This window comes from Molothrus ater, chromosome 1 (genome assembly GCF_012460135.2).
Source record: "Molothrus ater isolate BHLD 08-10-18 breed brown headed cowbird chromosome 1, BPBGC_Mater_1.1, whole genome shotgun sequence".
In the NCBI taxonomy this organism is placed as follows: domain Eukaryota; kingdom Metazoa; phylum Chordata; class Aves; order Passeriformes; family Icteridae; genus Molothrus; species Molothrus ater.
The window spans coordinates 86886826-87002721 of NC_050478.2; the positions used below are offsets into that span (position 1 = coordinate 86886826).

Sequence of the window (115896 nt, forward strand, 5' to 3'; positions counted from 1 at the left end):
CTAGGTACTGGTGGGGAGGTGGGGGATTCTTCACCACAAGAGGTGTCAGACACAGACAGGTTGGCCAGAAGGTTTTATCATTCAAGACACGGAGGGAGGAGCTGACTGGGTGAGGTCCCGAGCAATTTGATCTAACTTTGAAGTCACCCCTGCTTTTGCAAAGGTTTAGACCAGATGACCTGCCAAGGTCTGTTCCAATCCAAGAGAAAAGCTAAAGTAGGAACGGTTCAAAATGTGTGACTGAATCAGTATCATTAGGTACTGAGGAAGAAGTCCCAAGTTATTTAAGACAGCAAAATAACCAACCCTAGGTGACTAAACAGTGTACATGGAAAGAAAGCAAAAATCTATAAATTTGACTTAATGCAAAATGGAACAAAGAATTACTTCTATAGTCCTGTATAATAAGATAAATATTCAGAAGACTAAAATGCCTCTGAAGATCACTTCCTGAAAACATTTACTTAATGCACTATTGGAATGCCTAACAAATAACACAGAAATAATGCACATCTCTAAGGCAATATATATATGTCCTCATCACTATCCTAAAAAACACAATCCAACCTTTGAAAATAAAAAAAAAAAAGAAGACTTGGAGAAAGGTGATGGAAATTAGACAGGACTTAGCAAGAGGTGAGGCTAAAAGGCTTTTCTAAAGAATACAACAATGAAAAACATCAGAGTTATCAGACCTCCTAATGATATCCATCCATTGAAAAAAGGAAGACGCATTTAAAACTGAAGGAAATTCTGTGTCTTACAATTTACTCCAGGGACAAGGAAAACAGTCATGATTGTTTCAGAGGCAGGTTACTGTCTATGCCCTGAACGAGTGCTATGACAATTACTTGGTTTGTTGTCAGAAGGAGCAGTTTGCTTTCATCTCAGAATTCAGTTCTGATATGGAGCAGCATCACCAAGCTGAATGGCCTGGCTTACACTCCATGAAATGCAAGCAAAATGCTACAAAAACATCCTCCAAGATTCATAAAGAAAATAAGTGAACAATATAGTGAATTAGTTTTCATCTCAATGTCATAATTTCTAGTCTTTAGATAACCTATTAGTTATGTGTCAGTTTTGTTTTCTGAAAATTACTATATAACTACTTACTTATATAAGTACTATTTTGTTGTTCAAAATACCAAATACCGTGCTCACCACCTTCACATACCATAACTATACCTAGCTGAACAATTCTCAATCATCAGTGGTTAGAGTAAGATGCAAACCTGAGAACTATTTACTTTAAAATGACTATAAGAAATGCTAAAATAAAACTGAGAACAAACAGCACTCTGACACTGTGCAAGTTTTAAACTTTGCACATTCCTCTCTTACCCTAAATCTCTACTGTTTACAATTTAGTTCAAATCAGATACAAGGCTCCTAAAGCTACCAAAATTTATTCTGTAGCACTTGCTTTCCTATATTTCTTCATTTGAAAGCATGAAGGAACAGTTAACGTAGTGAAGGAAAGCTTCGAGTTTCTATTTCTTAGTTAATCTTCTGAAGCACATTTGCATCTCCTCACTTACCTTGAAGGGGAAATATAGCAGAATAAATCTGCCAGTGTTCTGCTCATCTCTCTGAATGCGCTACTTTACTTGAACAAATACAAGAAAGAATTAGAAAGGATCATCCTGATTTTGTTTCTAACTTGTAACACAGATTCTCTCTTTTGCTTACAATACATATATCAGATAAGAACCATTGCTGTGATAAAATGAAAAGCAACTGCCAAGTCCCTTTGAATGGAGCTACCATAAAAATAACACTCTTAAAATACGACTTAATACTGATAAAACAAACTGACACTTTGAGAAAACAGTCGAAGTCATATGTAGACACAGATAACCTTTGTGACTTTCAGTATCTGAAGAGACTCAAGATGACCTAATCAGACCTGGCTCAGTGTCGTTATCTAAAGTTTGTATCATAATGTATAATGTACTTCAACTCAGTTACAAGGCACTGGTATTTCTCAATAAATGTCTTCAGATGAGCAAATGAAAAGAGATGGAGAACAGAACACTGCCTTTAGAGCATGCATAGGAAATTTATGCTAAATACACTGAGCACAGGACAGACAAAGGACAATAAGAGAGCTTACCAATTCTCTTAAAAATATAGCTACTGACTTTTTTTCACTACCATGCAACTATTTGCTGTCGTTAAATAAGACAGCAGTGGGGTTTTTTTCCCCCTCCTACATCTGATCTGAACAGCAATAAATGCTGAGGAACTAAAGTGAGATTTCTACTGGAAACTATTAATAAATCTCATAATACAGGTGTGTTACACAATAACAAAGGCAATGCTTTGGGTTTTTTTCAGAACGGGTTATATAAAAATACATACAGAGGTTCTTAAAATTCCATCTGAAGACTCAAGTACAAGAAGACAGACTAGATGGAAAGGAATTAAGTATCTCTGTAATGGATAGAGCCAACTAATATTCCTACTCAAAGCTGGTAAACAGAAGCACTGTGCCTGTAAGTGGAGGACCATGGCTGAGCAGAGTTCTAAGGAAGATCACTTTTCAGCAGCTCTGGGAGCTCTGGTGACACAAGCTTCAGTGGCAAGAGAGGCTCTAAGTAACTCTGTGTGTTCTATGGCTATGCTTGAAAAGTGCTTAATGACAGAATATTTGAAATGCCCATTGGTGCAGGGATTTTTTGCAGAAGTCCTGTGCTGCTCACCAACACAGTACAGCTCCTGGGTACGTGCCATGGAGACATGGACAGGCTCAGCACAGCCCACTGTCCCTAAACAGCTGTCCCTAAGCAGCCCCAGCTACCCACCAGGGGACAGGCTGAGCTGAGGGGTTTGGAGCCAAACCCCTCAGGGCTGCAGCCACTCTTGGGACTGCTCCTTCCCCTCCCCATACTCAGCAGGGAGGAACTGGCAATGTATAGGCTGGAAATCCGACTGCTCCTTCAACTTGATACATGCATTTTAAGTTGTGCAATTATTTGTACTGCAGTTCTATGTGACCAACATGTAAAATGACTTGTTGAACTAAGAAGGGTAGAATCACAGTAACACTGAGGCCTGCCTACAAGTTTAGTTGCCTCCCAAACCCCAGTACTTCAGTTTTTGTTAACAGGATATCACCGCAGAGATCACAGAAGTGGAAAATACAAAGTGAAAATTTTTGTGCGTTCAGTGATGTGCTGTGTGCATATGAAATCTGAAACAAATTAAGAAATTGTTAAAACTTACAGGACTTTCGGACTGCATTTCTGATGCTCCTGCTTCTCACTCCATGAAAGCTCACCCAACTCTGATTTAGAGCGTCTTTGCTGGAAATGTTTTTAAAATAATGTTTTGTGTTTGGGAAATTGTCCTGAAGTTAAAGATACCACATTCTTAGGCGCCACTACACACACACACCCTAAAAATTGCTTGTTTGTTAAGATAAAAAAAAAAAGTTGGCACTGTCACCCACCTTGTCCTCTTCATTGACCATGAGAAAGGAATAATATCTTCCACATAACCACTAAAATGGACTTTTCCCCTTTTTTTTAAGTCTTCTTGGCATACTTCACTATATTTCTCATAAATTACTTTCATAAATCCACTTCAGTCTCATAAGATTTGCAGGGCTATCCAGACAAAGGGGTCAATAAAAGATAGTTAGCTATTTGGATGTTTTATCTAATATTAAACCCACATTGTCTCATCCTATGTATTTTTAAAGTAGCAAGGTAATAGTACAAATTTTAACCTTTCCCTTGTATTCTGTATGAAAACTCTTGTGTACTGCTGCAGAAATAATGGAGATAACACTGACAACAGCAACTTGGGATAGTAAATCTAAAATGGCCTTAACAGCCAAATATAATTTCACACAACTTTTGCATGAGTCTAGGTTTAATTTGATTTACAGGACAGTTGGCCAAACAATGACATTTATCATAAAAATATCCTCTCCATTAAGCAAATCTCATTTTTCTTTCCAAAAGAAAATTCAATGTATACTCTGAGCAGTCACTGGCTCATTTTCAAGATCAGCCCACACAGATTTTTCTTAACAAAACAAAGCAATTTAGTTAAAAAATGCAGACCAATGTAATGACATAGTCATATTGCTTTTGGCTACGTTAACTTTAAAAACCATGCCAATTTCACTATTTTTCTTTAGGTTTTATTAGAAAAAAGCAGCAGATCAACATTACAATTCAGAGTCTAATCTAAATATGCACCTGACAATGAAGCACATCTGAATATGAAGTGAAAAAGGATTCCAGAAAACCTTCAGTTTTGCCAATCTTCTACCCAAATCATGTATCTTTTCTTCTGGCTTTCTGATGACTGAAATCAAACAAGGAGCAAAAGATTTATTGCTATGAAAACAAAACTGTAGTACAGTAGTAGAAGTCTTGGGCGCTAAAGCATATTGAAGTTAACTTAATCTCAAAGTGTACTTTAATCTTTTGTTTGGCCATGAAAGTCCATAAGCTGACTGACCCAAGTATAAATTGAAATGGCAGGTCTGGAAAAAAAAAGAGTTAGACAGCATGTTAACCTCCAGTTTTCAGACAGTAATAAAAAGATACAATTCCAACAGCCAAGAAATTAAAATAAAAGGAAAGTGGATCTGACATTCAAGAGCTGAATTTATTCTTATGCTCATTTTGTTTGCGCCCAAAATAATTTTAGACTCACCAGGACAAAAAAAAAAGTATTTATGGACTATCACACAATTGAAAAAGAGAAACAATTGCCTTTTGACTTGGTTATTTTCCCCCACTGAGGTATAAAATCTACATATAAATTTGATACTTCACTATAACAAATTGTACTTTTCATAGTTCTGATTTAGTTTCATTAAACCCTGTTTACTTTTTGCTTTTAAACCACAGAATTCTTATGTCATGATACTGAATCTGGTTTGCAGCTCTCTCTTTCATTTATTTGTGGATCTATATTTAGTAGTCTGGTTACCACTGCTAACCAGGAAAAAAAGAATTCTTGAAACTTTCTTCATTACAATAGCACTTTCAGCAGAGGTTACTGATGTGCAAGCAAACTAAAACGATATGTAGCTCTTCAGAGAGACTATTTCATTGATTATGCTTCCACTGTCCAAATGTTCTCTAAATTATTTGCTGGAAGAAACTCTTTTGATCTTGTAAACATCAGTGGGCACAGTTTCACTGCTATGTGTGGTAGTTTCACATCCTTATACAGGAAGGCTGGTTCACAGATACTGAGAAGCTGCAGGAGTTCTAACAGCTGAGGAACTGTGGATTCTGCAGAGCAGAAGTTTCTCCTGTTGCTACTTGACAGCGTAGCCAAAGTATCAGCCGAGGTAGCCCAGTCAATCCTTGCTCTTCTCTAGAACCTCTCAGAATATTTCTGGAAGGGTGACATTGCGGAGCAGCCACTGCTGGGAGCGGCTGCCAGTGCAGTCTCTGATGCTGGGTACCTGGCTGTCCTCTTCTGTGGCTTTGTCCAGGCACTGGTTACTGTTCACATGCAACAGGGTCAATTTCTTGAAGAGAAAATAAAAAGAAATTAGCTTTATAAAAACCACCAGGCATAAGGTAACCAAAAAATTTCTAGTTGGTATCAAAACTTTTCCATAGGCAAGTAGGAACTAGACAAGATTCTGTGGTTACTGACTGCAGAACCCTATCCTAAAAACACTTAAATATGCTATATGACATGGTAGACACTAAAAGCAGTGCTTTGTGAAAAACAAAACAGTCTTAACTTGCAAATGATGTTCTTTGTCAGGCAACATCCACCACTCTTTAAATAGGGCTATCCAGCTAGAGATATTTGAAGAGTTAGATATTACAGGTAGGTAAGATATACAACTTCAGTTATTAGTTATAATAGTAGCTTTTATCAGATCAGAATGAACACATTGAATATGTTTTCAAAGCTACTTTTTTCCTCAGCTGGGGATACAATACTGACCTTACACTACATTCTTTCAGCACTTTTTGGGCTCTATTTTAAAAGTATGTTCTTTAATGAAAAGTACGTGCAACTTAATATAAGTGTATATCTTTTGCAATACCTACTAATCCCACTTATGCAATCTTTGGTAAACCATTCCATCTACACCTCAGCACCGTCCTCATGGAGAAGAGGTCCTCAAAAACTGCATTTCCTGCCACAGATACTCCTTCTACAGATACTCCCCAGTGCACCAACTTGCCTACAGCACCACAGGCATTACTACCTGTATTTCTTCTCTCATTCAGCAGCTCAGCCAGGACACTGGAATAATTGAAAAGTCGTGGCCTTACGTGCACAAGCAGCAAAAGGTAATAAAAAAAATCAAATTCAAAAACCTGAGCACATCAATTTCCTGCACTCATAGAGGTGCTGAAGAATGAAGGAGAGAGTTGAACAGAGGAAAAAAAAAAAAAAAAACCACAGGAAAAAAAAATCACTCAGCAATGTGGGCAGGAGTTCTTTTTAAGTGCCCTATAAATTTTTTTGTGCTTTATTAGCCAGCTTTCAGTTATGTTCTGAAGATTATGCCTGGATTTTCTACTGACGAAATAAAGAGAAAAAACAAATATAACCAAATTTATGGCTGAGAATCAACATAGGGGAAGTCTGTGACAATCACTGCAAGACAGATTATTGCATTCAAGTGTCTAAAGATGTATTTTTATTATTACTGATAAGGTAGAAACCTAATGAAAAAGCACTTGCTCTTTGGTAAATCACTGTAGGTGGTAGTATTATTTATATTATCTGCTTAAGTCAGGTAAACTAACTACATTAAAACCAAGAATGAATGTTCCCAGGACTAACTTAATCCTGCAAGCCTTCAGCTTTCTTCAGTGTCCTATCAACAACTGCCAGCAATGTACAGAAATCCTAGCAGAGATCTATTGTCTTCCACATTAACTGCCATCCACAAAATCATCATTCACACATATTTGCTCTTGGTCCAAAAGGCTGCAGGCTTTGTTAACACCTCAGCTACTGTAGTCTACAGCAAGTGTATTTAGTCAGAAATAACCTCCACCTTGCTTTTTAATTAGTGAAATGACTTTTTAGTAGCTAAATATGTGAAAGTTCTTTTTAAAAATAGTTACTGCAAGTACTGGAAAGATTCTTCATCCACAAATTGTCTCAAAACTGTTTTTTGGAATAACTGATATTAAATTAACAAGCATGAGAGCTACTTTTTTCCTAACTATCCATCAAGTCAGAGTTCTTGACTGCATTACTCAATCAAAAAATCATTCTAGAGCTGGCAAATCAAATTAATGATGAATTGATCACTGGACAATGATTTCTAGATCTGGCAGTTCAACATATGAACTTCAAAGTAAATTTGAGCACTATGTAGAAGAAAGAACATGATTTAAGTAAAGGTGTTTTAAGCTATATCTAAGGTATAGATATACCTTAGACATAACATGATTACAAATGTAAAATCACCTTTATCAGTTTGCAATGCTGATTTTTTACTTGGAAATGTATTTCCTTTTAACTTTGTGCAAGACAAAATACTGAGTGCTAAATTTGTCACCACTTTATTATTATCATTACTCTTATTGCTCCAAGAGATACCTGGAATACTTCTCCATTTTTGATCTGATTGTAACACAACACTACACTATCAGATAATATTTCTCCACAGGTTCCCAAAGCACATGTAACCTGCTCTTACAAAAGCTCCCTCAAACTCACCAGGTAATTAAATCAACACAGATGTCCACTCTGTGACTACATAGTGAATTTGTAACAGAGGGAACATAATCCTGACTTTGTTTCCCATTTTGTCTGTCCATTAGTGGTCCACACTGGAATATGTTGCTCTGCAGGTTCATATAAAAGCCAAAGTTGCCTCATTTTACAGTCAAAAGTCCTTAGAAGACTTACCACTGGATCATATTCCCAAAGCTGATTTCCTTTTAGATGGTGGCACTTGAGCATCGTGACCGGGCCATTAAGTTTGGATACATCTAAACACAAATCATCTGTTCGAATTTCTTTGTTGGCAGTATATGAGAAAACCTAGAGAGAAAGAATGAGAGGAACTCAAAAAGAACGGCTTCAACCAAAAGTTTCCTGGAGTGAGGGGAAAGTGGAGCATTTGTGCATTACTTCCTTTATTCCCACTATTTTTTTTTCATTTGCTTTCTGTTCCCTTCATAACAGCGAGGCATGGAAAGATTTTTTAAATTTTTTTCGGCGGGAACAAGTATTAACACAATCACAAGCTGTTCAGTCAAAACAGACTTTTTTTGAATTGAAGATTGCTTGCTGTGAAGGAACAGGAGACTCACCAAACAGACGTAATCTCTGTTTATGTGAAAACAATTAATCAAGAATCATTAAGAAAGTAGAACAGAAAAAACAGATGAAACACAAATCCCACAACTGACACCCAGAAAAAGATATACTGAAACATATTTCAGGCACAGGCCTGGTTTTGTTTTTTTAAGTAACAATGCCAATCAGGAGTTCTAACCAGAATGCATTTCCAAAGAACCTACAGGTGGTGAAGTCTAGCTCATAGCAGTATTTTCCTCCCATGATTTTGTTTTTGACTTTAAAGTTGATCTAAAATGTATTGCAATCAGGCCTGAAAAACATACAAGTAGAAACCCACACCAAATCTCATGCATTTCCTCTTACAGGTATTTTCTTTCATGAGGGTTTCCTAAGTATACTTTGAAGATAACTACTGAAAACATCCAAGAATTGTCACAATTAGCAGTAGTGTCTCAAATAATTCAATACATTAAGAAAATTCCTTTTTAAAAATTGTCACCTGATTGCCACCCATTCCATGGCAGTTAAAGATTCCAACTTTCTCATTTTCTTTTCTTGCCATGTTATCCAGACATTGATTTGTCTCCACATTTCTTATCTAGGAGGGAAAAAAGAGCACATCACCAAAGGCTGATATTTTTAGAAGAAAATTAGGTCCTTATCAAACCACAGTGGGCACCAGTTCTCTCCATGCACCAGAGATTATGTGAAATAAATGACATATTTATTTTCATATTAGCAATGAGGCATCACTGTCCAAACTCTCAAGCAAATGTTCAAGCTACCAGGTTACAGAACCATGATTGTTTCTTTGCTTTCTTTGGGGGATCCTTCCACTTTGGGGGCACTTTTTGCTCAAAGATTCAGCTACAACAGAATGGACACAATTGAGTCTGCAGCCCAAAACCTTCATAAGTACCAGTCCCTATATCACTATATAGTAAGCAGGCATGAATACCAAGTCTCTTGATAGTCATGAAGAAGCACATTCTGCAGTCCCTATATCACTATATAGTAAGCAGGCATGAATACCAAGTCTCTTGATAGTCATGAAGAAGCACATTCTGCTAAAAGTGTTTCTTTTAAAATCAACAGTACAAAATCACTCTACAGAAAACTTGATATTTAGTTCAACATGACTTATAGAGGAGAGGGTGCCTACTTATTTAGGACAGCATCATCTGTTAAAAAGGTTAAAGAAAAAAGAGAAATGCTCAGCAAGGCTTAGGAGTCACTAGAATTTGCTGGTCGTTGGTGAGGGTTCTGGGGGTAAAGTTCAGGACAGCTTTTAGGCAAAGACCTTGCTTCACCTAGTACAGCTTTCAAGCAAAACTTCACTCATACTCAATGTAGAGAACATTATACAGAATGTTATGCACAACTACAATTCTGAAGGATTATTTCTAAGGCCGTTTATATGACATTTTGTACTGTAGTAGAAAAAAAGGAAAACATTCAAATTACAGTACTGCATACCAAAGTTCAGTTGTCTGCCCCACTGAGAAGCCAGATTTGTCATTCTACATGGGACAGAAAGACAGGTGCAAGCTACTTGAACTTTGCTGGAGTCAACTTGCATGCACTACTCAGTTCAAAACAAAACTTACTGTACAATGTACTTCACATAGGGAAGACGAATATGAAAGATGAAATCTTACCTCTCCCAGAGAAAAGTAATGGCGTGGGATTTGGGAATCAGGATAAACATTCTCCAGGTACCAGGAGAAAGGCTTGCACTGGAGCTTGCGCCTCAGCCCAAGTCGTGACGATATGTCCCCATAATCAACTTTAGTAACTCCTGAAAAAAAAAGAAGTTGTATTCAATGTCTGCCAATAAATACCATTTAACCATAAGAAAATCCATCAGTATAGTTTACTACTTCCATGAAAGACTTTCTCTTTAAAAAGTCATCTCTATTCAAAGGGAGTTTGGCTTAATATAGCATTATGAACATGTCTGACAGGACCTGTGACTTCTTTTTCCACAACAGATAGAACCACTCCATATGGGCTGTGCATGACAATTTCTTACCGGTGGTTTGTGGAACAATTTGAATGTAGTTGCTTACTAAGTTAATAGAAGGCTGAAACCTTTTTAGTAACTAATGCCATTCCATCCCCAGTGGTAACTGGAGTGCATATCTATGCAGCATAACACAGCAGTCTCCTTCTGTGGAGCAAGCAGAATTTCAATTTAATTTATTTCTGTAAGCCAGGTACCACCTGCTGGACTCTTCATCATCTATCTAACTGCACAAAGAAGCAGCTAGAAAGCAGCCTTCATACAGAGCACTAAAGCTTAAATAATTCAGCATTTGTTCAATATAACCGCAGCGTTTGCAGGAAGTATGCTCACCATTATGACTGTTATCATTTTTTTGTGGTAGTTTGCTTGCCTTTTTATTCCTTTGCTCCTCATTTATCAAAGTGCTCCTTCTTCCTGTACCTTCCCACTCCTTTATGATTGCTTTAATTCCCTCTGAAAATTAATTTGTGCAAGTCCCATCTGCAGATGGGTTGAGGATGGTGTGCATGAACTGCAGATATTTTTGTTTCACCTGAATCCAGCAGTATTGTAATTAATACTCTATTATTATTATATTATTATTATTTAGGATCATTTCTACTTTTCAAGCATCATGTCTTTTGTTCTGTTTCCCACACCACACTCTGTATCACACAGGTCAAATGCAGTTCACTACAAAAAAATCCAAATCAAAAAAAAGAACAAAAACTGGCCCCAGCAATTTAAATTCCTCTAACAGACTACAAATATGGCTCAGCTATCCACCATATTACAGACCTCCAGCTGCACACATTTTTCAGAAATCTCTCCACTTGGAGGACTGCGAGTTACCTTGAAAATTCTTGACCTTGGAAAGAGTTTGAGACATTTCTAAGCTGGCATACTGTGTGTTAAATGGACTTGCCAGCAGATGGTGTCTTTCTACTCAATTGAGACAGATAATTGGATCAAAATTTAGCTGTCTGTAAATGCCAATAAAAAACCATAATATTTCAGAAAGAAGAAAATGTTAGCCAGGTTTTTAGGATTTTTTTTTTTAATGAAAGACTTTATTTTAATAAATATATTGGTAAGCTATACTGGTAAGGGAATGAAAGCAAAGGAAATCTTGTTTGTATAGAATCCCAGAAAATTTCTGTCTGGGCTTTCAAGTAACAGAAAAAATCCCAGAACTGAGAAATACAAGACAAATTTAAAAAAACAAAAAAAAACCCAAAAAGCCGAGCCACAGAATGCTGCTCTATCTTCATGAAAGCAAATATTTGCTCTACAAGAAAGCAATACTCTCTCAAAAGCTAATGCAAGAACAGAAAGGTTCTGACCACAGCTAAGTACTGGATTCTTCATTGTTCAGTGATGAAAAAGCAGCTGATAGATGAAAGAGTTATCATGCCACTCTCACAACAACTTTAGAAACAACATCCAACAACACTCAAAACATACTCAGGTTGCTACACTGACATCCCAAAACCAGCACTGTTTAAGGCTTTGTCACATCACTGAATGGCAATAAGAATTAAAGTCACATCTATAAATAATTAAATGTAAAGTGAGACTTAATAGCATACAAGCAAGCTGTTTTTTAGAGTAGTTCTAAATGTCACCACACACAAAAAAAGTGTCAGCTGATTTTTCTCTTACATTGTATTCCATTAAACCATTTTTATTTAGAAAGGTTTTCAAAAAATCCTCTCTGAAGTCAGGTCTGCACCAAAGCATACACAAAGACTACAGTTAGCAGCAGGTTAACAGAAGGACTGAAGAGCAGAACAGTTAGAGTTGCCCTTGGAGTGTCCTCTAGTAAGGCTGAATTTTTCTGTTTCCAAGGTTTTGGTACCTTATTGATATTACTCTAAACCTGCTTAAGTATTTCTCTCCAGTTACTTACGGGGAATTTCTTTTGGGGAAAAAAGAATGGAAGAACACAAGGAAAACTGCAGCAAAGTATAAAGCATACCAAAAATTAAGTACAGGTTTAAATCATTATTTTCTCCACAGAGCAGTAAAATTTATATGTATACCTACAACAGTGACACATAAGCTTCTAGGGGCTTTGGACATTTGTTCAAAGGCTCAGCTAAAAACAAAAACCAAACTGCAAAATGTAAATTAGATCAGATTTCCCCTGAGGAGACAATTATGACAGATTCCAAAGGAATCATGAGGAAGACAGTCATAGCCACTTGTTTTTTCAAACTGTTTTAAACATTAAAACCAAAAAATTAGGAAAGAATCATATAACCACAGAATAGTTTGGGTTGTAAGGGACTTCAGGATCATCTCATTCCAGCCCCTCTGCCATGGGCAGGGACACCTTCCTCTACACCAGGCTGCTCAGAGATCCATCTAACCTGACCTTGAACATTTTCAGGGATGGGGTATCCACATCACACAAATCAGAAATAGTATTTAAGAAACCTTGCTACTGTTGTCTTTATCTGACCATAACTATATCTTTCCTCAACCTCCCTGCCCCTAACCCTAATTACATCTAAAAGTTTGGGCCTCCCTGATGATTCTGTTTGTCACACAGCTTGCTGTTAGCTGTGGGACAATTACATGCTTTTTTTTCCACACACCTGCTTAAAGACATAATCAAAATATATAAAATATTTTTAAAAATATAATACATAAAATACTGGTAATGCAAAAAACATCTACTTCAAATCATCCAGCCACACCAGCACCAGCCATGTTGCAACAGTTGTGCCATGCTCAATTTTTCAAGAGCTGAAGATTTCCTTGCCCAAGTTTAATGTGTGGCAATATTTTAATGCTAAAGTCCTTTGAAAAAAAAAATAGCATGTTGTTATCATCATGATTATAAATTGCTCAGTCATTTGCAAAAGCAGAGTATGAAAACTATTTCATCTAAATCTAGCCTTCTGATAAAAATAATATAACTTGTTTTTATTTAGTATTATGAAACTCTATAAGCAATAATAATTTAAAACCAATTTGAATAGCTACATTCTTTGCATTCTCAATTAATGCTAATGGGGACTGGTATCTGAACACAAAAGCACGTGGAAACATTTAGTTTATACTTTGAACACTGCACTGCAAGATGTGGACTCAGTCCCTCCTCTGTCCTCCCCATCAACCATAAATAATGTTTTCCATTTCTAGTCTCTACATACTGAATCTTGACCAGCTGTGCCTGGCTAGAGACCAGGGCACGCAGTGATGATATGAGGCCTCCAGACCCAGTTTTCAGGATGTTGCACCCCTGTCTCTGTCTAGGTGACTCCTGCTTAGCTAATTCCACAGTGCTGTCTATCCAGGCTTTCTGCCTGCCCACTTAGTCCCAGCACAATACACCTCCTGGCTACATCCCAAAATATATCTCAGAATATACCCTTTGGGGCAAAGCTCACCAGCCTAATGCATTGCAGCTGTTGCTACTGCCAAAGGGGCAGCTTTCCCTTGCTCACCTTCAGACTACTGCTGTACCTCCTGTGCTGACAGATTCTAACTTAACCCCAGGGAGCCAGCCCACAGGAGGAACACCCCTGACAAATCCAGAAAGTCCTAGAAGCAGCTGATGCAGTTGAAGGATCAGCAGGTGAGGGGAGATGAAGCCCTATTACCTTCCCTACACCTGCCATGAAAAGCAAGGCAGTCCCCTCACAGCAAGCTGTAAGACAGCAATACCTCGTGAAGCCTCTTCACCTTGGACAATACAGTCCTAAGCTTTTAGCCTGGAGAGAGTGATGAATGACCAGCACTAGAAATAAAGAAGTGGCAGAGTCCACAGAAAGAATGACTGGAGCCAGGAAACAGATTATTCACATGTGGATTTGTTTTCTGAAAGCTGAAGAGAAAATGGTCTGGGAAACAGGGCCCTGGTGTAAGACATGACTGCAAGGGAAGCCAGCAGCTCATGAGAAGTGCCTGCAGCCAGCGCCTGCACTGCTGAGGAGAGGAGCTGCTGCCTGCAAAGAGACAGGCTCCATTCTGGCCAAGCAGCAGCTGCAACAAGTTCCTGCCCAGCCTCCATCTGTACCTAACCACTCCTAAGCAGACAGGTGGCTTCTAAAATTCACACAAGCTTAGTACAGACAAGTAGCAGTTTCTATTGGGTTATACTTATAAAAGAAGGAAAGGATTTCAGGCTTACTTTTCAAGAGGACAGCTTTCCATCTAACTACATTGCATCAATAGTAAAAAGTCTCTTGAGTTCCTATCATTCAAACAACAAGACTTTTTTTCCCAGACAACACAGATTACATGAAGTGGGAAAGCTACCTGAGAATCTTACATTTGCTTTCCTGGATGAATCCCTCTGTGATTCACTATCTTAGGGGAAGAGGAAAAAAAATATAAAGGAGGAAACAAGTGTGTCTTGTTAGCTAGGCTCAATGATGCTTGTCAGTATATTATCTCCTCCAAAATCCAATTTTTTGCATCCATATCAACTACTGAGAAAAATCCTAAAAACAAGAGGATTGCTTGTTTTCCTCATTCATCTGCACCAAAGGCTTGCAAAACAGCATCTGCCTAAGAATCCTCACCTCGCTCCTTGCAAGGGCTTGTGACACTGTCACAGTAATACTGAAAGTACACATTTGTACCAACAAACAGTTTCACTGTGTTCTGCCTGAAGATTACTACACCAGCACTCTGTAAGAACTATACATTTAAATTTTCATATTAGAAAGATATCTGGAAAAGCTAAGTGAGCCAAGCTAGAAGAGATTGACTAAAAAACTAGCAGAGTTCCCAAACAACTAAGGGACTTAACTGAAACTTGTACTGATGCTATTTGCTGTCAATGGGCAAAGTCACAGTCTGCAAAACTCAGCTAAATCTGGAGATTTCAGAATTACAAGAATAAGCTGCTTGTGAACTTCCCAAAATAATCCTTGTTTGTTAATATCTACTGGCTCTCACAACTTACGTGGACTTGGGAGGGTGAGAGGCATGAGTGGATCTGAGTACATTTGTGTGTTCATTCTCTGAACAACAGGTCCTCACCAGAGCTAAAGAATGACCCACAGTACTGGGCATTCTCCTCACAGCCCCAGGCAACAAATCAATTTTCAGAATAACCCAGCTTATTCAGATACAATATTATCCTGTTCTCGAGACACTTGAAAATTCTGGCATTGAACTTTAGTGCATGGTCAATACAGTCACGAGGACACAAATGGGAGCACGTGACAGGGGGCAGGTGCAGATGCTCTCAGATCTGCTCAGCTTGGCCAGAGCACATCCCTATCCAGCAATCACTCAGGCCATTAGCATACAAATTATGCAGACATGCATCTTTTGAAAGGAAAGAAAATATACAGTGCAGTTACAGATAACTGCTTAACTTACTTTCACTGTTTCAGAATTTTTACTGTCTTTGGGGGATGCATGCATATTCTACAGTACTGCAATGCTATGAAAGTCATCTCAAAAAAACCCAATCCTACAAAATTCAAAGAGTGTAACTGCTTTTGTAGCTTGCACTTACCTCACAAAATGAAAGGCATACAGAGGTGATACACAAAGTAACAGAGCCTCATCACAGCTTATCGGTACGTTACATTTTTAAAGGAACTTGATTATTTTTTATAATTAGGTCTTCCTGTAACTTTGTACCTTTTAAAATATAGCTTGACATGGATGCATAAGAGCAATCTTTACCAAAAAAGACTGTACCTATTTATATACAATTTTTATGAATATTTCTATATGTACATGTTTGAATTCATAATATATTAATTCATATATATATATTCATATATGTATTCTATATTATAATTTATATAATATAATATAACATAATATTATATATAATATAATTACTATATATAATATAATTATATTTTATATATTATATATTCATAATATATTAATTACACAACAGGGCAATAACAATAAGCTGTTAGCTTCTGATTTCACCCAAAAAGTTTTGAATAGTACAAAGACTTTTTTTTATTAAATGTCTTACACAGTCTCATTTGAGTAAAGCATTCTTTTAAGACAAAACCACTGTGAATCCACAATGTCAGTTGCTTTCAGAAGCATCTGTAAAATCCATAATCTAAAATTTGACACTGTTCAGACTCATATTACACGGTATTACAGCTTTTAATGTCAACAGTATTGCAGGTTTAAAAAGCAGGTCATAAGGAAACACTAGTTTTAAAGAAATTTCTTTGGAAAAGCAGATGCGGTATATAAAAATACCACTTAGTACATAAAGTCTAATGGCTCAAGTATTTAGAAAGGTTGGCTTTTGCTACCTGAAGTTTGTCTTTTTATGTAACAACAAAAATAACCTGTATTTGAAAGTAATAATTCAATATTTCCCAGGCTTCCTTTCTTCTCCTAAATTTTTTTCAGAAAATCTGATTTTATGGGAAATTTCCCCACATATTTTACATCCTCTTGTTTTGCTAACTGCCACATAAAGAAACAATGATAAATATCTTCACAGTCAATTATATTGGCAACTTGCCCCTATACTCTACATAGTGAAATGCAAATTCTGTCAAGACAGAAGATACTCACTTTTGCCACTCCTCCTTCTGTGTTTCACTTAAATCACTTGTGATGCATTCAACATGGAATGCCTACAACATGGGAGCCAGAGCCCAAAATTCAGCACATTGCAATATGACTTTGGATGGCTAATTTTCAGCACTACAACTGAGCTCTTTGATGTTCTACTGAGCTTCAATTCTATAGCACAGGAAGCTCATTCATAAATCATGTTCATGTTAAAAAGCAAACAAAAACCTCTTCAGGACATGTCTCTGGCTAACAAAATTATTTTTCAATTAAGACCTTACTTTTTGTACACCTTAAGTGAGTTCTGTCTTAACAAACTTCAAAGCAATAACATTCTTATATAAATATTCACTTTATTTCCCAGTAGTAGCAATATTTTAATTCTTAATAAGTATTTCTCATAACCAAAGACCTGCTCACCTGGGGAAATAATGTAGAAAAAGTTTTTGAATTCATCCATCCAGACTTCTGCGAGCCGCCTGTTATTTTTGTTGATTATCTGCCCTGTACCTCCTGGGAAAGTGTACGGTGTTGCTTTCCTGAACACATGCCCAACATGTGAACAAGTTACAATTTCCAAAGTGCCACCACACTGCCAGATCTGGAAGCAACAGAACAATTATTGCATAGTTTCAAGTTGCTAAAAAAGTTCCAAAACATTAATCACTTGCTTCTGGTTCAAGGTGGGGAAACAACATTAGCTGAGGTCTAGAACAAATGCACACTGCATGGAAGAGAACTGCATGTTTTTTCCTGCTCAAGGGGTAAAGATGCTCACAAGCCCAAGCAAGGCAGCATATGAAAATACTTCAGCCCCTGGAACAATTCCACATCAGCCAGAGATTACTTTAAAGAACAGGGCAAGCTGACCACAAAGGAAGGAGAAGGCTCACATGAATCACAGGAACTAACAGGTGTCTAAACTAGTCCATTATAAAACAGAATCTCCACATAAAAGAACCCACACACTTCCCAAGTCTCTGAAAATACTTTCAGTTTTATCTTGGATCTTGAAAAATAGCAGATTCAGAAAGCTGAAGTACTTCAGAATTCCCACCTATGTACTTTCTGCTAACAAAATTAAAGGAAATGGTGCCATTTGGTAGGAACAAAAATGAGAATATCACAAGTTAGGTCCACAACCAAATGAACCCATGAAGTTAGTAAAGAGCAAGAAGAAAGGGTTTGTAACAGAGGTGCTCACATGTCACTGGCACATAAAACAATGCACTGACAACATCATCCTTAACTGCTGCTCCCACAGCAGCTTTTCTATCTGAATTCCTTTCAACACAAACACTCATTCTTCGGAATAACCATCTAAATCTTTTAATCACAAAGCTATACCAACAATTCATCATGCACTATTTTACTGGCAGATACAGTCTTTGTGTATCTCTGCTGGAGGAACTTAAAAGGGAAGGGAAGTGCCAGAAGAGGCAACAGAAGAGGACATTGGTGCAGGTGGCAGATCTGTATTTTACAGAACTCCAGATGCACTGTTCTGATTAATAAATTAATGATTAATAAAGCCCTGCAAAGTTTTACCTACCCTGAAGGAAATTTCTAAGTTTTCTCCACCCCAAATATCCATTCCAGCATCATATGTTCCAATTTCCTGAAAGTAATCTCTGTCTATTGAAAAAAGGCCTCCTGCCATTGTAGGTGTCCTGGAGGAAGAAAAAAAAAATCACATTGGTCACTGTAAAAACATCCTTAGATACATTTCACACTTACACTGACAAAATAGCTGTTTATTTCCCAAGTTCCTAGCATATTCCTTCTCAGTAAGCTTCCCTTCAAACTCTGCTACTATTGGTGTACTTGCTAGCTCAATTTTTTTCAGAGATGGAACTAGGTAGTGGCAATTCTCCTTATCTTCTCAATTCAAACTGGTGTCTGGATAGAGAAACAGTCCCTAGAAAGCTGCTGTCATTCCTGAGAAAGACTTCTGCCTCCAATGCTGGTAACTCATAAAAAAGAAACCAGTTTCACACAGAAAAATTGTACTTCAGGCTACTGTTCTTGAAACAGCTTTGGGAGGTCAATAATCAGTCTGCTTCCTTTCACTTTTATTGCTTCATACAAGAAAATTGTACAGTCAAGGTTGCATCCAGATTTTCCTTACATATTCCTTATTGGTACAAAAAAATAAAACTCTGCTAGTAGTTTCTCAGAGCTTTAGAAACATCTCCCAGATTTCAACTTTTTTAGACAACAAACATACAATAAGTAAATTACATGTTAGGCCAATGACATGACTTTATAGTTCAATTATTTACACTTTTAGCACAAATGATTTTATATCACTAGCTATTTTCCTGAAATGTTTAGGGCTTTTTCTGAAAGACACACTAAATACAAGCTAGGTCACAAGCTAACTAAAAACTTATGTGTCTTTGCCCCTACTAAAAGGAAACAGAGGGAAGAGAGCAATATCCTGAGCAGACCTCTTAATTTCTTTAACTAAAGACAAACAAAAACCAGCAAAGGCTGGATCCTGAGCTTTACTGTAAGTAAATAATGCCCAGTTTTCAGAAAAGTAAGGACAGAAAATGCAAGTTTGCAATTGTTAAAAGGTACACATTACACACAGGCTATCTTCCTCATTACTTTTTTTATAAACTGACATCACATCTGAGTATAAATTCATGTCTCATCCCACCTTTTAAGACTTAAAGTTTGCATATAAATGCACATGCACAAATATATACATATACACATGCATATACAAAAAAAAAATCAATGCATGTTCACAAAATACAGTTTACTTTGTTATAATAAAAGATAAAAACAAGATTCAGTTTAAAAAAAGAAAAAAAGCTTTATTAAAATCTTGTACATCATTACAAGTGTTACATGAAAACTAGTAATTCACCAGTAATTAACATAGAACTGAAAAATATTTTCAAAGTGACAAAGTGATCCATTCCTTTACTTCTACCAAAAGTTACTGACAACCAATCCATGCAAGAACTGTTATGTTGTTCCTTCAGACAAAAAAGATACTACAATGTTTGACTAAGTACTTAACAACCTTAAGTACTTACTTTTGAGTTTCATAAAAAGCAAATATCAGTCAAAGATTTTAAGCGATTTAATAATTTCTCATTACCTAACAGGGAGGGTTCGGTCTCCTTTCCGTCGGTCCATCTCTCTCTGAGGAACCGGGTACCAACGAAAATTCAGCTTCCAGTTGAATCCACCGTAGGTCATGTCAGAACCTGCCATATATTCGAAGGTGTCATCACTGATTACATCAATGATGGGACACACTACCGTCCTCCTAGGAAAAGGAAAGAAGCAAAATTATTAAATTTTAAACTAATAAAATCTATTAATCAAAAGGGTAAAGATGATGTTTGGGGTTTTTTTTAAAATTATTGTTTTTACACATTCAGTTGAAATTTTTATAACACCATCTCTTAACAACATTATTCAATAAATTAACAGGAAACATACTAAAATTCTGTCTTGCTAATTATAAATCTGATACAATTTTGGCAATGCCAGATCTTTCTAAATCATATTTGCATTATTACCAGTAATGAATATTCATCCCTCTCCAGACAGAAATAATGATCCCAACTTTCTCATTGCTACAGAGTGATTAAATAGAAAACACGAGGTTCTTCTTTCTAGTTGCGTGGTAAAAATAACTTGCATGTTTTGAAATTAAAACTTGGATATTAACTTTGGGTAAGTATTTTTATACATCCTCAGGACTAAGAGATGACAGTAATTGTTAACAATGTACAACTACTACATCATAGTTGACAGAAAGTGGCCTCGTTGTCCACTGTCCTGACATTATTAACACACATATTCACAGAAACCAATTCTAATCATCTGAAAGACACTTAAGTAACTATGCTCAAAGCAGGCTTCTTCTCATGGGAAGCTCTGTGAAAAGATTCAGAAACTGCTTGCAACTGAATTCAAAGGACTTAAGTCGAGATATTTGCAGAAATTGTAACAAAGTATGTATTTTAGTCTCACAAAACCTGATTAATGATAACAAAGTTTACTTTGTCTTTGCACAGTGCTGAACAAAGATTCTTCATTATTTGTAGCTTACTCATCATGTAAGACTAAATTTTGTAACATCAAATTTGTAGTGTGATATTTATCTATAACAATAAAAAACCAGGGATCTTTAGCACCATGTTTTATTCTATTTTATATGTAGACTACTAACAGACTAGCGCAAAACTACAGCTACTTTTCAGATGTAGGGATATTTTATAAAGCAGACAATTCTCTCACCTTCATCCCCAATACAATTTCCATCGTGTATATAAGTGTAGATAAGCATGATTCCAGTAATTATTCTAACTTTACAATATACATTCCAGAAGACCAAGACACAGCCCAGATTTTCACAATCAAAACCATTATGTAATAAAGAAATCACAACGAGAGCCTGAAAACAGTTCTTGTTCACAATGATAGTGCTACATGAAATCAGGGCTTGATTCTTTTCCCAAGAATATCTACCCAAATTCATGAAGGAATAGGCCAAACTGCAGACTGAAGACCTCAGTTTCCCCTAATTCCTCAATTTTATTAATTGCTCCCACTATTTAACATATTATTCCATGCATCCCAATATAGACTTCACTTGAAACAGAGTTTTACTTTTAAAAGTTTAACTGAATTAGCCTTTTATCCTTAACCAATGACAATTTATTCATCTCTTCAGAAAGTAGATATTTGCTTGTAGGCTATTTTGTAATACTTGAAAAATTTCTTAATAAGTGAAAAAACCGAAGATGGGCAAATAGATGGATAATTACCTGTCAGCTTTGATCCTTGCCAGCAGAGGTTCAAGCCAGCCTACTGTACATTCACAATGAGCATCTAAGAAGGTGATGACCTGGCCTTTAGAAGCAGCAGCCCCCTTTAATCTTGCTCTAATCAATCCAGAACGTTGTTCCATTCGAATCACATGAACAGGTACTTTTAATTTTTTCACATAACTCTCCAGTGGTCTTTTCAAGAAGTCTGTAAAGAATGATCAAAACTGTTAGTTATGTAGTTCAGCTTTTTTTTTTTTAATGGAGAGACTTGAATCAAGATACATTTCCCCTGTTCTTGTCTATCCTTTTTCTACTTTCTCAGATAGTTTCCTCTACACTTCACAATACTCCTTTCCACATCTCCCAAGTGTTTCACTCAATAGCACAGAAAGTTCTTCCTCCTCTTTATTTCTCCATTATGGAAAACCCAAAAAGGAAGACAGGGTTGGACACTTAGACAAAACCAAGATGGAATATACAGGTATTTATGGCAGAGAATATGTGACACTTATTTTCAAAAACATGCATAAGTGCTCTTGGACTTCTTTACCAAGGAAATACAGAAATGTTTTGACTAGCTGAATATAATTAATTGCCTCCTACAGTAATGCAACTTACAGATAATTTCTTTGTGAGAAGTTTAAAACACAATCAAACTGATTTTTCTATTGTGCTTTCTCTAGGGTTTTCTGCTTAATATTTTTTATATTAGATTATCACCGTAACAGCTAAAAAAATATATATAATAAGCTATACATAAATGAGAATCTGTAACACCAACAAATCTCAAAGTAGCACAAATTATGAAAAACAAGTTATTCAAAATACAGCAGTCAGTTACCATACACCCAGAGAGTCAAAATTACTTGCACTGCAAAGAGCAATTGGGTTGTGATGATTGATGCCAAAGAAAGAACAAAGAAGTGAGGGAGAATGCAATGGACGGTTACAGAAACAGACTTCTGCAATAACTTGCAGTTTCAAAACGTGTAAAAAAGGCAAAATAGTCTTACTGCTCAGCTATGGAATATTAGATTGTACACTCAAAGCACATGGGAGTTGAAAGTTGTACCACAACAGTGCATGGCCTGTAGCAGGATTTCACATAAGGTAGAAAGTAGCTCATACAGAAATAAGTGTGACACTGGAGGGGTGGGGGGGGAAGTTCAACATGAACTCTTAGTGACTTTTGTAAACCTCAAGAGGGAGGGTTGACGTGAAGGTGATTACCATTCCTTATCACTTCTCCAGATGAATGAGTTCTAATTGCCTTCTCATGTTTTTCTGTGCATTGTTGGACTGCCACTAAAACCCACAGAAATAAGTTCTGACGCGTCTTGAAAGCTAAACTGTGCTAAAAGTACATAAGAGTTTGATACATCTAAATATTTGTCTCCAGAGAAACTCAAAGCAACTTAATTCTTACTTTGCATATGAACAGGGACTCAAATTATTACGTGTTTCTTAGTACCAACCAAGCGTACATGTCAGAACATTTTGCAAGGCTTTTGGGGTGGAGCACAGAGATCATGACTGAGTCTGTAGCAAATATAGTCTCACGTCTTTACAGTGTAGCTTTCCAAAGCCACTAATTTAAAAGAACTATTATCATGGCAATGTTTGTAGCTTTAGTGTACACATGATGTACACAGAGAGAGTGTGCAGCATTTCTCTCTATGCTCATGAGCAAGTCACACAAATCAATGTTTCTCTGCACATCTCAGGTGTAATACTGATAAGCTATTAAAGTAGTTCCATCCACTTTAAACTTAAATGAATTAATATGGCCTGTGACATTGGTTATTGAATGTAGTTACATTAACAGAATGGTAAAATTCTGGCAGAGGGAAGAGAGAAAGAGTGCAATAATAGAACTGCAGCCAGACTTATGCAAGTCAAGAACTTGCATAAAACACAATCTCACATACAGAAAGTCATGCTCAATGTATTGCATATGAAAATCTTGAGTCCTACCTATATTTTATCGGTAAAGTATTTAAAATTTCAATTTATCAAGTACTTTTAACTTCTCTAAGAAAGAATCAGAGATGTGTGCAGTGTTTTCACTACAAAGGGAAAAAGGTTAACAACAGTCCTTCTCTCATGTTTAACCATGGCCATAAGAACATTCTTATGTACTATCACCTTGTTCAAAACTGCAGAAGGGACTATTCCCAGAAACAAAACATCGTGACAGACCTCCAGTAACTGTGTCCTTAAAATATCACTAGAGCTCCAGCAAAATATGCAGAAAAGATAAAGCCTGATCTCTCATCCCTATAAAAGCATAGTAAAGAATTCAGGCATCAAGATTTCTGAAGTTCTTCTGCTACCAGCAGTTAGGGTAAAATGTTTAAATCTAAGCAGCTACTTTCCCTCCAGAACACCCTCTCTAAGAGCAATACACATCCCTCACAAATTGTTGCCTTTTCTCTGTCAAAAGGGTGCATAGTTTTACCTAGGACTAAGCATCTTCTGTGGAAGTAGCAGAACTAAGGAAGACAAAAGAGCAAATATATTCAGTTCAAGTCAACTAAGTGCATTAGTTGAAAAATACCTTGCTGATTCTATTACCAAGTCACACTGATATGCATATAAATGAAAAATTAGGTTTCAACCCTTTTTTTTTATTATTAAACTACAATAAAACACAGGTTTATCATTTTTATAAGCATGCAAACATGTTTTCTTAAGAAGTATGAATATTTTTGTAAGTACTGTTGGCAGGATTCAGTTGCAGTCACATTGCTTTGACCTGCATCTCTGTAGCTAAGTTCTGTGGATGTGGTCTATCCTGATGCCACACTTGGCTACTGGGTGCTGACCTAGTCAGAGGTAGCAGCTAATCGTGATTTCTCCTGTTAACTGTGTCAAACTAGTTACTAAAGATCAACACTTCAAAACTAAAGTTGCAGTTCTGATCAGTAACTAGAGAACAATTTTACAGATACGTCTTCTTTCTCCAATGCTTTTCTTTTGGGTGTAAATAAATGCGTGCTATTTATGCAAATTCATTCTTCTAAGAGCATGACACTAGCAGGTACAAAGTGTGCTTCAGGCAGACTGAATGCTTACTTTATTCCAATTAAAATGACTCTGATGTTAGAATTCAATATACAATACTCAGGCTGAACATTGTATTTTTCTGGAAAAGTACGCTGCTTTAATTCAACACAAACAGAATGCTTAAGTAGCAAACACAAATCTTTCACATCTTCAGGCATCGTACCCTTCTGTTTTGTTTAATGTAAAAGCATGCTTGATGGAACCATAACAAGCTCTTGGAAAACAGAACAAAAATAACCCCTCTCAGTAATTGTTGAAAATAACAACAAATAGAAGATGCCTAAGTAATCTGAAATGAAGATCACAGGCTTCAAAAAGAAATGCTGGAACAGGTTCAGTAACAGCACCAAAGAAAGTATGAAATGCTCTATCTTTCAGCATGGAATTAAGTTAATATGTTTTCACTACCAAACCCAGAAAGAGAAAATTTATCTAGAGAAAGCCACTTGCTTTTTTAAGTGGACTAAAATTCTATGATTCATAGTGAGGACGTCTTATTGCTATGTTGAAATTGATTTTTTTCTAAAACAGAAACTGAAGAGGCAAAACAAAAGTAATATGATGTCTACACATTCTAATATTAGCTTGCTCTTTATTTCTAGGTCATACTGAAAGCTGACCTGTCACAAATAATAATTAGCACTGATTTGAATTAATGCTAAGAATTGTTTTGATAAATAAAATGTAGAATTTTTTACATAAAGGTTAAAAACTACAACAAATAAAGAAGTATAATTACAAATTACCCAGAAGTGCAAAAAACAAAACTTTGATGTTGTGCCTTTGTAAAAGCAAAATTTGATCATGCCTTTCATTTAATCTGGAACACGTTTCTGTGGCACTTTGCATAGGCATTTCTCCTCTGCTGCCAGAATGTAATTGTATTTAATGCTTCTGTTCTTTCTTCCCAAATTGCACTGGAATTAGCTGAAGCACTTAGAGTTGGGTAAAAAAGGAAAAGAAAAGCAAGTGAGGGTGCCCAAGAGAGGAAAGGAGCAGAGACAAGTGCAAACACAAGCCGAGTGCGCGTGCTGTGCTTCCCCAGGAAAGCAGAGCGGTGCGAGCTCAGCTGGCTGATGGGATCTGTCCATGCTCCACAGGCAGCTGTGCCCCACACCGACCCAGCCAACCAGCCAGGCATCATGCACACACACATAACCTGGGGCAGCTTGGTATGTTTGCTGCCACCTTGGAGGTAGAGCAAAAATCCACTTCTAATCCTCTTCAGCTACAAAAAAAGCTCCCCATATCCACAGTAAGTTCCTAACTATCCTAGAACCTCCCCTTACACTGTAACCTGTGTATCATGGGGCTACTTGGGGCAAACCCAGCTCCTCTCTTCAGACACACAGATCTTGGGCAGATTTTGTCATCTGGACAAGAGTCAGACATCTTACTCTGAAGCTGGAATTACCATAGGCAGCAAAACATGAAATTTGCATCACTAGAATGAGAAGCAACAGGCTGAGATATCAGCATGCTGTAAAACCCTTCTATGTCTTACACATGGGAATTACTTCTGATACAGGCAACAGCCTACAACTGGTGACTGTCAAGACTTTCTCTAGTGGCCTACTACATTGGTTTCAAAATAGAATGAAAAAAAAGGTGAATCAATATAAAAATATAGACATGTTTTATTTAGTAAAGCTGTACTACCCTCTCACCTCCATTTGCCAACACTAGAAAAAAAAGTACTTCATAACCCATACCATCAAGAAATATTAAGTAAAGAAGAAGCCAAATATCAACTATTAACCAAAATTAAATGTTAAGTATTATATAGAATATTGTTTTTATTTTGAATATACGCAATTAAAAATACTATGAAGATTAAAATCTAAATAATATTATTATATTTTACAAAAAAATCAGCTTCAAGTTTTGCTTATTACACATGGCAAGTGTCATTCTGTAGCATGGAGTTTTCATCTGGAGCACTATTCCTTAAGAAATGGAACCTCCTGCAGCACAGAAACTGAATTTTAACTTCCCATGAACTGAATAATCAAAATTGATCCCTCTGAACACCGAGCCTAATGGTGGCAGCAACAGTAAATTTAAATGTGTGCAACAAACAGAGTTGCCTTTGCTATTATTCACCAGGTGATTCAAGTATTAAACACCCTCAAGCTACATGAATGTGATCAAATTCTAAATGCGAAAAACTAAAACTGTAGCAAAACATAAAGTCCATGCTGCCAACAGAAAGGCAGGCAGACAGATGAAGTTACACCAGCTTTCAGTGCAGAATGATCCATCTGTATTTCAAAATGGGTATTGCTCCCTCTGCCTTCCCCTGCCCCAGGTGCTGTGTTTTGCAAAGGAGGACTAAGCCAACATCAAGGATGTCGGAACCCAGGAAATTCCTCTGACAGCCCTGGAGGACTTGAGACCCTGACAGGGGGCTCGGAGACCTTGGCACAGAGCCCAAGACCCCTGTGCCTTTGATCTTGACCCATGGAAAAAAATTACCACCCTTATATGAGGAATTACAAGCCACGAAAGTTTAAGTAAAATGACAGGGAATTTATCACAGGGTGAGAATGTAGAATTTTGGGGTTTTTAGAATGGGGGTTCAGGGGCAAGATGGAAGAATCTGGGCGTGTACAGTCTTTCTCCTTCTTCTTCTTGGCCTCCATATTCTGCCGTGATGGTGGCATTTTGGATTGGTTTAGAGTAGAAACACATGGTCTAACATAGGTGATAGGTATTGGGAAGTTCTGGTAAATAACGTACACGTAGTTTTTAGTATAAAAAGATAACACCACCCTGAGGGCGGGCAGTGTGCTTCAACCCAACCTGCCAGACAGGCCTGTGGCGGGTCGGATAAAGAAATAGATAAGAAACAATAAACTGTAGCAAGTACAGGCCCTGCAAGGGCCCCGTGGCGAACAGAGGCCTAAAGATAGGAAATGCCACGTCATGGTGAATAGCTAGAAGGCCCTCTCTTCCTCCTTTGGACCCCTGCTTATCTCTCTGTAACCCTATAGGTCACTCTCCTTTAAGTCCTGCTATTGGACAATTTCTGACAATTTCCCCGTTTCCTATATAACGGGCTGTTTTAGCCTATTCTGGTTAGAAGACCTGTCACTAGAACCTTCACAGACCATCCAATAAAGACATTACTGTGGAACCCCAGAACGGCTTTCTCCTCTCTCCCCTGCCTGCCTAGGCACCCAGCTAAGAGCTGAAATAACAATGAGCTGATCATCACTAAAGAGCTGATATCACTAAAGCATGCTAGGTTGCCAGAGGCTGAGAACTGCTTGAGTATTCGGGCAGTCTGTCCTGTAAGAGGACTGAGTATCCAGACCCACGCAGCCTGCTTGGGGGCAAACTTGAACCCAACAGGAGGCTGCATAAATAAACAACCTTGAGAACCTAGAACAAAAGAATCCTGACTCCTTCTTCGATGGCCGGGCTGGGAAAAGAGACTTGTAGCAGAGATTCTGAGAGAAGCCAGCTTCAGTTTTGGAAGCACAAGGAGCAGCAGGCTGAGCGCTGTCCTTACCTCTCTCGCTGGCGTCGTCGACGAGCACGATCTCCTCGAGCATGTGCCGCGGGGAGCGGTTGATGACGCTGTGCACCGTGCGCAGCAGCGTGCTCCAGGCCTCGTTGTGGAACACGATCACCACGCTCGTCGTGGGAAGGTTGTCCGCGTACACCTTCGTTTTACACCTGCCAACCAAGGGAAAGCAGGTATTTGTAAAGGTCAAGTCTTCAGTTAGAGCTGCAAGTCTGAGGTTTCCCTCTTGAGGATCGCTGCTAACATCCCAGATATATCAATTTTATGCAGAGTGTGACAAAGGAGCACACAGTGCACATTTTATACATGCGCAAAGTGCTATAAAGTTGACCAAATAAAAAGAGAATTATATTCACTTTCCAAAGTTAGCATGCAAAATCATAGGTTTACCTCTCCTAACAGCATATATAGGGCATTTATGTAAACTATGACATTTACACTTCAAGTAACCCCACATGGCCACCCCACACCCCAGATTTTTACATTCTGCAATGCTATTTTGAAACAAATGATGCTTTCATTATCTTCTAGAATAATAAATAAACTGTACACAAAGTACTGATCACAATTCTGAAAAAAATCCAGTTCTGCTCTAAAAAATAACCACATAACTACAAGTGTTCTCTGAACAGATCTGCTCCTCCTGCACATTTAAAAATGACACAGCTACTTATGTAAGATTTGATGTTATTAATTCTTAAAGAATCCAAATTAAAGAGATATATGCAGATCTCAAACAAAAGGAAAACACCGAGGTGGAAAAAGAAATATATTCAGTGGAGCTCCATTCCAACAAAAAAGCTTTTATTAGATCCCAAATTGTTGAGTCAGTTCACTGTAATGTAACCTGATCTAAATGCTACAATATATTAACAAGTATTCATGACTATCATCCTAACAGCAGCACTGTCCAAGGGCTTGAGAAGCACAGAGTGCATATCCTCTACCCTAAATATCCAAAAGCAGTGCTTAAGGAGCAGCCTGCCAACACAACAGGATCACGGTGTCAGCATCCAGTACCATGCCAAACAGTGACACAAGGAATGTCAGCCAGAACTAGGCTCCCAACATCAATATTTTATTAGCTGGATAACTCATTTAGCCAGAGCTCTTCTCAGAACAGCTCTCACAGCAAACCAGCATTTCAGCTCTGAGGTGGTGACAAAAGCACAGCATGCACAGACATCTCAGAAAGGATCAGTAAGTCCAGGTGCAAATGAAGAAATACCTGGAAGGGCTTCTGTGAAACCATTTCTGAGAATTGAAGCAGTCGGATCTGGCACTATCTGCCTTCAATATTATGCCTACTTATTATACAACGATGCCAAATTTAATTATTCATCACACTGAACAGAACATTATAAAATCTTTATGGAAAGCTCCCATATATCCCTATGTTATCTTGATTTATTTCAAGTGTTAAAAAAAAAAACAAAACAAAAAACTTGCAATGCATGCCAACTGAAAAAGCTACTTATTTGGTATACCTTGAAAAATAAAATAGCTTTTCACAAAAACACTATGAATTTCAGATGAAAAATTCAATCATAAGCCAAATAATTTTATCGCCATGTTTGCCATTTGTTCAGTCTACTTTGCTACTTTAAACCCAAAATGTTTTATTCCATCTGCTGCACTGCTCCCTAGACCAGAAAATAAGTTTCTGATTGTAGACCTTCAGCTACAATAGTAATACAAATCTACCAATTGCTCCTCTACTTTTTGGAAGAATATTTGTAAAAAAGTTGAGAGAAGCCTCTTAGCAGTTCTCTATGAAAAAAAGTAACAATGTGTCATTCACCAGAATATCATGCTGGGATAGCCACAGGATCTACTATTGTACTATGAAATCTCTCATCTTCAGCCTTACCTTTTATCATGGTTTTACAGAAGATTTTATTTTACTGAGCTCAAATCAATGAGCTGGTATAAACATCAGCCAAGTGTTCAGGGCCTACAATGTTTATACAGCATTGCACTGTCTGAAGTATAAATATATCGAAACATTTGAGATCTCCCATTGAGGGGAAGCTTTTTAGCACTAAGAGGAAGGCCTACAGGAGTTTTTTGGGGACCCTCCTCCCCACTGCAAGGCATTCCTCCTCTCTGTCCTGCAGAGGTGAGTCTCCACCTTGCCAAAATGGAGTGTGTCTATTCTCACCCTCCAGAGAATAGAGAGAGAATTTTTGCTCCATTTTGCTCAGCCCTTCCTGGGGTAACAGGTTAGGAGTGACCCTGCACTGGCACTTGGCTGCTGGCGGGGTTTAACCCATGGCACGTGTTTACCAACACCTGAAAGGCTGCCAGGAGTAACACAGGGGTGGTCACATAACAAAACTGGCTGGGCATTTTTGAAAGTTCTTAACAAGTGTTTGGTATGAAATGATTCTGGATTCATTGATGCAGGCAAGACAATTGAAAGGGTTGAAAGCATGAGATCTGTTTTTTAGTATTTCTTTTACCTGCCCTTCTATATATACACCCTTTAGCTATATCTGTACAAATGGCTATGAATACATACAAATAAAGCCTCCTGTTTTGAATTCTGAAAACACTGGTAACTCCTTCTGCCCCAGGAATATATTGCTGCAGAACATAAGACAAATAAAATAGAACACTTGATGCCCAGGATTAGACATTAGCGTTCTAAGGAAACCTCATGTTTTATTCTATTAACAAACATTTAAATTAAGAATTCTTTTGTCTTTCATTTGAAAACAAATTACCCCAGAAAGGAGTACTATAGAATTTAAAATAAAGCATTAGTTTCAACCAAGTTATGCAACATTAGAAGCAGAATAAAACCATGAGGGGTATGACACACAGGCTATGAATTAAGGACAATTTGAATTTTAATGAGCTACTAATACATTATGTTCCTTTTGTTGGATCATGCCTCAAACTGTTTTAAAATTGAGTGCATAATATTAGGAAGGCATACCATCCCCAATGATTTAATGAAGACTCCAAACAGCAGCTGAGAATGTCTACTCCTCATGGAATGCATCATCCTTCCTTTAATCTACAGCATTCACCGTAGATTATGCAAACTCTCAACTAATGTGACTCCATATATTATTTAGATTGTGGAAACTCCCCAAAAACATCATATATTTTAAATACAGAGACAGAAAAAAAATAGCTCAGATTGTTAAAATACAGAGTAATGACATTTGTCTTCCCAAGTTGCTGTTACAGGTGATGAAGCCCTGCTTCCCAGGAGATGGCTGAACACCTGCCTGCCCATGGGCAGAATTGCATTAATTCCTTGTACCACCTTCCTTGCCACACATGTGGCTTTTGCTTTCCTTATTAAACTGAATATCTCAAGCCAGGGTTTTTTCACTTCTACTCTTCTGATTCTCTCCCTCAGCACACTGTGGGGGCAGTGAGCAAGTGGCTGCATGGGGCTTAGTTGCCAGTCGAGGTCAAACCACAACAGAAGTAAAGGGGAAATTACATAAGAAATAGAATTAAAATTATCAAAGACTTTTAATGCCCCATCCAAATTAGATGTGAGAAAAAATAATTAAGTTTAGTACCAGGCTTTGTAAAGCTGTTTTACAAAAACACCACTATAAAGACATGACTCTGCCTCTGAAGACCTTTGTAAGGTGCTCACACTTACTCTTCACAGAATTTTATCTTTTTGCAATCTTGCATCATACATTCAGAATACTGAGTACTGCATTCTGGTCTGGGGCCTTCAACATAAGAAGGACATGCACTTGTTGAAGCAAGTCCAGAGGAAAGCCACAAAGATGTCTGAGGGCACCTCTCCTATGCAGACAGGCAGAGAGAGCTGGGGTTTTCAGCCTGGAGAAGAGAAGGTTCTGGAGAGACCTTCTAGCACCTTTCAGGACCTAGAGCAGGTATAAATGAACTGGAGAGGGACTTCTTACAAGAGTCTGTAATGACATGGGAAGGGAGAATGGCTTTAAACTGAAATAGGGTCAGTTTAGATTAGATAATAGGAATAAATCCTTTAGTGTGAGGGTGATGAGACACTGGAACAAGTTGCCCAGGTTGTGGATGACTCTGGGAAGTGTTCACACCCAGGCTGGATGGGACTTTCAGCAATCCAGTCTAGGAAAAAGTGTCCAGAGCAGAGGGGCTGGAACTAGATGATCATTAAGGTTCCTTTCAACCCAAACCATACTGTTCCATTATTCTGTGATTCTGTCATTCTATGAGAATAGTTTGGCCCAGTTCATTACAACTACATACTTAGTCCACATCTCCCCAAGAACACAGGGCAGTGTTAGAAGCCAGAATACTTTATAACTTGAAATCAAATTTAATGGACTAGAAGCAAAGAAAGGTGGACAGATCCTAGCATTTATCTGTAACACTGCTAAAGAAGAACAATGACAGTAAAATAAACACATGTTGTCCCTGACCACCTGTAGCCAGAATCTAAAGTTTTATGTCCATTACAAAAGGTTTTTAAATGAAAGGCTAAAAGCTACTATGAGTTTTGTTTGGTCTGTCCATTATTGTGACTCTTTGTGAAGGTAATTAGAATCTTTCATAGAAGCTTTGCAGGTTTTATCTAGGAAGATGTTCAGACAAAAAACCTGAGAGAATTTTATTCAGTGGACTAAGTATAACCACTTGAAAACTACCTGATGCTACTTCAAATGCATCTGAAGAGCCTCTGAATAAACTGCTTTCCGACATTCTCTTTCAACCCAGAGTACAAATAGTCCACAGGAGACATTACAAAAATAACCAGAACAGACAACAAGTACAGCAATTATGTCCAAATAAAATTAAACCCTTAAATCTCAGAGTTTAATTGTTGCTTCAGCACAAACTTGCAGGCAAAGAAGACAACTTTTCATTTTGCACTTTCTACAACATCACAACCATACACACTCAGTCCATCTCAACATCTGACAGAACTGGAAGTTCCTCTTCTCTCATACAGTGAGGGAATAAGGGAACAAATGTATTTCACCACTGCAACGGCAGAAGAAATCTACCAGATGATCCTACAAGATGCTTCAATTGAATTCATCAGAAGGCGAAATTCTTCTGATACCTATCTGATCCCCTCAGTGTCCAATCAGAGATAAAAAAGCTACTCACTCTGGCCACAGCCAGGCATGCAGAGACTCCAGAAACTTGGGACAACACCTGTGCTGTCCTCATGCTGCCTCTCTCATTTTACTGTTGGGTCTTTGACAAATATTCCAAATATGACATTAGAAAAACCCTGCAACTGTGCAGCCATCTTATTACAGAATAGCACTTGGCATTTTATCAATATTTTAAAATTGCATTCATGGATCAATTTACTTAGAAATTATTCCTGAAACCCAAGATTGAGTGCTACATGTGTAATGTTGGCAAGTCTTGAAAGACAGATATTTACAATGTTAGTAGTGATCTCTGCACACCCTTCAAAAGCATACTAAATCATTTCTGAAAGAGAAAAATAAGGATTTACTATTTAGATAGCTCTTAAATACCTTTTCATAGACTAAAAAAAAAAATCACATCCCAAACAAAGCTACAAGCAGGGAAGAGGTCTTGTAGGAAATCAGTTAGACCCTACCATAATGCTTATGCAGTGAGACACAATGAGGAAAACCTCATTCACTGAGGCAAAATATGAAATAAATTTTAGATAATTTTCTAGGAAGATGAGGCCATAATTATAGTCCACATTAGAAATAAATGCTAAATTTCTAAAGTATAACAGGGCAGATTTCTACCCCTTTTGATGCTGCCAACATGTTATTCTCCACAGAGGAGAAATAAGAGAACAAGATACACATTGGAACTTCTTTTTAACATGGATTGTTCAAAACAATAATCATGAAAATTAACAGAGTCACACACTACCTGAGCTATGATTTGCTCTACTTCTTTCCAGTTCTATTCCCTGTTCCACCAGCCTTTCAAAGGAACAAGCCATGAGCAATAATTTACAATGGCTCAAAAACATTAACAGCAGTAAAACATGTATGCAATCCTTGTTTTCTAGTCCAGTGCACAGAGCCCAGAGCACTCTGATAAAGGACAGAGATGGAACACAAGTAGAAGTGTCTCCTGTGCACTGAGCAGCTCAGTTGGGAAATCCCAGTGGAGCTCAGATTGGTGCTCGTACGTGCAGCATGATAACACAGTGCCAATGCATTTTTGAAAGCTGAACTAGCAACAGATTGGGGCAGGAAGGGAAGCATGTTTAGTCATCTTACAAATTTAATACAATCTTTCATCTTGGATACTACAAACAACAGTTATAAATAAAAACTGCAGTTATAAATAAACTGCACCTCAGGACTTAAATTTGACAATGACACATAGGAATAATCCAAGCCTTGCTGAAAATCAGGTTAGAGCTGAAGTATTGAGGAAATACTACACAGCACAGCCTCTGTAATAAATTTGTTTCATATTACTGATGCAGTACAAACAGCTCACATTTCAGTATTAAAATACATTGAGAGTCTCTGGAAAGTAAGCATCAGTATCCTTTGACTTGAAAACACACATTTATTTTCCTTTGAGGTTAAAAAAGTTAATTCCAGATCGATAGAAAACAAAATCAGAAAATCTGAACTCCCCTCATGAAACTTCAGGTTTAATTACTGATATCTGATGAATACCACTGCAGTGCTATAAAATGTCAGTATTCCATTGCTTACCTGTTCATGTGCTTTAAGTTATAGCCTGCAATAAAGTTAATGTTATAGAGCCAAGGCACAGCTATGCCCAACAAGAAACCTCCTCTCTACTTAAATCCAGGTGAAAACAAGTTTTGAAATAAGACTCTGAGAGTCACGCTGAAGCTGCTGAGACTGACCTATATTTCCATCAAGGGAGAACGCCTTGTAGCAGGGTGTCAGAGAAAAAGTCAAAACACTACATCAAGAACCACCAAGACTCAAGTCATGTGGTGTTTTTCTGGTAAACACTGACTTAGTCTTTCCTGGATCACAGAATCCCAGAATGTGCTGAGTTGGAAGGGACCCACAAAGATCATAGAGTATAAGCAGCAGCCTCATAATACCATTTAAGAGGGGGTGCTAATAAATCTGCTTTTTCCATAAATTTTAAGAACACTCCAAGCTCCTAAGTTGAAGACAATCAAGCTGGATAAAGATCTGATTTTCATATAGAAGCAATGCAGCTAAAAGGACTAAAAGCAAGTCTTCTGAGAGATATGGGATCACTAGCTGTTGCAACATGCCAAACCACATTTCACTACTCAGATTTTGCATACCACCACACCTTTAACTTGCAACTGAACAAAGAGAAAGCACTGCAGAAAAGGTTGCAACAAAACTTCACACTACCCTGAATCTGGTTCTTTCAATCAAATCAGAACAATTCCTTTTAGGAAGAGAATTCTTTTCTGTAATTCAGAATTCTTTTCTGTAATTCATATCACAAGTTCAATTATTCTTTCTGAACAGGTGCCCTGGATGCAGGCAAATCCCTTATCCTTATTTAAACATTTTAACACAGCCTGCTTAATATCTGCCTTCAATAGTATTACATAATTTACCTGACATCAAGAGTATGAAATTTTCCTTTCTTCTGATCTCAAAGATTTGGATATAAGAAAGGTCGCATTATCTCATGAGTCAAGTAGAAATCTTCTTAAACCCTGAAAACAAAATCCAAAATGGTTCTTAAAACCATTGTGGTTACAGAATTCAAGCAGAACTTCACAAAAATAATACTATTTTCCTTATCCTGAAAGCGATCACAGAAAAGCATCTCTTGACAGAAGTAAAACCAATTCTGTCCTCAGAGACTGAAATTGAACCTAAATCTCTAGACCAATTATTTTCCATACCTGCCCTAACAATCTAAATAAATTTCAGGATATGGTAGCTCATCCAAAATGGATGAGCATGAATAGGAAGATTGCAATTAAGAATGAGACTGTGAGACTGCCAAGTGTTTGTGCACATATACATCTGGGTATATATATATCTGTGTGTGTATAGTGTAACCCCCTCCCACCACCAAAATAAAACCAAAGCAGTTTACAGGAAATAAGCTGATTTTTAATGCTATTTTTTCCCCTCTAAGCTTTCTCTAAGGAAAAGGTTTATAGGGAATTTCTTTCAGCTAACTCACTAAATCAATGTGAGCAAGAACAATTCCAAACATTGATTCTGCAAGGGGCCAGTAACAAGCTATAGGCACCACAAAAGCCAGATGAAAAAACATTCCTGCTTGAAAGAACGGAAAAGTCTTTAATACCTCACATGCTTTCAGATGTCCATGACATTGCTGAAAGTTACGCTGCTGGTGATGAGGTCAGCAGATTTCTCTACAGATGCCAGGTTAATTAACAGCCTGGATTTCTAGCTTAAGTCAAAAGCTCCTGAGTCTTCCACCACTTATGTTGACAAACTTTGCTCTTTTTTTATTGTCTTTACATTACTATGACCTGAGCTAAATGATTACCCAAAGTTCACAAAGTATATAACGATTTATGGAGCTTAAATCCCCATGGCCTTATGGGGATTTTAATGCTCAGGTCCTATAAGAAAGCTTTTCTCCCCACCACATTCCACAAAATCCAGTGCAATTGTGGATTGTTGCCAAAAGCAATAAACCCACCTTTTGCCATTACAGTTTTGTCCCATCCCCTTCTTTCCACCAGATCTGGTGGTCATATGGCTGCTGTGTGGGTTGCTTCAGTTTGCTGAATCAACAAACTATACTTTTTTGCACTTTTTGGTGTCCATCCAGTCAGCGAACACCCAGGCCACACAATCATCAGATTAGTATCAACAGAAGTGATGAGAAAACGTCTTTCATCTGCAGTCCATAATCATACCAAATTATATGTAGTATAAAACTACCCCTTAGTTATTCTCCTAAATTAAATAACTAAGTAGAAAGCACACTTTCACAAGCCTCATATAGAAGCAAACACCTTGAGTGCTGTCTTTTAAAACACCTATGAAATATCCCACTTGAGTCCCAAGACTACACTCTTGCATGTGTGCCTTCATTTGTTTTACTATGAATACTTCTACTCAAGCTATTTTCCTCACATTGAGATTGTGTTAATTTTATGGATGTGTTATATTTTGATTCAACTATAGTATCCTAAAGTATAGAGCAAATAAATTTGCTTTGAGAAGCTAAAATTCCAAATTCCAGTATATTCTCACATGCATATGTCATACTTTTTTACATTACATTTTTAAAGCACAGATATGAAAACTACATTGTGGTAACTGAAAAAAAATGATATTGTATCATCTAATTAACAGTGCTGAAATCTAAATTCTTTCTAACCAAAGAGATGACAGAATCAGTCAGAATTACTATTTTACTAGATTTACTTGGAGAGGACCAGCATAATTGTCATGAACTCCACAATATACACATAACATAGAAGAATGTCTTTTAACTTGGAAAATTGTCTACTTCCTCCCAATTGTGGAAGCAAGCTTGGCAGCAGGAACTGAGAAGGGTAGTTTGATCCAGAAAAAAACCCTTCAATAATACAATCTGACAACATTAATGTACCAGTCAAACATGAAGATATCAGAGATATGCACCTTTCTTTTTTCCATGAAGTGGCTGAAGTTGTAATTTGTATGGATTTAAACACAGTTGACTCAAAATATGTAGGGTCATCTGGCTAAAAACTCTGATTACACCTTAACATGATTTATAGCACTCAAAATACCAGCACACCTACCTTCCTGAGTACAGACAGTTTGAGAAAATGATAGTTAAAAGATCCAAGACTCTCTGCAGAACTAAATGAGGTATAATAAGATGCCTGATACCCTTAATTCTGGCAAAATTATACCAATTGGAAAAAAGGAAAAGGAAAATATTTTACAACAAATTGTATAGAACCTGTAGCCTTGGAAAAAGGGTTGCTGAGGGATCAGCAAGGAGCATGGATACTCCTGCTTGCTGCAGGTCTGCTTGGGGAAGCCCATCACCAATCCAAGAAACATCAACCTGCAAACATGACACCCTGCTAGTACTGCATCACCAGCTCCAGTGGGAACCAGAGCCCACATGAACACAAAATCATTCTGTGCAGCTATGCCTTTATTGTTTGAAGACTTGATTACTTGTGCCTGGGAAAAAAGTGTTTGAAGCAGCTCTTTTCAAGAGGAAAAAAAATCTCAGAATTTGGTTTAAACTCTCACAACAGGGAACAAATGTCTACTTAAAAGTTTTATATATTCCACAAATTGCTAACTAATGAGTTCAGGCTGGAAAGCTCAGCCTTAGAACACAATACTCATTCTTCATTTTGCAAAGCAGTTTCTGAAGTCACCTCCAACAGCACTGAGAGCCAAAACAAGTCATATACCATGTGGAAAATTCATGCTTTCAATCCCTCTACTTTCCAGTCTGAACACCAATCTAAGGCACACAGGCACAGCTGAGCATGTACTTTACTCACTGGCACCTATTTTATTCATTGTCTCCCTCATCTTCAGCAAAATCAAGGCAAGACACCAGTGTTCCTGATCATCCATCTTTTACTCTCTGCTGTCATGTCAAGCCCACAGCTGCATATTTTCCTGGCAACTGTGAATCAACTCCCACTTTGATGATTGATTCACAGGCTAGAATAAGACATGCTTGCAAGAATAATTCTATTAACAACTTAAAATCAATCTGGTATGCACAGCTGCTTCTTCCCCTGCAACAGCTTTCCTCCAGAGGTTGTAGGCTTGTCCATCATATTAGTTTGTTATACTAACATGTCCCAGTCCAGATTCAGGGAAGTATCCAGGCTAAAAAAAACTTCTTCTGGCTTAGCTTTTTCTGTTGAGCAAATCACACTCAGCTGGAATAAACAGAGGTAGAGCAATGTTCCTGGTTACAGACACAAAGCGACCAGCAATTCAGGCACATGTCAATGATTTTATAGGTGTCTGTGTGCAGTAATTTTGTGCCAAATAATAAAAATAGATATAAACCTGTAAATACAGCTGGGGCACACTTGGCAGAGCAGAGATGCCAGGTTCTGTAGATGTCTTGTACTGAGGAGTTCCCTTAGCTGGAGAAGTGCCTAGAAGTTATTAAAGAAGCTCACATTTTTGTTCTTCTAGTAAGGGAACAAAATTTCTTGGCCAAAACAGAAAGAGGGTGCCCAGAGTGGATCATCTGCAGAGATTAACCTATGAGCATTCCAGGACCAACACACTTGTTTTTGCACAGGTGATAGGGGTTTGGCAGAACTAGAAATTAATTGAAGGATGAAGCAGTCTACTTCAAAAACTCCTCTCAAGCTGACATGTCATGCCATTCCCATTAAATACATGTGGCAAATTGGTCCTGGCACTCTTAATTCCACCAGCTTTCCAATGATTAACCGCTAGGCAAAACCTCTGCAGGCTTCTGTACTTCAAAAAAACTGACATGCTGGAGAATTAGAGGACTTGAAATAATCACTTCTTCCCGCCACACCACATTAAAGGAAGCAACCCACAAAACTTGTGAAGAAAATAATTACATGGTTGAACAGCTAAGCGTGCCTTTGAACATATCCTGCTTTTTCAAAACCTTGATTGAAAGCGCTACTGGCAGCTGTGCTGTAGGCACATAAATGTGGTAAGGAATGATTAAAAATTACCCATTCTCCTTCTCCACAAACTATTTCCATATTACCAGGGACATAGATAGAATGAATTATAACAGAAGTAATTCCACTAATGCAGCACAGAGTGTTTTTGACTTTGGAGTATTTTCACTAATCAGATAAATAGTTTCATCAGACATACACACAACACCAGAGTGTATTTATAGTGTTCACAATTCTGAAAATGGTTACAGCGTTCTCAAAGAGTAGTACTGAGCCACAGATACAGATTAAAACACCTTTGCATTGTAAACATAGTATTATTCTCAAATTTGACAGAGAAAGGTTAACATTCTCCATGACTTCTTAATTACCATGACCTTATAAAGTACACATTGAAAAGATGACAAATGGAAGAGATTTTTGGGAAGCATTTTTGTCTCAAAAACCACTAGAAATGCATACACACATAAATGTTAAAATTTTGGCTGTAACTTACAAGAACAGAAAAAAACAACTCTGTCCTGAGACTACACCTCAAATTTTATACTAAGATTCCACTTTCACACTCTGAGTATAATGAGAGTATTGTATCCAGAAAAAATGGAAAAGAGAAGCAAATGCAACACTACAAAACTTATAGCACATGTCTCACTGTGAAACACAATAACTGCAGAGCATAGCCAAATGTGAAAACCAAAAATTTCTATTTTGCTAAACTGGATTTTGAAAGAGCAATTTCAATCGCTTGCAAACTTGAGTGATGGTAATAATTTTTAGGGTCTTTTTAGGTAATAATTTTTTAATAGTTTACAACAATTTCTTTTTCCATTTTTGTCTAATTCAAAGTCAAGACCTCACAAAGGTAACGATTAAGTCAGCTTTTTAGAGCCTCAAAAGTATGTTTTCATATTTGAAAATCGATTAAAAATTAAAATACATTATTTCAATCTTGTGAAATCATGTTTTGAAAAATATGCCTTCATTATTAGGAACACCAGCAATGCATCAAGAACACCAGCCCTACCAGGAACTCACAGAATCACTTTCATCACAACAGATGAAGGCACCTACAAACCAGTTCTTTATCACTCATTAAAAATGAAAAGCAGCAAGAGCTTCATCTCACTCTGCTAATATTATCTTCTGACAGAGGAGATGAAAACAATTCATCCAGGAGCTAGGCCTTGTATATACAGCAGCAAAGCAGAGCTTCTAAAGAAATTATTCTTGCAAGAAGATAATGTAGATAATTAGGAAAATTTTGTTTCATAAGTTTTATTCAACCTGAATGCCCCTTTCATAAAGAAGAGGGGTTGAGGTGGGGGGGAGTCATCATCTATCCTGTCATAGTCCCAGGAGAGTAAAGCAATCTTATTTTTTGTTAAAACAAGGCTACAATTTTCTTTTTAATTACTTATGACTCAAATAGCTCTGAAAGGATCAATATTCTAGAGGCAAGATCAAAACCAAACCAGATGGATATTATAAAACATTATAATGCAATCTAAATGAGCCTTTGCACATTTCATTAGGTAAGAAAATTTTTGAAGTATTTCTCTCATCACCCAATCTCTTTTATTTTATATAAGGTAGGATTTTAGTCTGCCTCATTACAAGCAATGCATGAATTTTTCAAACAAATGATTTTTTCCTGAAACGCCGATGCTAGAGTTAACTTTCCTTCAGCCAAATTAATTTCCATTCCCTTACCAGGCTTCATACTTATAATCAGATTCAAAGTTAAATAACACTTAAGAAAACTGGTTTCTGTTGGTCCATCTTATTTTACTAATCAGTATCTTGTAAACAGGAAATCCTCCAACTGTTTGCTTGAATGGTAATATCTTAGAGACCTGTTCTTTTGGATTAATCTTCACACATTCTTAATTTAAAGAGAGTACATTTTTAAATACAACAGAAAGTACTTACCCTTCTAACCTGACATCAGGTAAAGATCTGTTGAGTGCAATCATTTCACTTGCCATTAAATTAAATTGATTTATTTTAAACATTTCTTTCATTTTCTCTTGCTCCTCTTTTGGAATGACCACAGGCTTCCCCATCTCTCCAGGTCCTTCATGTGGTTTTTGCATGGGTTCTGGAACTTTGAAAAAATAAAATGTTACTAACTCCTTTGAAGCTTGTGTTAGTTCGTTTACAAATTAATTTACACTGTAGGAGTGCTCACATTTAGAACAGTCCTAAACCCACCAGGTTTTGAAAGTGAAAACAAATCTTCACATTTGGGAGTTTAACAGAAATAGTTAATATAGTTAAATAGCTTTTCTTACACACCACAATTCATGTAAAAAACCAATAAAGATTTATTTCTATCCACCATTACATCATAATTGACTTTATGAAGTTCCTGCAAAGGAAAATTCAACTTTTCCAGGAAAGCCTGCATGTGCAAGAAAAATCTGGGATATAAATGAGGGGAGACCTCATTGCAGTCTGCAACTTCTTCACGAGGGGAAGAGGAGGGGCAGGCAGTGATGTCTTCTCTGTGGTGACAGTGACAGCACCCAAGGGAATGGCCTGAAGTTGTGTCTGGGGAGGTCTAGATATGATATTAGAAAAGGTTTTCCATCCAGAGGGTGTTGGGGCACTGGAAAGGGCTCCCCAGGGAAATGGTCACAGCACCAGCCTGACAGAGTTCAAGAAGTCTTTGAACAAGAGTGTCAAGCACACGGTGGGACTCTCAGGTGTCCTATGCAGGGCCAGGAGGTGGACTCAATTACCCTGATGGAACCCTTCCAACTCAGCTTATTCTGTGACTCTGCGATAAATAATGTCCCAGAACAGTAAAGGTTCAATTAAAGTAAAAGTGTAGCTTTATATCTATTTCCACATTTTTATTTTGACAGAATGACATTGGCAGCAACAGTTTAGAAACAATTTCTCTTGTTTGTACTAATGTTATTTTTATGCAACAAAATTACATTTTGAAGGTTAACATAAGTAAGAAAACAGTATCAAAACAGTAACACTTCACATCTGAAATCCAAAGAAATTTAAATATCAAATATCTGATCAAACTGAAGAGGAAGAATGGGACAAAAAGGAATTCAGACTCTTAAATTATTTAGGGTTTTAAACCAAATATGTAAAAAAATCAGAACAGTTTTTAAAAAGTTACTATCTCTTTACAAGTACCATTCACTTTTCTCCCAAACAGAAATGCTCAAATACTGAATTTGAGCTACATTACTGCTTTACAAATTCAGCAAAAGTTTTAATTAAAAAAATAGCATTTAAGATCTAAACAAAGGAATAGAAAGTATTTTAAAATAAAGACACCAAATCCCCAAGAAACAAGCCTAACTTCAAATTATCTTTAATTTGCATCTAGGATAGCACAGTGTAATTAAACCTTAAGCAGAGAGTAAACAGCCACATAAAAAATAAAAAGAAAATTTTTTAAAAAATGCCTGAGCCTTCCATCCTTGCTGAAACACTAAGACTTAAAGATATATTACTAATAAATGAGGCTTTTTGCTGGTCTGCATTTAGTGCTAACAGGGAACAAGCACAAAGTGCTCCTTGAGAAACTTTCATTTTCAAGTACCTGAAGCGATTGCAGTAGTTGCATTCACACAGGACCATTTAGCAGAGAAAAATCCTCCCACCCTCCTCCCATCACAGGGGTGCTTTCTTTTAACCAAACTCTCCTTGATAGCTATAAAACCCTAGAAGTTGCCAGCCAGCCACTCATCCAGTGAAAATTGATGGAGTAAGTGTGTTCCAGCAGATCCTGAGCAGATGGGCTGAGGTGCTCGTTCCAGCCACAGGCTAAGCTGAGCAAGCAGTCTGCTTTGCATCTCTGCCTCTTCAGAAGGGACGGCTGGAACCTGCATCAAAACTGCTGACTTGCAATTGCATAACCTTTTCAACTAGAATTTGGGCCTTCTGGGGGGGCAATTAACTTAAAATTAGGCTATACAATAAAGTAATTACTTGGGCTTAATTTTATACATTCAGCGTGGTATTATTATCTGGGCTATCACAGCAACTTTTGTTAAGCATGTAGCAATAGGTTCACTTAGACAGAAGTGATTTAACAATGGGTGTTCCACATAACTAAAACAATTTTAAAAGCCCTATCAGAATATAGTTGTATGCAGCATGTTTTTCTGAGTTCTGAAAGCAAGTGTCTTATCCTACAAAATGACCTATTTAGAAGAAAAAAAATAATTTCCTGTTTCACTTACACTTCCAGTTCTTTCTCAACTTTCACTAAACCAGTTAAACTGAATAGTTAAATCAGCCAAAAGCACATCTCTCACATTTGCAGATCTTCCTGTTAAGATGATAGTTTAGCACATCAGTGACTTGGATACTGATGCACAAATTCCACAAATTCATCAGTTGAATTTTTAAATTTCATTAGTAAATACATGCTGCTTGATTACACATTTCACCTCAGTACCTCATTCTCCTTGCAGAAAAATCCAGCAACAACTAACTAGATCCAGATATTTTGAGCAACTCACTAAATGCAGACAGTCAAGCTGAGGCACAGGCAGGGCAATGACTTTCCAAGAATTAACCATCAGAAGATGTTCTCTCAAGTTTCTGAGAACCATCTTCTCTTGGGTTTTTTTATGGTTATCTGTTTTCCCACAGAAACATGTAGGTTTCACAGAAACACCAACCAACAACGTTATCCCAAAATTAGTAATAAATGCATCGTTAAGAATTCAAACCACAGTGCTCTTTTGTCAGTCAAATACAGAAAAAAATTTCCTTTGAAGGACTCTATGTACTCATGGCATTCTTCTAACAAACAGAAATGAAATTTATAGCTACAGGTTTCAGAACTAAATAAATGACTGAATCACCACCTGATTAAATAAGAAATCTAGTAATGTATTTCCAGATATTTCTTATTTGTATCAGTAAACCATTAGTTTCAAAGAAGGCTTGACCTTTTCCAGATCTTCATTAAAAAATCAGGAACTCTTTATTTCTTTGGACTACAAATTTCTTTTTACCAGTCAATATGTCAAATAAAAACCAGATAATTCAAAATCTAAGGTCATCTAAAGCCAGGAAAAAGGGGTGAATTCTTCTGGTGAGATGTCTTTAGAGGCCAAATAAACTGACCAATGCAAAGTCCAGTCACCTTTGGAGGCATAACCATAATTACAAGAAGTTGTTTGGCCAGGTAAAAGTTCAGAGCAGTTCTGCCTCTTACACACACCTCAGCCTTAATAGAATGAGACTGATTTATGACAAATGGTTCACATTTTCAATAATTAAATCTTGAAATTGTTCACTTTTCTTCTTAGGATTTTTTCATGTAGATGAGATAATTTAGAACCAAGACACAATTTAGAGATTCCTTTTTTACCAGAGCTCCAAATTCAGAATGCAAGGTCTTGATTGGCAATTGACAAAAATGGCTGATCTTAGTTTAACTTTGTCATTGCTCCAGGAAGAGTGTAAATAGCAAGGAGCTGAGATTACATGACTCTTGCAATTCACCGGTCCTAATTTTGAAAGATTCCCCAGCACCCAGGGCTTCTAATCATTACACAAGGGGAATGCACCTTGAGGTCAGAAAAAAAAAGGGAAAGAGGATGAATCTCTAAGTTTATTTAGAAACCACATCAAGTGCCAAAGCTGGAAGTTGTTTTTTTTGCAATCAGACCTTTAGGAAGCCTATAACTGGGGGTAAAGAATGACTCATTTCACCTCCATTTAAGTCAGGACCCAAGGGATGACATTCAGGGTTCTTACAGAAATAAGACAGAACTACACACAAAAAAACCCAAAACTTTATTAGTAAAACCACGCTACCACCTAGGTATATTTTGTTTACAAGAATGGTCCCTAATTGTACTGTTAGAGAACAGCTTGAACCCTCTCTTTAAGTCTGGAACTTGTTTACATTTATTAAGTAAGCTGTGTTCCAGGCTGTGAAATCTAAATTGCAATGCCAATCCCCATATGAAAACAATAATGCTCAAGTAACTATCCTATGAATAATAGATTTGGAAAAAAATATTACATAACATGGATGATGCTTACTGAGGTTAAATGATTTTCTTTCCAATTCACAGCAGCATTTAAACTTACATCAGCCACCTTCCAGAGACAACAATTAATTACTCTTTGTGGCTTTTACTGAGTAATCCTCAGGAATTACAAACAGGGAGCCACCACCCAGATGTGGCAATAGGAAGAACACGTGTGGTGTTTTGGATAAGGGGTGTGCACCATCCACGTCAGAGGAGGTGAGGCAGCCTCAGAGCTGAGCACTGGGAGAGGGCTTCCCCCAGTTTTCTCCCAACCCCTCTGGGGTGGTCACAGCAGGGAGAAGAAAGAGCAGCAATATCAGTCAGCACAGCACAGGCTCCTCCCAGCTCAGGGATTGCTGCTGGAAACAACACTGCTGGCTGTTCTGATCCCAGCTCGCCAGGTTACCTGGTGAAGGCACTGCAGAGGTTCTGCCATGGTGGAGAGGGTGGGCCACCATGGCAGTGGTGGCAGCAAAGGTTAAGTCCACAGACAAATCATCCCACACAACTACGGTCACTGGATTCCAACTACCCCTCCCTCTGGTATAACCTTAGTTACTCAGTCTTGTACTCTCCAGATCTCATGCCAGGCCCCTTTCCCAAGGCACCTCCACCTCAGCTGTCCTCCTACCTGGCTCGTGGCCTGTCCCTTTTCTACCTCACCTTTTGGCCCCTCAACTCCACACCTGTGTCATTTCAACTCCAAGCATTTAATCTCTGTCAGAGCAGACACCGAGGCTTCTATCTTATGCACCTTACAGTTCCCTATAACCATGTACACTAAGTTTTCCACAGTTGCACATTCCTTTACTATTCCTTATTTTGAGCAATTTTAAAAATATTACAGCAGTATAACTTAAAATCCAATATTAGACACATAACCTGAAGTTCCTGATTTAACATGGTGGTATCTTATGCCATCAATACCAATGAGAAAGAGCCCAAAGATGATTTTGGCTATGGCTCTTGCCTAATTCTATAAAAAGAAAATCCTTCCATTTTCTGTATTAAAGACCCATGGAAAACATCCTTCAAACTTCATGAAAGCCCAAACTGTCCAAAGTTGTCCTCAAAATCCTTTGCTCCTGCTGAAATAACTAAAGAATGATTTTTCCAACTGGACAAGCACAATCTGAAATAAATATAAACTCTTCAGAAAAACTTTCTCCTATGTTGAGTAAGTTCATCAAATGCCATGGAATTCTTCCATGAATTGCAAAGATAAAGCAGAGTGACATGGACAAGAGGATATTAAATTCAGAACACTAGCATAATTTATGCTGAATCAAGGAAACTAATTCAATTATGGAAATTAAAAACAGAGGAAAAAGTGAAGTGAAAAAGCAGATTTTGATAAAAGCTTCACAGACAAAATAGCCTCAATGTTATCTGAGATGACTCCAGGCACTCTGAGCAGGAATAAACCCAGTAGAGATTCCAAATCAGTAAACTACTGGAACAAGTAAGAATATCTATGATCAGGCATGCAGCTTGGTTAAAAGGAAATGTCACAGGGTCAACCAAGGTTTCTAGCAGACCTATTCCTGCACCTTACTACAAATCAGCCATTTAAAAAAAAAAACCCAACCAAAAAAAAAAACAAAAACAAAAAACCCAGAAAAACTCCCACCCCCCCCAAACAAGAAAATGTACAAAGCTATATACAAGGTTTGTTTGTTTACCAGCCAACTATAAGATCTTAAAAATATATCAAGAATTTTAACACACAGGTTTGGGTAAAGGTCAGAATGAAGGCTGTACTCAACTAAGTAAAATTAGCGTTGCATAGGGAAAGTCATAATACTAATATGTCAAAACTGAAGACTTTCCCTCACCTGAAGGTTCCCTCAATGACTTCATATGTAAAGTCATCTGAAATTTCAACATTATCAATATATCACAGTAAGTTGATAGATATTGAATTCACCTGCTGTTTTCTGGCATAAGTTATCTGCTTTATGGGAAGCCAAAAATTGGATCTATTCCTACATAACAACACATCAGTTACTGTCTTACCACCTAAGAATTTCCAAACTTCTGGAGGAAAAAAAAAAAAAGGAAAAAAAAAGTTCAAAAAAAGACGAGTTCCTGTAGAAGACATACTTTCTACATGAGCCTCATTAATCTTCTTGCCACTTTGCTCTCCTTTTACTGAAAAAGACACTCAAAAAATGCAATGCCAGCAATGAAAAATTTAAGTTAGCTCTGCAAAATTCAGGTGGATTAGAACCCCTTTGACATGTTCACATGTAGTTGTGAAACCAGGAGTCCAGAGGTGCTGAGCACGGAAATTCTACATTCCATACAGTGCTCTCTGTGGAGATTTATTGGCTTGTTTTCATCACAGGGAAAGAAAACAAGTAAACCAAATCTGACACTTCTTAAATATCTCCCCAGTGTTACTCTGTAACAGAGCAACATTATTCTTAAAATACTTCTGAAAATTTCCCAGGAAGGTCAAGGTTCACACCTGATTTCAACAGGTGAAAAAGTTTCTTGTGATGGAAAGCAATAACCTTGAGTGCAATTAACCGACTGGACTTAGCAATTAGCATCACTCAAAAGGTTTCCAACATCAGCAGTGAAACACAGACACAGCCTTTTCAGAGGGAGAGACTCCAAACTACAGAATTAGATGCTTCACAAACAAACTGGAGGTGGCAGGTGCCTGCAGTTCTAAATGCATATACTGAGACATTGCAGGGATGAGAAATCTCCCTGCACCAATCCTTTCTCCCATGTGATCAACTACGCTAACTTTCTAAAAATAAGGTTGGCAACATCAATAGTAGTGTTCTCAAAAAAGCCCAAAACAAAACAACCCCACACTCAGCTTCTCTAATCGGTACTCAAAAACTTAAGATGGCAATAACAAAACTGAAAGCTTATCTGAAAACCTTTAGTATTGAATAATACAGCTCTCACTTGAAAGCAATCTCAATAAGCATGTGCTCATATTTGTCACTTTTACATCCAAGTTCATACTACTATCATAAACCTTTTCATTACAATATTAACTGTGCCTTATTGCTACAGTCTTTGTCCAAATTTTGGGTTAGGTGGGTTGTGGGGCAGGGGATGTTTTTCAGTTTGGTTGGTTGGAGCCTTTTTTTGCAGGGGCAGGCAGAAAAGTGAGCTTGGTTTGGTTTGTTTTACTAGCAGGTCTAATGAAGTTAATAGTGCCTTTGCTTCCTCACTCATGGAAACTTAAAATATGCTTTAGACTGCATTAACATGGCTTAGATTTCTGCACTTCTTGTTGCATAGTTTAAAAAACTATGTTATTTCATATTTCATATACATTAGTGCTTAAAATTCTACATCCTAAGTGTTTTAAGTCTGCAACATACAGCTCAGGCAAGATGGTTATTATTCTCTAGTCATTCAAAGAAACACAGAAGATTGTGTGACTCCTAAATGCTGCCACAATGCTACATTGTTGAGGAAAAAAAAATCCCAAATCTTTAAAAAGAGTGCAATTTTAAAGGAGCATATTTTAAAGAATAATTAGGCAGAAAACTTACCATCTCCAGCTGGCAGGCCTCGTTCCTTTTTCTCATCACATTTATTGCATTCACTGAAGTATAGCAACAGAAACATATCCAGAAGGACCCAAACCAAAGAGGTGGCAAGCACCACCTTGCAATATGCAAATTTTTTCATGGCACTTTAAGTCAAATACAAAAATAAAAAAGTATAAATAAAAATATCAACAGGTTTTTTTTAATCCAGTTTGAGAGACCACGTTCTATATCTGGAAAAAAAAAAGAAAAAGAAAAAGAAGTCACAGCATTTACCTGAGATGCTAAAAGCAGAAATTTTAACTCAATTTTTAAGGTAAGAATTTAGTTCTCTTATGATATATGCAAGAAAATTAATGTCCTATGCATTTCAGTGAGATAAGGAAATGGGGTCAGTTATAGCAGCATTATTCCAATCCTTTATGATGTTAACATTCATCACCTGAAACATCAAAATGAGTGACCAAAACAGAGTCCTCTACTGAGCCACTGGAAAAGAAGGTAGGCACATCTAATGGCATGAGAAGAAACTCTCTGGATCCTCTGGAAACCAGGCCAACCCAAATGAATGAAAACCAGGAACATCTTGGGAAGTAGGGTATCACTCTCTACTGTGTGAATCCCATGGCTAATATTTCTCATGCTTCTCCCATGTAGCACAGACTGACATTCTGGGTCCATCACTAGGAATGCTGGCCTACAAATGCCAGGATTTTACACAGGGTCTAATTGCCTATTACAAAAGCATCACAAAGACAAATGCTTTGCACTTCCAGCAAACCAAAACCAAACATTCCTTTTGGTAAAAAAAAACAGTAGGCAAGGTTAACAAAGTACCCATAAGCCACCAGGATCATTTACTAGGTGTTCAAAGCCAAAGTTAGCAAGTCTGACACTTTATGCCTTTATTAGCTTAATGTTTGATTATAGAGCAAACCTCTCTATATTTTTTTTATGTGTATGCATTACAATTTTAGAATGCCAACCTTTGAAATTCTCTTTTGCCCTACTCAAATTACAGATTTTGTTACAAAGACTGCATATTTCCATGACTAGTAGGGCAGAATCAAGAACAGCTTTGAGCTTCCTCACACTAAAATACGTAGGGTTTAATTTTTAATTTTTTTTTTAACCACTACTGACATATTTCAACTCAAAGTACTCCTGCAATGTTTACCAGTGGGAACAGAATACCAGTTAAAACCAGAATTGCAGACACTCTTGACATAGAAAATGAAGGGAATAAAATAAGGAGACTTTAAAGACATGCTAGAATTTTACAATTTACATACATTAAATTTTTCTTACATACTTTCAGTGAAAACTGAAGAATTTATTGAAAAGAGAACTTTAATCACAAGAGCTTGTGCTGGCTTGGACTGGTGCAATTTCCTTCACTGTGACCAGTAGAGGCCATGTTTTGTATTTGTGCTGGAAACAGCGTTGATAATTCAGGGATGCTTTTGTCACTGCTAATCAGTGCTTACACACTGTTGAGGCCTTTTCTGCTTTTCACCCCATCCCACCAGTGAGGAGGCTGGGGTGCACAAGAAACTGGAAGGGAACACAGCAGGGACAGCTGACCTCAACTGACTCAAATGATATTCCATATCATATAAAGCTCAGTATATAAAGCTGGGGCAAGAAAAATGAAGGAGGGGATGTTTGGTGTGATGGCTTTTGTTTTCCCAAGCAATTGCTGCATGTGATAGAGCCCTGCTCTCCTGGGGATGGCTGAACATCTGCTTGTCCATGGGTAATGGTGAATAAACTCCTTGTTTTGTTTTACTTGTTTGTGCAGCTCTTGCTTTAACTCAACTCATTTTTCATTTTTATTCCTCCCATTCTCTCTTCCATCTCATTGTGGTGGTGGGGAGTGAGTGAGTGGCTGCTGCATGGGGCTTGGATGCCAGCTGGGGTTAAAGCACATCAGTTGTGACTACACAAAAACCTCATTAAAGGCCTGCCTCATTAAGACTGCATTTCCTTTACTATTTCATTGCCATAATTTGACCCCTTCCTCCCCCCACCCTTCTTAAGGGAAAAGATCATGACATCCCTTTACTAAATACAGCTTATTTCTTCTTATTGGCAGCAGACACATTCCTATCTCCCTGCACTCCTTTACACTGAAGTCACACAGCTCTGGATGGCACAGCAGCATAGGAGCCTGTGACCTTCCACTTGTACAAGGCTAGAAGGGTGGACAATCCTCTGCTTCCTGCATAGGTGCATATCAAATGCCAAGAATTAATTATTTTTGGGATCTTAGCTTGCATCTATATAGTTTTGTTGTACAGGAATGACTGTAAAAAATTAGGAACTGCAGAAGTATCTGTAACTAACAACCTGATGATAAAGTAACAGATGAAATGACCACAAGGAAACATTAAGTGACATACATTATGAAAAAATCCCAGGGGTTGTTTGGTTGGAAGTTTTTTGGTTGTTTTTTTTTTCCAGTGTTTTTTTTTTTTAAATAGATAGGGGGATAGACCTGAACTCTATCCTCCTATCTATTAAAAAAATCTTGGGAGCTGTACTATGAAATTCTGTAAAACCATCAGCAGCAGTGAAAGAAAAATAAATTTGTTACAGACTACTATGTAGAAAATACAAACCAAACCATCATTACTCCATTACACAGTACGTGCTCTTTCATCTTGAGTGCTGTAGGAACATCCAGTTTTATCATTTCAAAAAGGATATAGGAGGATTAGAAGGAACAAGTGAGAAGTGCAAAAGGATGAATACAACAAAAGCAGCTTTATTATAAGACGAAAGTACCATTTTTCCTGGCTGGAAAAGATGTAACCTAAATCAAGTACTAGCTCTATAAAATCAAAAGCTGTATGGAGATGGTAAATAGAGATCAACTGTTACCTTTTACTTCTTATATTGGCAGAAATCAAGTGAATTTAGCAGCAAGAGGTTAAAATCCAGAAAAGGAATTTATCCCCTACAGTGTGCAGTCATCCTGGGGAGCTGCCTGCCACCATCCCCTGCCAGCACTGCAAGTCTCTCCATCAAATAATAAATACCAAGTCCTCACCCCTACATTGGCCAGTTGCTGACTGAACTTCAAGTCACTCTGGAGAGTACAGCAAGGAAGTATCATTCCAGTTTCCCTTATTCTCTGCCCTAGATATGCACATCAACCACTGGCAGAAACAAATACTGTATACAGACAAAATTTGTCTGACATAGTGCATGACTGCCCTTAAACTCTTCATGCAATAGGTTTCTTCTGGTCCAACCCGGACACCATAGAAATGATTTGGCAAAGAAGGAAGTCACACCACCACCCTGCTTGTTCTTAAAGAACACAAATGCTAATAAAATACATGTTTTGAAAGAAAACTCTACTAATTATTTTAATTTCACACTTCTTGAAGTTCAGACTTGTGAGACATTAGGCTGTAAAACAGTGTAAAACCCACAAGAGCACAGTGCTTTGGGGTCCTCAAATTAGCAAGACACAGGAGAACCACAATCTAGACTTGCTGCTTTATATCAAGTGCTTTGGAATGTATAGCCTGGCAGTATATCTGCCTCTAACAAAAGCAAATTCCTTTGTCAGTTCAGTGAAATGTCAAAAAGACACTTTGTGAACCCTTTGAACCCTTTGAGGGTTTGGGGAAGCGATGAAAAGACAGTGATACAAAAGTTCAACACACAGTTTTCCATTGATAAGGTCCTTCCCTGAACCTTTAGATGAAGGCTCTCATTCCCTTGGGCAGTCTATCATCTCATGAATTACACTGCATTTTTACCACTGCTTTTATGACAGCACTCCCCCATCTGCTTCCCCAGCAGAGCAGTGAAGCAGAGGGGCCCAGAAACTCAGATGAAGCAACTGCTCTTAGCATACCAGAGCCTTGACCCAGAGCTCTAGGAAGAGAGCTCTGCCACCCAGAGCTTGGTTCCTCCCTCTGCTGCTGGAAGGTGGTGGTGGCCTCAACCACGGGAGGAACGCTCTGCCTGAGTGCTGCTTCTTCAGTGGAAGAGGCTAAGGAGCAAAGTGAGCAAGGATGAACAGCAGCTGGAGGCATCTCCACAGAGACCTTGAAGTGCCACAAGTCTGTGCCCCATGATGCAAAAAAAAAAAAGAAGAGACAGCTAAGCATTGCACTCAAAGGATAAGTGGATGGAAACTCCCAAAAATGGAGGCTGAGAGAGACAAACCCAGGAAATTGTGGCAACAGAAGGAAAGTCTGCAGATGTGCCCTTCCACAACAATTATACTGCCTGGATGCTGTTGAAAGACTGATGAATAAGCCTGAGTTACATTTCCTGAGCACATGAGGAGGTTCTCATATAATCCAGGAGTACAAGTTGGAACAAACCAAAAAGCAGCAACAAGAACAGCACTTTAAGGATAGCAAAAAAAAAAAAATTTAAAAAAGGCTGAGAATAATGCAGATCCAGTGCTCAGCATGCAAAGGTTAAGATACTCAATGCCTTTTTCAGTCCCTTTGTTATTGGAGGCAGAGTCTGCAAGAGTGAAACTTCATAGGCAGGGGACAGATTAGGTCAGGGATCTCTTCCATGGCACCAGAAAGGTGGCATGGAGGGTGCTGAAGGAGCAGGCTGATCTTTCTGCAGGGCCATTCTGTATCATCTGTGAAATGTCTGAAATGGTGACCCAGAGATTCCCAATCCTCAAGATCAGGAAAAAAGTTATCATCAAGGAGGAAAGGAGATTCTGGAGAACCATCTGCTAAGTCAGTCTCACTTCAGTCCTTGAAAAGACTATGTAAGAAATCCTACATACAAACACACAAAACCCCAAAACAAACCAAAAAACAAACAACAAAATAAAGCAAACCCAATCCCGACTAGATCACCACAACACAAAAACTAAAAGGGAAACAGGCAGTACAGATACATCAAAGCCATACCATACTTGAACAATTTGGCAACTCGCTTCAAGGAGAGCATTGGTTTGGTGAACAAGGGAAGAGCAGTGAATGGTGTTTGCATTAACTTCAACAGGGACTGTGACAGTCTTCCAGAGTACTTTTTCAGAACGTAGTGAGATTTAATCTAAAGAAGTGGGTTATCAGGGGGGTGGACTGCTAGCTGGACCACCAGGGTTCTGACCAGCCATCCAAAGTTCAGTTGACAGACAACAACTGGTGACGGCTCTCTGAGGCCAAAGCTGGAGCTGATGCTTGCTAGTGCCTTTACTGAGAAGCTGAGGGACAGGACTGAAAGCACGCTCAGCAAGGTTGCTGGTGACACCCAGCTGGGCTGGAGCATGCAGGCAATACCCTGAAACAACATGCAGGAATGGTTCTGATGGCCAATTCAAGGGACGTTCAAAGGCTAGAAAAACAGGCAGGTTAAAACCTCAAATATTCAGTAACTAAAAAGTACAAATTCCTGTTCTTAAAGGTCAAGTTGGATAAGGCCCTGAGCAACCTGATCTAGCTGGTGGCATCCCTGCCCATGGCAGGGGCTTGGAACTAGAATATGACCTTTTAAGTTCCTTCCAATTCAAACCATCTTATGATTCTAAGAGTATTATCTATATAGGCTGGGTACTACCATGCTAGGAAGCTGCTCTGCAGGAAGAAATCCTTGGAGCCCAAGAGCAAATTCAAAATTAATCAGCAGTGTGTTCTTATGGCAAAGAAAGTCAACTGCATCTACAAACCAGCCTAGCAACCACAGAAATAAATCCTCAAATGCATAGACTGAATAATTGCATTTACCTACAGAGTAATGTAATAGAACTGAAGATTTTTGCAAAACCAAGTATTTTTCATTCCTTCAAAATACTGGATTATAGATTACAAAACCCTTATACTATGGAAGAAAAAGGAGTATTAAAAGCACCTTGGAAAAGGTAGGAACAAAGGTTGTACTTTATCAAGAATAAAGTGAAAAGAGGAAAAATGGGTACATTCAAGTCTTGTTATTTCTGAAGGTCAAATGAATTTTTCTTCCCCGTGACAAAATCCATGATATATTTGACACAACAGGAAAAGGTCATCTTTAAAATTACTGCTCATATAAAGAACATTGTTTCACTTAACAACCTCTTTTACAAACACAGTTGGCATGGGAAAGAAAACCTACTCTTTTTCAGTATAGCACACAAATAGTCAGTCATTTTTGTCTTTGGATCAACTTTATCTGTGTTTATACTAGTGATCAGTCTTCAATACGACTTTGTGGCAGACTTGACAAAGGATTTCATTGCTGTTATTCAGCTAAATCAGGATTCTACACTGGATACAGCACATAACCAGACAAAGCTGATGTAAAGTTTGTTTTCCAGAATTTCAGATATGAACAAACAGAAGCTGGCACAAAATAAGGGCTCATCAAAATCCTGACACAACATTTACTATGTTTAAGCTATTAATATCAATTTATACCAAATGGAAAATGATTAGCTGAACAGCATCTAAGGAAAGATTGATGGCCTACACAAAACTGAATTTTCAGCTTCTCAGTCTACTTAATAATGAGGGAGAAAAACTGGCATACTGTAAGGTAACATATTAGGCATGTGTATGGATTTTTGAGCAAATTTCTAAAAAATGGAGCCAACACAAATTGTTGTGAGCATTGTCTACAGCTCTGTATCTCTGAACTATTAGTGAGTCCAATATATTTGAAACCAGAAGTGATGCCAACACTACAATCAGGTTCCAGAATTACTTTTCCTGCTGTGCTGATGTGTTTTGGTTTGGTTTTTTTTTTTTCTTTTTTACTGGTCCATGCTCTAAATTGGTTCTGGTGCATGTTTGCAGAGAGCTCATTACCATCAGAACATCAGTAAACAGGTTGATTTGAGGATAAACAAAGCACTACCTTTAAATGCTATGAAAGCAAGTGATAAAAAACCATTTATATTAGGTCAGCCCATCACCTGTGGAAAACAGATTATTCTTCATCTTTTTCACAGTAACACAAATGCATCCGGTAAACTTCAACAGGCAAAAATAATACTAAAGAGTTTTAGGATGCCAGTAGTCTTCTTCTCAGAAGTTAATCTAAGAGAAGAATATTTCATGGGGCTATGCTCATTTGATGGATTTTGAAAGGTTTTATTATTCATCTGTTCAGTACAATTCAGCAAGTAAGTTCTGAGAGGTAATGAGAGAAAGCAGATCATACTAGTCTGAAGACAATTCATTAAAAGCAAACCTGCACTTCAGAAAAATCTGAGGAATGTAGGTCAGCACAATAAATTTCTATTCTTCTCTCTCTGAGTAGGAAGACTACACTTTTAATTCATCAGAAGCACTTTTTTAATTCATAACTCAATTTTTTAATTGACCATTTGAAAAAAAAAATCAACTATGTTTCTAAAAATAGTGGGCCTTGGAATAAAGGCAGAATAACAAACATAGAAGTGGCTGACTACAGCTGAAAAACAAAGATGAACTTCATACACAAAGGCAGAAGCTATTGGTACATGCCTCCTTTCCTACAAATTAACAGAATGCATTATACTTACAAAAGTAGAAGCTCTTGTGAGGTTAAAATCTCTCATCACATAGAAAAGCAATACCAGAAATGGAACAACAGCTATGTACTCCAACTAAAACTCTGCCAAACTGCTTGCAACTATATGGAACTACATGAATGTGTACTTGAACCTCTGATTCTCCCTATTCAGAATCACAGAATCATAGAATACTTCAGGTAGGAAGGGACTTTCTTACTCAAGTAGTCTTTACTTAACCTTTAAACTTTTAAGATTAGCTCTAAATACTTCTACATAGTAAGGAAGTAATATTTCTGAATTGAAAAAAATGGCTCTTATAAAGTTTGGCTTTTAAAAGAAGTTCTTACAGTTCATGCAAGAAAGTTAATTGAAAATGCAATGTTATTTTGGTACTTATAGTTTTCAGAAACAACTATAGTCACTGAACTTCTGAAAACAGTTTATAATTTCACAAATCGGTGCTTAATGGTTTCTCAAATGAGTTTGTAAAAATGCCAAATTCCCTCAATACAGCATTTTTAAGAATGGAACAAAAGATTATTTACACAACTGCTCAAATGAAAACCTTTGAAAACACTTAAATCACTTTTTTCCCAGTCATAATCAGGCCAGTTTAGATTGACTTTATGAAAGCCCTGTCTTGCTTGCAGGAAGAAACTGTAGTGGGCAAGGTTTCAAAGGACCAGAAGAACAATATTTTAATCAAATAATAAAAAAATCAAACCAATTCAATGCACAGATTTTGGATTTACATTCTTTTATTCACAGCAATTTTTGCTATGCAAGAAAAGGAATAAATTGATCCAGGAGGGAGATGAAATATTCCCTATCAGAATCTCACTGTAAATATTGCAAGAGCTCAAGAGGATAGCTAAAATTTGGAAATTAAGAACACAATAAAAGTACAAAGACTACTGCTGTCATATAACCAGCTGAGATTTACTAGATGTCTATTCTACGACTTTGAAGTAGATTTCAAACGTCTGAGGCAACAACTTCATTTCTCTATTGTTCCACAGATTGCATAAAAATTATCTAAACCCAGACATCTCATTCAGGGATTCTTCACACATTCTTATTTTCTCAACGTCTCAAAAATTTAAAATATATTTCTATTATGTCCAGTGAGAAATCAAAATACATTACTTAATATTGCCAGTCTGATAACAAAAAAAAAAACAACTATACACCTTTTTACAGAACTGCTTCAAATATTTACACATCATTAGCCCAGGTTAACTGCAACACATAAGAAAATGAATATACATGTATATATATAACACCCTGAAGCAAAGAGAAGTAGGTGTTTGCATGGGCATTAAGTTATTGGCTGTTGTTACAGTCCTGGCAGGTAAGTTCAAATCACTGCTATTCAAATCTTTTCCCTCTTAGACTGAACCACAGAACTGCCTCTCATGAGAGGTGCAGAACAGGCAATCCTTTTTGAAAAGCAGACTTATAAGCCGAAAGACAGTTATTTCTTCTCCTGAAACAACTGCAGTCTTAAATTGGGTTACTGACACCTCAGATGCTGACTGAGAGCAAACATTCCTCTTCCAAACCATAGCTACTATGCATGCACACTCTGGGAGGGCTACTGAGGGTGCTTGACTAAGAGAAACAGTCAGCTTGAGAATACAAGCAGTATTTTCATCACTGAGTATCAGAGGCAGCACAAAGACAATGAGCAATTCATGAGTGAAAAGCTTTTGTTGTTAACAGCAGCAAGAGATGATTTAAACACTGAGCTCATGAAGCCTTGACATGCAATAATTAATGGCTGAAGATGCATCAGTAAGACCTATTTGAGCCTTCTGCTACCCTTCACAGCACCCTGAAAGGCTGAAGTGGACTAGAACCACTGGAATAGTTTTTCTTTTTGGAAGACTCACAGATGGTGACCCAGCACTTAGCTTTTTCAGCACAGCAACACTCCTGCCAATCAGCATCCCAGAGCTATAAACTGACTCCACTTTTTAATAACTCCCTGAAGAGCTGTGTTAGCTGGACTTTCAACCCCAACACTACAGGACTTTTAGAGAAAAATTGAGGTCACATCAACACAGGTGTTCTAGGTGAGGACCTCCATTTCCTCAAGCAAAACAATCTGTCATGTGAGGTACAGACAGTGCAAGTTTACCATTACTCAGAAGAAACAGCTCCAAACTAAGTAATTTTAGGCTCCCTGTTGGATCTAAATGGTCTTTTAAGAAATTAAAAGGTGAACTACCCAAAATTTATATTGCAGTGGAGTAGTGTCACAGTAGCAGAGATTAGGCTATTAGTACACTATTAGCTGTCTGCAAGGAAAAGCTGTAAACACCTCCACATGTTTTAGGCTCTCAGTCTTGTGACAGGATGTAACACTGAGAAGGCTTCTAGACAAAAGCAGCATCACCTGGCCTTATAAGGCATAGGTTCCCTAAGAAAAAAAGCATGCAAGCAGTCAAGGATTGCTAATAATCAAAAATTCATACGTTTCCAAAAGTTATTTTAAATAACTTGGCAAGTGTCAGTTGAGCAGTAAGTAGAATAAGCTACCTGATAGGACTTTTTTAAAGTTAAATTTCTTTCTGAAAAAAAATTAATTTAGTATTGTGAGCAAGCTTCTTTTGCACTAGATTAGACTATGTGAAGTAAAACTACAGTAAGCTGCTTCATATTCTCAATGCTCATATTTTCCGTCTTCCTTTACAATGTTTCTGCACGATTCAGAAAATCAAATTGACTTCCAAAATGTTTTAAAAGTTCAACATTTGTTTAACAAATGTTTTAAAAGTCCAACAAACTCAGAATTTACCAGCTGAGACAGAGCTAAAATGGATGCTATACTTATCAATAGGTTGCTCTTCAAACAAATGTGTCAAATAATAGAACTTTCTGCAGATTTTATGATATTCAGTCTGCACATGTCAACTCAAAAATGTCATGCAGCATTTGCTTTTGAAGTATTTTGAGGAAATAAGCAAATTCTTCTCGAAAACAGAGATAAGCACAGACAAAAGGGTCTCAAATTCACTCTCTATTCTGCTATTAAGTTAGAAGAGAAGAAAACTAGAAACTCAGGTGTCAGTATGAAAGAATTACAAACTTCAAGGAGAAATCCTTCTCTACTTGAAGGTCAGGTGAATTCACCATCACAAAACTACTACATATTTTTCATAGACAAAAACTTATGCAGGCTCTGAACAATCAAATGAATAAATCTTATACAAGATATCTGTGACACCTTCCTTGTATGTTGTAAGAAATTATTAAATCTTTCAAGCTAAGTCTCAAATGTTCAAAAATATCAAATCTCCAAAAAGCTTCTGATTATTTTTTAGGTATGTATCAAAGCCACAACCTAGAGTGGAATAAAATTGTTCATTAATTCTTCAAACACTTTTAAAAATGGCAGAAAATTACATAGGAAAATAGTCATCATTAAGGATGAATCACCAATGGGCAAGAATTCGATTTAAAGAAAAGCAGAGTGAGCTAATCAGAGAAAAAAAAATATTATAGAGGAGACTTCTGGAAACATTGAGTAAATTGCAGTCAATAGATTCAATCATCCTTTTGTGAGTAAATGAGGAAACCTCTAATCCTGAAAACTTTCTACTGTAGATGAAAAATCCAGCAGGGAAAATTGAAAAAATACCAAATAACTTTGAAGAACATTTTTTCTCTCCCTTCAGCATATGTGAAAAATATTTTTAAAAGTGTTTTAGAAGAAAAGCTTTGAATAAGCACGGGTAAAGAAAAATTCATCATACATGCTGGGGCTATAGGGTGTATATCATAGAGAAGCTGGCTGAATTCTGCCTAGAGTAACAGCAGAACCTGCTGAAAAATCAAATGCAGATATTAAGTTAAAAACTGCTGAAAGGATAACATGTGTGACTAATGGTGAAGACTTGAAGAATTAGGATATAAATTTGAAAACATAGGGGTGACAATCACTTAACACATGGTGGGTTCTACCACCACAAGTAAAATGAATGATATTGCAAGTAGAATGAAGAATAGCAAAGAATTCAAACAAGTTAACAAGTTTTACCTCCCATTCCTTTAAAAGTGCCACTGCAGATAGTTTAAAATAAAAATCGAAAAGTACCACACCTTGTCATGTCTAGGGAAACACCCAAATTCTAACCAAAATAAGTCAGCATGTTTGCAGGGCTAAAACTTTCTGAAATACAGAGAAAACATCAGATCTCCATCAACAAAAGTCTAGCAAAAACAACAACAAAAAAACCCCAAACAAACCAAAAAAAAATCCACGTGGGTGTTTCTCTAGAAAGAAATGACTGATCAGATATGGAGAAAAATAAGAAAAGCTAGCACTATCAAATTTTGGGATATATCAAACTTTTGCAAAGTTTCTCCCAAAAACTTGTGCTCCTTTGGTTTATATCCATAGGCAAATAAAAAGTCTACCTAGAGAGCAAAAAGGCAGTATTTATAGAGAAAGGCAATGTAGCTTTTAAGTATACAATCCCAGCTAAGCCTGTTCTCACATCACAAAGCTGTGTGCTCAGCAGGTAGCTTCTGCTGCTAACAACTGTTCTGTACTTAATTAACACACAGTATTGCACTATACATTAGATTCTTCACCTCCATTCTTCCCTCTCTCTCTTAGACTCGTTTTAGAGGCAGTTTTTCTTAATTCTGTCTTTTCAGAGATCACTGGCAATAAAAATTTGAGAAGTACCACACTTTTATGTCCTTTTTTTTAATTGTTAATCCATGCAAATGTACACATGGTATAAAAAGAATAACTATGAGATTTTCTTCAACCATGAGACTCATCAATTTTTCCATGTAAAGTTTATTTCTAAAATAGGCAATATCCAAATTTTGGGTTCTATACTGAAGAGGGAAACAAGAAGAAAAGAATTCTCATATAAAAAGCTAAAAAGGCAGGATAATAAATGCAGAGTCCTGGAAATCCTTCAGAACTTGAGAACACTTTCAAGACTGGACAAGACAAGAAGAAACTGATAGGGAGAAGTTGCTAGAATAGTTTTCAAGCAGACTGTTATTGCAATGGCTCTTCTTCAGGACTGGAATCCTGGATCTTTGTCCATGTGGAATCTTGGTTCTTAAGCACTAGTACTGGTATCTCCACAGGAACTGAGCCTAAACTCTTGAATTCAGACTTAAGGTGAGCTTCAGAGGTTTATATGCTGACATCACAAGAGAATTCACAGAGGTATCAGTACTTTTGAGCAAAGCCTTGCAAAGGGGCTGGTTTCACACTGAGACATTTCCACCACAGAGTTCTACTCTCCCTTTCCTTTTCAGTGCCTTTTTCCATTTGCTGTTCAAGCAAGCAAACTATCCCTAACTCTGGCAGGGAGCAGCTATGACCAATTCAGGTCCCTGCAAGCAGATGCCCCCTCCTAGCCCATTGCTCTTACACTGCATCTCCTAGTTTGCTGCCATCCCAACAAAAATCAAGATAACAGGTAATGTAGAGACAAGATGGAAAATGATCTGCTACTGTAAATGAATCTGCTCTCTGTAAAAGCAGAGGAGGAGAAAGTGACAGAAGAACCCACCCATCTAGGAAATATAAAGCAGCCCATATAATTCAAAAAGCCTGGGGCACACAGTATCCACCCATCCAATAAATAGGCATCTGTAACTGTAAACGTGGATACAGGCTAAATCACAGAGATGTTAATTGGTCATGCGCATACTTCTTCCCAGCTTTCAACTTCATTGAAAAAAAAATACAAACTTTATATACAAACTCAAAAGCAGCACTACAGAAACTGAGTGCCACAGAAATAAAAGTCCTATTTTGTTAACAGCTTCAAAAATCTGCCCTTTTTTCTTTAAAAAAACAAACTGATCATGCTTTGAGTTCATTTATAGGAGAAAACACTAAAAAAGCAAAAATCAATAAAACTTTATAAAAATAGTTTTCACTTAGGCCATGGAAATTATTTAAACAAGGTAATTTTCAAAAGAAAATGCTAAATTTTCATTATTCTGTAAGAAATGCTTTTCAAATATTACTGCATTTTATTTCTTGAATATTTCTTTTTCTTTCTTAAATATTTCTTAGAAAAAAAAAATTGGCAATGCTCTCAGACATTAAACTTCAAGACTATACTCTTAAAGTTAGTAATTCTAAGACATGTTTTTCATCTAGCCTAACTTGTACCTTTTCATCCTAGTTTGACAAATTTAAATAAAATAGCCATATCATGATATGGAAAATGCATCAGTAAGGTAAAGGAGTAAATAAAATTTAGAATTTTTTACTTGTGCTGTACAGCAATCCAGAGAAGTCTGAAGAGTGGGATATGCAATTTGAGGCAGAAAGATTATTTTGTGGAAGAGTTCACGTGTTTCCCCAGTTACCTGTAAGTGTGATGATAACAATTTTCTGCATACTTGCATAAGGAAAAAAGTCAGCAGAACATTCAGGAAGGCAAGTATGCATCAGACTTCAGGGAAGCACTTACATTTCTTCAATACTTTGGTGCTTATTACTTGGCTTTTTTTCCCCCCCAGAAACTGTCAAGCAATTCATGAAAAAACAGCTAGTGTATTAATTTGACATAAAATGATTTTTGAAGGTATAAAGCTTGTAGCAACTTGAGCTGTTTTACAATTCAAAATTAATTCCTGACTAGAAGCCAAGAGACAAACAGGTCACCATAAAAAAGGTCAATCTGTCAGACAATATTAAGGAAAGGAATGTGATGGAGCTGTTTTGGAAATTCAACTATATATTAATTGAAAACCACAGAATTTGAGAAATAAAATCACTTCTAGAATTTAAATTAAATCAAAGATCAGATATTTTTTAAAACATCTTCTAAAATTCTGTGCTCCAAGACAATTGAAATTACTCTTCAATACCTTCAATACCTTTCCTGAAATATTTTCACCTTCTCTGAAAGCTCTAGAATCTTTACAAGGAGAGATAGTAGAGATGCCTTAGAAGCCAGAGCATGCTTAAAGATTTATCAGCACACTATTACTGTGTAAGTAGCAGCTACTCCAACACACCAGCCTTCTGCTCTGCCAGCAAAAATCTACACAGCAACAAAGAAACTTAATCAGAGAACTGACACAGCTGAAAAAGAACCAAGAACAATTGTGTTTATTCAGCCACATTAGTCTCTCAGTGCAGACTCAGACCAATCGGGTATTCTCTCCAAAAGAAGTTATTTCTACTCAAATCTGTGATCTCACTAAACTCAACATTAGTCAGCAACCACAGAAGAGGTGATTGGGCCATCATGAAAAAAAAATAATGAAGATATCACTTGAGTGGCCAAAAGAAGTAAACCCAGAAGTAAAATATTGCTCTACTTTTTTTTACCCTAGATTTTTTTTCTTATCAGCCTCTACTACTAAAGAGTATAAGGTATTAATTTTGGATATACTTTTTCCTCTCCTCTAAACTGATACTTGTTCCAGCTATACTTCTGAAGGACTGAATTTAAGACTACATGTTAGATCTTTTGAAGTTGACTGGAAAAGGACCCACTCAAACATGAAACACACTTTTCCCATTTTACAATGCTGAACCTGAATCTCAGAATTGGACCCAAAGAGTCTTTCAGAACTCAATCTGTGTAAACTAATCTATGAAAACTACTAATAGGTTTCAGGAAAGAAAAAATCAGGATGAAAAATTAGAACAAAATGTCAATACCAATGACTTCAAGTGCAAGACACCATTTAACACACTAAATACAATTGCACTGGTTAAACTTTTCTGCCAAAGGAAACGGACCTGTCACACTGTGGTGGTTTGACAGGAAATATGTTCTCTGAGATATTGGGGTCAGGCCAATTGGTGCTCAGATTTTAATATTGGCATCTAATGTGGCCATTGGGACATTGGACCCGCCTCTGAGAACACGGGGTTAAAAGCAGAGCTCTCCCCTGGGAGGCTCTCTTGGGTTTCCGGCGGGAAAGAGTTCGGGTCTCTGCCCCGGCCCAGCTGCTGGCTGGGCAGGGGGAGGGGAAAGCCATGTGGCCGGGAGAGGTAGGCCTGAGCCCGGGGGTGGAAGGGTGGAAGAGAGAGAGAGAGACACCGGGAGCCATCGGGCAGCCCCCCCTGAGAGACACAGAGAGAGAGAGAGAGAGAGAGAGAGAGAGAGAGAGACGCTGCCTGAAGCTTGATAAACATGGGCCTGTGCCGGCAGCACGGCTGGGACGGAGAAGAAGGGGGGGGTTCAGCCGGCCGCTTGTAGGAGCTTTTAACCCCTTTTTCGGAGAATGAAAACTTTACAGAACTTTAACTTTTCCTAGAAGAGAGATAGAGTGGAAGATGAAGAAGGAAATGGGCAAGTGTGAGAGAGGTCTGGGCAAGTGAGAGATGTTGGAAGAATAGAGAAGAATCCTAGTGGGAAGAGATGATGGAGTAGCTTATGCTGGACTCTTTTTGTACAGCCATGGACAGAACCATGTTCCTTGTGACACAGAGACTGCATCTAGGGGGAGGCAATGCCTCAGAACCAAGAGGGTTCAGTGTTGGTGCCCCTCAGCCCCAGGGGGTGAAATATGGGGGGGACAGGTGTCCCAGAGTTGAGACTGTGCCTTTTTGGAGTGGGACGAAGCATCCTTAAAAGTCGACCCTAGAAGCAGCTCTGGTCTGTGTTCAGTGGTGAGAGCGCTGGACATGAAAGGAAGAGGTCACCACTGGCACAAGAAGGACTCCTTCTCCTCTTGATGAACTGAGGATTGAGTATTCTGAAGGGTGGTGCCGGACTGAGAGTCGATGATTTGGGGGATGTATTGTATTGGGAATTTGGTGGGGAGGAGGAGAAGGAGATGTATTTGTGAAGTTTTCATTTTCCTTGTGGGTTTCTTTTTTTTTTTTTTTTCTCCCTTTCCCTTGTAGTTTAGTTAATAAATTTTTTTTCCTAAGTGGGAGCCTGCTTTGTTTATTCCTGCTCACATCTCACAGCAGAAACCAGGGAGAGGGTATCCTCATGGGGGCACTGGCATTGTGCCAGTGTTAAACCATGACACACACCACATCTTTGCCTGTCCATCCCATTAAACTTTGGTTCTCCATCTTGCTTCAATCAAGCTTAAAAAAAGCGTAGGAGACGCACACAGAGAGGAGGCTTCAGGAGTGCTCAGTTGTTAAACACCTCACTGCACAGCCAATGACTACACAGTGGTGGTTTAATAAATCATCTCTTGTCTGACAAGGATGCTTTAAGGGGACTGTTGCTTGTTGTAGAAACACAGAAAATAAAACTCAGGCTTTCTTAGGTCATCTGGATGGAAAGTGGATCTGAATTCCAGTTCACTGGACTAAGTAAGTCTTTTCAAGATATTCTGAGAGGATAAAGGTGAATTTAGGAAAACTAATAATGAGGTCCTTTATCCACTTGGATACTGTGCTTCCCAATACTCAGAGAAAACCACAGAAACAGTTTAATTAGGTCTCCACTATTATCTAAAGGTATTCTTATGGAAACTTGCTTAATAGCTGCAGACAACTGAACTGGTCCAACAGGATGTGGAAAGAACAGTAAAATATGGAATATTCATGCAGACTATTGACCCTGGCTGGACTCCAGGTGCCCACCAAAGTCACAGTCCCATCCCTCCTCAGCTGGACAAGGGAAAGAAAATATAACACAGGGTTTGCGAGTCAAGATAAGGGCAGGGAGAAATCTCTCACTATCACAGCCAAACAGATTCAAGATGGGGAAATCAGTTCAGTTTATTAGCAATCAAATCAGACTAGGATGAGAAGTAAAACCAAATCTTTAAAAAACTTTCCTTGTGCCCCTCCCAGCTTCCCAGGCTCAACTTCTCTCCTAATTTTCTTAACCTTCTCCTCCTCCTAGCAGCACAGGGGAACAGGGAATGAGGGTTAAAATCAGTTCATCACATCCTGGCTCTGCCTCTCCTTCCTCCACAGAGGGAGGATTACTCACACTTCTCCCCTGTTCCCACAGGAAGCAGCTCTTGACAAACTTCTCCAACCTGAGTCCTTCCCATGTGCTGCACTTCTTCATGAACTGCTCCAGCATGGCTCCCCCCTCCACAGGGTGCAGCCAGTGGCAGGTCCCTCTGGGAGATAACTGCCATTGATTCCATTGGACACAGGAAGTTTCTAGCAGCTTCTCAGAGAAGAGGCCTCTAAGTAAGTCACTAACAAAACCCTGCCACGCAAGCCCAGCGCAATCCAGTGACAAAGCACACATGCAGCCTAAGTGGTCCCTTTGCTCTGAAACACACCCAAAGCAGACAGACCTGACCAAAGCACCAAAAATTCCTGGAACACATTTTGTACTCACCTCCTCTGCAGGTTTACAGCCATCTGGATAGTCCACTAGCACTGGTGGCAAAATCCTGACACATTGCTCCAGAGCACCTGTGGCAGGAACCATACAGCAACAGACTGGCCTAGGCCATTCCAACATGAACGTAGAAGCAAAAGAGGTATTCCACCAGAAAGGTCTTAAGGCTGTCCTAGAGGAAAAACAGAAATTCAGATAAGTTCCTAGCTCAGTTCTGGCAGAGCTTGAGGTGCAAGGGGAAGAAAGTTTCCCATTTAAGATTTCAAAATCTAAAATCCCATGCAAGGGAGAAGGAGTCAAAGACTGTTTCTAAAAAGAGGCAGTGAACTGTGCTTGTGAGGAAAACAACATATGCAGGGAAGAGTGGAGAGGTGGAACAAGTCATCAACATTTTTTAGCCTTCCAGATGATATGATTTAAGTGGGAGGACTGCCTGTCCTCCCAAATAAGCTGTTATCTATTTTTGAGTTCTATATATGTCGTTCTCTATCCAATCATGAATACTTAGCACAACAAACTATGAATTGTTCTCAATAAGGCAAGAAAACAGCCTCCTCAAAAACAGCACACATTCACATGAGCAGTTCCCCAGATGATCACTCTTTTGGACTAAATCTTCCTATACATATTCTAGTTTATAGATGTAGGGGTTTTTACATTCTTTCATCTCTCGCCCACAAGTTAAACATTAGCATTTATAATGACAGCTTTTGGAAAAAAAAGGTGCTATTACAGTAACACAGACTTGACGCTTAAGAAGCAACGTTTTTTCACTTCTAGAAAAAAAAGTGACACCTGAAAAATGATGCCTGAGCCTTTCCAAGTCTTATCCATTAAAACTGTAGCAATACTGAATGAATTCCTTCAAATCTCTGCCTTTGCCCAGATAACACAGCAATGTCTGAAGGAAATTCTTAACAGCTCAAAACTAAAGAATGTGTCTTAACATTCAAGAGAGATTTGATCAATTTTTAATGCAATTGAAATTTGTCTACACTTGGGTAATATTTGCCATGTATTATTCAAGCTTGTATCTTGCACTTGCCATATATCTGAACCTACTAAGCTAGTCAAGTTTCTTGACTGCCTGCCTCTGCCTGTTTAAACTTTTACCTCTAGGTATCTATCCAGGTGAAAAACTTTGTAGAAAGCAGAAAAAAAAAAAGTTGCTGATACTATGGTAACACGACAGTATGGAGAAAGCATATGGTAAGGAAGGTTAAGATGGGCAGTGATAGAAAAGGTGTTTGTCAACCACGTAACTATTAATTATTACCCCAAAAAATACCCTGAAGCAGATAAAATTAGTGTAATACTTAGCAGTTTCCTTTTTTTTTGGCATACCAAAGTAGAAGGGGAAAATGTCTTGTCTTAAAGTCTGATTATTAATAGAACTGGCTAAAGAGCTCCTTGAAATGATACCAATTTGTACCAAATGTGAAAAAATCAGGGAAGTTTCAATGGCCAGAAAAATATGATCCAAGACACATCCAGCAGGAAACCTAACATAAATAATGTTTGTTTCTTTTCTGAACAGGTTAATATAGGAGATCATGACATCCTTCTGAAGAGACCCAACCTCCTTTATCAAAGCCAATTAGCTGTTGCCTTCAAGAGGTTAAACAGATTTCCATGATATATCTGACTAGGTTCTACACACTGCACTGTAACATGCAATACACCCACACACAAAAAAATTATGAATGTTGTTTATGTTAAATTAGCCTTTTTTGTAGCACTTTTCTTCACCAAAACACAGGTGCCTTACAGGGGTGGGTGGAGGACACGATCCATGTTTACCAATGGGGAAACAGGTCTGTTACTGGCCAGGTGGCTGGCAAGTCTGGGAGATAATTTTCTTCTACCTGTCTAAAGTTAAAACTGAAGTGTCTCTCTCTACATCTGTCTGGTTAGATGAAGATCCTTACTTTAGTGATTTTGCTAATTTATATTTTTTCAAAGGATCCTAAGATTCTTTGCTCAGTGCTGTCCAGACACTGACTAGAAGTAGTCCTTACAAATCACAAAACTGGAAGCCAAACAGTGAGAGGTGGACACACAGGGAATGGCCCATGTTGCCATTAGTAAGCAAGGCACAGCTACCAAGCGCAGATGTTCACTTATTTGTAGCGAGCTTCCACACACTTAAAAGCTTATTATTTCCCTTGATCTTTTCTTTGCATTACAAAAATGCCAATTCAATCATTCCTTCTGCACACAGCACCTTTTCTAAATCATCAGTCATTACACTCCTGAGGCAAATTAAGTACACCTACATCTTTCTTGAAGTACAATGGCCAAAACAGATACACCACTTGAATTTCACAATATAGAACAAAGCAAAAGGTTCAACTCCTCATCTTCCAGATTAGACCACCAATTAGTCATGCCAATACATACACACATATCTTCTTTGTCAACCATACTGCACTGTCAGCTCTCATTTTATAATCCATGCTGAGGAATGGAGTGACAGCAGAAACTTAACAGATGTTCTCCATATTTTCTTTTGACCTAAATATACAGCATTCAACTTATTCTTCTAAATGAAATCCTATTTTGCCAGGCCATCTTTCCAAAATTTAAGATCTTTCTGAATTGCCATCCCACCTTTGTGTAACTGCATTTATTCCCAAACACATCTTTAGATTTCATAACCATACGCTAATTAGCCAGTATGAACAAGAACAGTTAGCTGAAACAATTTTACAAAATCCCATGCAATAGGCTTTCCTTGCTACTAAAGAGAACTACTGGAAAACCTCTGGTTACTGTTAACCTAATGAGTTTACACATATCCTAAAATAGCTTTTTTTATCTAGGCCGTATTTCCTTAGTTTGCTCTGTAACAGTATCGCATGTGGCTTTCTCCAGTCCACAAGCTTCCTGTTAGAGAGGATATTACATTGCCTTGATTATGCATTTCTGATCTTCACAGAATCATAAAATGGTTTGGATTGGAAAGAAACTTAAAGACCATCCAGTTCCAGCCCCCCACCACAGGAAGGGACACCTTCCACCAGAACAGGTTGCTGAAGCCCCATCCAATCTGGCTTTGAATACTTCCAGGGACTGGGCATCCATAACATCTCTGGGCAACCTGTTCTTGTGCCTTACCACCCTCACAATAAAGTTCTTTTTATATCTAATCTGTATCTACCCTCTTTCAGTTTAAAGCCATTACCCATTGTCCTATAATTATCTGTCCTTGTAAAAATCCCCTCCCCAACTCTCTTTTAGCTCCCTTTAGGTACTGGAAGGTCTAAGGTCTCCCTGCAGCCCTCTCTTCTCCAGGCAGAAATCTCTCAGCCTGTCTGCACAGGAGATGTGCTCCAGCCCTCTGATCATCTTTGGTGTTCTTCCTCTGGACTCATTCCAGCAGGTGCACATGGTTCCTTTGCTGGAGGCCCAGAGCTGGGCACTGCACTGCAGCTGGGGTCTCACCAGAGCAGAGCATAGCAGAAGGGCAGAGTCCCCCACCCTCTTGCCCTGCTGTTTTGGAAACAGCCCAGGGCATGCTCATCCTTCTGGGCTGTGAGTGCACATTGCTGGGTCATCTTGAGCTTCTCATCCACTAACTAAACCACTCCCCACCCAACCTCTATTTGTACCCCAGGTCAATTCCCCATCCCCCCACCTCCTGCTTACATACAGGGCAGGATGTTCTGTGGTATGGAATGTCCCTTTGGCCAGTTTGGCTCAGCTGAACCAGCAATGCTCCCTCCCAGCTTTTTGCAAATCCCCTCACCGTCAAGAGCGTGAGGCACTAAAAATTCCTGGCCTTGGAGTAAGTCCTACTTAGCAACAACTAAAACATCAGTGTGTTATCAATATCATACTGAATCCAAAACACAACTCTGTACCAGCTACTAAGAAGAAAATTAATTCTATCACAGCCAAAAACAGGACATCACTTAAAAATGAAGAAAGGTTTATTTGAAACTTATTTAAACCTAAACAAATTTTAGCCAGTCAATCTAAAAGGCTGACCAGATTCACAGCTACAATGTTTGTAGAGTGCAAAATATAACTGTCTCATATTCAAGCAAGTCACTAAACTGAATAGTCTCAATATTTGCATTCCTATTAAGCAGAGAACTTTCTTCTGATACATTTAATGTTTAAAACAGCAACAATCATGCAGAGCTATCTATGCCCAATGAAATAGCTATCCCTACTTGTCACACTCCACTTACCACTTTCACCTCTTCCTAAATATGATAGGGATTGACTGTATGATTTTTTAGCCATGCATTACCTTTCTAGTCTGTGCAGTCAATTTCTTCTGTAGTCAGCGAAACACCTCCCTACACATACGAAATCACGCACGTGCCATAAAATATGGAGCCAACTCCATTGCATCAACTTCTTTTTCTACCAACTCATTACAATGGTATGACCCCGCACAAGGTCAGAAAAATCAGTGCAAGAGACTGAACAGAAAAGCATTAAATTATTAGGGTGCCACTAAACTCTGAAGAAAACAGATTTGTAACACTGAGAAAACCACATTGTCTTCCTGTTATTCCTGAAGTGGCCAAAAATACATAAAAACAGAGTGTACAACAAAACAACCACAGTTTTGTTTCATAAGTCTCCATACCTTTATCTTATACAGAAAGACAGCAAGGGTAAAAAAATCGTTTGAATAAATCTTTCTTAAGGGAAACAATTCAAAGATTTTTTTTTTCCTGCATGCACTTTGTTTCAAAAAAAGATTCATAGGCAGCATTTATAACAGAAGCAGCAAAACCATGAAGACAGAAATTATGTTTAACAGCTGTTAAACACACACTGCTATCATATTACCTCGCCAAAACTTAGGAAAAAACTGTCAAGGTAACAGTGGCTTTGATCAGACTGACATCTAAAATGCATGTCACTGCTTTTCTTGGCCTTCACTAACAGGTTGTTCACCAACCAAGCAATGATTCTGGCACACACAGTCATGCAAACAATGCAGCAGCACCTTCTTCTCACAGGTCTCCTGCTGCCCATGGGGACAAGCACTCAAAGCAGCACAAGCCAACACAAGCAGTGTATGAAAGGGACCAAAAGTGATTGAACCCACAGAGGTATTTTGAAGTAAATATGATTTTTAGAAGTCAATTGTAAAATGCACCCCAACCTGTACCTCCAAGTCAAGACTACTGAAAAACTCTATTTCATGTTGCTTGAGAGCACTACACTGCTGGAAAGCACCAGAAAAAAAAACAAAAATACAAGACAGTCTACTGCTCTCACCAGTGAAGTGTATACTGTCATATTCTGCATCACTACTAAATCCCTTTGGACTGTAAGAAATAGCTTTTTCATAATATAAACTACCTACACAGAATTGTTTAACTCATCCAAAAAAACAAAATAAAATTTAAAAAAAATAGAGAAAAAGCTCTCTTTCATAACCTCACAAGTGCTCTCCAAAAGACAAAAACCCAAATTATTTAAAAATCAGGAGAAGCACTGCAGGTTTGTAAAGATGACAGAAATATTTTTTAACTATCATAATTCAAAAACATTAGTAAGGCAATCAGCAAAACCAGTTTATTTTGATAGCATTAACTTACACCAGTTTTAAGTAGGAGCACAGAGCATCAATCCAGACATGCTTGCCTCCAGTGGGACTATCAACAAAGAGTTGTGTGTTGACTGCTGTGAGCTGGCAGACACCCTCTGCACCTTCTCTTCAGCCACCAGGAAACACTACCCTCATTGTTCCACAAGTATGCAAAGCAACCAGCACTGGTGTGTATGGAGGATGTGAGCCACAGTGAAAAATGCATTAGACACCTCTCAGCCCCTTCAGCTGACAAAACATTCACTATGAAGGAATCCAGAAGCCAAAAAAAAATTAATGTTTGTGTCAACTAAAGTGTTTTGTTTGCATTTGTTTGTTTATAAAGAGTGGGTAGCGTAGTTTTCCAGTAATATTTCCATTGTAATAGGCTATGAAAACATAAAGACTGAGCTGTACTTTGCTCTAAAAATTCCACTTTCCTATCCCATTTCAACTGCAGTCTTGTCCTCTCTACCCTTGCTGGGAAGAGCTCAGGTGGGACCAGCAGCAGATGCACATCCCTGCCACTGTAGACAACACATTTCCTGTGTAAAGAGCACTGACTTTGGACCTCACACGCAACTCTTCACCACAAGTTACACGAAGCTCAGGAGACATCAGATGGTTATCACTCACTCTAACAGATCAAGTCACCTTCCCCAAAAAACACAAGTATGGCAGCAGCCTCTGACCCAGCAGCAGCAACCGGGCAGGATCACCAGCCCCTCTAGGGTTGAGACCAGCAGTAACCCCAGCTACACATGTGTGTGTGTGCATAGCCACATATACAATGTGAATTTCTTCCCTTAGTTCTTACAAATGTAGCTCAGTTCCCATTTTCAGAATACTGCTCTTTGCTAGAAAAAGTGTACATAATATTAACACTGGCAATTGCATTAACAAGGGCCCCTTCAGCTGAGAAAGATGGGGCTTTAACATTTTCTAGTCTTCCCCAACTCATGAGAAAAGACCAAATGTTTCCAGACCTACTGAGTAAAAACATCCTATTTAATAATGAATGCAAAATAGCTAAATACATAACTACATTAAAATCAATGACAGCTGCCCTCATAAATTTTACATTCTGTAAAATTGCATGCCCTATGATCAATGTTTTTTTCAACAGCATGCAGAGGGCTTCAGGAGAGCTGCCTGCTTTATTCTAGGTTTAATATTCAAATGAATAATCTGTAACCTCCCTTTCTCTGATCTGATGCAAACACCCAGACAGTAGTAAAGCTTACAGGTGTGGATGGCACGGGAGAACAGAGTTTAGGGTAAAAAAATGTATATAAGTTATTCCCATACCCATTTTATTAATTTCCACTGATAATTACTAATGGAACTACAGAGTGAAATAACTACAAATATTTCCTATTACTTCAGATGATCAGAGAGATCCAAAATTACAGACATTCAAATATACAGTCTTAATGGTGCTTAAAGGACCAAAACTTCTGCCTTCCATGGGCCAAGAAATCAGTTCTCAAGTGTTAACAACTGCAGGATAATAAAGTTACAGCAACTCTATGCTACATGCAGAGAAAGAGAACTGAATTGTTCTTCTTCTAATCAAAGGCTTAGATTTTTTGAGTTCACACACATTGAGGATTATAGCAGGAATGATAGCACATTACTTAAGAGTGAGAAAAGTGGGAGGGGGAGGTAACTAAGCAAGATCCTAAGACTTGCCATTCACAAGAGGCAGTACTTGAAATAAATCAACCAGTAAATTTGCAAAAGCAAATGTCACATTTACACAATGCTTCTCAACATTTACAAAGGGCATCAATGATATTAATATTTTCTCACAAAGATAATAAACAAAGTGCTAAGTGGTAGAAAATCCCCAAAGTAAAACCACTGCGCCACACATCTAATTATGTCTCTTTGGACACTGAGAAATCATTTCTTGCAGCAGTCTGGCAGGAGACAGACCACTGTCTATTCAGCTCTATAACTTCATTGCAAAAGAAATATAAATATTGGAGTTCTAAATTAAATCATTTGTGGCTGTACACAAAGCTAAAAAAGACTGTTTATATATTTACCAACTTAGGAACCAAATCAAACTATAAAAAACCCCTCACAAATCTAACAGGAAGCAGTTTCTTGCACTATGTAATTAGCACTTGTTAATCAAAGAGGAAAATGAGAAAACTGTATTCTTGTCCACAAGCTTTTACTAAGTCTTAAATCATCACACATTACAGTATTAGCCCCCAGTACATAATTGAAATCATAGAGACAGCTGTTTAAGAGGTGAACAAGCACATCATAAGTCCAAAGTCCAAAATAACACATTGCTTATTAGGAGGACTTTAACTCGGGGAACAGATAAATTTACAGTACACAAAAGTAAACCTTTAGAAAAAAAGTTACCCTAGGGCACAAAGTAGTACAGACAACCTCCCCTAGGGGAAAAAAAAAAAAGAAAGAAAATGTCTGGCCTAGGAACTCAGTCCTTTGAAAATATTAATGTTCTATTTAAAAAACAAAATTTTGTGGTGAGGGAAATAGTGAAGAGGGAATGGCTTTCTGCCTTCTGCCAGATTTAAAGCTTTTCAGTAAGACTGTCTGTCAGTGTCAACAGGAGAAAACATACCCAAACCAACAAACTGCTTGGCTGAGCATATGTCTTCATGCACAAATACTAACCCTCCCACAGAAATTCTAGTTTCGGATATATGCATCTGCCTCCAGGCAAAGCTCTGCTGCTTGCAACAGTATCTGAAATTTGGCTGAGCTGACAAATGACTATCATTTCTCACTTGCAAGAGTAGCAAGATCACTTTAAACAACAGCAGCAACAAAATATTCCATTTTTCTAAGAAAAATAAAGCAGGCAAACTTTTTCTGGCTTCAGGTGAGATAATGGTCCCTAATTCAGGAAGTTTTGTTTACCATGGAGGAACACAGGAAACATTACGTTATCAAGTTTCCAAAACAATGGATTCAGTTAGTAATACAGATCCCAATATTTTTCTTGTCCCTTTTTTGTAAAGTCAGTAACTACTTTCAGGTAGTTGAAACAGCATTCTGAAAGCCATTAACACTGTCAAAACAAGGATGAGGAAACTGCGACAATAACCCAATGAATTAGCTTTTCTAAAAAAAGCACTGCTGTTTTAATGCAGCCTTTGGCAATGCAGCAATCCAGCCCACAGTTTCCCAAATCATGCTGCAAACCTTCAGGTTTCTTCCTAGAAATATCCCATTTCATTTGATTTACTAATTGCTGAGTCAGTCAGCTGCTTGCAGCATCTTTCTTTTTACAAACACAAACCCAAAAGATATTTCAGTATGCAGGAAACAAGGTATGCAGTTTACAAATACATCATGCTTAAAAGATGTGGAAAAAAGTCAAGAAAGCTTAAAATCAGCACTGCAGCTCAAGGACTGCATAATGACACCCCTAGTTCCTAAGCATTTGCTCTATCCCCACACTTCTTTCTGACAACATCACAGTCACAGATTCAGAGCTAATTCAGCACAGAAATAAACTGCAATCGAGAAATTTTTGCAATCTATTTCACAATACTTGCCTGAGCAAGGGAAGGAATGACCAGGAAAAGACTTTACTTCAGCAGGAGAGGCAGACACATGATGCTAACAATGTAATTTATAAATTTTGAGAGTTTCCACTCTTCTTACACTAAATCTCAAAATGCCTATTATGTGGTAATTCTAGCTTCTATTTTGTCCAACTCTGTAGTGGTTTTCAGTTATTCTTTATTAGTTTACCACCTCAATTTTGCCAGCTCCTGAGCAGCTGGGCCACAAACATTGTTAATTACATCATAACATCATGAGGAAAGGATTATTAATCTGATATTTGGCAGAATGCTTCAGGGAATGAGAAACTTTCATTGCTGGAAATCTCCACCAGTTACTCAGATATGAATTTGACCATTTAGCATTTTCAATAACTGGAAAGACATGAGTTGCTTCCCTTAACACCTGATTCAGGATTGAGGAAAAATTCTTGCTTGAATATTCCAGAAAGAGATGAAATAGGAATCTTCCATATACAGGCTCATCCTAGTATACATCATAATCTAGGTAGCAATATGAAAACAAGCAGAATGTTGAAGTTTCTAATCAGCCCCTAAAAACAAAATTATTTAAGATAGATTAGTGCGACAAGCAGGCTAGGCACCCACTATGCTGAAGGAGAGTCAGGATATTGAGAACTATCACTTACAGAAGAATAAAATCAGAACTTTTTATTTTATGAGTGTGTCTGCTATGCTAGAGAACATTTCAGCAAGCATCAAAATGAAAGAAGGCACCTTTTAAAAATACAATTAAATGAAAAGCAATAAAAAAATTATCACACTACTTTTGTTCAGTCAACACTGAATTCCTTTGGACACATAGGAAAAAAAATTTGGAAGCACTATACTGTCTTAAACCACTTAACCCAAAATGTTTAACTTTCATGCAGCAAAGCAAGCAGGGAGCTCTCAATACTTCTGCCAACCTCATGACAGACCAAAGCAAAGCCTCCCCACTCATTCAGCTCTCAGCTCAACTGTTTGACAAAGTTATATGCTTTGCAAATGACTCCTCAACATTGGCTCAGGTGGAAAGTATCAACTAACTTTTCTGTATAGGTTAGGAAATCTACTGTGCTATTTAAAGACTCAAATTCAACTCATCACTAGTAACTAAACTAGAGAAAGCAGTGCCAGCTAAAACAGCATTTCTAAAACCTTCCTCTGCAATTGAAAATCTCAGGCTTGCAAATTCCTCCCTGTGAGGCTCCCACCAAATAAGAACATTCATTTGTCAAAATATCTGAGCTGAGTTTACATGATGATAGATGAAAATTTAACTTCAAAATACTTTGATATAAAATTAAGAATCAACTTATAAGTAGTAGTCCAAGTGCTTCATCAGCTTCAAAAGAACAGCAAATGCTGAGAATGGGTATTTGCTTTGCAAGCTGAAGTGTTCTACAGACCAAGAATGCTCAAACCAGTGATTTGTCAGCATTGCTCTTTACATTTGTAGCAAAAAGTGTTGCACACTTCCAGAAAGCAAGCTCTAAATAAACTCTAAATAAAAATATGATGACTTAAACACGATCCTTTCAGCAAAAGCCTTATCAGCCTTCCATATTAATGGAAAAATTACATACAGAATGGAAAATTAAATTTGATTTTTCCAAACCATAATGACATTCTGCTAATTCATCGAGAATGAATATGGCAAAAAAGTTTGTAAAAGACTTATAGTTCAATGTTATCTTCAGCTCATGAATATAAAAGAAAATTACAAGTATTTAAAGAACACGTACATCTAACTTCTTATATATGGTCCACAGTTTGGAATACCATGTAACTTTTTGCTCAAGAGACATCATGTCTTATCCAAACACAGATACTGTCTTTCCCACCTCCACAACAATTATTCCAGCACACCCCAGGACTATATTGGTGTGCCCCATGCACTAAATGAAAGCAGAAAATGTGACTATTCTATATTTTACTGGGGCATATAAACCCATCCCAGATTTTGCAAAGATCCCACTGGTATTTTCCTGGAAACTAAATCCTATGTCAGAGTAAATTTTGCCCTTGTCAGAGTCCAGAGGGACAGGAAGGAAGAAGGTCAAACTGATGTTTTTCCTATGTGAAATTGGCTGAACAGGCACTAGTCAGAACTTTTATCTGTCAATAGGTGAATTGTTCCAAATCAACACTTCCACATTCCCTTCACAGTTCTGGATTTGCCATCTCTTTTACTAATTACCTTGCTATACCTTTGTTACATCACTATTTGACAGAAGAAGTAGTGAAATATTATTTAGCCATTGAAATATTTTGTTATCTTCTAGAGCAACAGATTTTATTCTGTCTTGCCAACTTTTCTGTTCCCTTTTCCTACAGGATTTATGCTGCCCAGTACCTGTCTGACTTTATTTTGAGCTCCTGATGAACCTGCAAAAGCCTCTGATTCTGACACAATGCAAACTACTTTTACCTGCTAAAAGATGCGTGGTAGCATCACTCTTGCCATCCAATCCCAATTCTCCTCAATCTCAAATATTTGCTCTTTGAGGCAATCTACTTCTGCAATAGTTCTCCATAAAGCAATGTCTCATTATCAGATTTTTTTTTTAAAGCAGGAGGCCTAGCCTCTAACTATTTATGAGGTACACACTTACCTGAAATAAGTCTAAGCTGAGGAGCCAACAGTACAGTTTTTCAATATTGTGACCCAGTGATTTACTTATAATGCTTTGAAAAGTATGTCAGTGACCCATGAACATCACCAGAATGGCAGGAAATTCAAGTGTAGCAGGATGTTTTATATTACATGCAATTAGGAATTTTTTTGCTAACATGCAGAGTAATCCCTGTCAGAAAGACCAAGCTAAACATATAATTCAGATACCATTACCAAGAGATTAAAAAATAGATACAATGCACCTTAAGACAACCTACACTTTTTCTTAGGATTTAGTAATTTCAAGGCTTGATGTAACCGACTCCTTTCATGATTACACTGGTTTGTGCCAAGAAAGTTAATATTTATTACATGTACAAAAGCAGATAATTAAGGTAAAAACTGGAATGAAAGTATAGGTAACAGCAATGTTAAAAATCTGTCCATTCTTACACTAACATTTCACTTTAGTAACAGTCAAGTCTTTAAAATCATATCAGCTACTAGCATTCATTAAGAAAAGTCAAGAGTATTGTTTATTAGAGCAAGGTATATAAGGTATTGTTTATAAGAGTATGGTAACCCCATAAGAATAAGGTACCCAGTTTGATTTTAGTGCAGGAAATATCAGCACAAAGACAGTAAATTAAGATTCTTTCCTTCCTTTTCCTCATGCAATTCAGAAAGCAAATAACCTGGGTTATCACTCTTAATTACACCAGCTTACACACTTTATATGTATGAACAATACATTAATCTTCTCATCTAGTCTGCTCTCTTGTGCTCCTCTTTGGTTCCCAACAGAGGAACAGGAGATGTCATACTTACAAAATAGTCACTTTATCAGCTAATTGTCTCTTCTACCAGCAGCTTTCAACTATTACCATTAAGAATAAAAGATACAAAAATAACTCTTTCCATAAATTCAGACCAAATAGTTCCTAAGCAAACTGTGAAAATTTTGTTTCAGGGAGAAGAAACATGATCAACCATCCATTAATATAAGTAGACCAGTTTAACTTTTACCACTATGCTCTTCTAATAAACTGCCCTGTAGCAGCAGCTGAATACTTTTTTTTTATAATTTAAAAGGACCAGCTGCAGTATCAGCCACAGCACACTAAAAAAAAAAAAAAAAAAAAGACTGACAGAATGTTAATGCTTAGAAATAAATTGTGGTCTATCTGCAAACATATCTTGTTAAAACAATTTATCCTGCCTTGTGGAAAGTAGAATTTTGGGTTTGTCTCCCATAGACAACAATAACCTCAGCACCTTGCTGCTGCTGCCTCTTACAAGCTCACCTTTATTCCTCCTACCTCCAAAATGTCCATTCCCCTCACAATACTAAGACATCTTTTCTATGCCTCTTAACTACCAAATTGTCAGTGGGTATCAGATGCTAAGGTTTGTTCCAAGGTTCAGGTATCCCATCTGGCCAGTCAAAAGCAAGGCTCACTGCTGAACTGACAGGCTAGAAAACAACAGGTAAAAGTTGAGTTGCCTGTTTTCAAATTTCTCCAAATTTGTGTCAATTTAATATTTTGGGGATTTTTGCCCATCAAAAATCAACAATCAACAAACTGGAGCAGGAGGGTGGTGGGGGCACAGGGCAACAATGAGGGAGGACTGAGGGTGAACAGAGCAGGAGATCAAACTGTCTTGAAAAGGCAACTCTTCCTCTCCAGCCAAAAAGATTTTTGTTGCCTGACTGGGGCAATCTTCAAGTAAAAACACTACTAGCTTTTACAAAAAGGAGTACCACATGTCAATGTCACCACACTTGACATAGGATCAGAAACCAGGCAGACAAACTGTGGGCAGAGAACAGAATCCCAGCCAGTGGTGCTACACCCAGGGAAATGCCCCTCCCATCACTTAAGTCTGGACATTTGATCCATACATATGCAGGCAAAGCCAAAAGTTTTCAAGTTTTGTGTATTCACTTTTTGTGTATTAAAGTTTTGTCCTTAACTTTCCTCTCTCTTGAAAGAGTAAAAAAAAAAAAAATTTATACATCTTAAGCTTTCTTTTTGAAGCTGAACAGAGAACAGTATTTCCTCCATAAACCTTCATTTACAGTGGATACAAAGATTTTCAGACATATACACAGTTTTAACACAGAAATGTTTTACAATTTCCCTAGTCTACACACAGTTGACTTCATAAGCTTGGAGGCTTTTCATTTATGTTCCTCCACAAACATTCAAGCTTTTACGATTTTTTTTTGGCTTTTTACCCATCCATCTGAAACAAATCCCTTCTGGAAAAGGAAGATAATTCTTCAAGAAGTATGCATAAGACTGGTTAAACTTCTCCAGTTCCAGCCACCACCAAAAGAGCTAAACTCCTTTCCTCAAAACCTAAGACTTGGAAATGGAAATTTTAAACACAGTGTTTGTCAGTTGGGCCATTGTGATGATTTCCTCTTCAATAAGCCTGACCATAACTGGACTTCAATCTACTTCAAATACACCAGTCTTCATTTTGCTCTTAAAGCCTTGTCTCACTTCCCTGACATATCCTAGTTTTACCTTTTATGTAACAGTTTAATAAATTGTTAAAACATAAAGAAACTCATTAAGCTATTCAAACTACATTGAAATATCTTTAGTAAATTAAAGTATGTCAATAATAACTCACATATAAAGGAAAATAAAAGACCTTACATCTTTTCTGGATACTCTCCAAGCACCAGTACAGTAAAATGAACATTCACAGTTAGCTGACTTTGAGGTAATTTCCTTTTTTTTTTTAATTTAAATTCTTGAGTTACACTAAAAGTGATGATTTTCTGGAAAACACTGAGCTTCACTTTCAGACAGCCAGATCTCTAAGAAATGTGAAATCATGTATCAAAACCCCCAAATTACTCTATTATTTTGACTTCCTTTGGATACATTTCTCCACTCTCGTTCTTGAATCATTACCATGTTCTTCTGAATAAAATTAATGATTCACCCAACTACTCATCACATACCCAGACAAATGGAAGAAATGGAGAAATCACAAATCATGGAAACCTAAGGTGGTGTGCTACAACAATAATTGATATAAGCTGTTTTTAACTAACAATTAGCCAGCATTTTACAAGTGACAGATAAAGAAGCAAACAGTCTGTTAGAATAATGAAAAATTCCTCTTGGGTTTGCTCCACAGAAATATCCCATACAGCTCATCCCTGCCGACGGAAGCGGTAGTGAATCATAGCAGTAAAAGATGGTTTGGTTGTAAGAAAGTTGGTTTCAAATATTTTTACAGCCACAGAGTTGAAAATGTAGCTATGAAGATTGCAAGGTCAAACATCTGATTTGGAAATAAGTGCCTGATGTGCATGGTATTTAACTCTTCTGCACAGAAGTGGTCATAAAGACAGTTTGTTCACCTTAAACATCATTCCATTGTAGATTCTTTGATTAAAAATGCTAGTAATCAAAACTAGCAGAATACTGCAAACTAGTGACCAGAACTCACTGCTATTCAACTCTACTGCAAATAACATGAGGTACACTATAAAAAAAACCAAATAAAAGGCATTGTTTTAGTGGCAGAAAGCAAGATGTTTTATGAAGTTTTCCATACAGAGGAAAATGTGGTTAAAAAAGGAGTCCTTAGATGCCTCTCAAATATACATAACACTTGCAAAATATAGAGAAACCATTGTTTCAAGCTCTTAGAAGCTCCTACTGTGTTTGGGAAAGAACAATTTGGGGGAAGAATGAATAGTCATAATAGTCTAAAACTGCATAAGAAAGCTTTGATATGATCCAAAGCAAGAAAATTACATATTGTTGTACTTTCATGAATCAAATCCCAGCTGAGATTGGGTCAATTGGTTTCTTGCACACAGCAGATTTCAAGCATTAACTGCCTGCAGAAGAGTGATTAGTTTTCCTGGACATGGAAAGACAGAATAAAAGATGTGATTTGACAGTGCTGAAAGATCCAAAAGCAACTAAAAGAAAGAAACACGAGGAGGAAAAAATTATGTCTAGTAACAAGGGGGTTGGTTTAATGGTTTTTATAGTGCTTCTTTTCTTAAAGATTTAACAAATTCAATACACAAGATTACTTTGTTTCCTGTGGGCATTGGTTACCGTAATTTTTTTTAAATTAACTACTGCAGGTATAAAGATTTTATGATTTAGAACTGCAGCACAAAATTAGATATAGAATCTGGCAAGTATATTTTGCTAGAGAAAAAAGTTTTGTGCTGAGTCTGCATACATAATGTATTAATTACTTTAAAATGTTTTAACCAGCTCTGGTTGCTCACTAGACTCCTTGAATTCCTCATGCTTTCTAAACACTCTTTTTCATTTGATGACATGACACCGTAGCAGAATAATGTGAATAATATTATGAAATAGCATTTGAGTATGTAATAGCAAAAAAAAAAAGGCTGTACCACCTGCCTTTCAATTATCCAAGTTCAGATTTTCTTCAGATGCTCTGATGTACCACATTTATATATCTTCTTATCTTCCAACTGCACTCTTGCAAGAGTTGATGGATTGCTTAATATTTTCTGCAGGAGTCCATGAGTGTCACTGGGCAGCCATGGTACCAATGCTTTTCTCTTCTTTAACATTTTGTACAACAAGTTAAAATACAAGCAGTATTTTAACGACCAAAACACAACTTTAGACTTGATAAAATATTAATGCAGCTCCTAGCAATTCAATGAATCTATTCACAGCTAAACATCAAATACAAATTTTAGAGCACACAAAAACCTATAATGAACACTATTTTTTTTGTAAAGCTATACTAAGAACAATTTTAAGCCCTCATAACATCAGTTGTTTTGAAGGCTAGATTATCAGCCATTTACTTCTGGAACTCTGTATAGATCAACATCATCTTTAAGGGCAGCTTAGGCTACACAATTTCAAATTCTTTTATTCCAGTGTCCATAAAACCTGTGATATCATACATAAAACCAATTTGATGCTCAAAATAACCCAAAAAACAAGCAACTAAAACATTTTTGATGAGTATGCAATCTAACATAGCAGCAGCTGCCCCACTCTGTTCTATTCTAGCAGGGAACTTGACAAAGAATGAAGAATACCTGAGCATCCCTCATGTCACGTGGTTCTCCCTGTTCACTTCAGTGCCCAACTAAACCACAGCAGAAGCTGCAGGAAAGGGCCCGCTGAGCAGCTCGGAGTTGTTTTCTCACAGCTATCTCAGATCTCAACCAAAAGGTTGCCAGGCTGTTCTTCTAAGAGGACAGCTAATTATATTAAAGCTAAATCTGAAGCAAATGTATGTTTAACTTACTGGGCTTTCCTATCTGTAACCCTGCTTATACACACACAGCACCAGAGCAAGGAACAAGTCCCAGTAAGAATCTAAAGGCCTTTCAAAGCCTCTAAGAAAGTACAGAGTGCATTTTTGACCTGCATTAGGGCTCATGGAGGTGGTACTGTGCTTTTCTACTTCCTAAAGTTATTGAACAACTCTGTATTTTTCATGCCATTTCTGAGACTTTCAGTTCACAAAAATAAGCCTCAAAATAAAATATTTAGAAACGTCAGCCTGAAGAAGTTCTTCAACTATATATCCATTCTTTGCAGACAGAGGGCCTTAAGGGATGACTTTCTTTTTTCTTGAAATACGTATTTCAAATAAATCAAAGCACCTCTGCTGCACCTAAGGAAGCTTAATATTTGTTGTATGATGTGTACACATCCACACTATCTTCAGAACTTGAAAACAAAACAAGTTTACTAAACTATTACTAATTTAAGTACCCAGCTTTCTAAAACTTCCGATCAGCAAGGCCTGAAGAAAAAATTGGAAGAGTATATTGGAAAAGGGATGAACAAAGTTACACACTGCTAGCAGGGGTGGGGGTTTTCTTTGCTATTCTAAGTAGAGCTGTTATTTAAGTATCTCTTTGGGACTGCTCTGGTGTGCCCTCTTCAACCATTTTTCAAAGATAAAGATAGCAGATATTTGATTCATTCACATGACACTATAGACAGTAGCCTTTAAAATCACAAAGTCATCTAAAAAAAAACAAGTTATGTGAAGATGCATACTTAATTTCTTGATGGCAAACTCAGAAAGTGGACATTCAAATTAATATTCCAATCAGGACAAACAGAAATAATTCCTAACAGAAGTATTGTCTGGAAACAGTAGTTAAAGCTGAGTTTTGCACCTAAAATTAGGTTTCAGCTTCTGTGTTTGAAAAGTGTATCAATCCCAATTACCCTAAGTATGTAATGAACTGAAAATTAAATAAATCCATTAGTTTAATTTTAACCTAAATGAGTCCTTAAAGATACTTTAAAAGTGCTCCATCAGTGAATGTTCTCAATTGAATGTATTTAAGGCAGAAACATAATGAACAGGATATGCACATAAGAGCCTGGCTGCTCTTAATGCTAAATTATTCATAGTGGTAATCAAACTGATGAATGTCACTGAGTGAAAAGACAACTCTGATCAATCTTAATTTTTTGCCCACAACTAATAAGCTTTTGGGGCATCAGAAGATTTGGAAGCCTATTGTACATGGGGTTTGTTTACTCTGTTTTTTTAAAAAATTAACATCTAGCACAGTTAAGAACTGACCTCATGAAATGACATCTACTTGTTACCCACTTTGGGTTGGGGTGAGAGGCAGCTTTATGCTTGATCTTAGTCCTTGCTCACCCTGGCCATGGTAGTTAAACTCATTTTTGAATACTGTTGTGGAGACATCTGGTCAAGTGAGGGGATTGTCCTGCTCTTAGGCAGCCTCACCTTGATCCCACACTGAACTGTGTTCAGTTTTGGGCACCACAATAACAAGAAAGACACAGAACTATTAGAGAACGTCCAAAGGAAGACAACAAAGATAGTGAAGGGCTTGAGGGAAGCTGAATGAGAAGCAGCTGAAGTCACTTGGTCTGTTCAACCTGGAGAAGACTGAGACCCCATCATGGTTACAAATTCCTCATCAGGGGAAGAGGAGGGGCAGGCACTGATCTCTTCTCTGAGGTGACAGTGACAGGACCTGAGGGAGTGGCCTGAAGTTGTGTCTGGGAAGGTCTGGGTTGGACAAGAGGAAAATGTTCTTCACACAGAGAGTGGTCAGGCACTGGAAGTGCCTGGGCTCTCCAGAGGAGTGGTCAACCAGCCTGACAAGGTTCTAGAAGTGTTTGGACAATGCTCTCAGGCACATGGTGTGACTCTTGGGGATGGTCCTGTGCAAGGACAGGAGCTGGACTCAAAGATCTTTGTGGGTCCTTTCCAACTCAGCATTTTCTGTAATTCAGACCAATACTAAATACTTCTTTGTCTTTAAAGACATACGTGGTCATTTGATCAATTTTTCATTGTGTTTTTTAGTCAGCTTCACCATTCAGTTATCTAATAAGAATTTTCAAATCTCTCTATATATACTGACAATTGATTCCAACCTGTTACCAGTATTCCCATCTTCCCCTGGTTTGTTTCTCACGGACATCTGAAAAACAAATAAAAAACACCAAAACAAACCAAACAAACAAACCCTTTAAAAAAAAAGAAAAAAAAAGGGGCAAACTCAAAAGCCCAACCCCAAAATTTGTTTCCTTCTCCCTGGAAGAATCACCTTCCCTTTAATTGTCAGAATAATTCTGGTTATCATTCACAATTTGCACTAAAGCACTCCTAGCATACTAAGTGCAGGTTTAAAAGGCATGAAAAAGAAATAAGATAACAATAACCTGTGGCTATGGAAAAGTAAACAGATTGGGATTCAAGTTCTTCAGGTTCTGTTGGCCTTTGTCATGTGGCGCCTGTAAAATCAGACCAGTATTCCTGCCTCCTGTCAAACTACTTATTGAGAGATATGTATGTGCTCTGTTATTTTCATCATTCCTGTGGCTGACAGGAAGCACCAGCTGAAATTCTGGAGTCTATTCTAATGCACTGTAAAAATAAAAAGTCAGCATGACATACCCTCTCCCTTGCCTGTAACAAGTTTTCACAAGCAACTTAGATGCTGAATATCATTCTGACTCAATTGTTCCACATAACCAGGATGACAAATTTTCTTGTATGATCTCAACTACACATCAAGAACCCTGTTACAGGAAGATATATTAGAACTCAACATGAAAATAGTATTGCATTCCATTACAAAGAAATATTTGTACCAAAAATACTAAGAGTTTACCTACAGTAAGAAATCCCATTAAAAAAAATATATAATTCCTAGAGATTCTACCACTTGCACAGTTTAACCAATATTAGTACTAGTGATAACAAAGTAAAATTTTCCAAAAAGAATTACAATATTACACTGGCTTGCAATTTACAGGACAAAGTCTTATAAAGCAAGATGAGAATTAAGGAACAAAAGAGCAGTTCACACATTCTGCCTCCAAAGGATGCTAAAGTCCTTTCAGCTAGACAGCAAAACACTGCACTGGATTATCTGTTGGATAAGTTTTCTAAAAGAGTAAAGTTTCTAAAAGTTGATACCAGCATAGCACAAGAAAAAAAAAAGTATGAAAACACTTCCCTCCTTAACTAAGAGTGAATTTCACAGCAGCTTTACATGAGCCAGTCCCAGAGTCTGAATGTCCACAGCAGCAAGCTGCTGCTGCTTTACACTGTTTTTCTCTAGCGGTACCTCCTCACAGGAGAACAAACACAAATGTCTTGAGGACCATCAGATTACACAGAACAGCAACACAGCACAAGCAGCACTCTAATTCCTATCTGTATATTTCTCTTAAATTATAGTTCTGACAACAGTGTCTGAACTATCAATGAGAGTTGCTGTGGTCATTAAACACTGATTCCAATGAGAAAAGGCACCATTACAAAGCTCTTACTCTCAAGGATAACTTTTTAATTCCAAAGAAATGAAACTGACCACTTCAATGCCAAAATTAAGAAAAATGGAAAAAGAAAAAAAAACTGTTTTGAAGTCTCTTCATAGTCGATTTCCATACCACAGTTTACCGCTTAAAGAGAGGAGAAAGAAAAAAAAACCCAAAACAAAAACGTGTTGTGGTAGAGTTTTTTAATAATTGAAAATAAAACTCTGGATCACAAAAACAAGGTTGGCAAATGGTATCAAAAGCCAGCTTAGGAAGACTACCTTACCACCGGTACCTTTTCTTAACTAACCAAGTCTCCAAGCACATTTGCTTTCAGTGAGAACTGAGGTTATGAGCTAAACACACCTTTTCCATGCTGACTGTTCAGTTCCATTGGTCAAAGACAGGAGGAATCAAAATCGCTTCTTCTGTAAGGGACCACAAACCTGCACTCAGTAAGATGCATAGTGAACGGCTTTAGAATTCAAGCTAATTCTCTTTTGTGGGTTATAAAAAGACTTCAATGTGAACCCAATGGTAAGGATGCCTCTATGAGTTGGGAATTCCTACAACAACCCATGTATGAGATAATTTAAGCAGTGCTCAATGTCACAAGCTTCCAATTTAGCCGAAAGTAAATGCCCCTAAAGAACCTTCATATTTCATACTGCAAAACTGTATTTAAGTAATCAAAAAGTGAATAATAGAGCAGTTAGCCAGCTCTTTAATACATTAGCTAAAAGTATATCAATTCCATTGATTTTTACAATGGGCTGATTTCACATAATGGATTAAGCTCTCTAGAAAGACTGTAAAGGGGAAAAAATGCTTTGCCAGAATTAGCGGAAGATGGTGTCAAAGTGCTTTTATGACAAGCATGCAGTTAAAACATTTTATTTGGGGATGCTAAATTTAGAGTACTTCTGTCAGGAATAGACCTGGTGCTAACAGTTGAATAAAAGCCATGATTTCAACACTGCAGATATATTTTCAATATTTCTGTCATATTTTCTTTTAAGTATTTTATTCCTAGCTAAGAAACAGGAAGTTTGAACGAGGAATATGTAATCAAACTTGCAACACAACAAAAGGTTAACAGCAGGATGCCTCAAGGATCCACAAAGCTAGCAACATTTAAAGGCACTAATTAATGAGCTGAAAAAGAAAGCAGAAAAGTTAATAGTTATATAGGTTGGTCAAGTACATAAGTCCAAAAATGTAACCAACTGGAAGCTAATCAACCATGATGTACAGGTAATACACTGGCAGATAAAAGTCAATGTTAATAAATGTAGAAGAAGTGTCACTGAAAGTTAAATAATTACTTGTATGGTCAGCAACCTTCTAAATTAAAAAGGCCTAGTACAAACAAGAGGATTACAAGCATCCCTGTGGAACTCAGGGAAGATCTCTGCTCAATATGAGAACATCACTGCTGATAATTAAAAGTATCAAAATTCAAAAGCAGCAGTGGCAAGCACTAGCACAACTGCCTTCATATAAAACTACTGCTTCATTCTTAATGATGACCTGAAAAAGGTTGCTGCAGCATTAGACTAGGTAAAGAATTAGAAATCCAACAGAAAGTTTAAGAAGACAAAGAATGAAAAAACACAGTTATAGGAAGACTAAATGTAAACAGAAGGGAAATAATTTACACCTCAAAAATTAAGATGCTGCTCAGTGAAAGCAGGAAGTACACAGTCCAGAGATACTCTTTTTTGATACAAAGCATAAGTGAATATTCACTTATTCACTATTCAAAGGAGGACAGAAAAAATTGACTGGGATGAAGAACATCCCATGTAATGATCCAAGCCTACCTCTATTAAGTATTGGTACAAGACACATACTACGACAGAAATATTAAACATTTACCTCTTTAACACTTCTTGTGTCTGTCATGAGTTATTCAACCAGATGAACTCCAGATAAACTCCAGTGTCACAATTTCAATACTAAAATCAACATGTTGACCCTTCAAAGGGGGAGGGGGGCACCAAAACCACCTCCTTCCAAACAAACTTTAAAAATCAAAGAGCAACACAGGAAAGCAAATGATGCACTATAACTTGGCCTGAAGGACAGCATAACATGCTTCCAGATTTTGGTTATAATTTAAGACAGATAAAAGAACTCCAAAATTCTTAATGAAGCGATTGGTTAAGTATGAAACAGCACCATTTTAAACAGCACTACTATAACTACTAAAAGGTATTTCAACGTACCTTACACACAAAAAAATCAATTTATTTGAATTTGTGAGTGATTTCTTTTCTTTATAAGCAGTGACAGCTCCTGATACAGCTCAGCTTAAGTCTAGAGATGGTCCTTGCACTTCCATGAGAAGACATCTAAAGACAGGCTGGGGAAGACTGCAGAGCCAAAGACCATACCATTTTGGTCCTGTGAATCAAACTTTTGTGCTACGTGGACAGTCTGACACCATATGCCCTAAAATGAAAAAAAAAAAAAACAAACCAAAACCTACTAGAAATATAAAATCTGTCAAGAATCTCTTGTCTCTTGAACAAAACATGATGCAAATTGCATTCAAAGGATTTAAATATTTGGAAGTACTTTTTTTTTAGATACATGCCTCTGGAGCTACTTTTTGTTCTCTGACCAAAGACAAAGATTACACTCCTTTTGTGAAAGAATAAAGAAAAATATTTTAAAAGTTTACAGCTAACATATGGGTTATCAACACATATACAACAATGAAAGGACAGCAGAATACTATTTTCCTAAAGCAGAAATTCAGTATTGAAATTTATTCTAAATTACCACCATTCTTTTTCTGAACAGTTTATTCCTGAACTCATTCAAACAAATTCACTTTGAGATGATGAGTGGGGAGGAATAAATCTTCGTATAAAAGTGAAACAGTACCACCTCACCACTAGGCTAAGAAATGACTGTCACATGGTGTTTTCAAAGCATTTTCATGACTTACATTAGTGTCTTTGAATTGCCCTATTCCTATAAGAACAAGGTACATGAGGAATAAGGTATACTCATTCATGTAGCTTACAATTCTGAGCAGACAGACATCATCCAGTAATAGTCCATGTGCTGTCCTTACCACCTTGATCTCAAGGGTGACTCGTGTGTGGTATCCTTGCCAGGTAATGTTTGTATCATTTTTCTGAGGATCACCATGCTGCCACAATTTCCCTACTGACAATAACTATCTCAGGTTTACATTCTTGTTTCACAAGTAAGCCTGAGAAAATGTAGCAAACAAATTCAAAGTGCTAGCAATACCACTTAAAAAAAGCCAGCATCACAGGAGGACACAGACACAATTCCAAGTCACAGAAAATGATGAAGCTGGCACTAGAAAGTCAAGTGCTATCTTCAAGATAAGTAATTCTTTGTATTTACAAGAAAAACGAGTTCTGTGCTGCTCCAACTGTTCAGGGTAGCATGATCTTCAATGTCTTTGCAAAGGAATGAAGTTGAGAGCAGCAAGCTATAATAATACATGGTTAGTTACATAGTTTTGGTTTGCACAGCTGTTGGCTATGTTCATTTACAGTTCATGTAGTGCCAACATCATTTATATAAACCGAGGAGGCTGTTTCACTCCTGTTCATCGCCATAAAAGTTATTTCTCTCAGCAGCTGCTGCACAAAAATCAGTTTCTATTTCAGTATCTCAAGCTCTAAGTTCACGAAGTGGCAGGTTCCAGAATCTACTAAAAACAAGTGGGACCTAAAGAAACTTGCCCATGCTTAATAGTATAAGAGGGGGGCGGAGGTAGAGGGGGCAGAAGACACGCACTTCTGCTTTCCTAGAGTGGAAGGAGGTAGTAACCCTCCGTTAACACGGCCAAAGTCACATGAAAACCATTCGGCAACCAATTAGAATGAGAGCTTTTCCGAGCCTCTTCAGCTTTATGAATTAAAATGCAACAAAATAAGGCTGATCCGGAGCCCAGCAGATAAGAGAAACTCTAAAATATAAGTCACATGTTACATAATAATCATCAACTGAACGAACTCGATGTGACAGCGGTGAAGAGGTAGAGCCGACGATGGTGCCCTGGTACTCCCCCCTGCACACACACACGCACAAACAGCCACGCTGCCGGAGGCTGCTGACACACGGCAGCTCCGACCCCTGGAAGCAGCAACAGGACGTCCCCAGCCCCACGACCCTCTCCGCGGCGAGAGCACCTCGCGGAGCCGCCGGAAGGCAGCCGCAGGCTGTGTGTGCCCGTCCCCCGCGCCGGCTGCCTCCGAGCGGGCACCGCGACGGGGTCACCCCGCTCGGGGGAAGCAGCGGCCGGCCGAGGCGGCGGCTCTCCCGCAGGCAGCCGGAGAGGGAAGAAGCCCGGCGCTGCATGAACTTGGAGTTTCCCTTCCCCCGAGCCCCAGCGCGGCCGGGAGTGGGGCGGGGGGAAGCGGAACCCGAGGAGCCCGGAGCCCAGACTCACCTCGGCCCTCCTCTCCGTCGCTGCGGGGCGGACGTCGGGGCGAGAGGCGAGAGGCGCCGCCAGCCCCGCCGCTGCCGCCCCGGTCACCGGGCGCCCGAGCGCAAGAGTCCCGCAGGGTAAATCCTCCGGGCGGCGGCGGGGACGGGCACACACGCCGCTCGTCGCGGCGGCCGCTGCCTCGGACCAAGTTGAGGCGCGGCCGCCGCTGCCGCTGCACTGCCGGGCTGCAGGCGGCCGCCGCTACGGCCCCGGGGAGCCGGCGCCTCCGCTCGCCGCCTCGCTGGGCGGCCGGGGAAGCAGCGCTGCACCGCCGCCGCCTCGGCCCCCCTCTTCCTGCGGCTGCCGGGAGCCGCGCTCCGGGCGCAGCAGCGCGGTCACACAGAGCCCCGCGGAGGAGCCGCCGCCTCCCTGGGCGCCTCGGAGCCCGCAGCTGCAGCCCCCCGGCGGCGCCCGCTCCGCATGCCCCGCGCTCCGCCGCTCCCGCTGCTGCCGCCGGCGGCGGCGCCCCCGCCCGCTCTCCCGCGCACCACCGCTGCCGCCCGAGCCCCGCTCAGCGCCGCGTCTCCATCGCCGGCGGCAGCGGCGGCGGCGGCGCGGAGAGGCGGGATCAGGGAAGGGGCGGTGACCGCCCCGCGCGGCCCCGCTCCGCCCCGCCGCTGCCCCGGATGTGCGGGGGTCGCCGTGGCGGGGATGTCGCTACCCGGGGCGGGGGTCGCTGTCGCGGGCGTGCGGGGGCCCGGAGCGGGCGGGAACCGCCGCCCAGCCCGGTGCAGCAAAGCCGGCGGGCTCCGGTGCCCCCGGTGCCAGCCTGCCCCGGGCGAGGGCGGCTGCCGGCTCTAGCGGGCTCTAGTGCAACACGCACCGACCCGGCGCTCCCTGGCCGAGGGGGCCCTGCGGCGCTTCGAGCGCGGCCCTGCGGGCTGCGGGTGCGTGGCTGCCGGCCGGGTGGCGGCTCTCCGGGCCGTGCAGGCTTTGTACCGGGGAGCAGGTGTGGTGTTTTCCTGTGTCATCCCTGCTGCGCTGGCACCTGCTGCACCCGCGCTTAACGTGTGCTTTTAAAGCAGGTCTGGTCGGCGGGGACGAGCGGGAACCGCGTGGCACCGGCTCGTCTTTGCTACGCCTTGTGGTGGGGGTCAGCAGCAGCTCCCAGCTCCTTGCTGGGCCACGGCTTTGGCACAGTTTGTGTGCCGGCAACGTGGTGCCCCAGCAGCGATGTTGGGACGAATAGCTGAAACAAATGTTGTATTGGATCATTAGGCTGCAACAAGCCTCTTCTTAGCAGTGGCCCCTGGCCAAGGAAGCATCAAAACGTTACATACCTGCCCTAGTACTACGTTGTGTTCTAAGATTATTCCATACAACTAGAAAATTACTTCGCACAGAACAAGATATATACTGCCATCTAAATTCTGTGAAGTGTTTTATCTTCTCCCTAATCTTAAATTCAGCTTTTTAAAGTTTATAGATCAAAGTTTGTATGTCCCCTTTAGAAAGTCTAACTCACAAAGTTTTAGTGAAGAAAACGCTGGGTTTCCTTGACGAGTGAATCTTAAGTCTCTGAAATGATATATAACTTTAAAGAGGTATTTGTTTACAGAATCCAAAAATCATGCTGTGTTCATTATAGACATTTTTAACAAGTTTCTTGGCAGAAACCCTATATTCAAAATAGAACTTAAACAGAGAAAGGGGAAAAAAAAGTGTGCAGACAAAGTAAGGTGAATGCTGAACACGTCATACTGATGCCTCATCATTTTTAGGGGGATATTGCTGGTGTGTCCATTTATTTCTCTCTTTAAAAATCTTTAAGTTCAGTCACTGTCTGGTTCTAGCCCTTTATCCACAACACACTTGAAGTTGTGGTGTTTTCATTTTATTTAACCCTAAGAGTTAATTTTTGTTGTGGCACTTGCTCTTGCTGCCCTCCAAAGTAACTTAGACCTTTTTAAAGGCACTTAGGGTTTCCATTCATTTGAGATGCTTTTTCTTCAGACAAAACCAGCGAATTCAGAATCCTCATGTACCCACAGATCTGTTGAGGATGAGCATTAGGTTTGTGAGGTAGCATACAGGACTCTGTTTCTCCATATATTTTGATGTATATTTTGAAGCTATTTCAGGCCCAGCCTCTTAAAGCAGTAGAGTGCAGGCAGCAGCACGGTGGTTGCATTTGACGTCCATCTGCCTTTCTCCCCTCACTGGGGAAGAGTCAAAAGTGCAGGATGGATTCCTGAGAAGACCAGGGTGCACTGAGAATTCAACTAAAAGAGGATTTGACTAATATTGACTGAAACAGTTTGAATATTAAAAAAAAAAAAAAAAACATTATGGAAAATGCCTGATGGTGTAGTCAGGTGACAGAGTAAACATTCCTGTGAAAATACCAAGGTAGCCAAAGCATAAACAGTAGGACAAGGAGGCATTCTTTGCCCAGTGGAGGGCTCTCACATATGTTCACCTTCCATGAGCTGAAAGGGATTCCTTGTGTGCTTAAACAACTTAAATGTTTGAGCTTTGCTGCATTGTTCAGCTGATACATTCAGCAGGGAGTGTGTGCACTGACAGGTAGCTTCCCTGTGAGAGGTAATGCACGCAGGAGCTGTCGAGCTACCTTCATTTAGCATTTATAGGCTGGGCACTAAATATGTGTGTACTTATACACAGGCAGATAATACAAGAAGTGTCAGGCTTTCCTGTCAAAAAAGTGTTAAATTCACACTATTTTTTTTATGATCTATTGTATGCAAGCAGATTAACACTTGTTCTGTTATGATTGATGGTGCCATAGGATGTATCCCAAGTAGAATGGTGGAATGCCTTTGTGACACCTCAATTAACTATTCTATTGCGTTGCTGCCAAGTCCAGGAAACTCACTTAGCAAAAATGCTATTAATTTAATGAAAAGAAAAAGTCAACGTGAGATGTCTAGATACAGCCAGAAACACTTTAAGAAGTGACATGAATTCACTAAACTCTGTAAATAAAAAGATGTAATTTTGAAGTGAACATTCAAAAATGTAGTCTATAATTTAAGGGCTATGTTTATTGCAGTTGTATTTAGAGAATTATTCTGAGATTCAGGTTTATGGATTGTGGAGCACTACTAAGTCAACTTTGTAAAATTACTATTGGAGGGATCTTTTACAACATGCACATCTTTAGGTCATGAGAATGAATAAATACTTTTTAAAAATCTTTGCGATGGTTTGTAATTATAGTCAATGCTAGCCTTTTGATTTCATGAGACTATCAAATTCCTCTAACATACATACTGCAGAATTGCCTAGAGGGAAGCAAGAAACAACTTTGAGTATTTTTTCTTACTTTGGTTACTTGTTTGCCCAAGCTGTGCCACTCCTTTCATGTGCCCAGAACCCCACAAAACACCAGGTCTAAGGAAAACCATAGAGGAGAGGAGCCCCTCCCTGCCCCATGTCATTTGTACTCCACCAGGCACTAATGGACACAGGTGTGCCCTGTACAGGTCTCCATCTTATGTCTGCAGCCCACCTACAGCTGCAGGGGGGTGAATTGACCATGACAATGCCAAAACTGCCAGATGAGGAGCTGAAGTTCAGGCTACCTACAAGGTAAAGGGAAGCATCAGTGACCAGATCCCACAGGCAAGGCACGTGTAACTAAAATACACATCAGCAGCATGACTTAGTGTACTGAGGACAACAGCCAGGAGTAGCCTTGCCAAAGAATCCTCACAGAACTGGGATTAAAATACTCCCTAGCTGAAGGAGGTTACAGTGCCAGGGTTTGGCAGTTTGCTGCATCTGAAGCAGCATCCCATTTGAACTGAATGCAAACAGGCATTGACCTTAGTGGAGGTCATTTTGCACTCATTCAGTATTTAGATGGTGCTTAGAAACCTTAGAATATAATGTATACTTATGTGCCAGATACAGTCTGCTTTTTCAAAAGGAAGAAATATGTAAATAGTGTCTTCACATCAAATTTGGGGAAGCGTTTTTCTCACCAGAGCTAATTACCAATGAGGATATTGGCATTTATTGTTGAGGTTGTTACAAAGGTTGTCATAAACTAACTTCATTATAGCAAAAGTTGAACTGTATTTGCATTATTTCTACTGCATCGTCTTTGCTTTACAAGCTGTCTGAAATAGCTTTTCTTGGAAGGTCTCCAACAAAGCATTCTCTTTGGGGCTACTAACTGCAAATAAGATTAAAGTTTAATATGTCTGGTAATCAGTTTTCTTTTAAAGAGTGCAATCTGATTTCTTATGGTCAGTTGGGATCCCACACATCCTCATCTGCTCTGTTTTTCAACTTGCTGCTTTCAATAACCCAAAAAAGGGCAATTTGCCAACAGATGTCCTTTCACCACTTTTCCTGAAATGGAGCACCATCTGAGAGGCAGTCATACACGGCTTCTACTCCAGAATCCCAGGCTCCTGTCTTCTAAATGGAACCTTTTTTTCTTTTTTTTTTTTTTTTCCCTTGAGCCTGAGCAAGAACAAAGTGCTTTATGCCCTCCATTTGTTCCCATGACATGCAGTGAATAAAGGTGGGTAAATCTCCTCTGCTCAAAATCAAACAACAGGAGGAGGTAATCTCTATACTCCTCACTCAGACCATTGATTTGCTCCAAAAGAACTATGATGACACTGAGTGGATTTTTCTTAATATCAATTAAAACATCCTTTGGGGCAAATGGCAAAAAGAAAGAGAGAGCACCACAAAAACTTGTCAGTCTTTCATGAACCCAGTCCTACCTCCCAGCTGGAGCTGATCTCACTCGACTTTTAAGGATGGAAGGAGGGAGCAGCTGGGATCTGTCCTGACACCCAGAGGGAGGGTAAGAACACTGTCCTCGCCTCCCAAGATGAGGAGTACAAAGATCCCAGCACTCTCACTTCCCATGAATGCTTCCTGAGCCCGAGTGCACAGCCCTTGTCTGCTTTGATCCTTTGTTGGGAAGGACTAGAGAGAGAACAGGTCTCCTTCACAGAATTCCTTCCCCTCTATTGGACTGGAGCTAGGATACTGTCCTGTAAGTGAGAAAATTCAGGACAGAAAAACAGTGAGACTGGACCTGCAAAACTGGATTGAGTAAGCCTAGCCCTAAAGATATCATGTGGGGGATTGACAACCTAATAATTATTAAATCATTTGGCATCATGTGCAAACTGCATAGCAGCCACATGGCACTCCTGACATCTATGTGGCAATATTGTACCACAGAAGGGTCAGGAGTTGCAGGAGACCACAAATCATTAAGAAAGCTTTTGATAAAAGGGCATTGCATTTTTAAAAAATATTTCTAAAACTCATCTTGACTGATACTATACATTTCCTATTGGGCCTGCTGGAGGAAACCACCAGAGGACAACATCGTCAGACTGTTAGTTCCTCACTGGGAGATAGTTTCTCACACCCCAGTCCTTAATTTTTATTTGTTTTTAACTCTCCTATTGAACAAGTTGCCCAAAGAGGTTGCAGAGTCTTCCTAACTGGAGATATTCAAGAACCATCTGGACAAAATCCCACACTGTGTGCTCTAGAATGACCCTGCTTGAGCAGGGAGGTTAAACCAGATGAGTCACTGTGATCCCTTCCAAAAAACCCATTTTGTGATGAAAACGAGCTTTCAGGTAAGATAACATCAGAGCATACCAGTATATTCATCAGCTTGGTTGTCAGAGGTCCAAGAGGATTTAAACCAAGTTTGCCAAAGTAGGAGGTTGCTTCTAGGTATAAACAATTCAAAGAATGTAAATACCAGTTTTCAAAACATTATTAAAAGGTTTTGGCAGGTATGAAAGTGCTTCCATTTCCATCTACATTAAAGCTGGAACATATTCATCACTCTTACACAGCCTGTTGTTATTCCATATGTGGTAAGTTGTTTTGATACTTATTTTTAAGTTCTGTAACAGGAAAAAAAGGTGAGTCCTGTTTATCTAGCACATTTCTGTCACAGCATAGTTTCAATATATTAGAAAACACTTGATCCACAGCTACAAAATGTGGATGTTCAAAAGACAAAAAAAAAAAAAACTATTAGGTTTCATTCAAATACACATGCAACCAAAAAGACTGAAGATTTATCACAAACAGCTCCAGCCTATACAAAGTGGTCCCATTCCGGAAGAAATATGAATGTGCTTTCTCCCAAGAAAAATAGAGGCAGCCTGAGGGCAACATAAAGGTATAGTAAACTTCTAAAAGATGAAGTCTCTATTTTATTTTTTACCACAATAACTTTATGTTATGGATAAACAAAGACAAGATATAATTTTATGCAGCCATTTGAAAGTTCATAAGCCTGGCTAAAGCTTTTCAGGAGCAGCCTTTAAAAACAACAGTAAAACTAGCAACAAATAAGTTTGCCTGATACACTGTCTCATCTAGAGGATAGTAAGGTCTGTCTAACACCACCATTCTCCCTGCAGATGGGATCCCAGCGTTCCTATTTCAACAGGATGTTTTTGTCACTGACTTAAATATAATAAGCGATTAAAGTGAGAGCAGACACTAAATGTTTTCACATAAAAGCCTGTCACAGATTTCTCACCCAAATGCTTCCATCTATCCTTCACTATTTACCATTGCTGTTCACACAGTGGGTCAGCAGTATAATATTTTTGCCAAAAGTGAAACAAGACAATTTTGTAGAGAATGCTTGAGGCCACTTGGAAATTGATTGCTTGAAGGAGACGGTACCTTCTGAAAAGGGACTCTTAAAGCAGCACCTGAGGCTTCAACTTTGTACCTTGATGGCTCCTTTAATAAACAGGCTCTGTTTATCACATACAGAAGAGCAAAGGAGAGGAAATGGGCTTCCCACAGACAGGTCTGCAAGGCGAAGTTACCGTCTGCTTCACACATCATAGATTAAGCAGAATAAAAAGGCTGAATTCATCAGTCTAGAGATACACTGCATCATTAAACTATGCCTTCAGTGACAACTGAATAGTCCATTTGCCTTCAGCAGCTTTCTAGTGAAGGCAATGATTGGAACTTAATAAACAGTTGTGTTAGAAAAACACTATTTGTTATATATATGGCTTGTTAAACACAAGCAGTAGAAGAAAGCAGGAGCGTTGTTTAGTGGGCTTTTTTGGTTACAAGCACCAGAAGAAATTACTGGTAGATAAAGGAACTGGACTGATGTGATAAAAATACACTACTTACCCACTCAATTTTCAGGTAGAATAAGCCTTTAAGAAGTATTTGGTAAGTCTTCCATTAGTCTGGTATTCCTAAAGTGTGCATTAATTAGCATTCCAACATGTTATTTTCAGTAAAGTACTCCACCCCTAATCTAGATTCCAGTTTGATGTCTCAACTGGGTTTTTAAAATTATTAATACCCACAGCAATTCAATAATTTCATTACATTTATCATTTACCTAAATGGCATTGCAAGTGAGCTACACCAGCACCAATGGATGGTTTGGGACAGACCAAAGGTGTGTCTAACTTTGTATCATCTCTGACATCTCCCAAAATGAGTACCCTGGAAAAGATTAAGGAGGCCAGTACAAACACATGGTGACACCTCCCCAGCTTCTAGCTGACCTTGGGTTTCCTTCCTCTTTTCAACACAAAGGTGACTTGCTGTTCACTTGTTTTCTACAACTTGCAGGAGTCTGCAGAGGCAATAACCCTGAAGACAATCCTTAGTTAGGTCTCTCCTTAAGTACATGCCTAATTGAAATGTACTAACAGTATGCAATTGCTGCAGGTGAGCTTTGTAGACAAGCAAGCTGCTGGCAAAAGCAAAAGGCAAACATCACCTCCATGTGTTAATTCAGTTTCTCCATTGTGATCATTCCTAGAACATGGGAATTCACATACCTTCCCTAGGGGTTTGATTTCTGGAAATAGTGGATGATATCAATGTGGGTCAAATAATTTATCCAAAGTATAAAGATGTTTTTCTGTATAACCAAGAAATAACCCATCACTCAGATTTCCTTATTATCAATTTTCAAGAATTAGGAAAATGTCTAAATTTTTAATACTCCATTCTCATTATATATATTAAATCCTCCTACCCCACAATAACAAGGTATATACAAGTATAAAATATTTGGCTCAGGATATGTTTAAGTGTAAGGGCATTCTAACATGTTTCCTTCTGTCTTGTTGTGTAACAATGATCTTTGATCTTAGTACATTCACTGCCTCCCTTCCAGGCTTGCACTGATTTTAGACAAGGTGGATGAAAATCCCTCCACCTGGAGCTATTTTAATGCTTACTGCCCAATTCTTAAATCCTGTGCAGGAACAGAGTGCACTGTGGCTGAGCACAAGCCCAGGATGGAGGGATTAGAGAAAAGAAAATCCAGCACCTCAAGGCAGTACTTGGCAGCTGCTGTTTCAGCCTTAGAGCTACAGCAGCTGCCACAGCCAAAACAGCAGTGCTTGGCACAGACAAAATAAGGGAGGTTTGCCTGATGTGCTTCTTCCCTTGTGGAAGAAAGGAAGGCAGGCAAAAACCTTGTGGCTTGTCTTCATTTTTTTAACTCATCCTTTACATGATGCAAACAGTTCTACCTGGAGAGTAAACTTGTGGATCCAAGAGAAAGGCTATGTTTTCATCCCTATTACACAATACAGCCACAGAAACCTCTCCTATATTCCCCCCAGGTAAATATTATGCTAAATTAAAAATAAACCACATTATTTTCAGAAATTATATATCTCATACATTAAAATTATATATTAGAAATCCTAGAGGTGGACAGTAAGAAAGATCCTTTCCTCAAATGTAACAAACATCGAGACTGTGCAAGAAATGAGCTATACTTTAGGAAATTGTGAGAAAAGATTGAGCATATAGTCTAGAACCAGCAGAGCAGCATTAATGTATTTAATTCTATATGAATATATTTTCATAGGTTTCTTTTCATCCAGTCTTTTCCAGAAAAAGGTTTAACTCTCCAGAGTGCCATTTCTGAGACAGCTTCCCATAATGCAAGAGGGAAAAGTCTATGAGCTTTCCAGTATAATAAGCAAGTAGCAGATGTGTGTGAGTACAGCTCAGTAAGTAGGTATTTCCAGAGAGCTTAGATAAAGTGCTTAATATGATGCCCAAATACCACAAGTCCCAGTGGGTTAGTGAAGCTTGCTATGGAAAAGAGACAATGGAAGAAAGTCAAAGACAGTGCAGGAATATGACCTTTTTGAACCGTTTCAAAATCCAACAACCTTTGTGCGAACTTGTCAGTCTGATGCAGTCAACAGAATGATGCAGCACAGGCTGTGGCCATGGAAGGTAAAATAGTACCTGCTCAGGGTTATTAATTGCATTCCAGCTGTCCTATACTAATTCTGGGGTTAACCATCAGAGCCAGGAGCAAGCACAATTTTATAATTTCAAAAGTATGGTTTTAAAGTTGCACCTTTGCATCTAAACAAAGTCCAACTGCTTGCTACTCATCCGAACGCACACAAGATCTGAGTTTTATTAAATATTGAAGCATTGGCACTGGTCGGTGCAGGTGCTAGGTGAGTAAACATGCACATCCCCCATGCTTTTAACCTGAGGTTCTCACAGCTTTTGCAGATGCAGCTGCCTCAGCCCCATTCCTTTTAGACAGAAAGCTACACTTGCACCAAGGCCAGGAGGCGCCACACGGAATCCTAACTGCATTGCAGGTGACCCTGTAATGCAAGGTGCAACCCTGTGACCTCCCTCCCTGCTTCTTGGGAGGCAAGTGGGGTCTTGCCTCAGGCTGCAAAGCAAGTCAATGACATAGTGCCAAAAGGATTCAAGGTCTCACCCTGCCTCCCATTCCTGAGCTCCATAATTAAGTCATCCTTCCCTTTTATTACATGCATCTCACTTTTCATTACAATGTATCACTGTGTAGCAGAGTTTTAACAATAAAACTTACTTTATGATTTTAAGTATCCTTCTTTGGATAAAGAGAAAAGCATTTTCTTCTAAAATACACTCCCATCTTGAAATGTAAGTATTAAATCTCTAGCTGAAAGACTATTTATGGTCTGCATAGTTATTCTTTCAGGGTATGACATCATCTTCAGCACATGCATAGCCCAGAACACGTAAATTATTCTTCCTGAAAATTCCTTTCATTACTCTCAGATTGTTAAACATCACCCGGTGGCAAATTTGTGACTGATGTCTCTTGTCTGAAATTGATTTGCATGCTTATTCCTTTTGTTAACTCACTGGGGTCTCTTACCTTTTGTGTCTACAACAGAACAAAGGATGTAAATATTTTAGGATTGAGAGAATGAATTATTCTAGCCTATTTGCCATTTTCTAAACCTGTATTTATTTACTTCTTAAAAATGACTTCTTTTCATGCAAACAATACTCTTTCACACAGTTACACATCCTCTGGTATTACCTCAGATGCAAAATGCTATTTTCTATCCAACCTTTGATACAGGACTTTTGCCTGGTGCGCAGCCAACTTCTGCCCATGGCTACTCTCCCTGGCTTTGCAAAGGAGTGACCTTTTGAAGTTAACACTGTTTTGTTCATTCAGTATCACTACTCCAACTAGCTGAACATTATCAGGATGATCTGAGGCCCCTGAAAGCAAAAGGTTTAATCAGAGCCCCTCATTCAGTCTTTGGAAGTATTCTTCAGAAAGACAATACAGGCTTAAAATTGATTTCTTGCAGGACCTGTGAGTGGCTGCTGCAGAGAATAAGGAGATAGCACAGCTAGGAGTCCCATGAGGAAAATCACTTTAACCTGAAGAGCACTGGAATTCCCAAAAGCTGAATGGTGATGAAAGCAATTATCTGAAAATATAGGCAGTGTTTTGATATTTTTGCTATTGGCTTTTCTTCATGGCTTTTGGAGCTGTTTTTCTCCTAGCTCCAGTAGTAAAGCCAGCCCTGCAGCAGCCTTGCTGCTGTCTATCAGCTAAGCAAGTGTCCAGTATTACCCTTTTGTTATGGTGGATCAGGCCCTTAATCTGAACAGTACTGTCTGTAATGAATCAAAAAACCTCCAGGGCATTCTCCTGTGTATGGCACAGCTATTTGTTGTATGGCTATGTTATTTGCTTCCATGTAAAACATGCTTTTTAGTCACAACTGCTGTGCTGCTTCTAATATCCAAATAGTGATAAACTCCTTGTCACATATTCAAACAGAGCAGGAAATACCTCTCTTTCTGAATTTCTTTCCCCCATGCTGTCAGTCAGCCAGAGTTTTTATTTTTATTAAATGGGCAGATTTGCCTTCCCTCATGTGTCCAGTAAAAGCAATCTGCTCTAGTGGAAGGTGTCTCTGCCCATGGCACAGGGGTTGGAACTAGCTAATCTTTAAGGTCTCTTCCAACCCAAACCAGTCTATGACTCTTATTTTTTTCTTGTTTGGGCTCTCATAGTTGATCACCTTGCTACCAAACAACACACCCTGATCTTCTGACTAGTACCTTTATTAGGATTGCTGTGCTAGAGACACTTCCCTATTCAAATTCAAACAAATTTTTGGACATATAAAGATACAGAGGTAAAGAATGGAATGGACACAACTGATTATTTTTCTATTTGAAAACAAGTTTTCCTGCTGTTCTAGACAGATGGAGAGGAAAAAAATATAGTACTTAATGAGGTGGGACATATTGTACTTCTTGACAGTACTGCTGAGCCAGAATACCATTTTTTAACATGAAAACCAATGCAGTAAATAATGTGCCTTTCAAATACAGATTTAAAGTAAAAACCAATACACAAACCAAATCATCTCACCTAATTTTCTCATAACCTAATGGCTTTATTACCTATATTTATATTTATTACTGTTCCCTATTTCTCCCATTTCCTACTCTACTCTTTTTTCTCGGAAGAGAAGATAATGGATGCTAGCAGAGTAACCCTCAAGACAAAAATACCTAAGAAACCATGCACAATTTCCCATTAATTCTTTCAAAGCAGGGACCTAAAGGAGTATGCTCATGAACTGCAGCCTCATGACCGAGCTCTGGTCAGTGTGGGACATAGTTTTACACTGCTAGAATAGAAATGCTGCTCTAACTGTATGAAAAAGTTTATGAAGTTTATAAACTTGCAAAGTTTTAGAAATTCTCTGCTGGCAAGGTTAAATTACCCCCTGCTCTGAAAGCAATGATTCAAACCATCTGTGAAGAAAATAAAAATGAGGTGTCAATTATCTAGAATGAGCTTGCGCTTGACATACAGCCACAGCAATTCTACTGAGTCAATCCAGCCTGTAGAAAACTTACTTTATGCATGTGATTTGGGAAGCATGAAGAGAAGAAGGCTCATCCAGGGCCTCTGCAGTCATTTGGAAGAATGTTGTTAGCTGGAATGGCATTCAAAGGACTCTGATGGATAAAGCAGATATCTTTGGCTGCCAGCATCAGAGTTAACAAAAGCTGGGATCTTCTACACTTACACCCAGCTGAAGAGAAGCCAAAGTTACCTTGACTATCAACATTCATCAGTAGGTTGGAATCTTACCATCCAAGGTCTACAATCCTTCCTCTCAAAAGCCACAAAGATGGCAAAAATGAGATGAGGCCTGGAGCAGCACTCAAAAACACAGCTTTTGAAATTTCAGAAAGCCAACTCAAATTCCTAAAATGTGATTTTGGAATAATTCTAATTTAATTGTTGTGTTTTGCCTCAGAGTTTTTGTGCCTCTGTGTTTCAATTAACATTTTCAAGCCAAAACCTAAAAGCATTTTGCTGTAAGTAACAGTAGAAGCTAATGTAAAAGCTAATGGAGAGTGTTCTTACCATTGAATAAGGCACAAAGGAAAATAAGAGCCCCAAAGAATTTACCATCTAAGGGCTCATTAAATTCAGTGGGACTACTTCCAAGATTAAATGAACACTTCTAGGCTGAGTATTTGTGAGATCAGTTTCATACTGCAGACGTAAGATACAAAATTTCCCCTTGAGACTGGAGAATAATTATGCATAACAGGAGGCATGTACTCACTTACTGTACTCTACAGCAAAGTTTAATGATAATAGGAGAGCCCTCTGTTGTCTTCTTATACACACTCACTCATGCCTCTACATATGTGTTTATCTGGATGTTTTATCTTTTTTTAAATACATAATTGTGTCTGGGTATGTGACGTCCAATCACATAATATCAAAGTATATTTATATTTATACTTATATCTATATTTATATCTATATATATCTTTGTTTATATCTATATTTATATTTCTATATTTATAAACTCCAATCTATCACTGCTGTATGGCATACAGTGTATGAAGAATTTGTAAGATAAGAAAGCAAGGGGCCAGTTAGAAACAAAGTCTTTCATACAGGTTGCAACTTCATTCTCGTAAGACATCAGAGCTCCCACTCCAGTTTTAGAGAAATATCATCTCATTAAATGTATGAAGTAACTCCTCTTTCTGCAGGAACTCTAGCTCCAGCTATGGTCAATGGAGAGCTTTCCTCTGCTTCCAAGAGGAATCAGACCAGACCTTGCTCCACCCCAACAGAAATCACACAGACAAGGCTATGGTCTCCCTTCTGATACAGGAGTTACATATTTTAAAGCAGTAGATATTTCATGATCACCAATAAAGGAAAAACACTTCAATCAACACAAAACCCAAACCACACCAACCAAGTTTATTTCTTCTATGTATTGTTCCAGATGTAGAAAAAATTTCCTCTTTTTAACCTCATGTGCAATTTTAAACAATCAGAATCATATGAAAGTGGGAAAGTGGATATTGACCACTGCTTTGGGACTAGGCAGGTTAACATTATGGCAAAATTTAAGAATTTAAACCTTAAAACTACAAGGGATTTTGATCTGCAGAAAAACCCTTACATCTTGCCAGGCTGTTCAAACTACTTTCTGGTATTCATACTAAGCTCCTGTACAGTAACATTTCTGAAATACAATGAACTTGTATCTTTTTAATCAGGAGACTGAAAACTGCCTACCTGCCTGTAAAATCATCATTGCTTCATCAGTAAAATCACATCCAATGTTGCTCTCATTTAATCAAAAGCCAGTCGTCCTAAGTTAGAAAACAGAAGTGGCATATGGCATTAGCTAACACCAACAGTAAACAAATAAAAATAAACTAATAGCTCATTCAAAAATTAAAGCAAGAGTGGATAGGAAAAAAAAATTAGAGTAGACTCTTTTCTCCAAGAAACATAAAAAAAAATACCATCAATTTTCAACAAGCACTGGCAAAGCACACATTTAGAAAATCACTTAAGATTTCATCATGGCAAAAGCAGGATAGCATCAATATTTTAGATTCTGCAACATCTGTTTACAGTCAAGAATTTTTTCTGAAGTACTATAAATTGGCAATTGTTTATGTACAGTAATGGACTCGATTACTCCTACCCTGGATTATGCAATAAGCATATTCAGTAACTGAGATAATTAAGCAACACATATATACTCCAAGCTACAGCACAGCCTTGACAGCATTAATTCTGCAAAATCAGAAGACATGCACACATTGCAATGTCATTTATTCACACTTCATTTTTCACGACTTCGTCCTTCACTGTTCTCTTCCGTAATGCTAATGTACCATTGCCTTGCAAATAATTAAAATTATGGTCTGACCACATGCAGTTTGAAGAAATTAATGTGTGACCTTCAACACTACACAGAAACACATACATGCTAGAAAACAAGGTTATGTAGCATTAGGGAAACCACCATGCAAACTTATGCACATTTTAAAAGTCAATACACCAACCAAAATTTTAAGACACCTTTTGATTGCACAAAGATGTGTGTGTTACATCCTTACATTACAGAAATGTTCTGTTGGAGTTTTTTTTAAGTGTCCCTCAAAGTCTTAGCTGAGCCACCATAATTTGTTTCCAAGCTTTAAATCTGTCAGAAATATTCTCCTATTAGTTTTTCCTTCTTTTTTTTTTTTTAGCCAGACACTTAAGTTGCTGATAGTTGCCTTTGAAGGCCTAAACCTCCTTAAATTTACTAAATCTGTGGCAGAACAAAAATGCTTCACATCACCAAACTCACATTATCTAACATCTCTTAGAACTTACTAATTGGGAGAGACTGAATGTCACTGCAGATTAATGTACCTCCTTTCAGTATGAGCACCTGAGTTGAATCTAATCTGCACAAAAGTGACTAAAAATCAATCTAATCTGACAGTGGTGAAATTATTATGTATAATTATATGCATTCTCAGATCCTTAGCTGGAGAAGACAAATTCCTTAAAACACTTCAAGAGAGGAATTTAAATATTTGTAGGGTTTATTTTTATTTTTTATATAAAAAGCCATGCAGATAACATTTTCAATCAGAAAAGATGAAAGGTGATCAAGACAATATCTTCTGTTTATGTCAGCCCTCAGTATTTGCTACAGGAAACAACACATTCCCATGCCAGAAGTGTGCTGGAGGAAGGAAGGAATTGGGGGAAGGGAAAAACCTTGAAAAGTACTCAGATGCATCATTTTTAATTACCTGAAAATATGCATTGCATTTTTAATGATGAGCTCTTTTCCATTAAAGGGGCAGAGATCTTAGCTTGCTCATATAATGACACAATCAGCAACATTTCCTTTTGGCAAAGGGCTGTGTACATGCACCTAATACAGGCAAGTAAATTCAGCCTTTTTACCAAATCCAGAGCAATGGACATGATCAGTAGAGCATAACCCTGATTTGAAGCTACTTTTCCTTTTTCCTCCCTCAGTTTGCTGTGTGATATTCAACTACAAATTAGACAATATAAAAGACAATACATCTATTTTTGTCAATCATGTCAGCAATAACACAACACTAAGCAGTATTGAGAAAAAAATGTAGTTTGTTTCAATAGGCATGATTAGTACTGAAAAGGTTTAAATTGTTTTGCAATTTTTTTATTGTACAACATGACATATTCAACAGTACTCAGTTAACAATGATCTTCATCAAAATCTTTCTGCAAGCAGTAAAATGCATCCATTTATAATGCCAGTATTAAAAAAAATCATGATTAAATCATTGTATTCTGAGCATTAAAAAGCACAGAAAGGCCATGTGTCACAACTTGGGAACATGACAGTGTGACTAAACTAACAAATTTGCATTTGGTGAGTAGAATAGCTTCTCATGTCCAAGATAATCACATTGTTTGCTACTACGGTCTTAATTTTATTCCCAAAGGCACACAGGCAGTGGAAATCCAGATGATACAATCTATCAGGATTTCCAGAAGGCTTAAGGAAGCTAAGGACCTACCAAAAAATAATGAAGGCTCTTGCACAGATGAAGAATTTTTCAAAAATAGAATAAAATCACCTACAAGAGTTAGGGACATTAACAGTCCTCACAGAAATCTACCTGGGACTCGTGCTGCTTGTTGTATTTATAAGAAAGCCAGAAAAGGAGCAGGAGAATAAAGCTTTCCAAATTTCAAATAAACAATGAGCTGACCAGTATTACTCAGGAAAAGGGACCTTGAGGTTAGGACAGCAGATTATGGAAACATAAGCTTAATGCTCAACAATATCACAAAAAGAAAGAAATCACTTACTTGAAAAGGAATTGAGAATAAAACAAAGAACATCTTTTTATTACCTACACAGTGACTGCATCTTAACTTCTATATGACTTTTGTGCCCTCCATCTGAAAGGATGTAGAGCTCAACATGTTCCAAAGACGGCAACAAGGAAAATCCAAGCATCATCTGCCATATAATAAATAGTTATGTAAGCTAGAACTTTTGAATCAAGACACAAAAAATGTTTAAAAATGAATAAGGTAGAGGTTGATAAAGTCTTCAGCTGCAACAAAGAGGATGGGTCTATAATGTCTGTCTAAAAGAATGAGAGCCAAGAAGCATCAAATGAAGCTAAAAGAGGGTCAAGTTCAAAACCAAGAGAAAGGTTTCAACACAGGTGATGGAGCTGCCAGAGCCTCTGGTTGTGGAATACCGTGAACACCAAAAGCTCAGACTTGTTCAAGGGGCACCAGATAAATTCAAGGAACTGGAATCTAACAAAAGCTACTAAATACACAGGAACCATCTACAGTAAAAGTATCACTTTGTATAGTGGCCCTGTTTGTACAGTATTCCCTGCACATCTGCTTTCAGCTCCCACTGGGATGGTGCACTGGGTTAAACACTCTGACCTCGTCCAGCCAGGCTCACATTCTCACTGCTCCCTGTGAAAGCACATGCCTTTAACAAATAACCATGGAACTGACAGAATCACAGAAAACAGAACTGCAAAAATTCTTGAGAGGTCATCTAATCTACTCTCCTGTCTCTGGGTAGAATCAGATGTGCATGATCTTTTGTGGCAGATGTCTAACCTGTTTTTCAAAACCTTCAAAAGCAAGCTATTCTAGTGTGAAGCAGGCCTTCTCTGAAAAAAAGCTCTTTGTAATACAACCTGAATCTTCCTTGCTGCAAAGTTAATCCCTTTATTTCTTCATTGTTACAGACACAGAGAGAGATGGTCCCTCCCCTTTTGCAGTGGCCTTTCATACCTTTGGACTTCTCTACCAAAACCTAGAAAGAAAACCCAAGTCCTCTCAAACTGTTGTCACCTTATCATTGAAAGAAAAATCCAAGCATTGTTCTTAGCAAATATCAAAATTCCTCTACATATTCCCACTTGAGTGCATCATAGGAAGTAAAAAACCAGATTCTTCTAGTAGGGACATTATTATTAAAACAAATAAACAAAACAAAAATAAAAACCAAACAAAACCAAAATCCACACAAACACAAATAAAACCCACAAACACAAACCCAAAAATGTGTGAAGTCTGTTTAGTATATAAAGAATAGCCTATAGCACATAATAAATTGAGTTCATCTACAACAGGCACAGAGAACAGCTCTTCCTTTCCTGCTGGAACCTCCTCCAGTCCCCTTCTCCTCCTTATCCGTATCTTACATAGACAACCCAAATTCTCAACCACTTTTCACAGACTGCACTCCCTAGACCTCAGAACATCCTCTTCTTCTCTTCAAGACAGGAGAGATTTGGAGAGAGCCCAGAGGTGTAATGCCCAAAGCCAGACATAGCATTCAAATTGAGCCTAAGCAAAGCTTTGACAAGAGAAGGGAATACTGGATGTGCCTTGCAGGCTTCCTGCTCGTGTGACGTGTGCGTTTCAGGGCTCTGCAATCCCACTGATTCATAGCCAGCTCATAAATCAGCCAGGCTCTGCAATGCCTTCTACTGCAATTGTTATCCACTCCTTTTTACTCCAGCCCATGATTTATGGAGTTCCAATCATTTTCATTTTTTTTCCTTCACACAGAACAGTTTCTACTAAAGAAGAGACAACCTTTTTAGGAATTTTAGTTTGCGCTGATGCTAAGCACTATCAATTTACTTCTTCTGGTCACTACGCATGAACTGTAAGGACTTCCCAGGATCAACAGGTGAGACTTTTAAAATTACTGGATGTAGAAATTTAAGCGCAAATCTGTGCTTGTCTGTGCTGATCCATTTACATATTTTTTTTTAAGACCAAAAAAAGACAAGCTCAGAAACATTTTCTCTAAGTTCTAATCTTATGCTCCAACTGGGCTCTTCTTGAGTATCTGCACATTTAATTAGGGCTTTTTTGTCCATCCAATCATCTGGTTTGCACAGTAGCAACTCAGAGCAGACACTGGGTGCAGTCTGACTAGTTCTGCACACACACCAGAGTAGATAATCTAGCACTTGAAGTCCTAGCTAGCATTTAGGAAAAAAAAACAAGTGAGACTGACAAACAACCACCAAAGCCAAGATGTCATCAAGCAGATGTCAGACCTTGGTTGAATTCTGCACCTTCACCTTTTGAGTTTTTTTCTTGTGTTGAGAATTAATAATGAGAAAATCAAATAGCACCCACAGATTGCCCACTAACAGTTAGAGACACTGCTGGCATTAGAGACTTACTCAAATTTGTATCCCAATTGCAATAAAAATACCACAGGCTTAATGTACAGGCAAATGCAAAGTTACTATAGAATTAAGAGTGCTATAGCACCATAAGACTTGCTGCAACAAGCAGAGATGCATGAGCTAATCCCTCTGAGCAATTTATTCAGTGACTTCAACCCCTGTTCTGGTAACGAATTCAATGGGACAGTTTTATTTCTGTGAATTTATTCCTTAGAATTATTAATAAATTAATTATATAACCATGCTCAGTCTCCAGATTGCTTGCAAACTAATAGCCATCCTACCAAGATTTTATGTTCATAAATCAGATTACTTATTCAGCTAATCCACATATTTTTCAGTCTACAAACCCTCAGCATTTTCAAGGTGGTTACTACATTAAAGATTATGCAAATTAGTATCATGACATTTTTATCTTTCTCAGCTGAGCCTTTCGGAAATCAAGAACTTGTTCACATGAATAACTGCAGAAAACATTCATCAGACTCTGAATGTAAACTAAATAGGGAAATTCTTAACCCATTTTCACTTCCAAAAAGAAAAGATTAAATTTAATATGATAAACTAATTTCATAAATCTTTTGAGACAGGACCTAAATATACACAATATTGCTTAATAATTAATTATTTGGGATATACAGAATACAGGATTCCATTAACTTGCACAATGCCCAGTTTCTTCCTTTTATACTGTATGCAAACAGAATCATGTTTAAAATCAAAGTCAAATACTACGTGTAATTTTTTTTTCCCCAGCATAAAACTCTATTTTACCATAGTGAAATCTGTATTTAACAAAACCTTTTGGGTTGGATTTCCTTGCTTCACAGTATTTTGGTAAAACCTGCCAGGCATAGCATGAATATAATTTTTGGTCAGTAGTCTTCAAGTAACAACACTGATAAGTATCAACATAACTTTACTAAAGTTAGTACCAAAAATTCAAGTAAAGTACAACTAAACTGCAAACAGAACAGCACTTTGACTCTTATTGCTCATTTCTGATGTGTCAAATTTGTCACATTTTCAAATAAACTTGGAGAAGGAGAGACTACTAGGAAAATGACAAAAGGCATTTCTAAAGACCCTGCTTCTCTTTTTGTGTTACTAAGAATACAGAAACGGCTTCAGGAAGATTGCATTGCATGTTAGATATTTGATGTGTGCAGTAAAAAGGCCTTTAATAATACCAAAGTAGTCTTCTTAATCCACAGTTCAAATACCTATTTTAAAGGCATTTGGCATTATATTTAAACAAAGCTAGTGCAGTGCCTGCAGCTGCAAATTGCAGGGAACAAATGCAAATCACAAGAGTTCACACTGCAGGCTCTGAAAAGTCATCAAAGCCTCCAAGTACTTTTAAAGTATAAGGTACAAAACACCACCAAAACCCCACAAGCTACCCTGCAGGAATCCATTCCTTTGTACCTGACAGAGCAGTGAACATAAGAACTTCAATCCTTCCTTTTTCCAGAGCATCTAGGAAAATTCACATGATACCCAGTAGACACATACACAACCAAAATGGAAAAAAACAGTTGTTTTTGGTTTTAATACAACTTGAGACTTTTTGAAGAGTTAAAACCTTACAAATTAGAGCACAAATTGCACCTGTGCAACGCTGCTAAAAATGGCTAAATTAACAAAAAACTTGTCTGAACGTGTTGGATACTGTTGCCAGGAAATTGTAATAGTACAAATCACTATGTAACCATCACTAGGAGCTATTTCTTAACTACCACAGCTTCCTATCTTCATTTCAACCTACCATCCAATAAAAGGTTACCCCACTTTGTAGGTACAAAAAACACCACCCAAAAAACCAGGAAGAGGTTACTTAAGAAGTCTAAACTCTTCATTCTAATTCAGTGATATACAGAGGGGTTATACATATTCTCTTGCTTCATTTTAGGTACCTGATAAACTTACAACCTGCAATATAGCCAAGAAGTAAAGACACTATTTCATTTTTAATCCACACATTTTTCTGTAGTACAGTAGTAAGAATAATAGGAATTTTGATAATTAAACAGCCAGAAAGGATGGAAGCTGGGTACTGAGAGAGATATAAGTTCAAAGCTTGAAATAAAATAAATACACAGTTACACATACTAGCCTTTTCCTTTTGATGGAGCAGAAGAATTGCCATGCACTTGAACTGAAAGCATCCAGCACATTTCCTCCCAGGCAGCCTGAATGTGTCAGTCAGAGGGCCTCCCACCACAGGCAGCCACTCCACTGGGCCAGCTCACCGGCAGGAAGAGAGCTGGCACAGCTCTCCACTGGCTGGGAAGCTGCGCTTGGGGCTGGGGCAGGGAGCAGCTCTGACTCACATGGCTCCTGGGGACCTTGCTCTCTCCACTCTGCTTATCCTAACTCACACTAAAGATATTTCTGCTGGCTTTCCAAACTTTTTTTTTTTCTCCCAGCACCTTCTTCCTCCATAAAAAAAAATTGAATCTTAAATTGTGAAGCACCCACCACCCTTCACATGCCTCAAAAGCTTCACACTGTACTAATCCCCTGTGCACGATGAGAAAATTATCATGGCAAATTTTCATCCAGCCAAAGGGTAAAAAAAGCCAAAAACTGAAACCAAACAAGAAAACCTGAACCCCACATCACAAATCTCAGATAAGAGCCTAAGATCTTCTTCCCTAATTCAGGAAATTCCTGCATTTTGCCCCAAATATTACTAAAAAAAGTACCAGGGGCTTTTCCAGTTCCCTAAGACTATTCAGATCAGAAAGCATGCAGAGTTGTTGCTGAGCTGTATTTAATTTTCATATCAGCAACGTAGCATACAAAAACACACCTTGCAACACCAGTAAGGGAAAGGTACTAAACTCAAGCCAGGTTCAAAATTAACAGCAGGAAGAGCCTTGTTGCACCAAGCCAGGTTAGGAATTTGCACTTGTTCAAATGAGCCTCGTCTGTATCACAAAGCAACTGCTCATTTAAGTGTGTAACAGGAACCCAGCAAGGTACATATGACACTTATTCAGCAGAAAAACACCTCTCCATTTTCAGCAGAGCTGGTTATAGACAGCCACTCAAAGGAGTGGGGGAATGCACCATGTAACTGCACAGCCCTTCTCTCATCCCTGACTCCATTACTCATCCCCCACAGACACCGTCACTGTTTACATTGTCATTGTTCCTATTTCTCAATGAGCCATGGGTGTTCCAGGATTGTGATGTGGATTGAGAACTGGCTGAACAGCAGATCCCAGAGGGTCATAATCAGTGGCACAGGGTCCTGTTGAAGGCCTGTCACTTGTGGTGTCCCCCAAGGTTCAATACTGGACCCAGTGTTGTTTAAATTGTTCATCAATGACTCAGATGAAGGGGCAGAAGCCTGCTCAGCAAGTTCCCTGATGACACAGAGCTGGGAGGAGAGGGTGATACCCCAGAGGGCTGTGCAGCCCTTCAGAGAGACCTCAGCAGGGTGGAGATGGGCAGAGGGGAACTGTCTGAAATTCAACAGAGGCAAATGCAGGGTCCTGCACCTGGGGAGGAATAACCCCCTGCACCAGGACAGGCTGGGGGCTGAGCTGCTGGAAAGCAGCTCTGTGGAGAAGGACCTGGAGGTCCTGACAGACAACAAGCTGTCCATGAGTGAGCTCTCCATGAGTCATGGCCAAGAAGGCCATTTAGATCCTGAGGTGCACATTAGGAAGAGCATTGCCAGCAGGTGGAGGGAGGTGATCCTGCCCTTGTACTCAGATTTACTGAGGCTGCCTCTGGAGTTCTGTGTCCAGTTCTTGGCTCCTCAGCACAAGAGAAACAGAAGCTCCTGGAGCAGGTCAACATCTCTCTTATGAGGAAAGGCTGAGGGAATTTGGCCTGTCCAGCCTTGAGAAGAGACAACTGGGAGGAGACCTCATGAATGTCTGTCAGTATCTGAAGGGAGGATACCAAGAAGACGGATCCAGGCTCTGCTCAGTGGTGCTGAGCAATTGGACAAGAGGTAACAGCAAGAAATTGATGCGAAGGAAATTCCATTTGACTATGAGGAAGAACTTCTTTACTGTGCAGGTGACCAAGCACTGGAACAGGGTGCCCCAAGAGGGTGTGGGGTCTCCCTCACCAGAGATACTCAAGAAGTGTTGGGACACAATCCTGTGTCATGTTTCTGCCATGACCCTGCTTGAGCAGGGAGGTTGGACCAGATGAACCACCGCGGTCCCTTCAGCCTGACCCACTCTGTAATTCTGCAAAGCATTTGGTACTGTGCAAAATTCTGTTGTACTTAGCAGTGCTGTAATACACATGGGCCTTGTGATTTTTTTACTAAACCAATTGATAAAAATGGGTACAGGTAAGAAAATGCCTGGCTAAGCACTATTTAAAAACTTTCACTGATGCAGCACGTTGAGTCTCTGCATGATTCACTTGCATTAAAGATGCTCCTCTCAGTAAAAACATCCCTGTGATAAGGTATGCTTCCTATTTAATTGGGCATGCCTGGGAGCTGAGCACACAGCATGTGCGTGGGAAAGGGATGGGACCCAGCCCTGGGAACAAGAAAAGGCCGACTGAGACAAGATCAACATTTTGAGCGCACAGCAAAGCAGATCTGGCTTTACCAAGGGACACAACTCCCCTGTGATTCCCAGTGCCCCTGCTAATTCCACACTCAGGTTACCCTTTTGAGCATGCTGTTCACTGAAGCGAGAAGAAAGATGAACTGCAGAGTACACACAAGCCTGAAACACTCACTAAGGGTAAATGCAATCCAGTTTACCAGTTGGCTTTGTGGCGCTGCTGGCAGCCTGTGTGCTCAGACAGACAGACAGCAACTACAGTTAGAAAGGAGAATATGGCACTTGGATGTTTGTACAAAGCCCTGCTTATGCCCCTGGAAAGCAAATCTTGTCCTGCTTTTCTGCTACATACACAGGTGCCTGGAACACAGCCTGGAAGTCCAAGCTTTCGTCTTCAACTCTCTTTCAGGCCTCCTTCAAAGTTTTTGTTTTACACAGCACTGCCTGGCACCCCTACTGTGCCCAAGCCTAGTCCTCATTACAGCACCG

General features: G+C 38.5%; 1 protein-coding gene across 2 annotated transcripts; it reads right to left on the reverse strand.

The window, feature by feature from the left end:
- Positions 1-3861: 3861 nt before the first annotated feature.
- On the reverse strand, positions 3862-92549 carry GALNT1 (polypeptide N-acetylgalactosaminyltransferase 1). Of its 2 annotated transcripts, none has more exons than XM_036406358.2 (13): positions 91994-92549; positions 67009-67178; positions 49273-49502; positions 41655-41829; positions 28172-28338; positions 21589-21796; positions 19908-20078; positions 18345-18462; positions 17213-17393; positions 9921-10060; positions 8762-8860; positions 7867-8001; positions 3862-5503 (listed from the first exon to the last, which is right to left on the reverse strand). In XM_036406358.2, the coding sequence occupies exons 3-13, from the start codon at positions 49409-49411 to the stop codon at positions 5357-5359; spliced, it is 1680 nt and encodes a 559-aa protein (XP_036262251.1). In that variant the 5' UTR covers positions 49412-49502; positions 67009-67178; positions 91994-92549; the 3' UTR covers positions 3862-5356. The 2 variants fall into 2 exon arrangements, with proteins under 2 accessions (XP_036262251.1, XP_036262250.1); XM_036406357.2 differs by having other exon boundaries at positions 67009-67183.
- Positions 92550-115896: the final 23347 nt, after the last annotated feature.

Excerpts from the sequence above, each read along its gene's own strand:
- GALNT1 (XM_036406358.2), bottom strand. The coding sequence starts at position 49,411 with ATGAAAAAATTTGCATATTGCAAGGTGGTGCTTGCCACCTCTTTGGTT. Across the intron at positions 17,394-18,344 it reads ACTTAGAAATTTCCTTCAGG|ATCTGGCAGTGTGGTGGCAC; the intron begins GTAGGTAAAACT and ends TGTTGCTTCCAG. Across the intron at positions 10,061-17,212 it reads TTTCTACATTATTTCCCCAG|GAGTTACTAAAGTTGATTAT; the intron begins GTGAGCAGGTCT and ends TTTTTTTTTCAG.